This window comes from Astatotilapia calliptera, chromosome 4 (assembly GCF_900246225.1).
Source record: "Astatotilapia calliptera chromosome 4, fAstCal1.2, whole genome shotgun sequence".
In the NCBI taxonomy this organism is placed as follows: Eukaryota; Metazoa; Chordata; class Actinopteri; order Cichliformes; family Cichlidae; genus Astatotilapia; species Astatotilapia calliptera.
The window spans coordinates 1,073,323-1,213,360 of record NC_039305.1 but is presented as its reverse complement, the minus strand read 5'-3'; the positions used below and the strand labels follow the sequence as shown (position 1 = coordinate 1,213,360).

At 44.2% G+C, this 140,038-nt stretch overlaps 12 protein-coding genes, 2 long non-coding RNA genes and 1 pseudogene across 20 annotated transcripts in view; 8 read left to right on the top strand and 7 right to left on the bottom strand.

Moving 5' to 3' along the window:
- Nucleotides 1–2,221, bottom strand: part of si:ch73-366l1.5 (FILIA-N KH-like domain-containing protein) — a 23,166-nt gene extending 20,945 nt beyond the window's left edge. For 3 of the 5 annotated variants that reach the window (XR_003272161.1, XM_026163866.1, XM_026163868.1), the window contains exon 1: nt 1,830–2,220. Coding sequence is in view for 4 of the 5 variants with exons in the window: in XM_026163866.1 (XP_026019651.1) it covers nt 1,830–2,078 (249 nt within the window). In the remaining variant the exon portion in view is untranslated. Of the gene's footprint in view, nt 1–1,829 lie in introns of all 5 variants that reach the window. The other 2 variants (XM_026163864.1, XM_026163867.1) reach the window with 2 other exon arrangements.
- A 4,637-nt stretch (nt 2,222–6,858) lies between these two features.
- Nucleotides 6,859–17,290, bottom strand: jmjd6 (jumonji domain containing 6, arginine demethylase and lysine hydroxylase). The gene is made up of 6 exons (XM_026163862.1): nt 16,845–17,290; nt 15,649–16,037; nt 14,262–14,548; nt 10,926–11,061; nt 10,630–10,768; nt 6,859–9,367 (listed from the first exon to the last, which is right to left on the bottom strand). Exons 1-6 carry the CDS (start codon nt 16,971–16,973, stop codon nt 9,236–9,238), a joined length of 1,212 nt encoding a protein of 403 aa, XP_026019647.1. The 5' UTR covers nt 16,974–17,290; the 3' UTR covers nt 6,859–9,235.
- Nucleotides 17,291–17,386: 96 nt separating this feature from the next.
- On the top strand, nt 17,387–20,915 carry mettl23 (methyltransferase 23, arginine). The gene is made up of 5 exons (XM_026163863.1): nt 17,387–17,669; nt 18,412–18,516; nt 18,873–19,110; nt 19,666–19,750; nt 20,525–20,915. The coding sequence occupies exons 1-5, from the start codon at nt 17,565–17,567 to the stop codon at nt 20,718–20,720; spliced, it is 729 nt and encodes a 242-aa protein (XP_026019648.1). The 5' UTR covers nt 17,387–17,564; the 3' UTR covers nt 20,721–20,915.
- A 3,621-nt stretch (nt 20,916–24,536) lies between these two features.
- LOC113020142 (GTPase IMAP family member 4-like) lies at nt 24,537–30,545 on the bottom strand (annotated as a pseudogene).
- LOC113020144 (uncharacterized) lies at nt 28,396–29,322 on the bottom strand. The gene is made up of 3 exons (XR_003272160.1): nt 29,291–29,322; nt 29,114–29,171; nt 28,396–28,965 (listed from the first exon to the last, which is right to left on the bottom strand). It is a non-coding gene; the product is annotated as an uncharacterized LOC113020144 (long non-coding RNA).
- A 3,060-nt stretch (nt 30,546–33,605) lies between the features above and the next one.
- On the bottom strand, nt 33,606–36,254 carry LOC113019970 (GTPase IMAP family member 4-like). Its single transcript, XM_026163636.1, has 2 exons — nt 36,153–36,254; nt 33,606–35,122 (listed from the first exon to the last, which is right to left on the bottom strand). Exons 1-2 carry the CDS (start codon nt 36,175–36,177, stop codon nt 34,374–34,376), a joined length of 774 nt encoding a protein of 257 aa, XP_026019421.1. The 5' UTR covers nt 36,178–36,254; the 3' UTR covers nt 33,606–34,373.
- A 5,879-nt stretch (nt 36,255–42,133) lies between these two features.
- LOC113019969 (uncharacterized) lies at nt 42,134–42,549 on the top strand. Its single transcript, XR_003272126.1, has 2 exons — nt 42,134–42,259; nt 42,336–42,549. It is a non-coding gene; the product is annotated as an uncharacterized LOC113019969 (long non-coding RNA).
- A 7,711-nt stretch (nt 42,550–50,260) lies between these two features.
- LOC113019968 (bryoporin-like) lies at nt 50,261–59,038 on the top strand. Its single transcript, XM_026163634.1, has 3 exons — nt 50,261–50,312; nt 52,033–52,114; nt 58,050–59,038. The coding sequence occupies exons 2-3, from the start codon at nt 52,038–52,040 to the stop codon at nt 58,465–58,467; spliced, it is 495 nt and encodes a 164-aa protein (XP_026019419.1). The 5' UTR covers nt 50,261–50,312; nt 52,033–52,037; the 3' UTR covers nt 58,468–59,038.
- A 14,088-nt stretch (nt 59,039–73,126) lies between these two features.
- LOC113019967 (GTPase IMAP family member 4-like) lies at nt 73,127–75,637 on the top strand. The gene is made up of 3 exons (XM_026163633.1): nt 73,127–73,158; nt 73,887–73,910; nt 74,416–75,637. Exons 1-3 carry the CDS (start codon nt 73,152–73,154, stop codon nt 75,201–75,203), a joined length of 819 nt encoding a protein of 272 aa, XP_026019418.1. The 5' UTR covers nt 73,127–73,151; the 3' UTR covers nt 75,204–75,637.
- A 4,633-nt stretch (nt 75,638–80,270) lies between these two features.
- Nucleotides 80,271–83,799, top strand: LOC113019966 (GTPase IMAP family member 4-like). Its single transcript, XM_026163632.1, has 2 exons — nt 80,271–80,359; nt 81,313–83,799. The coding sequence occupies exons 1-2, from the start codon at nt 80,299–80,301 to the stop codon at nt 82,176–82,178; spliced, it is 927 nt and encodes a 308-aa protein (XP_026019417.1). The 5' UTR covers nt 80,271–80,298; the 3' UTR covers nt 82,179–83,799.
- Nucleotides 83,800–88,231: 4,432 nt separating this feature from the next.
- LOC113019965 (GTPase IMAP family member 4-like) lies at nt 88,232–92,089 on the bottom strand. Its single transcript, XM_026163631.1, has 3 exons — nt 92,032–92,089; nt 91,788–91,923; nt 88,232–89,101 (listed from the first exon to the last, which is right to left on the bottom strand). Exons 2-3 carry the CDS (start codon nt 91,852–91,854, stop codon nt 88,287–88,289), a joined length of 882 nt encoding a protein of 293 aa, XP_026019416.1. The 5' UTR covers nt 91,855–91,923; nt 92,032–92,089; the 3' UTR covers nt 88,232–88,286.
- A 774-nt stretch (nt 92,090–92,863) lies between these two features.
- On the top strand, nt 92,864–100,004 carry LOC113019964 (transmembrane and immunoglobulin domain-containing protein 2). The gene is made up of 5 exons (XM_026163630.1): nt 92,864–93,356; nt 96,263–96,455; nt 96,695–97,051; nt 98,673–98,781; nt 99,409–100,004. Exons 2-5 carry the CDS (start codon nt 96,383–96,385, stop codon nt 99,419–99,421), a joined length of 552 nt encoding a protein of 183 aa, XP_026019415.1. The 5' UTR covers nt 92,864–93,356; nt 96,263–96,382; the 3' UTR covers nt 99,422–100,004.
- A 15,675-nt stretch (nt 100,005–115,679) lies between these two features.
- Nucleotides 115,680–123,247, top strand: casc3 (casc3 exon junction complex subunit). The gene is made up of 12 exons (XM_026163861.1): nt 115,680–115,914; nt 117,258–117,282; nt 117,369–117,424; nt 117,517–117,747; nt 117,865–118,013; nt 118,221–118,394; nt 118,541–119,421; nt 119,808–119,981; nt 120,135–120,233; nt 120,348–120,514; nt 120,662–120,869; nt 121,415–123,247. The coding sequence occupies exons 1-11, from the start codon at nt 115,729–115,731 to the stop codon at nt 120,806–120,808; spliced, it is 2,289 nt and encodes a 762-aa protein (XP_026019646.1). The 5' UTR covers nt 115,680–115,728; the 3' UTR covers nt 120,809–120,869; nt 121,415–123,247.
- Nucleotides 123,248–124,914: 1,667 nt separating this feature from the next.
- On the top strand, nt 124,915–134,104 carry med15 (mediator complex subunit 15). The gene is made up of 18 exons (XM_026163857.1): nt 124,915–125,069; nt 126,895–126,988; nt 127,423–127,474; nt 128,018–128,041; nt 128,209–128,373; nt 128,580–128,863; nt 129,694–129,987; nt 130,328–130,447; nt 130,764–130,886; nt 131,082–131,182; nt 131,375–131,502; nt 131,713–131,847; nt 132,352–132,415; nt 132,687–132,753; nt 132,838–132,995; nt 133,069–133,235; nt 133,327–133,425; nt 133,772–134,104. The coding sequence occupies exons 1-18, from the start codon at nt 125,002–125,004 to the stop codon at nt 133,906–133,908; spliced, it is 2,280 nt and encodes a 759-aa protein (XP_026019642.1). The 5' UTR covers nt 124,915–125,001; the 3' UTR covers nt 133,909–134,104.
- Nucleotides 134,105–134,459: 355 nt separating this feature from the next.
- Nucleotides 134,460–138,963, bottom strand: thoc6 (THO complex 6). Of its 3 annotated transcripts, none has more exons than XM_026163859.1 (13): nt 138,697–138,963; nt 138,137–138,228; nt 137,999–138,063; nt 137,341–137,444; nt 137,223–137,260; nt 137,006–137,054; nt 136,564–136,635; nt 136,193–136,295; nt 135,812–135,861; nt 135,662–135,724; nt 135,217–135,327; nt 135,006–135,134; nt 134,460–134,673 (listed from the first exon to the last, which is right to left on the bottom strand). In XM_026163859.1, the coding sequence occupies exons 1-13, from the start codon at nt 138,709–138,711 to the stop codon at nt 134,593–134,595; spliced, it is 972 nt and encodes a 323-aa protein (XP_026019644.1). In that variant the 5' UTR covers nt 138,712–138,963; the 3' UTR covers nt 134,460–134,592. The 3 variants fall into 3 exon arrangements, with proteins under 3 accessions (XP_026019644.1, XP_026019643.1, XP_026019645.1); XM_026163858.1 differs by lacking the exon at nt 138,697–138,963 and adding an exon at nt 138,362–138,467; XM_026163860.1 differs by lacking the exon at nt 138,697–138,963 and adding an exon at nt 138,317–138,334.
- Nucleotides 138,964–140,038: the final 1,075 nt, after the last annotated feature.

Below are 140,038 nucleotides of genomic sequence, written 5' to 3'. Positions count from 1 at the left end.
ACTCACAGAGCAACACACACAGGTAGCTCGAGGAGAGCAGGTGGTAACTCGGGGCAACCAAACATCCAAATGAAGCTCTACAAGCTGCAGTTCCTCTCACGTCCACTAGAGGCTCCCATGTTAAACCTTTATTGCAGAAATACACATGTTCACAGCCCGATGCACAAACTGTCGGCCTCTGTGGATCGTTTCCTCCTTCACAACACCTGTTTATAGCTCACCTGTTTAAACTGTATTTAGATTCAAGACTCTTTATTCGTCACACGCATAGTTATACAAGTATAACCTGCAGTGAAATGTAACCTGACACGCTGCTCGACTTGTGCAAAAGGAGGGAGAGAGAGAGCTTAATGTTGGCATTAAGGCTCCTGCATCTGCTAGCTTCACCTGAGCTGGACCTCTGGACCTGTTTGTGCGGTTGCGAGCATTGTTAATGACATCATGTGACCAATAATATGTCTGCTGTGAGGTCCCTGTACCAACAAACTGTCCAATAAGGCTGAGCTAGATTTTGATTGGCTGTTACTGAGAAGTAGTCAAGTCAAGTTGGCTTTATAGTCACTTCAACCATATACAGTTAGTACACAGTGAAGCGAAACAACGTTCCTCCAGGACCAAGGTGCTACATGCAACATAAATTTACAACATAAATTAACAGAAAACACTAAACTAGCTAACTAAGAGGCCTAGTTAGCTGCTAGCAGAGACAAGACAGACTGACCTAACATAAATTACAGCATAAATTAACAAGAAAAAACAAACAAACAAACAAACTATCTAACTATCTAAGGAAGCTTTTTTTTTTTGTTATCAGACAGCAGAAACAAAGTGCCCGTGCAAATGTGCAAACAAGAGCAGCGAAGTGACAGAATGATAGAAAAACACAACGTAACATAATAATAAGGTTTTGTGATGCTAAAGTAATGCTAAAGGTTGCTATTGTTAGCCTTCTTTTATTTTTGGTTTAAAAAACCAAGATGGCAACAGTCAGTATCTCGACGTCCGTTTTCCATATACAGTCTGTGATAACTGCAGTTTCACTGATATGTAACTAATATGTTAGTTAGTGATTAGTCGATATAAATAAAGATGTAAAACAAAAACAAACAGCCACTAAAATAAACCGATTCAAGCAGGAAGTTCATGTGGACGTAAAGGAGCACCTGCCATCACCTCCAATAATCAGACTGAATAAACAGCAGCTTCCTGTCATCTCTGTCTGATCTGCCAGTTATGCTTTCAGCCAATCACCGTTAACCTAAACACACGAACACAGATCGACTGCGTTTGGTCCGAAACTGTTACAGAGGAAACATCATTTTACCTTAATGAGAAAGTTTATCTGAACTTTATCCAGTGAAAAGGAGCCAATATGAGAGAGAGGGAGGGAGAGAGGGAGAGAGACGGGGGGGAGGGAGAGGCAGAGAGAGAGAGAGAGAGAGAGACAGGGAGGGGGAGATAGGGAGAGTATGTCTCCTGTGGACAAACAATAACCTGGTGTTTGCTGTTATTCTCTTTTTAATCATCTGTTTATATAAAGTGACAGTAAATGATTAAAGTATCTGGTACCGCCTTCTTCAGACGCAGGTGATGAAACTGAAGGACTGAGGCATTAAAGGCTCCTGTCTGACAGGCTGCAGTTACAAACTGCGTCTCGTTTGTACTTCTTACATCTTTTATTGCTTATTGATCAGTTTTGGAACTAAAGTTCATTTCCCGGGTTCGTAGATCTGCGTTTTATCAATTAAAAGTAGCCGCTTCTTTAAAAAAACAAAACAAACAAACAAACAAACACCAGTCTGATCAATAACAGCATCGATGGAGCTCACCTGGATCGTCTCGGCCGCCCCAATGTCCTCCACGCTCGGAGCTGGAGGCTCTGGTCGCAGGGAGGCTTCGGGCTCTTCTTCCAGAGCTCCTTGTGGAAGAAGGTCGTCTCCGTACCCGAGTTTGGACCTCTTGCTCCCGGCAGACGAGGAGGAGACATCGGGCTTCCTGCTGAGGAGCGACGTAGCGAAATAAATGGCAACGACGGTGAAGAGGATGGCGGGGACGATGACGGCGGGGTCCAAGTCCATGATGAAGAGCCGAAAAGTCACGGAGTGTGTGTTTGTTCAAGAGGAGGCTGAGGACCGTGTGTGTTAATCAGGCTGCGATCACACACTGAGCCTCATCCCGCCTCCTCACACAATCTGACCTCAACAGCTGACACACACACACACACACACACACACACACACACACACACACACACACACACACACACACACACACACACACACACAGGGGCAGCAGCCGGATCTGCTTCAAAATAAAATACTCCAAGTGGGTTTTCGAAATTAAAGACCGAAAACTCAAATGCGGGTTCAGAGTGTTTAATACAAACCAGTCGTTTGTACTTTTCAAAATAAGAGACCTGACATGTAGGGCACAATAACTCGCCGGCTTCTTGTTCAAATGAACAGGACTTATACAACTTTAAACTATCTGACACACAGGCTACCACAGCATTGAAGAATGGTTTCAAAAATTATAAACCCTACAAACAGCATGTAAACCCAGTTAGATATTTCAAAATAAAAGTCGTTAACAAAGGGGTAAAAGAGGCATCGAGGGCTAATTTTCAAGCAGATAAGCTGCTTACCAAAGCAAAGCCCCAAGCCTAGTGTCTGCGTGGGCATTTAGTTTTCTTTTCTTTAAAGTGAATTCAAAGGCACCGGAAGCTCTGCTCGGACTGCAGCCCGACCATCAGGCTGAACAACAGCTTTAAGCGGTCACGTGCTGAGCATTTCCTGTGCAATACCTGCAGTCAGAGTGCGAGTCTGAAATACCTGTTAGGATCTGTTCCGCTGCCATTATCAGAATTATTATCTATTCTTTTTATTTATGACTGAATATTTTCTTTTCTGTTGCTCTTTCATTCTAATGGTCGCACATCAAGTTCGGCGGTGCTTACGATGAGAATAAAGATCAACTTGTGTTCTAACTAAATAAATCTTTAAATGTTTTTTGTTTCCCACATTTAAAACACAACAGACAAGAAGCCTGCCAACCAGCAGACGTTTCAAAGGTTATAAATGGTGTGCGTACACTTGATTGGGCACACCTAGTTATCTGCTTGTTAAATAATGAACCAATAAGCCAATCACATGGCAGCAGCTGCTCACACGCAGGTATGGTGAAGACGAGCCGCTGAAGTTCAACCTGAGCATCAGGGTGATGTGACGGTGGCGGGGTTGTTGGTCCCTCTGAGGGCGGAGTCTCATGGATGTACTAACGAGGTGTACCTAATAATGTGGCAGTTCAGATTTTAACATACACATCTCCTACCTGCAGAGCACATTTTAAAAATCTGATTATTAAATTCTCCTGAAACACTTCAGAAAACGAGCTTCAGGTTCAAGACCAGAGAAACGATGCATTTTATTTTCTAAAACATATTTTTAATAATCCTGTTGGGCTGCATAAACAATTCAAGATTTAAAGGGTTTATTGTCATGTGTATGTAACGCGCGGCGACACTAAAGCGGTCGCGCCAGAATGTCACGCTAAAAAGAAAGATTCTTTAAAATACAAGGGGGAGCGAGCGAGTCAGATACCACGGGCACAGCGAGGAAGCAGGTCTGATCAGGAACAGTTTATTACTGGGCCAGGGAGCACAAATAAAAACACCCTTAAAATGTACGTAATAAAATGTTTGCTCTCTACTAAAAACAATTCTAAAACCCGTAAAACTACCATTTTCTACATTCACTAAAACCCCCCCTGCTATAATTATGCCACATGTTCATTATGGGTCCATCAGCAGGCCAGGAATTCCTTCTTTAGAGCAGAGTCCCCGCCAGCCTCGTCTTCGGCAGACAAGAAAGAGCCTCCCATCTTCTTGTCCTTCCGCTGGCCCATCACTTCCCAGCCCGGCTTGCGTTCTGCACCCGAATCCATCATGCGACCACCGCCACAGCTCCCCTTGCGTCGGTGTCCTGTAACATAACAAATAGGGGCCAGAACCTCTGCCCTGCTGCCAATCACACGCGTCGTCTCTTACTGTTGCCGTTCCATGAGGTCAGGACTGGGTCGCCGCATCACACCCGGCCATCTCGCATTAACCTTCCAGTCTGGGGCCTCTCTCTTCAGTGCTCAGCTAGCCTGTTTTTAAAAGGTCTTTACACAGCTGATAGGCCACCTCTGGACACACCCCTGCCTCAGCAGGTGGTCCCTATCAGCTAATTTGTCCCATGTGCAGCCAGTCCACAGTGGATAAAAACCATGTCACATAAAACACTAAAAACCATGCAAACAAAACGACACCCACAAACAAACACCAAAATCAGAACAAAAACAATATACAAGATAAATACAAATTTCCACTGTGTGACATGTACAGAAGAAATTTCTCTGTGCGATGAAATTCTTCCTTTGCTGTCCACACACACAAGTTTGGTAGGGTTGAAGGAACAAACTGAGGATAAAAATAAGACAAGTTATTAGGATAAAATAAGGATAAAAATAGTAAAAGACATGTAAATGAAGACAAGTGAGGTATGCCGTTGTCAATGTAAAGGCATGTACAAAGGAGCTTAGAGTGCAAATTGCAGTTGAGGTAGGTTCAAGAGTCTGATGGCTGTGGGGAAGGAGGAGTAGCTTTCACACTCCTAAACCAGAGGCGGAGCCAGACATTTGAAACACCCGGGGCTTAGCCCTAAAGGGTAGTATGCATGTGGGATTTGGGGGGGGGGGGGGGGGGGGGTTGAAATGACTGAAAGATTAATAGGCTCTGTTTTGAGTTTTGTTCAAAAAAGAATGACTTCATATAGGGAAAAATATATATCACATGTGCAGGACACCTTAAACTAGTTTTTTAATTAAGCAGCAAGAAAGAACAAAGTCGGGGCTGCATCAAGACACAGGGACTAAACCCCGATTCAACCAGACCCAGAACTGATCCGGAAATAAAACAGGACTACAACAGTTCAAAATCAGGACTACTGAGGACTTAACCAAGACAGAACCAGAATCAGAACTAGATGATAGCAGCACTAAAAATCATCATAGACCTGCACTACACTTATTTTTTAATTCTACCAAAGTCCAATATTTAGATTGAGAAAAGTTTATATAATTATTTATCCTCGTTGTGCAAACAAGCTGCATAACTTAATAAATATAGAGTTTGAAAAATAACAAACCTAAAAATAAACACTGGGTACGAGATACATGAGGACCTGTGATACGGTGATACTTTTAGTAAGCAACCATTTGACTAACATGTGAGTCTCACCTGCTCTTGTTCATCTCTGTTCCTCTCTCTCCCTCTTTGTGCTGACAATCATCAAATATACAGTTATACAGATATTTACAAACTCTTCAGATAAAAACACTTTTTTAATTGTAACATCAAATCAGACTAAATGTTTATTTTTTAGATTAATATAAAAACATATTTGTTAACTTTAAGAGTAAAGAGAGAAACTATCTGTATCTCTTAATTGTAAATGGCACCAAATTGTATTCAAACTGAGCCACACTTATGCAGCTCCACAGTTCTGTTCCTGGTGTTTTGTTGACATCTCTTGATGTTCCCATGTCACAGAAACAGGCTCTGTGTTTTGCCTTATATGCATCCACAGCTGTGCCACCAATTTACTCACATGGACTCTACGAACCAATCAGAAGCTTCTTCAGCTCAGAATGGAATCGTCTGGAGTTTCTTATTAATTAACAATAAACTTAGTGTACATGTACTCCTAAATTTGATGAAAGTGATAAAAAACAGAAAGCTCTGTCTCTCTTTATTCTGACATTTAACTAATTCGAAAGATATTTCAATATTTATCTAAAATAAAAGTTTACTCTAAATTGATGTTGTACAGTAAAAATGTTTTCTCCATAAAGAGTAAATATCTGGTTACAAATGTGAATATCCTGCTGTGTACTGAAACCCCTCTTGTTTTGCATAGAAATATACTGAACAACATACAAAGCATAATATAGAAAATAACATTTACCTGAGTTTTTTCTTTGAAAGAAGCCTCTAATGTCCATTCTTATATTTCAGTACATAACTGAAACCGATTTAGTCGGGGAGGGTAAGAACTGAAAATATGAAATAAACACACGTAAGCTAAGACTCTCTAAAAAAAAAAAAATAGCATTTGTTCGGCTTTTCATTTCGCCATTTGTTGATTCACTTGAAGAGCAAGTAAAATAATATTGGTCAAGTGATCAGTTTGATATCAATCTTTCATGATTCACCGTCACATTTACATTATTTGTACGGTACGAATGATTTGCTTTGTTACCTGGTCGAACTTAAGCTCTCCTTAGTATGGCTGGCTCCGTTTTTCCAACAGCGCACTCACAGGCAGCAGCTGCCCCGCCCCCTCGCTCAGTCGCTTAGTGTCTGAGCTCGGATCATACCAATATCATACCTCTTCTTCCTCATGTCCACTATCATCTCCTTTGTTTTATCAGTGTTGAGGGTGAGGTTGTCCTCACACCATGACAGACCGGCCACCTCTCTCCTATAAGCCGCCTCGTCCCCACCAGTGATGCGACCGATCACTGCAGTGTCATCTGCAAACTTCAGTATGATGCACAGGGTGTAGAGGGTGGGGCTGAGGACGCAACCCTGTGGAAGTGTTTGTGGTAATGCTGGCTGAAGTCCTGTTGCGATCCTGACACTGTTCTGTAGCCGGTCACAGAGCGTGGAGCGCAGCGTGAAAAGTAAATGAATGTGAAGGTTTTCAGTCATGCAGGTCATCGTAGTCTAAGGAGCTCCTTAGAAAAGTAAATGAACTTTATTTCAGTGATTTTTCAGCTGAAATCAGTTTTTACAGGAACAGAAAAAATGAGACGATGTTTCAATCATAGAAAACTTTTATTGAGCAACAATGAACTCAATCACACATCTGAGCTTCTCGTCATCGACACAGAACGCACACCTTCACTTAAAGGCACCGTGTGACGGCGTCACAGAGCAGCAGCGTGCCTTTGAGAACAGGTAAAACAGCGCCCCCTACAGTCAGTCACAGCACTGTCAGGCACTTTAACGCGACAGGTCGGCAGGAAGCGAACGCACAGGTGCAGCCGGCGATCTGACTCTGGTTTATTGTGTTTGATGACAGGAGATTAAACAGATCTGGGCTTTAATGAGACGTTTCTCTGATTGTTTAGAAAAAACATTTGATGAGGAATTAAAACATCTTTAGTTTCATTTCTGTTTGGTGATGTTTATATTTCGTGTCCAGTGTAGTGACAGGTCGCCCGACAAAGACTCAGAATAAAAGTTCCCTCCAGCCTGCAGTCACCTGCTGTGCTGGGGTGGCAGACATCTTTGCTTCTCCTGAACGTTTAAAAACCTCAGCAGCTCCAGACTTGCAGACAAATATCAGACTGCATGATTACAGGTTACTCATTAAACCGAACAGTGACCGGGTCGAGATTTCTAAAGGTTTTTTTAATGGATTTTTGGTACTTGGAGCGTCACTGCTGTCATGGTGAAGAAGACAAACCTCTAAAAAAATATATACATAAATAAAAACTCTCTCACTTTGCTCTGAGGCGACAAACTCAGGACAGGCTGGAGGACACGTTGCATCACTGGGGCGAAACGTCCCTTTAAACAGCCGCACGCGAGCCCGTTTTCACTGTTACGATACGATTTTAGTTGCTGTGGTCAGAAAGTTTATGAATAATTCAAATGAAGCCTCAGCTGATACTCAACAACAAACTAACAGGCTCCTCCCACACGCCACCGCCGTCCACGACCTCTCGGCTGTTCGTCTCTTGATTTTGGCACAAAGTAGAAACATCAGCTGAGAGCTGCAGAGGTCCTGCTCTAATGTCATTAGTCTGTTTGGTTCGAACAGGAAGTGTCAGACAGCAGGCAGGAAGTCTCCGTCTGGCACGTTAAGGCGCTAAGTTGACACCTCCATGACTTCAGCGTCAGGTGGAGAGGAGAGGACCGGGCCTCGGGTCACATCTGGTTCTTAAGACAGTTTGCAAACAAACGAACAGAAACGAAGCGCCGACCTGAGACGTGGACGCCGCCACCCTCGTCTCTCCAGATAACAGGAAACAGCTGAGACAGAACGCTGACCCAGTTTCAGCTCGTGCACGTAGGCAGAAACGAGAGGGTGTGAGGAACATCCCAGCCTGTGGACGTTTATCTAAAACATTCATTAACGGTGTGATCTGAGCCCACGCTAACGGACGAGGTTCAACACTGTCAGAACAAAATACGTTTATCTAGGACGTGTTTAAAAGCGCCGCTCACGTCCTTCAATCAGGAAACTGTTTAAAAGGCATCACATCAGAAACTCATCGACCGCATCAGCGCACGAAAGCCAACACCAAAGGACCACCAGCTAACCGTGATGCGCTCTTATTTTGAAAGCTGAGTCCTTACCAACTAGCTAGGCCTGTCACTTCCTGTCTTGCTGTTGTGGTCGTTTTCGACTTCTTTCAGCTGCTTCTCCAGAGACGATCTCGCCCCACAGCTGCACTCCACCTCCTCCATCATGGACCGCAGGTGCCTGTTCTTCCCTCAGGCTCCTCTGAGGGGAAGTTGGGTGGGGGGTGGGTCACCTGCGCACACCTGCGCACACCTGCAGCAGGTGGAGAGTGGGAGTCTGTCCATGAGATAAGAGCTCACTGGAGAGGCAGCTGATTACTACATGTTTCATAAAAGGACATCGAGATCGGTTTGTGTCACGCTGCGTTCGGATCAATCGGGATTTTTAGAAACTTTCTCTGCTACAAACTCAAACTGCAAATGTTCTGTTATAAAAATATTCCACTGGAACCTTTGTGAAAACGTCAGGGGGACAATTACAGTCCCTTTAAGACAGCGGCTCCGGAGGCGTTCCCATGTACACCGCCCAAAGCACCAAAGAGCTCAGATTCACGTAGACGACCAGCGAGTCGACGGCGAGAAACCGGAGACGCTATCAGAGTTTGAAAAGCAGAAAACTGACATTGAAGTTGGAGAAATGGTGGAAAAGCTGAAGTGCCGGTGAAATCCTGCTCAAAGTGTGACGCCCGCCGGCAGTTCGTTTACAGTTAAACACGCCCCTCAAAAGCCGTCCAGCTCCATAAACGCCTCTTCACAGCCTCATCCTTACAGAAGCTACAGAGAAAAGCACAGTGGTGGCAGGTCTCCTCCTCCTCAGGGTTTCACACCTTCAGCGAGACGAGAAGCAGCTGGAGCCGTAGAGTCACCGCCGCCGGGCGGAGGTCATCGTGACGAGCTCCTCTCCTTGCTGACGCAGTCATCCTGGCTGCTCGTGTCTCCGTTGGCCGCCGTGCCACAGGTGCGTCTCTTCTTCCTTCGGTGAGACATGGCGTCGCCCTCAGAGCCCGACCCCGCCTGTGGGAGGAGACAGAGTGCACATGCTCAGACGGGTTCCACAGTGGCGACAAACTACAAGTACGAGTTTTTAACGTTTTCCAGAGGAAGTTTGTGTGTTTCCTGTTAGTCTGACGTTCACCTTTTATAAAAATGGAGTATTTGTCAGGGACAACTTTAAGGCGTGCGTGCACTCCCACAGACGCACCTCGTCACTGCATCAGTAAGAACCCTGCTGCCAGTTCAGGTGTGATGTGACAGCTGGGATCAATATAAGCCAGGACTGTACCTGAGCGATCACACTTTATATCCTGCAGCCAGGTGCCGGATCTCATTTCGGCATTCACCTACGTCTGCTGCTGCGAATATTTAAAAACACTCTGCAGGACGACCGCCCTCAGTGATTTGGATTTTCCTCCTTGGTCTAAAACTTAAACGCTTCACATAAACGTGGAAGATGAGGAGTGATATCGTTTCACAGGTGTTTCAGAACAACATCTGGAGCAAAAGTACTGTTGGACGCTTTGTCTCTTACAGCTCCACATACAGTAATCATTACCTTCTTCTAAACAGCTTCCAAGACCACCACTCCCCCTGCTGGTGGTGGTGAGTATTACATACAATAAACAGGAGAACACGTGTTAGCATAAATGTAGCTTCATAATTGTTTTTATAATTTATGAGATTATAAACTAAGGAGCACTCGTCTGCCCAGCTGGTGATGCAGCTGTGAGAAACGATGAGGCCACACGCAGCCCAGCCTGGAGTCTCTACAGGTTTGTCTATAATTCTGTGCAAAAGCCTCAGACTCTTCTCCTGCTCTCTGAAGGTCTTTGGCCGCTTTTTCACTCATTTTCAGTCCAGTCGTTGTACCTGAGCATTTTCAGACGAATGTTTGTTTGTAAAGCCTCCGAACTCGAGAATGAACCAGAGCCGAGTCTACACATAACAGACAGAACCAGTTTCATAGACAAAAAGGCAGAAACATCCGAAGAAGAGCTTGGAATAATCTGGAGAACTATTCCCGAAGATCCTTACAGAGATGAGAGTTCAGACCGAGCTGACGGTCAAATATTCAAAGCTCATCAGAACTACACACTCTGTATTGTGTTTACTGCATTTCCATGTTTCAGTAACTTGGTGCACATTTTCCTAACAAAATATGTAAAGAACTGAGGTCCAAGACTTCTGCACAGCACTGCACAGACATCTCTGTACACCTTCATATACACCTCCACTGCCTCCATCACAGGAAGTGTGTGTGTATGTGTGTCAGCACATACGTCAGAGTCTGAGTCTGACGAGCTGGAGGACGAGGACGATGACGAGTCACTGGAGCTGTCCGATGCGATGCCCGTGGACTCCTGCAGGTCCACTTTGTCTGCCAGCACCGCCAGGTCGGGCCGCTCCTGCTTCAGGATCCTGAAACAACAAAAGCAGCCACCGTTAGCGCAGCCTGCGAGAAGTCCTCACTCTACCAGCTACAGTTCACATTCTAGTCCACCCTAAAACTCAGACTGGGACCACAAAGAGATAATTCACATCTAAAGATGTCGTCCTCCTCCTGACCCGTCCTTACCGGTACCACTTCCTGGAGAGTTTGGGACGTCCTCGAACCGTTTTGTGCCACACGATGGGGAAGTTAACTGAGCTGGCAAAGTTCTGAGTGACGGCGATTGTCGTGTCCAGGTTGAGGACCACGTGCCACCATCCGCCTACAGAAAGACGAAAAAATGGTTCAACACCAAAAAGCAAAAAGATCTGAACAACCCGAACGTGGCTCTGCTCGATATCAGCTGCCCCACTGGGACATCGACCTGTTTCCACAGAAGTCCGACTGTCTTACAAACCAGAATCGACGACATTACCGACATAGCCGTTAAATGCACTGGGTGTCGGTTCGGCTCATCAGGTAGAGCAGGCGAGGCAAACACACTACACTCGAGCTGAGCTTCCACCTTTCTGCTCATCTCCGTCTCATTAAATTCAGTGTGTTTGGCACTTTGGTGAGGTGACACAACGGTCAGTGGGGACCTTTCAGGGCGATGTGGGCGCTAACAGACAGCACCTCCCTCCTGTCTCTGTGCTGTCTGTTAGGTAGGACTAAAACCTGGAGCGGTGCCCAAGGAGCAGCTGAGGGTTTAATCCGTGCTCATCACCATCAGCTCTGTCGGCATTACGTGAATGTAGGTCAGTGCGTTCTGAAAGGTCGGCGCCGCTGTCGGGTCACGGCTGGGTCAGCGAGCATTCCCACTCATCCACTGTAAACACTGAACACCAGCCTAGAGTCACTGACCGTCAGTGACATCACTGTCATCAGCACATGCGAGTTCCTGGATGGAACTGAAAGGCTGACAGTGCTCAAAACACGAAGCTTAGCTGCCCGACCAGTGCCTGTGCAAAATACAACAGCTGTGGATGAACGACATTTTATTCACCTTGATCTGCTGTGTCTGTTTGAGCGACTGTTCCATGTACAAGTTTTTCTTTCCCACGGTCACCAAAGTGAGGGTTTCTCTGAATTACTGTCGTCCTTCACCTGTGCCTGTAAAGCACCTGACTGTTCTTATGATTTGGTGCTACAGTACAAAAACACTGAATTAAAACAAAGACCCCCACATACTCATATACAGGTCATTTAACTGTAATAAGAATAAACATGACTCACATGCATACAGATTAAAAGATGGATTGAATAATGAAGCCAGTATGGAAGCGAATTCTTTTTAATGGAGGAAGCAAAACCCTGACGAGACGTCAGAAGTGCTAAACAAAAACCAATCAGATGCTCTGAACGTGTTCGAGTCAGTTTTACTTGTAAAGCATCAAATCACAAGAACAGTCACCTCAAGGTGCTTTATATCGTACAGCGGGATGCAAAAGTTTGGGCAGCCTTGTTCATAGTCATTATTTTCCTGTATAAATCGTTGGTACAATAAAAACATGTCAGTTAAATATATCATAGACACACACAGTGATATTTGAGAAGTGAAATGAAGCTTATTGGATTTACAGAAAGTGTGCAAGAATTGTTTAAACAAAATCAGGCAGGTGCATAAGTTTGGGCACTGTTGTCATTTTATTGATTCCAAACCTTTAGGACTGATTATTGGAACTCAAATTGGCTCGGTAAGCTCAGTGACCCCTGACCTACATGCACAGGTGAATCCAATAATGAGAAACAGTATTTAAGGGGGTCAATTGTAAGTTTCCCTCTTTTAATTTCCTCTGAAGACTAGCAACATGGGGGTCTCAGAACAACTGTCAAATGACCTGAAGACAAAGATTGTTCAGCATCGTGGTGGGAAGGACACAGAAAGCTGCCTCAGAGATTCAAGCCGTCTGTCTCTACAGTTAGGAACATATCAAGACAATGGAAGACCACAGGCTTAGCTCAAGTTAAGGCTCGAAGTGACAGACCAAGAAACATCTCAGATAGACAGAAGTGACGGTGAGAACAGTCAGAGTCGACCCACAGACCTGCACCAAAGACCTGCAACATCATGTTGAAGCAGATGGAGTCGCTGTGCATCGTTCTAACATTCGGTGCACTTTACACAAGGAGATGCTGCATGTGAGAGTGATGCAGAGGAAGCCTTTGCTCCGCCCACAGCACAAACAGAGCTGCTTGAGGTTTGCTGAAGCACATTTGGACAAACCAGCTTCATTCTGGAATAAGCTGCTGTGGACTGATGAAACTACAACTGAGTTATTTGGGCATAACAAGCGGCGTTATGCACGGAGGAAACAGAACACAGCAGTCCAAGAACAACACCTGCTACCTGCAGTAAAATATGGTGGTGGCTCCATCATGCTGTGGGGCTGTGTGGCCAGTGCAGGGACACATGGATTCCACTCAGTATCACCAGATTCTGGAGACCAATGTCCAGGAATCAGTGACAAAGCTGAAGCTGCGCTGAGGCTGGATCTTTCAACAAGACAACGACCCGAGACACTGCTCAAAATCCACTGAAGCTTTCATGCAGAGGAACAAGTACAACGTTCTGGAACGTTCATCTCAGCCCAGACCTGAATATTATTGAAGATCTGTGGTGTGAGTCAAAGAGAGCTGTTCATGCTCGGAAGCCATCAAACCTAAATGAACGAGAGATGTTGTGTAAAGAGGAATCGTCCAAAATACCGTCAACCACAATCCAGACTCTCAGTGGAACCGACAGGAAGCATTTAGAGGCTGGAATTTCTGCAAAAGGCAGATCTGCTAAATATTGATTTCATTTATTTTTTTTGTGGAGCCCAAATTTATGCAGCTGCCTGATTTTGTTTAAACAATTCTTGCACACTTTCTGTAAATCCAATAAACTTCATTTCACTTCTCAAATATCACTGTGTGTGTCTCCTCTATGATATATTTAACTGACATGTTTTATTGTAACAACCAACGATTTATACAGGAAAATAATGACTATGAACAAGGCTGCCCAAACTTCTGCATCCCACTGTATCTATAATAATTCAGAGTAAACCCAACAGTCATGTGACCCCCTATGAGCAGCACTTTGGCGACAGTGGGAAGGAAAAACTCCCTTTAACAGGAAGAAACCTCCGGCAGAACCAGGCTCAGGGAGGGGCGGCTAACAGGTTGGGAGTTAGAGGGTTTAAACAGCATAACAGCAGCATGTAAACACACCGACACCACTTTGTAGGATTGACTGATCTTTCTGTATATTTTCTGCGTTTTGTTTTTGTTGATAATCTGAATTAGCCCTGCGACAGACTGGCGACCTGTCCAGGATGTACCCGCCTTTCACCCCATGTTAGATGTGATAGGCTCCAGCCCCCCTCCGTGACCCTGACAAGGACAAGCCAAAGAGAATGGACGGACGGATAAACTGAATTAAAAATGAATCAAGAGCATCCCTACGGACAGAAGCCATCACAGCACATCCTCACTGACCGGGCACGAACACCGTCTCCCCGGGTCTCTGCAGGATCTCCAGCGGTCTGAACTCTGCGGGCCAGGTGGGCTGCTGCGTGCGGGGATAAACCACGCTGAACCAGGTGACCGCCTCATCCTGCTGGTTGCCGCCGTCCTCTCTCGTCACTTTGATCAGCTCCCGTGGCGTGTTGGTGGGGAACAGACACCATCGCTTGTGTCCCTGAACCAGAGCGTTCCAGGCGCTGGTGCCCAGCGGGTCAATGTGGATGCCGGTGCCGGACCGGGCCGGGCCCATCACAAACCATCTGTGGGGGAAATTAAGCGAATGAAATCAGACGTCACAAGCTCAGAGAAACTAAAGATTGGCAGTAGCTCATGACTGCTACAACACTCCTTAAACTCCAGGCCTCTGGGGCCGGTGTCCTGCAGGTTTTAAAGCCTGGTTCAACACACCGGAATCAAATGATTAGTTCATTACCAGGTCATTGAATCAGCTGTGTTGGATCAAGGACACATCTAAAACCGGCCCTTGAGGCCTGGAGTTCGCTCACCCCTGCCTTAAACTTTCCCCCGCTTCCTGTTCCAATTTCCAATCTCAACTCAAGCTTTATTTAATAAGACCTGAAACCATAAACCCATCAGGAAAGTCATTGCAGAGGTCAGACACATTTTCTCAGACTATAACCACAGGAGTCGTTCCTGCTGGACCTGAGACAGAATGCAGGTTTGAGCCCCTCGGACCTGGACTCGTGCTGGATGCAAGAAGCTACCTCCTCTGTCTTTTTCTAATCACTTTGCCTCAGTGGAAAACGTCATGAGGTCAGGGAAAGGGCTGAAGTTATCCCGGCTTCAGAAAGTGACTGTGGATGATGCCGTCCTCCTCAGGATGCACTACAAAGCCCTCCTCTTTCATCTTTCACACATCAGTTCTTCCTGCTTTGCTTCATTCAAACTGAAAAATATTTCATTAAAAAATCCTAACCTTTGTAAAAGCAAACAAACTGAACTGAAGGTGTCCTGCTGAGCCGAGAAGCCTTCACATGAAATATAAGTGAAAGAGGAAATAGGCTGGAGAGGCCCAGTTTGCGCTCTGCTGTAGAAGGTAATAAAAGAACAGCTGTGGTTTCGGCTGCAGGTGCTTCACGGCCAATTATAGAAGTTAAAGACGCTGATTATTTTAGAGTTTAATCTGCCTCCAGCAATCAAGAGGGTTAATGTGGGTACTGGGACGACATATTGGTGAAATCTGAGGGCTCAAAAGCCAAATGAAACCGAACAAATCAAAAATATCAAATAATCCATCAAGAGGTCAAATTACAGCCAATAGAGATCTGACCAATCAGCTGATCAAATGAAGAGCGAGTGCTCCTGATTGGATAGAGACGGAGCAGATAAGACCACTCACCTGTAGGGCGGCCTGCGCTTCTCTCCTGCAAACTGGAAGAGGTCGTCCCTGAAGAAGACGGGAACATCGTAGTCCTCCAGCAGCTTCTGCCGCTTGGCGTGTTCACCGTAGCTGCTGTCAAAGATGTAGAGCGGGCTGTCGTCACGGGTGGACTCCAGGTACTCCACGTAGTACTTCATCTTCATCTTCACTGAGTAACCGTCATTATCCTCACCACACTTGAACTTCTGGTTGCGGTATTTGCGTTTTAAGCGCTCCAGCGTCCATTTTTCCCGTGCGGGCCAGGTCTCCTGACAGTTAAGGAGGACGACGGGCTTGTAGGGGCGCTCGAAGCGCTCGATGAACTCCTCTGTGGTCAGATGGAGGGTGTCCACGCGCTCCACACTGTCCTGAAACACAGCACAGAGTGCGTTACATATTACCATTATATGTCTTTTATAACAGCTGTAATGCCACTCCCGAACGTCACACAGCTGCAGCTCAGTTTGGTGTTTTCCTGCTTTTCATGAGATCAAACTGTGAAACCTTCCCATGTTTAAATCCTGCACATCGTTAAAATTTTAACATTTAATGGAGGGAAAACACTTCCTGTGGACCTGAGACAAATAAAGAGTATTTGTGCCCAATATACTTCATTCTATTTTGTATCATGAATATTTTACTATTTATCTTTGATGTATTAATCTTTTTACATTATATTACGGGGTCGTTATTATAACACGGTTATTTTAGGTCATTACCAGTGTATTGTCTTTTACTGTGTTTTGTGTTTCATCGTTTTCGGTTGCAGTGGCCACTAAATGTCTGAATTACAGTTTGTAAAAGTGCTTTATGAATAAAGTTTGGTCGAAACTTTGATCGATTTTTCTTCGCAAGTACTTTTATAAAATGTTAACAAAGTTTATTAAGAGAATATAACCGTCTGCTTCTGTGATACACCTGCTGTACTTCCAGCACCTTAAGTATGTGTTATTGATACTACCCCCGGCTATCAGTACTTTTACTTCGCCTGTTCCTCCACATTCGTGTTGGCTCTCGGGTGTTATATGTGTGATGAAGACAGACGGACATTAACAGGAGCTCATATCAAACATCTCACGTGCCGGCGGCGCGAGCAGCGGCGACGTCTCCCACATTGTGTACGTGACAAGCTGCACTCCCCTGTTAGCCACTGTTAGCTTAGCATCAACAGTTACCTTCACAGTACGGTGCGACAGGTCGAAGGTCTCATGGTAGCCGTGTTTTATCCAGTCTAGCGAGTCCTTCAGTTCGGGTCTGGCGCTGCGTTTCGCCTCTTTGATCCTCTTCTTGTTCTTGTGGTTCATTCCTCCGCCCGGCGTGTTTATCTTTGCTCAGCTAGCTGTCAAGCTAACCCGGTGATACCGCACAAACACATCCAACAGCCTGCGCTCTCACCCGGCTAACTGCGCTGTTCTTACACCTTCTCCGGGTTTCTCTGATAAAACGAAACAGCCACCCGCCGGGTGTGTGATAAACACGTCCTCCGATGTGAGATGGTGGATGAGACAGAACTCTTAAAACCTGCCGGGCGGATAAAGTTTGATAAACAGCTAACAGGAGCAGCTAGCTGTTAGCTGTGTGACACAATGCTTTCGCAACTGATTACGCAATTAGCCACCGCCCCTCTGGTAGTTCATTGGCTACATAAGCTACCGGAAGGTAAGTGTCAATTGGTTGGGCAGTCGAGTGAACCTTCCCGCCCGTGATTTTCATTGGCTGTTTTAACGCCCTCCTTTCTGTTTTGGTCTGCGCGGAACTAGTTTCCAATGTGGCGTTAGCTGTGGCATGAGGTTTTCAGGGATAATAAAAATATGGGTTTTATACCTAAAAACAAAGAACTGGACTGATGGCAGGTAGATGTAACAAGGTCAGGTAAAAGCGTGTATGCTTACAGGATGGCCGACAGTGGAACCGAAACGCCGAGCATAGCTTATAAAGTGTTCACGTTTGAAGACGAGAGGAAAAACGCACGGGAGTCCCTCTGTGTCTCCATACCCGAGGTCTGTTCAAACCTGTAAATGTAACATTATACCGAGTGTATAGCAACAGAAAATACACTCAGAGTGAGAAACTAATGCTTCATTATAAATTAAATTCGTTGTTGTGCTGTTTAGAAATCGACGTGTTAGCTCCTTAAAAGTTGTCAAATTTAAGTTTTGTACAAATCGAGACTATTTTCACATTTTAAAATCCTCGATTTAATACAGCATACAGGCAATACACAAGCATATTTGTGTTTAAGTAAAATTTATAACCATTTAACCGGCGTGCTGTTGAATCACGCTTCATTGAAATTAACCATAGGTACATAAATAATACATAAGTTTTAATACGATACCTTCGAGTCCTCTGTTTTATTCGGCCTAATATATTTATTTTTGTAAACTGGACCATCATTGCTGATTTTCCTGGTTTCCTCCATCAGTTGTATCACAGTAAGTGGAAGGCAGGAGGTAAATAAATGAATCCATAAAGTCAGGTTTCTGTGCGCACACGTTGGATTGACTCATTTGTGATTTGAAAAGCCAGAAACTCTAAAAGCCTTGAGTTTCTTAGATGTGGAATCAATTAGGACTACAGCTTTCTGTCACTTTAACAACTGATTAGTTCATTTTCTCAACTTATTATCATTACTGGCCAACCGGATATCAGAGGATAACAGTTAACAGATGACTAAAGCCCATGAGATGTCTGCATGTGTTAATTTTGTTCCACAAAACCAAAATTCTTTTGGTGCCTCAGGTCCTCGACCCGCAGTTCGGCATGTATGTGTGGCCGTGTGCGGTGGTGCTGGCTCAGTATCTGTGGATGCACAGAGAGGAGCTGAGAGGGAAGAAGATGCTGGAGGTGAGCAGGAGCACACATTCAGACTCACACATGTGGAGATAGGTTACACTGATCCAAAGCATCGCAGAGCTGTCAACGATCCGTCTGAGGAGTCATTTGATGTGCAAACATAGATCAGTGGAACCGAATGAGGGTTCGAGGTTATTTTGATAAGACAAACCTTAAATTAATATTTCAGTGAAGACAGTTTAGTTTAAGGGGTTTAATTAATATGAGTAAAATCACTTTAGGTGCCAAATATAAACCTGAGACTATTAGTAGTGTGTAAGCCACTCTCGTCAGCATCAGAGAAACACGTGGTTTAAAGCGAACCAGCTGCAAAGCTGCCTAAAGGAGTCGCGTTAACGCTGTTTCAGCTCAGCGCAGGCGTGAGTCTGCCCGGCGTGGTTGCGGCGCGGTGCGGTGCCGTGGTGATCCTGTCAGATGCCGCTGACAGACCGGCGTGTTTGGAGAACTGCAGGCGCAGCTGCGAAGCCAACGACCTCAGCGACGTGCCGGTGGTGGGTGTCAGCTGGGGTGAGATCTCCCCGGACCTCGTCCTGCTCCCCGAGCTGGACGTCATCCTGGGCTCAGACGTCTTCTACGATCCCGAAGGTTCGCAGCACATTTTCCTGTCAGAAAGCAAAACAAAGTATTCAGACGCCGTCACGCTTTCAAACCTGATTGATAGAAATTTTCTAAAAATGTGTTTTTGATTTTGACAATGTTATAGTTGACTTGCATGTAGGTCAAAGGTCAGCTGCATAGTTTGGTCTCCAAAAGTTGATTCTGTTCATCTGGACGTAGCGTAGACATCATAGTTTGGTATTTCTTCATTATTTTTATGTAGTTTTAAATTGTTCGGTTGATATTTCAGTGAAGCTGGGCGTGTTTGTAAGTCAGGTGTGAAACAGCTCAGTCACCTCCTGGACTGAGTCGACCGTCTGTGTTATCAGGGAAGAACAAAGTGCAGTTATTAATATTACTCCACTGTTTATAAAGTGCTCTGCTCCTGTATCAGCTTCTCTAAAATCACACTCGTATCTGACTGGACTGTTTTTCTTTGAGGACGTTTAGAAATGTGAAATATATTTCCTGTTGATGCACCAGGATGTAAAACGATTGTACAAACATTGTTTATGGAGGATGACGAGTTGTTGCCTGTTACAGATTTTGAAGACGTCCTTGTGACCGTTTTTTTCCTGCTGAGAAAAAACCCCAAAGCCGAGTTCTGGACGACGTACCAAGTACGAAGGTACGACTGCTCCTCTGTTTCAGTCTGTGGACGAAAACCTTCACCACTCTGATCACTGAACACGAGCCTCAGACCCAGTCTGTGCGATTTCAGTGATCAGAAAGTGGCATGAGATTAAAAATTGTTCTTTAAAAAATGATTATAATAATTTTAATTTAAAACTACCATTTGAATCATTTTAATGTATTTAGATATTTATTTTAAATAATTTGTTCTTCCACAGCCCACCAGGGGGCAGCAGCTCAGGAATCACTGATGTAAACAATCACATTTTTCATTTTCATCTTTTTCAATACAAAAAGAAGAAAACTGAAGCTGCTAAACTTTAATGTGGAAAAGTTTTTCCTTCTGTAGTTTAACAGTCACGTAAGGAGCTCTGAGAGACGAAGCACACGCTAACACCCAAAATGTGATCTCATTCATGATAATGTGCGCTCCAGGAACATCCTTCATTACACCAACAAAAATGACCATATTTACTCTTTTTTATTCTTTTTACTCCATTTTGTAAATACAATTATATTTCATTAAAATGTGCAAAATAACATAAAGTCACCGGACTAATCGTACATAATCATGAAAATAAACACTCGGTTGCAGTTATTTAGTGTTTTGTGTTGAAAAAGTCCTATTTTGGTTAAGAAGGAGCCAAAGGAGGTGTCACAAAGTCAGACACGTAGCCTGAGGGTTCGATACCGGATCTCTTCTTCAACTGATGACAAAGAGCTGCAGCGGAGCAAACAGAGTTCACAGCTTCTTCTTCGTGTGTTTCAGCGCCGACTGGTCGATCGAGGTGCTGCTGCACAGGTGGAACCTGAGCTGCATCGAGGTTCAGCTCGACCAGTTTAATGCCGACACACCTGAGCTGGCCGGGTCTAATCTGCCCGGCAACCACAGCATCCAGATGATGAAAATCACCCTGAAGACAGAGGATGCTGGACAGAAGGCCATCCACAGAGCTTCACCATAACCTCAACCACACCAGCAGCACCCAGGCTAACCAGTGACTCATGGTGTCTGGTCAGACCTGCTGTCAGGGCTGCTTTTCCAGTCCTGACAGGCTGAAGCTGGAGGCTGTGCTTCCTGCTGTGAGCAGCAGAGGGCAGCGTTTCACCGAACTTGACACCTGAGGTCACAATGATTAAACTTCCTCGTAAGCGAGCCATTCCTGCGTGTGGTTTCTTTGTCTTATTCATGAGTTTAACTCTAAATTCACTCATTTTAGTGCAGCAGCTGGTTTTGCAGTTTACACACACGTGTGTGAATGATTCTGGTGGATTGCTTAATCTCACCCTCACTAATACAGATGTGGATTCCAGGCCTCACAGTCGTGTTTGCTGTGAGCTAAAGTTCACACACAACAGCACATTTTAATGTCTCGCACTGTGCCTGACTGTGTACGGCTATATCCAAACCACATGTGATCCGCACATGGATATATATGTTGTATGATAATAAAATGATGTTGTTTTGGATTTTGTGTCCAAACCAGAATGAAAACATGTCAGTTAATCTGAAAACTGCTGAGACGATGTTCACTCACCTGACTGCACGCTAACCCAGAGCCGTGTCAGCAGCTCACAGTCACACTTTAGCTATTACACCAAACTGGAGCTAAATGAGGAAGACTGCAGCCCTTCACAACCAAACAAGTTAATCTGCAGCAATGCTGTGCTGGTCTGTTGAACAGAGAGCTTGCTGTTCATCTACGTTCACCTTTGGTCACAGACACAGTAGTGACTGAAAGGCCGTCTGAGACGGGATGAGGGGGTTTGGGAGGGACTGAGAGTAGCACCACTGCTCCTCCATATCAGCAGAAAGGTGTGTGACCTGAGCAGAGAGAACACAACAACCTGGAGTCACTGAATTAACCAGACCCTGATTTCTTCATCGGCCTGTTTTATACCACATCAGTGCCCATAGCAACCACTTAGCAACCACATTTCCTGTCTCCACATCTCTGATCTCGGTCCATCTATGAGACGGACATGTTCCTCTGCTAACACAGGGAGACGTCTGCAGACACGTCCCACTGTCTGTCTGCATGTTCACATGTGTTTGCTGCTCAAAGGCACAAGGTCAGGACTTCCTGCACAACAAGTTCAGGCACAAAATCCAAAGCAGAGCTGGTACTTAATACAACACACAATAACAATAACAGTCAGACATCATTTAGACTGTTTACCAAACTCCTCAGCACGAGCCTGTGGGTTCACATCAGGACAGATGTGACTGTGATCATATGTGCTCATGCTCTGGACTACAGAACATGCTCTAACATATACTGATACAAGAGTACAAATACTGGATTACATGTGTATAATTATTATATAATATGAATTCCCCATAGAACTCCTCATGGTCTACAGTTTCTAGTTAGTGCTGTCAAAATTAATGCGATAATGCAAATTAATCCGCCATCACGGTCAATGCGATTAACATTTTTAACACTATTAACCCATCTGGTGTGCAGAATGACTGAAAATCCCTGAAACATTTCTGTCAACACTTTTCATCGTTTGAACTACAGCTGGTTAAAATTGGAAATAAAGCGCTGTAGTGTATCGTCCACCTGGCCTGAACAGCATGTTTTTAAAGTTCAGCGACTTTTTATCCTCGACTTTGAAGCTGTCCAGACTGGTTATAGTCGAGGATTTTAATATACACACTGATGATGACTCTGACCTGTTTGGCAGAGGTTTCCTTAGAGTCATGGATTCTTTTCTTTGTACACAGCATGTGTCTGGCCCTCTGCCTTTGATACCGTGGACCATCATATTTAGGTTTTGACCTTGACTTTCAGGGCTCTGCATAGACAAGCACCAACATATATCAGTGAACGTCCATACATTCCCAGCAGGTCCCTGAGGTCATGTGATCAGGGCTTGCTGGTTGTCCAACACACGAGGCTGAAAACAAAAGGCGACAGAGGTTTTGTAACTGTGGCCCCCAGACTGTGGAAGTCTCTCCCTTTGAGCCTGAGATCTGTGGATCTGTGGTGGCTTTTAAAAAACAGCTAAAACAGAAGTGGAGGACGCAAGAAGAATGAGTTCAGTAAAGTTTGACTTGTTTTGATTTGTTTTGCTTAATGCGCCTTATAATCCAAAAAATACGGTAACTTCTACCTTGCTTTAGCATGTCCAGAAGTCCAACTTTTTGTGTGATGGTTAGCATCTTTCTCTGCCTCTTGAGTGCTACCGCAGGTGCCTTGCAAGGCATGGAGAAAACGTCAGTACTGCACTTCAGAGTCACACTGCTAAGGATCAATGTAGTGATTCTGTACTGTACAGGAGAGAGGGCACGGAGGAGATGGACAATGGTCTACAGTCGATCAGGACGCAGAACACAATGATACAAAAAAAATTATGCAAAATTGCACACAAAAAATCAGCGAAACAGCGAGGCCGCGAAAGGTGAACCGTGTTATAGCGAGCGACCACAGTATGAGTAAAATTAGCATTGCCATAAGAGTGCATATTACATATTAGAGTATAGGTAATGGATTATATATTTCTATACAAGTTCAGGCACGAAAACAATATATATCATATATATCTATATACAGGTTTAAGACACCGAAGTGTTTCCATCCACAAACATGTGAAAACCGTCTGCACTGAAGCTGAAGCACACATTTGCATTTGTATCAGGAAACAGTCCTGTAGAAACTCCTAAAGTGAGAACATGGAGTTTATCCAGGAGAACAAACACAAGAAAACCCTGAAACCCAAAAATCCTTTAAAATGAGAACAAACTGTATGAATGTAGAACAGAGTCTGTGACGGCCAGCAGGATCTAACCTGATCAAACTGATAGATTATCGATCTGTCCAACACACAAAAAGACATTTAAAGACTGTGTGTTATCTCACAGATCACCACTGGATGTGAAAGCAGTCACAGGTTAATGAAGATAAAAGTTCACTTAGCATCCAGCAGGTCACTGCAGCAGATCCAGAGTTGGGCTTCACCTGTTTTTATCCTGTTTCAGTTGTTTCAGACTCACAAGAGGAAACATCGTAAAGCCAAAATATTAGAAACATCATCTGAATCTAACATCTAGTTTTTTATTAACATGTGGCTCATACAAAACCTGAACCCTAAACTCTGGTGACCTGGTGAATGTTCAGTTGTATATAATAATGTACAATGATGATGTGTTCATGTACAAAAAGCTCCCATCTGGCAGGGTGGTGGTGGAGTCCCACAGCGTGGAGCTCAGAGCCTCCATTCATTCAGCTGCTTTTGGAAACTCGTACAATCGAGCTCTGAGACGTCAGCAGCAGATCCAAACACCGCGGTCGTTCTCCTCCTCATCACTCTCTGCTGAGCGCCTCACAGACTTTCTTTTAGATGCTCCAACACAGCTAAACATCTGGTTCTGGTCAGGTTTCCAGACTGTCCACTTCCTGTGATATATTCACACCTGACATGAGTCATTATTATGAGACATTGTCTCCTGTGAGTGGTACTTTCATCAGGTGGAAACCTGCTTCCAAAAGGAAAGTGATGTTCTGTTTTAGGTTTGTTTCCCAGTAATGAAAGTATCCAGTAATCGTGTTGCCCTCCCCTCCACCAACACCGAAGCGCCCATGGTAGTTAGTACTTATTTCACTGTAAACTACTCTGCAAACCACTGACTCTGTCTTAAAAACCCTTCCTGAAATATGAAAATTAGATGTGGTTAACTCAGTTTGAAGAGCTTAACTAAATCAAAATCCCCCAGTAGGACTAAAAACTCACTTTTTGCAGCATTTCTCAGTGAGCATTTTGGCCTTCATCGCTAAAGCTGTTGTTCCCATCGACAGTACTGAACCCCCTAAAGCTCCCAGTAAAGCTCCCGATGTAGACGTCAGCTCACCACCTCCAAGTAAATATCCCCCCACAGATCCCAAAATGATTCCCACCAATCCAGTCCTTTCCAGAAGCGCACGCCTGCCTGTTGTTTCTGCTGTTTTTGGTTTTTCGTCCTGCTCGTCCGGTTTTCCAGCCTCTTGGAGCATGTCAGGAGTGTAGAAGTAATCTTTTCCCATCGGTGTTATCTTCTTCAGCAGCTCGGTGACCTGAGCAGGACTTTTGTCTTCAATGTTAAAAGCAAAATATCTCCACTGGCACTGCTCAATGAGTTCTCTGAAATCCTTACTCTCGATCATAGCCTCCTGTATGTTAGCTTCATAGTCTTCATCTTCATTTCTATGGGTGAACACCACTGTTGTGTAGGCCAATGCACGTCTGCCAAAGGTGCGCACAAAAACCTCCAGTACCTCTAATTCTTCAGAGGTGATCATACCGAACCTCAGCACCAGCAGGAACACATGAGGACCAGGACTGGCAAGATCAATGGATCGCTTGATCTCGTTCACCAGCTCATCTTCATGTTTTCCAGGTTTAAACACACCTGGAGTATCAACAACAGCCACTTTTTGACCTTCCACAGTGCTGTGGGATTTCTGTGTGCGATCTTTGGACGAATCCTTTGAGGTGAAAGTCTCTGTGTTCCCCATGATGATGTTTCCTAGAGTACTTTTACCAACCCTGGTCTTCCCAAACAGCACGATCCTCAGGTCATCTGTTGGAAGAATATTAGTATGTGAGAACTGTCCCAGTCACCATCTCTTACAGCACTGACATAAATCATAAAGCAGCTGCGAGGAAGGAAATATAAAACATGAAGGCAGGAGGAATGAACAATCAGCGTTTATTAACAAGGAAACACAAAGTCTAAGGAGCTTAGAAATTCTCAAAAGAGGATCCTCTCTTTTGAGGATGCCAATGTTCACATTTTGGACAGAGAGGACAGATGGTTTGAAAGAGGAGTGAAAGAAACCATCTATGTCCACTGTGAGCGACCATCTTTGAACAGAGGCGGTGGTTTACGACACCAACTCTCTGCCATCTATCTCCAGTTTTGAGATCCCTCCCAGACGCCTTAATGCCCACTCACATCCTGGGCCATCTGTCCTCAGGAAATCACATGATAAGGTGGGGCCAGGTTTCACAATGAACACACCCGAAACTCTGGCTGATTGGGACCCACACCCAGTTTCACACCTTGGCTCATGTGCCACTGGACTTAAATCTGGGACTCTCCACCATTTGACCTTAGAACTGAAGAAGCTTCTCGGATGAGAGGTGAAACGTCTTCAAGCAACTTAAGAAAGTCCAGAAGCTTTTCTTTCTAAGCTCCTTAGACTACGATGACTAAGAACGTTCACAGACAAGGAAACACAAAATCTTTCAGCAGAGACACAAAAAAAGATTGCCCAAAATCTCTCGTGCTCGTATCTCATGTTTCGGAAGAACAACCTCTTGAATCTCAAATGTACCTTGTAACTGCCAATGAATCTTCCAGCACTGTGGAGGAGTTTTGGCCCACTCATTTTTGGAGGGCTTTTGAGCATGAACCAACTTTTTAAGGTCATGCCACAGCATCTCAATCGGATTCAGGTCGGGACTTTGAGGTCACTACAGAGTCCTGCAGCAGAACCCAAGTGTGCTTCAGCATGAGGACAAAAAGGTGTGGCTCTAATCAGGAATGGATATAGTTAGAGTTTGGAGAAACCTGGAGTCGGGATTAATTTCCTGGTCAAGTAAAGTTAGCTGACTTAAAGCTAGCAAAGCATGCTGCAACCAGCAACTCTAAGCTGCTGATTAATATACTGATGTTTTCTTTTTTGGGGGGGGATGGGGTCAAACCCGGGCTTACTGGGCTTAAGCCCGGGTAATCTTATCAGAAGCCCGGGGTCTTGGAGTGTTATTTGTTTCATAGTTAGATGCCTGACTGACAACTGTATAAAACAAAAACTACATGACGCACAGTCGTAAATCCCCCCTAATTTTGGTATGATCCGAGCTCAGGCACTGGGCGACTGAGCACTTACACATGTGAGCGAGGGGGGAGAAGCTGCTGCCTGCGAGTTTGCTGCACAGAGGAGAGCTTAGTTTCACCAGGTACAAAAGCAAATCATTCCTACTGTACAAATAATGTAAATATGACGGTGTATCACAAAAGATTGATATCAAACTGATCACTTGACCCATATTACGTTACTTGTTCTTCGAGTGAATCAACAAATGGCGAAATGAAAAGCTGAACAACAACAATGCTGTTTTTTAGAGAGTCTTAGCTTACATTAGGGCTGGGCGATATGACCCAAAATTCATATCTCGATATTTTTTAGCTGGATGGCGATATAAGATATATATCTCGATATTTTTTTTAAAGCCATAAAGTAAGAACAAACAGAGAGTTCTTAGTCAAAGCTGTGTCCCAGATGTCACACAGGCACTTTTATTAACATACAGCATAGATGTACATGAAAAAAACTACTCAAAAATAAATTATCAGCATTTATTAAATAATAATGCTCCATAAATAAAAGAAAACTGTTGTTTTTGTGCATAACAAAAAGCGTGGCGTTAGCGTGGTTAGCTCGTTAGCGTGGTTAGCTTGTTAGCGTGGTTAGCTCGTTAACACGTTGATGCCGTCCAGCCCCACGCATGGGGCGATGCGCAGTAACTCGTTAACGGAGATTTGCCGTGTCCATCTTGTCGCTGCCTGCAGGTGAAGCGATGGGGAAGGAGGGGGAGTTGTGTTCAGTGAAGGAGAGGCAAGGTCGAGTAACGTTGCGTAAAGACAAAAGTGGATGAAAGAGAGGCAAACTTGTGGCTCCACAACTATAATTATAATGTAACATAGACTATATCGATATAAAAGATATTGTCACATCTTATATCTCATATAAAAATATATCGATATTTTTAAAAAACTCGATATATCGCCCAGCCCTTGCTTACATGTGTGTTTATTTCATACTTTCTGTTGTTACCCTCCACGGCTAAACAAACTCTCTAAATCGGTTTCAGTTATGTACTGATGGAAGGGGAAAGGAAGTTAGGAAGTTTTAAAGGAAGTTAGCTCGCTAGCTTCCATCTAAATACAATATAGCATGTCCTGACTGAGGGGGTTTGGAATCCCTGGGCTGTAGCTACATCGTAAGGTTAAAACTGTTAAAACTATTGTTGTTGTTTTTTCTGCATATGTCTGAAATAAAGATACAATACAATACAATACAAAAAAAAAAACTGAGCTTAAATAAATGATTAGCGGTAATAAAAGCCGAGGGAGGTCAACAGTGATCACTGACTGTTTTAGGAGCTTTTTGAGATTAAATTGAAGAAAATACAAAACATTAAACATGTTAACAACACAAAAGCCATATTAAACGCAGACTACTTTAGGCCCGGAAGTAGGATTTGTCACGTCATCACTTAAAGACCGGATAGGGCTAAGCCCGGGTGTATAAAATGGCTGGCTCCGCCTCTGGTGGGGTCCTGTTGACCGGGCATGCTCTGGTGCATCTGCAGATGTAGAGCCCAGTTTAGGCTCCCAACTCTAACCAAAAATCCCAAATAAAATATGGCACATGGTTTGGCAAAGATGGGACAGAGATGGCCCAGAGTTCAGTATTTATCACACGACCTGTTTCAGAGTGACATCCAGACACAACAATCTTTCTATTGAGTGTCTCGTCCTGTAGAGATACACTTCGGCCATGAAACAGTTTATGGAGTCCCACTGTGGCTTAAAAGACAAAACAAAATGAGAATCAATAAAAATGGTCTTATTTTGACACTGTCTCATAAAAAACATTTAAAAGGCAGAACCTTTAGACTTCATGATATCGCTTTTGTTTGAAAATAGAACAAATTTGATTTGCCCATATGACGCCTGTTATCTTCATCTGCTCTTTAAATAAACGGAGCCGATGATGGAGCTTCTGTAAAAAACAGACCCGAGACATATGAGGACAAATCACACTCATTGTTTCACATGGATATAATCAGGTTTATTCATAAAATATAAAAATGATGGGATGTGGTCACTGTTTGAATTCAGTGTTATTCAATAAAACTACAAAATGTCACTGTTAGGATTGAGATCAACATTTGAAGAAAGGTTTTTGGACTGAATGTGACATGGACTTCATTATTTTTATGTCCTCTGGAAACTTGAGTAAATCGATGGCACACAGATTTAGCTGGGCGATGCTGAGGCGGAGCACAGGTGTGCACATAGAAGCTTCATTCTGGGTCATCAGTACAAACAGCTGCTATGCCAGCAGGTAACGGCCACTCATGAAGTTTAATGGAAGGCCTGGGTCTCGTCTGTGGACAGCTACCAGCTGTTTAACGTATCTGTGATACACTGAAATACTGGGAGTAACAGATTTAACAGGAAGTGTTTCAGAGAAGCGTCAGAACATGAAGCCGTCACTGTGATCCTGCTTTATATAACCTGTGTCTGTAAAGAGTCATAAAACCTCCATATAAGTTTGTTCATGTCTGAGAACTTTGCACTCACCAAAGGAGAATTATTTCAGACTCGGTTCCACATCGCTGCAGACTGAATCTGATAGAAGCTGCAGAGGATTAAACATGAAGAGGAGTCAGGACTTTTTACATGAAACATTTAGTGTTTACAAAAATATTCAACTCATGATCTGAAAATTATTGCTGAAAAGAAAGTCTGCATCCTTACCAACGAGGAGAGAACTGCATCTAAAGACCGACAGACACAACAAGGCAGTGAAAATGAGAGAACTGGACCAAAGTCAGGTTTAAAAGTTCATTTATAGCATTTGCATATTACAGTTTATTAGCTGGATTAACATCAACACAAAAGCTAATGCTACTGATACCAAAGTAAAGCTGGTTAACTGCTCGCTGTCACCCTCGTTTATTTCATCATATTAAAAATCAAACTGTTGTTAATAAATCAGTTTACTTACCAGGAAGTTTGAACAGAGGTGAAGAAGTCCGAGTGTCCAGAACCAAATATGAAGAAGCTTCAGCTTCACTCCAAGAACAAAGACTTCAGTGAATCCACAGAAACTGATTTCATCACATTTATAGTTTAAAGTCGTAGATGTGACGGATTTAACCGCACAGGTTCGAGACGTTTAGAGGATCGCAAGGAAAATGGCGGCGAAATGCTGTCACGATAGATTTGAACTGACTGAAACAGAAAACGTCCAGAAATACCAGAATAAAAAATCATCTCACCATCATAAAGCCTCCTAAAATATCAGGACTGAACGCTGACTTTATCACCTTTACTGTCAGATCACCTGATGATGATTTTACAGCTCATCAATAGTTTTTCTATAAAATGAAAGGATCTGATTATTGAACAACTTTGTTTTAAAAGTGCGATAAAAATATTCACATTAAAAAAACAGAAACTGTTTTATTTCATGAGCAGATGATACATTTAAAACTTTTATTAATATCAACTCATCAGCTCAGAGTTTTATAAAACTTGAATTATTATATATTTATAATTTCTATTATTGACTCAAATATTAAGAGTCATATGAGATTCATTTGGTTATTTTCCTCTTATCTGTGATATAAAATCTTTACAGCTTAAAAATCAGAAATGATTTCTTTGAGTGCAGCTTGGTGCTGATCAAGCTTTAGACTGAGAGTAAATGAACAAACCTAACATGTGTGAACTAAAAAACATTTCAGACTGAAACTGAAATCGTGTCCCAGTGATTTAAGCAAAGAGCTGCTCCTGTTTTATGTTTCAGGAAATAATGACTGTCCCAAAACTCAAAGCACACACCAGCCTGAGGATCACTGCAGGACAAATACACTCACCCATGGGCTGTGGATCAATCAGTACCTTGGTCTCCACTGCAGTACGACCATCCATGTCTTCTTCTGACTGTTTACATTTCCAACTCACCTCTATATTCAAGTCTGCTCCTGGTTCCCTCCCCTAAACTTCAGCTGTCCAATCAGAAGTCCGGCTGAAAGAAACCAATCAGAAGGCTGAAAAAAGTGCATCATCAGAGTGCATTTCCACAGGTCTGCCTCCTCACACTTAACCTTCTGACGACAACAGGAAACATCACAATAAAACAGCATTAATGTGTTTGTTATTCAGATCAAATGTCAGGATGAGATGAACCATCAGCACTGAAGCACCAAAACCTGCAGTTCCTCTAATGTCCAGCAGAGGCTCCTGCACTGAGCTTTTTACAACGCACCTGCTTCAACTAAGGCTTTAAGTCTGCATAATTAGGGGCGTGGTCTCTTTAACTGAGAGGTGGATGGTGACACAGGTGACTGTAGCTGTTAGTGAAACGTAAACTAAAAGGCAAGGAGGAAAAACAAACACCAAAGATCACGTACACTCGGTCTGTAACCCAGGTTATTAACCACAGCCAGTGTCCTAACGCAGCCTTTTCACGGAGCATTTATCTGTCAGTGTTGGATAAAACCATGGTGGGAGACTAAAACCTTGCTCAGAATCAGAATACTTTATTAATCCCAGAAGAAATGATATGGTTATAGTTGCTCCAAGACAATAAGAACAGACTGAACTAAATCAAATAATACAAATATTTTACAAAGAAACTGACAAAATTTAAGAAATATAAATATGCAAAATATTACAGAGAGTAAATATATATGATTGACATTTTACTCTAAACTGTAGAACTTTGTTATTTGTTATTTTTACAGTCGAGCATGTGCAAGAGGGTGTACTGCTCTGTGTGCTGTGCATTAGGTGAACTTTACAGCTCCATCCCTACAACATTACTGCATTTTGATCAGTTTATTGAGTCTGTTAGCATCTGTGACTCTTGACCTGCTTTCCCAGCATGCAACAGCACAGATGATGGTACTGGCCACAACAGACTCATAGAAAATCATAGAAAATCCTGAGCATTGTCCGACAGATGTTAAAAGACCTCAGAGACGATTCTGGCTCTTCCTGTAAAGTGCAGTGGTGTTTTAACTAGGGATGGGTATCGTTTAGGTTTTATCCGATACCGGTGCCAAACCGGTACTTTTGAAACGGTGCCGGTGCTTAACCCTTGTATGGTGTTCGGGTCTGTGAGACCCGTGTTCAGTTTTTTTCAAAAGAAAAATTAAACAATTAATTATTTTTTCACGTGTAAATGTGTTGTGTCTTTCCACTCACTCCACTTGATTATAACTGATTTATTTATAACATTTTATATAAAAGAAAAACGAGAAGCACATTAATTCATAAATGTGATCTAACAAAGGTAAAGGGAAAAAATTAACCATGTTTGCTGTTCATATGTCTTGTAATTGGGATGAAGTAAACATCTGTTGAGTAATTTAACATAAAATTGTTTGATAGTGTTAATTTGGAAAGCCAAAACTCTAGCGGGTCCACCAGACCCATGAACACTGGCTGAGTAACAAAAATATGAACACCACACAAGGGTTAAACGGTGCTCAAACCGGTGCTTAAAGAATGGAGAACACAAACTTTGTCCAAAAACCTCTCATGTTCAGCTGTTTTTTTGTAAAAATATAACAATGTTAGCCTTTTCTGCAGCTATGGGGCATATATGGCATCACTCTTGGCTGGAAGCAGGGCTTAAACAATGGAAAAAACAAACTTTGTCCAAAAACCTCTCATGTTTAGCTGTTTTCCTCTTTTTCTTTGGTCATTTTAGCCTTTTTGGCCAGGGTGAAGGGAGTATCTGCCATCAAACAAGAAGACAGCCGCATGTAGCTATGATGATGTTTGCTAGTTCACCTTACATGCATTAATGTAATAACGTGGTTAGCCTACTCAACGTAAATTACACACGAACAACATTAAGCTCCTCACGCAGAGAAGAACTGCTGCTGCTGCATCATCATCCTCATCATTTCTGCTACACTGGCAGGGCTAGGGGCCAGGACTCTCCTCTTCGGGTTCTTGGGGGATGTTGCTAACTCCGGGTCCGATAACAGGCATCAGGTGGATGATGGCGTCCTCAGCTCTGAGGGGGATCCTGATGGGGTCTGACAGATCTGGGGGTCAGGCAGCAGTGCCACATTTAGCTGATTGACACAGTTGCCACATCCATCCAACCATTTTCTGCCTCTTCTCCAGGTCCAGATGATGAAGGCAGTGGTCTCAGCAGAGATGCCCAGACCTCCTTAACCCAAGCACTTATTTCTAGCGAGACACCAAGTCACCCAGAGACATAATTTCTTATGTCTTCAGGAGCAGTGTCCTCAGTCTGCCCAGGTGTCTCCTTTCATATGGACATGCTCATAACGCCTCACACAGGAAGCTGCCAGAAGCATCCTCGTCAGGTGCCCAAACCACGTCAGTGTGCTGCTGTTGACTGAACTCCTGACCGCATCACTCCAGAAAATACGGCCATCCTCTAGAGCAAACTCATTTCTTGTATTCACACTTTCATTTCTTCACTACCCAAAGCTCATGAGCACAGATGAGACCAGGAACAGGTAAACTGACAGCTTTACTTTCCCCTCCTTGCTTCACCACGACAGACTGGAGCAGTGTCCACATTACTCCCGCCCTCAGTCATTAACAATACTCGAACATAATTAACATTTGTTATGTTTGTATGGACAGGCAACAGAGACATCACTAACTCAGCAGAGCTGGTCTCACAAACCTCTGATGCATTTTAGAACCTGAGGCATAAACATGGAGCACTGAGGCTGTTTCAGGTCACAGCAGGAGGACAGGAGCTGAGTCAGAGCCTGAATGTCTCTGTCAGTGCTGATAAACTCCACATGATTAAATCTCAGCTGCTGCTGACTCTGAACCGCAGAGCTGAAGAGGACTCGTTGTTTGTGTGTGAGAATTGTTCTTTACAAAATTAATCAAGTTTATAGAAGTGAGGCTAACGATCCAGTCTAATGCATGCCTGTGTGTGCGCTGAGCTATATGAGCTGTGGACAAGAGGGGAAAGAGAGGCCGTATCAATACTTTTCAAAATAAGAGAATGTTAGCATTGGTAATACAGCTGCAGCCATAAATACCTGCGCATAAAGAGCTCGTTCCTTTATACTTACATCCCAACTAATGCTGGAATAAAGTTGCAGCACTCGGCAATCTAACGTTATAACAGAAAAAAACAGCACACGAGTAGAAAGAGAGTCGGGACAGGTGACATTTAAAAGGCCAATTTATTTTAATTTGGACATTTTATCATTGTTTCTGCAAATTTAACAAACTGTAGAAAAAACATATAAGGAAGCAACTTTAACAAGTCCTGCAGCAGCAAAAATGTTCACAGTTTTAATCGATCAAAAGCATGAAAGTAAACTGCCAATGTGTCCGAACCTAACTCCAAAAACATTCAAATGTGAAGAAAAACAGAAGGGGAACATTAAAAATCATGAAGAATACATATGAAATGACGATGTCAACACGTCTCAGAGGTACTGAGAGGAAACCGCTGGTTGTCTCGATCAGGGTGAGAGACGCAGCGTCAGAAATAAAAGCTCACCAATCAGCACAAACCTGCATCTACAAACTGGAGAACAATTTCAGAATAATGCTCATCATCAGCCACAGCACAGTGACATCAACACTCAGAGACGCTCTGTGCAACAACATCGTTCATCAGGTTTGGACGCTCGTGATCTTCGGGCGGCGCTGCATTAAAAACAGGGCTGGATGGTCGTTAATGCATCAAAGGATGTCGTTTCTTCAAACTCAGTCTGAAGGCTTTAAGTCACATAATCAGTTTAAGAAAAAGTCTCATGACCCTCGCTGATCCTTTTCATCGTGCTGGATGTTGTAAGTGGCTGTTGCACGGCTACAGTCAGAGCCATTCATCACACTCCTTTGCCAGGTAAGAATTAAACTGTATCACTTTCTGAGCTAATTCTTCACCCAGCATAGAAGCTAACAAGCCCCCCACCACAGAGGTCAGGTCCCTGTTTGCATCACTGACCTGATATGTTGGTTTCAGCCTGTTCTTATGTTCTTCCAACATTTCCTTGGTGTAATATTCTTTGCCCTCTGCCTTGTTAGTTTGCACCACCTGATTGATTTTGTCCACCAGCTCCTTTACCTTTTCAGTTTTCTGGTCTTTTTCACCTTTGTTGTTAAGGACACAATAGTTCTCTGTTTTAAAACCAACTCTCTGAGTAAACTTTGTTATCTTATCCTCATCCTCAGCTCCATCTACAGTCATCAAGAGGAAAAAGTAAGGCCCTGACGCGTCGCCAAACATCTTCTTCAGGGCTTCCACTCGTTTCTCGTCTTGTGTGTTATCTCCCACCCATTTTTGCACATACAGGAACACATGAGGACCCTGATCAGCCTCAAACACGGATGCAGTGATCTTATTCAGCACTTCCTCTTTTTTATAGTTGGTTTGGCACAGACCAGGAGTATCAACTAAAACCAGTTCTTGGTCTCCAAACTGTGCCGTCTCCGTCTTGCACGGTGTTGTATCTGAGAGAAGGCGGTTCTTCTTCACAGCAGGTTTACCCAGGAACGTGTTGATGGTTGAAGTCTTCCCAGCTCCAGTCTTCCCAACGAGGATAATCCTCAGCTTTGTCGGCCCTGTTTGAGAATTTACACGACATTCATCACACATCAACACTGCAGCAGTCACAGTGTGACTGATCTAGACAACAACAACTGACATTAGCTTAAATTGATCCTATTTGCTTCCTTTGCTTTTCAAAGACATGATCAGTTAGTCTGGGTTGAACAGCTGACTCCAGGTTTACCCCACACGCCTCCAGCTTTGTAGAGTCTCACTGAGCTAAACGCTGCTTTGCTGATGACTCGGTGCTCTTTATGTCTAATACTGCAAAACACCTGAAAGGCTTCAGATGGTTTTTAAGGCGTCTCAGTTCTGCAGCAGTCACCTGCCATGTGAACCAGGCAGCCATCTATTTAAAGAAAACCCTTTCAGTATAATACATGGATAGAAATGAAAGTAAAGTTTTATTTAAGTATGAAAATAATTTTAGGAGCATTAATGATGTTCACGCCTCCTGGAGCTCTGTCCTAAGAATACAGTTAAACAGCTAAAAGGAAGAAAATGTCTGAAACTGTAACTATTAAACTACAACCAATGATAGTAAAGCACTCCATTATAAATATAAATAAATAACATAAATTACATCATGTCAGAAACAAAATGACTTTCTAGTTTTGCTGAAACACCAAGTTAGTAAAACATCTGTAAGGGACCTTTGAGTGAAACTCTAAACTTTAAACATTTAGTTTAAATCGTGCAGTGAACATCTGCAGCTGAAGTCTTTAAACTTCACTGAATTCTCCAGATGAACTGCTGTTCTCTGTGTTTTTGTCTAATAACATGAACAGTATAACGAGCAGCTGTTGTGTGACGGTGGAAGCGTCACTGAATATTGGCAGCATCTGTTGAATGTGACAAGAAAGCTGAGTTTGACTAAAACATCAAAGTGTGTGAGAAATGTAAAGTTACTTTCAAAGTTACAGGTAACTCCACAGGCTGACAGTTAACATACACGAACGTAAACCTGGAAATATTAGTCTGAGGAAGAGAACGAGTCCTCGCTCTGCTGGTTCATCCAAAAGCTCAAATTTAAAACGTTCTTACCATCATTTGCATGTTTGCCGGCCATCCTGCCTGCTAGATGTGGTTGGTGGGCAGTCACGAGTGGGTCCTCTTCTTTGTAACTTCATGTTTTTATAATAACGTCTGTATAGTTCCCTCCCCTTGAACACACATCACCAAACTGGTTTCCGAAAGAGCCGTCCAATCACAGAGCACGAGTCAGAATGAGATGCAGACTCAAGGACCAAAAAAAGAAAGGTTCAACCAACAGGGTGCTGGGATTTTTCACTTATTAAAATTTAATTAGTTTAATTCTTTTTAAGAAAGTGGGACGTGGTATTTAAAACAGTGTGTACAAAAAAGATGATGCAAGGACCTGAAAATAAAATGAAGCCGTTCACAAAGATCCTGCGTAGAGCTGGCAGAAGTGCACATCAGTACGACGACCTTTGATAGAAAGGACACGTCCTTTCTTTTACACAGGAATCAGAAATATCTATTCAAAAATGAAACATGTTAGGCGATTATTTCTTGTCTTGAAATGTGCATTTCTCCTTTGTTTTTACTGCGGATCTTCCAGGTCAGTAATCAGACCAGAAAACGCTCAGACAGGTGGATGGTGACACAGGTAGCCGCTAGCAGTCTTCTAGGCTTCACCTCAGCTAACTGGAGTCCCTGAACTAGATCTCTGCACAGTGTTTGTGCTGCTGGAGCATTTTCATTGATATGACACATCGTCTGTGAGGTTACTGTACTAACAGACCCTCTAAGAAATCTGAGCTTCAGTTTTGTGAGTGAATTTCCAGGACTTTTATTGGAGGTTATATGTTATTATAAGCTACCAGCTGCAGCTTCAACGACCAAGCTGTTCTCAAACCCTTAAACTCTTTTATCATTAATGACTGAGAAAAGTTGTGGGTCAGAGTGTGGGCGAGAGCTATTTTGGCTTTTGAAATGAAAATCTTTGACAACCTCTGATTACAACAGCAGCTACATCAGTGTGGTTGAGGTAACACTTTAAAAATCACAGCTTTAAGGCTTAAATCACTCGTGTTTCCCTGTGATGCTCAGAGGAGCAGTGAGCCGTCCTGACTGAGCGCGCTCCTCTCCTCACTTCTGATAACCCCCTCCTCTCTGATGGTCCAGCTCCTCCCCAGCACTGAGCCCGCCTCCTGGTTTGAGGATGTTGGACTCTGAGGAGCAGTGCAGCTGTTTGCTGAACGTCTGCCCTCTGGTGGCCACAGGAGAAACTACACCTGCTGGTCTGTCTGGGTTTGAAACGTCTGACACAGGCTGTATCCCAATTCAGGGTCTGCAGCCTTAAAGTACGCAGCCTCAACGATCCTCAAGGGCCGCGTACTCAAAGACCGCTAAGGCCGGAAGTACGAGGCTTGTGTAATGGGACGGTCTAGCCTCCGTTGCGCTGATACTGTTGTTTGTCAATAAAGTTAAAAAAAAAAAGCCTCTGTTGCGCTGCCCAGGTTGCCTAGCAACCATGATACTAACAGCTGGAAACGTGTCATACAGCTGTGTTTGACAGAAATGAAGGAGAAAATCTTTTGTTCATTTGTTTGTTGCTACATGAGCTTTGATCATTCTCTGTAAGATTAAGCTCAGCTATTGAACGACGTATATTTTAAAGTAAAGGCTTTAAAACCAAGTTAGTACAAACGTCACTAATGTCACATGACTTTGCTGACATGTGGCCAACAGGAATGTTTAATGTTCTTCGTTATTAAACATTTGCACATAAATAAGTGACATAATATTCAGTACTTAAAGTTTACTCTTCGGCCGCCCCTCATCCGCCGTTTTTTTCAGCAAATTTATCCACACCCACCGCCGCGCTATGCATTCTGGGATATGTTGGGCCACGAAGTCTACACTGCCACGTCCTTAAAATTCAGGGAAATGAAGGACGCATTTCAGGGCCGCATTTCGAGCAGCCTTTGAATTGGGACAGCCTTCGGCGCGTCGCTGTGACGTAATCGGCCTTAAAATGCGGCCTTTAAGGCTGCAGACCCTGAATTGGGATACAGCCACAGGCTGAGGTTAAAGGGTGAAGTGACCTGAAGTGTCTGCAGCTACGATGAGAGCTGATCCCCATCAGCTTTACACTCCAAGACTCACAGTCTGAAGACAACATCTGGTTAAGTTCAGCTCGGTGCTCTCCAGACCCAGCTGTGAGCATCAGTGTGATGGATCCATCACAGTGTGAATCACCTGCAGCAGGTTCATGGCTGTGATGCAGAGGAGCAGAAAGCAGTGCTGATGCCATGATGTTGAATCTGTTTCTGATCTGGTTCATCTCATGTGGGATAGATTGATGAAAAGTCTCCTTTTACTTTTACTTTACTTTAAATTTTAACTTATTTAAGTTTGGAAAAGGTTTTTAAAATACTTAAAGTGCCTGGATCACAGAGGCTTTCAGGATGCTAATTGTTATTTATCAATGCCTATATTACCTCTGATCAGCTATGACATAAAAATAATACTTTCTATATGCCATTGCTATCCGGGATTCATTACCTTATCAAGGTGGAGGGGTTTGTGTGTCTTGTGGGGCTTTTTGTCCCCTGGTAGCGTCTCCCATGGCCAATTGGTCCTGGGTGAGGGACCAGATGAAGAGCGACTCAAAAACCCCTATGAGCAGAAGATCCAGGAAATAGTTTGCTCTATCTGGGGTAGAGTTACTGATCTTCAACACCCACCTGCAGCAGATCTTTGACAGCATTGCAAGGGCGCACTAGTCTGAATGGACCCTGTTCAGCACTTCCAGGTGGTTGGTGTCTGTCAAGGTGGTAAGCCCCGAACCTGATGGTGGACATCAGAGGTGAAAGGGAACCACCAGCCTGAAGAAGGAGTCCTATCGGGCTTGATTAGCCTTGATAACTTCAGAGGAAGCCAACCAGGAACCAACAGGCTGAACAAGGCTCGGGCAGTGGCTAAAGCAAAAACTCATGTGTGGGAGGAGTTCAGAGAGGCCATGGAAAAAGACTTTTGGACTGCCTCGAAGAGATTCTGGCAAACCATCAGGTGACTCAGGAGGGGAAAGTGCACATAGACTATAGTTGATTGATTTAAGCCTTTATTTGTCCCTTGCAGTTGCCTGCAGCAAAATTGGACCTTTTCTAAACGTACATACATCACATTGGGGAGGCAGGTCACAACAGGTAATGTAAAGAAAACAATGAAATGTATAACAACAATGGACAGTCGAGGAGGAACAAAGAAACTCTGCTCAGAAAACAAAAACATCACAGCACAAAAGTGCATGAATCTTCACACCATAACACCATGAAAACACATGACAAGCAACAGGGAGTGAGCCGAGTAAGCGGCATCAGGGTCGCTGCATCACTGCACATTCCAGCTGACCCACCGTCTGCGCCGGATGGGAGGCAAGTATCGGAGGAGTTTGGAGTGGGGAAGGGGAGTGAGTGTGTATCTGTGTCAGTGTGTGTGTGAATGGGATGCTAGGCTCCCTATTTCCATCATTTGCAATGGCAGCAGCAAGCTTTCGGCACTGGGATCCCATTCCTCTAACCAGTTTCTCCGTTTTGTCCAGTCTTCCGCAAGATGTAGCAACAAACCCAGCCGGCACCGAGATGCCAGTTTCTCTGCCATCTTTCCTGTCTTTGCAAAGCACCAGCGAACTTTCATGGTTCGGGGATACCAGATTCTGTCCTCTATCGCCCCTTTTAAGACATCCAAACCGCACAATGTGCCTAATTCTTCATGGCGTCCCTTCACTTTTCATGTGCTTTCACTAGCATCATCTAGCATCCACCCTCGACACCGTCATTCAAGACCGCTCTCTAAGCCAACTCACAGTTCTGACTACGTCTAAACATCTTATCATCTCCCATGAAGTTTGGTGGACTCGCACTCTGCTCTCTGACAATTTGGGGGCTGATCATTACAGAAGGCAATTTTCCTCCAGTCAGTGTTTCAATTAATCAACCCTTCATTTGATCTCTTCTCCAAACATTCCTTCCTAATTGTCCGAGCTCATCCACTCCACTTCATGAAATCCTCGACTACTTTACTGAGGGCTGTTCATCTTCGCTGGCCTGCCACCAGTTATTTCCCTCTCCTTTCGGTGGGGATGTCACTCGGCGTTCGCTCTCCCTGCACTTATCTTTGTCCTGTTCTCTCTCTCTCACCCCAAAAACAGCAGATGGCCCCGCCACTCCGTGAGCCTGGTTCTGCCAGACATCATTGCAGGGTCTTTAGGCGTCTGTCACTGTGATTTGGTGCCGTATAAATACGTTGAATTGAAAATCAAATTGTTACTGCTGAGATCTTCGACCTTCTAGGGGACGCCTTCTTTGGGGATCTGCCAGGCATGGGAGCCGTCGCCAGTCCCCTTCGAGGCCTTCCCCAAACCACAGCTCAACTCATGTCCAAGCATCACCTTTACCTACTAAAACGCTGTCAAACCTAAAATGAGGACGTGGGCCCAGCTAGTGAAAAAAATAAATAAACACAATGCTTTGGTTCTATAACATTTTTTCTATCATTGCTTTATTATGGATCAGGTGCAAGAGTTGTTAAGTGTGGATAATAAATAATCGATCAATGCAATAGCAAATTGTGTCTTTTTCTCAGATGAACAGAAAGTGGAGAGTGATGAGATATGAAAATGGAGGAAAGACAAACTCCACGTCTCTCTGGACATCCTCCGTAATTATATCAAAAGTATCAAAAGTCTGTTAAAGCTGCCAAATCTGCCTTTTTGTCCAGCATTATCATGACTAATAGCCACAACCCCCGAGCCCTTTTCAATACTTTTAACTCTGTGATAAACCCTCGCACTATCACTTATAGGGATGCCTCCCCTGCTCTTTGTGATAAATACTTAAAGTATTTCTCTGATAAAATCTCAGCTCTAAGGGCTTCTCATCCATCTCATTCATCGTCAGTTTTAGACCCAGTTCCAGCCTCTGAATGCTTGACTGTCTTCCAACAGTTTGAGCCAGTGTCTTATTCTGCTTTAAAAGACATAATTGATCATCTCAAAATCTCTGGTTCCCCGCATAATATTCTTCCTTCTCGTTTCTTTAAGGAAGCTTTACATGTTATTGGTCCTTGTATCTTATCTCTGCTGAATGCATCATTGTCATCAGGTTGTGTACCGTCTGTCTTTAAGCATGCTGTTGTGCAACCTATTATGAAAAAGAAAAATCTTGACCCTAATGGTCTCACTAACTACAGGCCGATCTCCAAACTCCCTTTTATTTCCAAAATATTGGAAACGGTAGTTCTAAAACAACTTCAGGCCTTTTTAGATGCAAATGGTATTAATGACAAGTTTCAGTCTGGTTTGAAACCTCGCCCCAGCACAGAGACAGCCTTACTTAGAGTTGTTAATGATCTTCTTTTAACTGTTGACTCTGGATACTCCGTGGTTTTAGTTTTACTTGACTTGACTGCTGCTTTGGTTAACCACAACATTCTTCTGTCAAGACAGGAACATGTTGTTGGTCTCAAAGGTACGGTTTAACTTGGTTTAAATCCTACCTCTCAGAGAGGTCGTTCTCTGTTGCTATGGGGCAACACTCCTCAGCTTCTGCCCCTATTTACTGTGGTGTGCCTCAAGGGTCCGTGCTCGGCCCTGCTCTCTTCTCTTTGTACATGTTGACGTTGGGATTAATTTTTAGTAAATACAACATCTCCTTTCACTGTTATGCTGATGATATCCAGATTTATTCACCTTTGAAATCCAATGTGTCTGCTTCTTTGCAACCTCTGTTCAACTGTTTGCATGAAGTTAAATTTTGGTTATCACATAATTTTCTTACACTGAACGAGAATAAGACCAAAATCATAGTCTTTGGTAGTCACACTCTGCTAGACCAGTTAGCTGATGCCCTTGGCCCTCTCGCTAGCCATCTCTCGCTCACTGTAAGGAACCTGTGAGTGTTCCTGTCATGGTCCCTGTGCCTCCCCGGCCAGCCCAGTGTGGCCACAAGTGTTTGTTGTTTTTCTCTCACTCTGTCTCTCCTACCTGTCTGCCTGGGCGGAGCTCTGATTGGGCTCCTGCCCTTGGCCCACGCACCTGCAGCTGATCTCGAGCGGATTGCAGTTCTCTGGCTCTTAAGGCTGGGGCTCTGAGCTGTTCGTCGCTGGAATATTGAGTAACTCTCGTTAGTATTGCCTGGCTTCCTTGCGATTCTACTGTTCCCGTGTTTGCCTTCGACTTACCCTCGTCTGTGTAAACAGGTTTACCTGGATCAGCCCTTTTGTGACCCCTGGACCCCGTGAGTAGGAGAGTGAGCTGAGCTGCTTGTGTGGAGACTGTTTGGACGAGGAGCAGAGCGAGTGCGAAGAAGTGTGTCTCCCCAGCCAAGTGATCCCCGGGACCCTGGTGTTTCCCCCCCCTTCACGTGTATATAGTGCACCAGTGTGATTAATAAAGTGTCGTTGAACTGTGCTACCTCAGTCTGCGCCTGAGTCCGTTCCACTCCCGTGACAGTTCCTGGATGGCTCTTTAAAACTTGAGAAACAGGTCTCCACTGTGGTAAAAAAACAGCTTTTGCCAGTTGCGTCAGATTTCCAAAGCAAAGCCGTTCCCTCCTTTAAAGGACCTTGAAAAGCTTATCCACGCATTTATCACATCCAGATTGGATGACTGTAACTGCCTCTACTCCGGCCTCCAACACTCTTCTCTTTACCGGCTTCAGTTAATTCAAAATGCAGCTGCGCGTCTTTTAACAGGTACGAGAATCTATGAACGCATCACTCCAATTTTAGCCAAACTACATTGGCTCCCTGTTAAATATCGCATAGATTTTAAAATTCTTTTGTTCACTTTTAAAATTCTAAATAATTTAGCGCCCAGCTATCTCTCTGAACTCCTCCACTTATACAATCCCAACAGAGCACTTAGATCAGGGGTCTCGAACTCCAGGCCTCGAGAATTTGCATAATTAAGATTAAGGAACTGACCTCCCAGCCCATTGTCCCTTCACTGGGCTGGTTTCAGTCATTATGCAAATGTACTGTTTATAAGATTGAAAGCTGCAGTCCGCTGAGACTGAAGACGTCACCTGGATGATGACGAAACGTTTCTGGAGCTTCACAATCACCGTGGAACGCCCCTCCCAGAGTTTATGTGAACGTTAATGGAGCAGCTCTGGATGCCACACTAGATACAGGTTAGTCTCTTCCAGCAGTAAATGCAGACCTGTTGCCTGAAAAAAAAAAGTCATTAAAGAATCTGTGGAATTCTCCACCCATAAGACTGGCCAATGGCACTAACTGCAATCCATTAGGAATAACCTGGTTAATCATTGGATTTATGGGCAAGCAAGTCTATCAACGGTTTGTGATAGTGCAGGACCTGACATCCCCCTTGGTTCTTGGGATGGACTTTATGACTCACACTTCACTAACAATACGTGTCCCAATGAGAACTGTAATTATGGATGATCTGTGAAAATGGGCTGCTCCCATGGTCACTGTGAACAAACCCCCCCGCGAACCACGGTTCTGTGTTGACTTCCATGGTCTAAATTAGCTGACCGCGAAAGATTTTTACCCACTCCCGCAAGTGAATGAAACACTGGACTTTTTGTCAAGAGGGAAGTTTCTCACAACACTAGACCTCGCTCAAGGTTTTGAGCAGGTCCCCATTGCTGAAGAAGCTAAACCAAAGACTACTTTTATCATGCACTGTGGCCTGTTTCGTTTCAGAGTCCTTCCTTTTGGCCTGTGTAACACCCCTGTGACTTTTCAGCAGCTTATAAACAATGTTCTAGCTGGCCTGGTTTATAAGTCCTGCGCGGTGTATCTGGATGACATTGTTGTCACACCACGACTTTTGAGCAACACCTGCTTGACCTAAAAGAGGTCCTTGGTAGGCTTTAGTCCGCTGGCCTCTCTTTATAACCAAGCAAATGCCAATTCTGCCTTACAGAACTCACCTTCCTTGGTTATTGGGTTATGCCAGAGGGGATCCATTCTGACCCTGACAAGGTGAGAGCTGTGAGTTCAAAGTGCCACAACAAAGCAGGTGCGACAGTTCCTTGCCCTAACTGGCTACTGTCGCCGCTTTGTACATGGCTATGCCCGTCATGTCCTCACTAAAAAGGACGAAGAGTGTCATTCCAGAGTGCCGAGCAGCTGTAGACTTTCTGAAACATTCTATAGCCTCAGCACCAGTCCTCAGGTTCCCGTCCATTCTTCATTCACACTGATGCATGTGATGCTGGTCTTGGAGCAGCATTAATGCAGAAGTATTAGGATGGCAAAGATGTTGCTGTGGCTAGCCATGCCTTGCACAAATCAGTAAAACCCTACTCGACTCCAGAGAAGGAGTGTCTGGCTGTCATCTGGGCCTTGGACCCTATGTCGAAGGCTTGCACGTAACTATTTACACTGACCACAGCAACTGAAAGTGGTTGATGTCTCAACCAAACCCCTGTGGCAGGCTTGCTTGGTGGTGTCTTCTCCTTCAAAACCTTGAGTTCAGCATTATCCACAAACCTTGAGAACGTAATAAGGTGCCTGATGCCCTTTCATGTAATCCCCTCCCAGGTGTGGAAGTCCCTACCGATCTTCTCCCTCCCTATGCCGTGATTGGGAGCATGGACCTTCGTGCTCTACCTTCTGCAATTGTTTCTGACCGCCCGCATGTTCGTCAGTTGCAGCTTGAGGACCCAGTCACGGGCTCATTGCTCAATCAGCTCAAAAGTCAAAAACAAACTGTGGAGGATAGTCGGGATCTGGAGAAGTACGTTGTACAAGATGATCTCTATTTCCTCAACCAAAAACAAAATGTGGTCTCCATCCACTCAGCCCTCCTGTTAAAGACTGAATGTCCACGAAACGTCTTACTCAGATAACCTGAGAGCTTCACTTCAGGATGCTCATGAACATGCTCGCTTGGTGCTCGCAGAGAGTCATAAACGGCGAAAGCACTACTATGATCTGAGACGTCGCGCGGTCTCTTACGATGTTGGAGACCTAGTCAGAGTAAAGTCACACCCAAAATCAGATTCATCGTCCTACTTTTCTGCAAAGTTGGCCCCTTTTTACACTGGTCCCTACCTTATCCCCAAGAGGAGGTCTGAGGTGAATTACTGTCTCACCACAATGGACACTGGAGAGAAAGTTTTTCATGTTGCAAACCTGCAACCATTCTACAGATTTAAAGATCTCCAGACACCCTAATCTTAGGGAGGTGACGGGCAGTCACAACTTTTCTGGGAGAGGGGCAAAGATGAGCTGGACTGAAGGTGTAGAGATATATGATATGCTGTGGATGTTCTTTCTTTGAGACTTTTGGGAAGGTATAAAATAGTTCAGGGCGGTGTCCTTCCTCAGAAAACTGTTTGGTGCTTAATTTAAACTTTTTCTCCACTGCAGTGTTTTTCTTTTTCCTTTTTCTTTCATAAACCTCACTTCAAAGACACTCAGCTGGTGGTTGCAGTTTTATTTAAAGTTTCCGTAACAAAAGCTGAAGGCTGCAGCAGCTTTGGATCTCAGTCTCCTGGACAGCAGCTTGCCTCCTGCTCTTCCAGACCCAGACTGTAGTGACTTGATAATGTTGATACGAACACTATTGTCTCTAGCCACACCCCTGCCGAGATTGACTTTGACCGTACTGACACTGTCCCGCTTTTCGTGGACCAGAACTCTTTCCAAGAGACTACTGACATTGCTCTGGAGACAGAGGCGTCTACTTTAAACAGACCTGGAGTGTCAACAACATCATATTTTTGACAGTCAATGATCTTTCCTTCCTTATGGCACTTCTTTAAGTCCTTATCAGAAGTGAATATTTCTCTGCTGCCCATGTTGATGCCTCCTAGAGTACTTTTACCCTGTCCACTCTGTCCATACGGGACGATTCTCAGCTCACTCGCAGAAAAAATATTTGCATGTCAGAATTTTCCCAGTCATAATGGCTTCAAACTCATCAATCTCTCGCTCTCAAACCTGATTCAAACTGTGAAACATATTTCATCATTTACAGTAATGTATCCAAAAATGTATTCATCAAGTCATTAAACAGACTTTAAAAGTACAAATGCTGCAGTCAAAGGAGCTTGCAAAGAAAAGCGTCTGGACTTCTTTAAGTAGCTTGAAGACGTTTCACCTCTCATCCGAGAAGCTTCTTCAGTTCTAAGGTCAAATGGTGGAGAGTCCCAGATATAAACCCAGTGGGAGTTTCCCCCCACAGAGGGACAAAAGGACCCCTGATGATCCTCTAATCGCCTGAGCCAAGGTGTGAAACTGGGTGTGGGTCACATTCAGCCAGAGTTTCGGGTGTGTTCATTGTGAAACCTGGCCCCACCTTATCATGCGAATTCCTGAGGTCAGATGGCCCAGGATGTGAGTGGGCGTTAAGGCGTCTGGGGAGGGAACTCAAAACTGCTGCACCAGCTCACATACACATATTTTTATAAATTAAATAATTTGATTTTATGTATTTTTTTCTGAAACCTAAATCAGTTAAAATGAAAAATAGGAATATTCTGAATATCGATTTTCTATATCTATCTGGGTTTGCGTCACAGCTGCAGCGGTCAGAGCAGAGACGCCCAGACTTCCCTCAGCCCAGCCACCTCTTCCAGTTCATTCATAGTCCAAGAGCTCTCCTAATCAACCATCCCAACAGGAGCAGCAGCTCCACTACAAGTGCCTCTCAGATGGCTGACCTCCTCAGCCTGCCTCTAAGGAAGAACTCCTCATTCCTTTGGTCACAAAACCACATCAGAGTTGGAGGCCACCACCTGATAAAGCATAAACAGATAAACAGAACCACACCATGGTAAATGGTAGCTGCAATGGTTCTTATGCAGCGCTTACTCTGCCTGTGCTATAAAGTGCTCCTGAGCTACAGCCACTGCTCATCTGCAAAAAGTAAAGATGAAATCCTGAGGCCACCAAAGTGCAGTCCTTCCACCACCTATGCTATTCTGTCTATAAAGGTTATAAAAGCCCAACACTCAGTGTCATATTTTTCCACTCTGGGTCTACTTCTGCTGGATTGATGGATGTGCACCGCTCTGCCTCTCCTCTGTAAGCCGACAACACTGGTGAGACTGTGCTGAGTAGACCTCATACTGGACTGTGTTAATGGTGAAAACATTTTAATAATTTAACCATCATAGAAAGGAAGAGCTTTCTTTTACCAGATCTTTGTGTGTTATTAATCTGCTGATGTTCAGTGAGCAGTTTCCTGCTACTGACTGACTTGGTGATGGTTGAATTTCACTTGTGTTAGCTAATATCGTCTAAAAAAACCCCAAAAAACAATACAGGGTCAGATCTGCTCTGAAAAACCAAAAGATTCGTCCAGGAATCGAAGTTTAGATGAAACTGTCTTTCTTCTGTCTAATGCTGACAGGAGGATCTTCTAATGCTGTATAGTTGTTACTGTACTGCTGCTGTATAAATATGTTTTTTTTTTCTTTTTTTTTTCTTTTTTTCTTTTTTTTCTTTCTTTCTCCAGGCGCCAAGACTGCCAAAATGAAATAAATAAATATATCATTAAATAATTAATTAAATGTGTCAATAATTAATTAAATGTGTCAATAATTAATTAAAATGTGAAATACATAAATAATTAATTAAATATGTCAATAATTAATTAATTAAATGTGTCAATAATTAATTAAAACGTGAAATACATAAATAATTAATTAAATGTGTCAATAATTAATTAATTACATATATCATAACTATTTATTTAATTAATTAATTCCAATTTTAATTAATTATTTTTTTTTTTCATTTAAAAAAAAAAAAAGAAAAAAAAAAGTATAAATATGTTTAAATGTGAGTGAAACACCAAAGAGTAAAATGATATCTGATCTGTTGTTGCCTGTTTCTAAACTCCGTGAATCATTGCTTACTTGTGTGCTAGAGAACATTAGTGCCTGTACTACGCCGACAGTGTTGGAGACGAACACGCGTGTTACTGAGACGAACACGCGTGTTACTGAGACGAACACACGTGTTACTGAGACGAGTGTCGTCCTGTTGTGTGGGCGTGCCGTCACTGAAAGAAGGAAATCTGCTGGAAACAGAGCAGTCTGGAGCTTTTGCCTCACATGGATTATTCTGTATACCTCTAAACTATTAGTCACTTTTAGTCTAATTTGACCTCTGACCTTTCTGATAGCAGGTGTGGTTCCTACATCACCGTTAAAGAGAATCATTTCTGTATCCTTGACGTGTAGCGAGTTCAGTTTAGGTGTGGACAGCTGTCAGAGGCAGAAACGTTTCAGTAACCTGAACTATTCCTGCAGGGAGATTAGTCTGCATGACTCAACACGACGATAATTATTAGTTGGATTTATTTTCCCACAAAGACTCTCTGAATAAGCTGAAATACTTTGATGTGTTAGCTTTTTGTCTCACCGTGTTCACTGTGACATGAACAGTGGTTTTCCACGCTGCGTATTAAAGTGTCATGTACACAAACACACCGTCGGGTGAGCTGACGTGATGTTTTTTAGACAAAAGTATGAAATAGTAAGTTTAACACGATCCAGCTTGGTCAGCAAGCTGCATCTAATCAGATGATCAGATGACAACACAGTTCATCACTGACCTTCACCCTCCAGCAGTGGATAAATAAACGTTTACTGCTTTCTGCAGATACTTTTAACCAGGCAACGGGACTTGACACATCACACCTTAACAAATGTAACCAGGTCATAAATTACATATTGTTATATTTACACAAAATATGTTTTAAACCCCAAACTGTCCCTGGTAAACCTTACCGTTAGGACCTCCAAGTCTGTAGCTATCTTCATCATCAGTTAGAGCCCCTCCTCATCCTTTTCTTCTTCTTTGGTGCAACCCTGTAAATTTGGGGTACCCCTTTGGCCTCTCCCCTTTCCTACAATTCCCCTGTGGGAGAGGTCGGTGTCATTTCTTGTCCTAATGATATCTTTATCCACCCTGATGTTTCTGATCATGTGTTTTAGTTCACTATTGTCATCATTGCGCCTCTCTTTGCTAAATGCTGAGTATGTGGTACGTGTGTGCTGTGTATGTGTATAGGCGCTGATCATGCTAGCATGAACAGTCTTGCTAGCTTGGAGGTTGTAGTGTGTTGAGCAAACTCTCGTCCTAACTGTTCATATTTGGTCATAGCAGGTCTTTCTGTTTACCTTTCACTGTCAGAGACAACACAGGAACACATCGGTTACATGTACAGTGGATCACCGACACCAACTCAAAGACTAAAATTAAGAGCGGATCCATACAAAGAAGATCCACACACTGCTGTGCAGGTACGCCCACACTGTGCGTGCAGACCTGACTTTGTTGATTCAAAAAAATCTTCCTTCCTGTTAGATCAGTCTAAAAGAATCCACTGCCACAAACCTGAGATCTATCCCAGTGTCTGGTCTTTCGCTTTGTTATTCACACGATCCTGTACTCATCCACACGCTTAGCATGCACAGGCAAACTCGCCACACACCACAAACATGTGGCTGCTTGATGCTATAATACTGCTTAAAGAAGATAATGATTGTCACCGCACCCTGTGGTTAAAAACAGCACAGGAAACAAAGGCTGCATGGAGAAAACTGCTCTCCGAAGAACAAATGTTCACAATCTGTTAGAGAGAGGACACACGTGAGCCCGACTGGAGTAACTGACAAAGCTTTAAGACACCAACAAAACGCTCCGTCTTTCTTCTCTCTCACGTACACAAATACACTCTGTTGGGTTTTATATCTTGTGGGGACATCTAACGCTTTCCCCAGCCCCTCTCCTTAACCATAACCACCAACAATGAATGCCTAACCCTGAACCTAAACCTAGCCATAACCCATCGGTAACCCTGACACTAAAACTACAAACTCAAAAATGCCTTCACACTTGTGGGCACCAGGATACACACACACACACACACACACACACACACACACACACACACACCTCTGTTGCAGTTTGTTACAGTATCTATTTGCCAACTAAATGTGTTACAATTAAAACAGCAGAAAATGCTAGAGGAGAAATTATTTGAGGCAGTTTCTCTGAAAGTGACGCCCAGCTCTTTCAGTGTGAAAGACGGATCCTAAATGGTTCAGTAGCATCCGTCCTTTCAGCCCCCTGTACTTTCACTTTCAGGGTATAAAAAGAGGACTGTTTAGTAACACAGCTACACTAGGAGGACGACCCATGTGGACACTGCTTATTGCTTTTATCTGAACTCATCACGTTATTGTAAGTCAATTTTTCATTGTTTGATATTTAAAAAACTAGTCTTAATTTAGTCTTGTACGTACAGCTTCCTCTGATTCACTGCATTTTCTAACGTAGGGTTTCAGACTGTGTGAGCCTCACTGTGATTGGACTGTTGAAACAGAATGAGAGACAGAATCTGAACTTTGTAATCATGACTTTCAAAGGGTGGAAATCATAAAAACACGGAGAAACATTCAGTAAAAAGCAGCAGAGGCGGAAACTGTGACCACAACCTGATCGAAGTTTCATCAGTGGTGAAGCCGGAAAGTTTTCAGTGGGGTGTCCAGGATGGATCTGTGATCATTATGGGATGCCACACATGTCTCACAAAAACACAGGGCTGTTTAATCTAGACTATGTTTGGAATGCAGATCAAATAAGATTCAGTGTTTCCAACTTTTTCCTTATTCTGAGATCAAGAGACAAAGAAGCACAAGCTGCACACAGTACTGTAATACTGTAATACTGTACAAAGTACTCTGTGCAGTATTACAGTATTACAGTACTGCACACAGCACTGTAATACTGTAATACTGTACAAAGTACTGTAGTAGTGCACACAGTACTGTAATACTGTACAAAGTACTGTGTGCAGTATTACAGTATTACAGTACTGCACACAGCACTGTAATACTGTAATACTGTACAAAGTACTGTAGTAGTGCACACAGTACTGTAATACTGTAATACTGTACAAAGTACTGTAGTACTGCACACAGTACTGTAATACTGTAATACTGTACAAAGTACTGTAGTACTGCATACAGTACTGTAATACTGTAATACTGTACAAAGTACTGTAGTACTGCACACAGTACTGTAATACAGTAATACTGTACAAAGTACTGTAGTACTGCACACAGTACTGTAATACTGTAATACTGTACAAAGTACTCTGTGCAGTATTACAGTACTACAGTACTTTGTACAGTATTACAGTATGTTGGATTACTGCTGTAGATGTTTACATGCTTGTACATTTATATATATGCTTTATTCTTTTGAAGGTAAGTTGATCTACAGCATTAGATCGTATTTCATAAAGATGTTTAAAGTTCTGTGAGATGCATTTAACAAAGATCAGCCTGTTTAAGGCTCTGACGTCTTTTATATATGACTTCAAACAGTTATGATAACACGTGTTTTTCTCACCCAGCAAAGGAATATTTGCTATACAATTAATCACGGCTTGTGATCAGCATTTTAAGCTTTCAGGTTGAGGCATCAACACAGTAAAGGAACAACATTTGTCTCTTTCATAGACAATTCATCCGTATATAAGCTGTAAGAGATATTTGCCTTTGAGATAAAGAAGATATCAAATGATATGAAATGTAAATACTGAAGCTCAGTGTTTGAAATTTAAGTTTCACTGCTGTCATTTTTTAAAATAAGTACATTTCATTTACTAATACAATGAATGTAACGTTGACCTGTGTCGGCAACCTGAGCAGTGCTTGGTGTTGTAGACCAGAGCTCTAGGCTACATTAAACAGCCGCTCACTCCGGCCTTCACAGCCGGGTCCTTCAAACAGTGCAGCTCCTGAACTGAGACACAGCTACAGCTACTGCACCAATTATCTGAAGGCAGGATGTGTCCACAGTGCACAATTGTTGATGTGAAAGAAAAACCTCCTCACATCTGTCACCATCCAGCTGAGTCCCTGAAGGCTCAGTCGTTTTGTTCTTCTGCTTGCAGACGTCATGGGTGCTTCTGACTCTCGACAGTGTGAAGTTGTCTTTAGCAATTACAGCAGGAACTACACGCTGCGCAACCCCAGGTGACTCCTTACTCAAACACAATCACTCACATTTCATTTTTTCTGCTGGTTAGTTCAAAGTGCTTCACAGATCATTGACATGCTGTTAATAACAGAACTATTAAGCAGATTAAAAATAGAGACATGAACGACATGAAATTAATTAAAAGGTAAAAACATCATAAAAAATGTAGAACAGAGTGTGAATGACTAACAAAGACCAATATAAAGCATGTTAGGGGTGTTCATCGTTCGCCTTGGAGCAGCTTTCACAGCAGAAACGTCTTCATGCAGCTCTCAGTTTCTCATTACACACACTCACCTGTGCAAAACACACTCCAGCAATCAAATCTTTTGTCCTATTTGTCATGAAAACTCAGTCAATCACTTCATCTCTGATCACTGAATTCAGATCCTTTCATTACATTTTTGAGGCTTTTATCAAAACTTTTCTGACTTTGGAAAAATATTGGCCTCGTGTAGAAAAGTGTGACACAAAAATAAAAATCTAATTACTGCTTGTTTTACCTAAAACTCTTCTTAGAACGTGTTTATTTTAAAGGCAAATTCACTGCTGTTCATGTGTTGCTATGTTTGCTCTTTCATACACGTCTGAATAACGTTTGAAGTGATTTGATTGAAATGCAAACAGTGCTGAGGAAAGTGAGAGAGCTGTGCTGTTCAGATGAGAAGCATACTGAGAAATATGTTGATGCACATATTTCACACAATGAATTATGACTGATGTGAGAACTGCATTAAGAGCAGTGAGAATGACAAACTGTGAGTGGTGTTTAGGGCAGGGCTCTGGACTAACTGTTTGCCACTGTTTCACTGGTGCACCTACATTTTTTTTCTTCGGCGCACCGGCACAAAAGTTTGGAGCACTCAGATTTTTCAACCGCACCGCTTCACACCGCAGTTTCACATGTGCACTTTTGGGGGGGAATTGCTGACCATACAGACAATATTCATTTGTAAATGATTAACTAACGATCGTGTGCTTGTGCTTAAAGTGCGTTGGCATTCTGGTAATATTGTAGACAATGTTAAACTTAATCATCACATCGGCCTCTGACGACCTGTTTGCTGCTGCACAGCTGCTGAAAGGCAGTGAGGAGAGGGGACACCTGGGCATTTACTCTTATTATCATGATTCTGATGCGTCGGGTCTGCGCTCTGTGTTTACATCTTTGTGTGGAATCTGCTCTCATTTGTGTCTGTTGTTGACCACACGGAGACTTTTTGTTTTTTTGTTACTCGAACAGTTGGTCGCACCGGTGCGACCTAAGATTTTTTTTAGTCGCACCATTGAAAATGCGATCAAATTGGCCGTGCTCTAGAGCGCTGGTGTAGGGATCTGCATTTTTAAATGTTGCCTGAAACTGGAATTTTATGCAAATTGGGAATGGTTGAGGAAAAATGTTATTTTCTAGGAATTTGCTGATTGGATGGAATCACTTGGCACTTGTTTAGTGAGCAGAACTGAGCTTCCAGAGCAAATTTACCCACGAGAGTGAGAATCTGCTGGAAGCTCACAAAGCCTGCCCTGCTGCATGTGCAACAGTTTCTCTGTGCTTGGATTCAAAACTCTTGTGCCTACATACACACCACTAAATGGACAAGCTACACAAAGACACGTACATAATGTACTGCTGCTAACATGGGACCGGGTGTGTGCTGAACAGGGCGTGGACACAGATGTAGGACTCAACAGACGGATTAAATTCTAAATCCAAGCGTTTAATTTCTCTGCATCTGAGACCACAGTTATAACAACTTCTACTGTTATAACTGCACATTACTTCTCTCAGCTTATATATACACTAACTTATTGGAAGTTACATGTCTACTTTTTAATGCACAGATACAACACACAATCTGCACTTTTCCAGTTATTCTAAATATTCTTAACTATTTAAACATCTTTCAGTATCCTGCTCTGATTGCACACTACAACCTGGGTTTGCCACTTATCTGTACTCTAATTTTAATAACTGTACAGTACTCTGATTTGGTATACTGTCCATGATGTAAATATGTAAAAATTGTGTTTCTGTGTGTATTTGTGGGGGTTTTGCTGCTGTTACGACCAAATTTCCCCTTGTGGGACAATTAAAGGATTTTTCTGTTCTAAATGTAAATCATAAGTCCAAAGGCAAAACTCATGACTCAGAATACTGGGTCAAAGTCCCAGGACCATGACAGCTCCAGGCTCAGAAGTTGTTAGTTGTTCCTTGTTTGAGCTCAAAGACCTTTCAGTCTGGAGCAGTTGGTGGATCAGCTCCCAGGTTCTACAGTCCTTGTGTCAAATTCAATTCAGTTCAATTTCATTTATATAGGACCAAATCACAACAACAGTTACCTCAAGGCACTTTATTTTGTACAGTATATCCTATAATAATAGATACAGAGAAAAACCCAACAATCAACAAACTCCCTAAAAGTAAGCACTTTGGCGAACCAGGCTCAGGGAGGGGCGGGGCCATCTGCTGCGACCGGTTGGGGTGAGAGAAGGGAGACAGGATAAAGACATGCTGTGGAAGAGAGACAGAGATTAATAACAAGGATGATTCAGTGCAGAGAGGTCTGTTAACACATAGGGATGATCTGATATCGTCGTGTTGGTGTTGTTCCCACATCATCATGAAAATGTTGTTCCAGGTTCAACATTGCAAGTGACCAATCACATTCTTGTGGCGTTATTCTTTTGCGCGCCAAGCCATTCGTGCATTTATGAAATTCCAATGTTGCAAGGACAATATCAATTCTGCTTACCATTTATTAAAGTGTTAGGGTCCGTTGATTGGCGGACAGAGGCGGTTTCTCGCAGCTTAAGTACAGTTTTTTGTTTTATGGCGTTTTTTCCCGAAGTCGCAAAAGTATGACGTCACAACATTCTGATTGGCCACTTGCAATGTTGATCCTGCAACAGAAGAAACACTCAGTGTATCATGGGAATCCCTGGCAGCCTACGTCTATTGCAGCATAACTAAGGGAGGATTCAGGGTCACCTGGTCCAGCCCTAACTATATGCTTTAGCAAAAAGGAAAGTTTTAAGCCTAATCTTGAAAGTAGAGATAGTGTCTGTCTCCTGAATCCAAACTGGAAGCTGGTTCCACAGAAGAGGGGCCTGAAAACTGAAGGCTCTGCCTCCCATTCTACTTTTAAATACTCTAGGAACAACAAGTAGGCCTGCAGAGCGAGAGCGAAGTGCTCTAATAGGGTGATATGGTACTACAAGGTCATTAAGATAAGATGGGGCCTGATTATTTAAGACCTTGTATGTGAGGAGCAGGATTTTGAATTCTGGATTTAACAGGAAGCCAAAACAGGAGAAATCTGCTCTCTCTTTCTAGTCCCTGTCAGGACTCTTGCTGCAGCATTTTGGATCAGCTGAAGGCTTTTCAGGGAGTTTTTTTGGACTTCCTGATAATAATGAATTACAGTCGTCCAGCCTGGAAGTAATAAATGCATGAACTAGTTTTTCAGCGTCACTCTGAGACAGGATATTTCTAATTTTAGAGATGTTGCACAAATGGAAGAACGCAGTCTTACATATTTGTTTAATATGTGCGTTGAAGGACATGTCCTGGTCAAAAATGACTCCAAGGTTCCTCACAGTGTTACTGGAGGCCAAGGTAATGCCATCCAGAGGAAGAATCTGCTTAGATACCATATTTCTAAGCTTTTCAGGGCCGAGTACAATAACCTCAGTTTGATCTGAATTAAGAAGCAGAAAGTTAGCGGCCATCCAGGTCTTTATGTCTTTAAGACATTCCTGCAGTTTAACTCATTGGTGTGTGTTATCTGGCTTCATGGACAGATAGAGCTGGGTGTCATCAGCATAGCAGTGTAAATGTATGCTATGTCTTCTAATGATGCTGCCTAAGGGAAGCATGTATAATGTAAACAGAATTGGTCCTAGCACTGAACCCTGTGGAACTCCATAATTAACCTCAGTGTGTGAAGAGGACTCTCCATTTACATGAACAAACTGGAGTCTATTAGATAGATATGATACAAACCACTGCAGTGCAGTACCTGTAATACCTACAGCATGTTCTAATCGCTCTAATAGGATATTATGGTCGACAGTATCGAACGCTGCACTGAGGTCTAGCAGGACAAGCACAGAGATGAGTCCACTGTCAGAGGCCATAAGAAGATCATTTGTAACCTTCACTAAAGCTGTTTCTGTGCTGTGATGAGCTCTGAAACCTGACTGAAACTCTTCAAATAAACCTCTGCAGATGATCTGTTAGCTGTTTGACAACTACTCTTTCAAGGATGTTTGATATAGGTGACAGTGACAGTGGCAGAGAAAAGGACATTAAAGAAACTGATGGACATTATGGACAATGCCAGACATCCTCTGCACACGGCCATTAACAACCAGAAGAGTCTGTTCAGTGACAGGTTGCTTATCCCAAAGACAAGAACTAACAGACTTAAAAACTCCTTTGTCCCACACGCCATCAGACTGTTTAACTCCTCCCTGGAGGGGAGAGGGAGGGGAAACAGGAGGACAAAGGAGGGGGGAACAACTAAGCTGTAGTGCCTCTGCACCTCACTGTGCAATACTTTTGTAAATAGTCAACGGTGCAATAGACTCAATACTTGAAATGTGCAATTCACTTGTATTTTATTTTTTATTCCTATTTATTCTACTTATCCCCTTCATATATTTTATTTATATTGTCTCTGTATTTATATATGTGTGTGTGTGTGTGTGTGTGTGTGTGTGTGTGTGTGTGTGTGTATTCCAAAAAAGCACAGCACCGACAGAAGTTACAGAGTTACAGAATATATATATACAGATATATATATATATATATATATATATATATATATATATATATATAGAATATATATATACATATATATATATATCTGTATATATATATATATATATATATATATATATATATATATATATATATATATATATATATATATATATATATATATCTGTATATATATATATATATATATATATATATATACAGATATATATATATATACATATATATATATATATATATATATATATCTGTATATATATATATATATATATATATATATATATCTGTATATATATATATATATATATATATATATACAGATATATATATATATATATATATATATATATATATATATATATATATATATATATATATATATATATATATATATATATATATATATCTGTATATATATATATATATATATATATATATATATACAGATATATATATATATACATATATATATATATCTGTATATATATAGAATATATATATACAGATATATATATATATGTATATATATATATATATATATATATATATATATATATATATATATATATACATATATATATATATATATATATATATATTCTGTAACTCTGTAACTTCTGTCGGTGCTGTGCTTTTTTGGAAATCGAATTTCCCAGAGGAACCCACCCGAGGGATTAATAAAGTTCTATCTAATAAAGGAAGGTTGGAGATTGGCCTATAATTAGCTAAGACTGCTGGGTCTAGAGATGCTTTTTGAGTAAAGGTTTAACTACAGCCAGCTTGAAGGCCTGTACCACAGGCTGAAGGCCTCTCATCCAAGACGCTTCATAAGTTCTAAAACCAAATGGTGGAGGATCAAATGTTTATTTATCCAAATATATCAAAAAGCCAAACACTACTATTTTTTTATAAACATTGTGGGAAATTTGTTAAATCTTTTTGTATATCAGGATGTGATATGGAAAGTGTCGTGTTGGAAGTATTTATACTGCGTGACTGTTAAATGTTTGCTCTGTGCAGTCTTTGTGGCAACCGTAGCCAAACATTTTCTGTTAATCCAAAGTAACCCTGGTACACGCCTGTCTCATGACCGCTGCCCTTCATTTCAAAATTGACATATTCATTGAGATGTCTTTTGTTTCTCTGTCCAGAGTGCATTTGGAGAGTGGACAATATGACACTGCCATGCCTTCAACACTGCGCACTTCTGAATATGGCAGCGCTGTGTTTTCTAAGACTGCTGGCGCAGCGCGCGGATGTGTTGGAGTCGTCACCTACGATCTTTACAATGAATCTACAAAGCGAGCTGATAAGAAAATTGCTGGCATGTTCTCTGTTCCTTTCGATTATAACCTGTACTACATCTGGCATGGAATCGGAGTCTTTCCCATCAACACACAATGTAATTCTTGTCTGTTTGACATTATGAAAAACAATGAACAGCGAGGGTTTGTCAGAGGAAGAGCTGAGGGTCCCACTCTTACTTACAGAGATAATGATGTTACCCTTACTTCCGCCATCTCAAACTGTAGTCGAGCGACTATGACAGTGGAAGTGCGCAACCGATAGTAGACAGTCTAATAATGGAGAAAACAGAGTGACGGGTTTTTATTTTGTTCTTTGGTATAACCTTCAGACGATCTTTTGTTTTTAGTGGTTTATCAAGACAAAGAACATCAAAGTGGAAATTAAAATGCATCGACATTAAAACAAGGAGGTCAGTGATATAGAAGCTCACTCAGCACAATACGTCAGAATTCACAACTTATTGTCCAAAAAGTGACAAATATAACTCTGAGCACAGTTTGAGTGAAGACCTATTAGATGAGCATTGTATGTAAGTTTGATTCTATTCAAACCAATAGTGTGGGAGAAGAAGCAGGTCTGGGGTAATCGTGAAACAGAAAACAATCATCAACAATGAAGGAAATTTGGATCTTCTGTAATGTGGAAGTCTGTTCCACAGTTTGGGCCTGACATTAACTGCTAAACAGTGAAGAGGAGTTCAAACAGGAATTTGGGAAAGAGTATTTTAAATTATTCCTATGATTCAATTGTTTCATGCAGAAATAAACTCAAACTTTTGTTCTATTAGAAAAAATGTCCCCAATACAACAAAAACTATGTGATGGTTTGTCTGCAGATCACTGAATATGAACAATAAAGATATCTGACGTTACTACCCCTCAGCCACTCCTGTGCTTCATTAAGTGATCATGATGGCATTTCATTATTACTGGGTTGAATATTCGACCAAATAATATATTTGTTTAAATGTCTGTAGATAAAAGAAAAAACTGTGTCTTCAGGTAGATACACAAAATGCTCGATGTCTCACAATTCAAAGCAGTGTATGTGTTCAGTGTAGCAGCTTTGTTGAACCACCAGAGGGCATCAGTACTTTTCTGTGACAGCTCCAACTTGTCAGCTAAACACAGCCCCTGAGATTCACTTAAGCATTCATCATCAGCAAGGATAAAGTTACACCTAAAAACCAAAATCTGGACTTTGGTTTCTCAATCAGTAAGACAATAAATAAATCAAACAGGCAACATGTTTCATTTATCTTAAGCAAGAGTTCTGTGAATGCTCAAAAGAGATTTTAGTCCCACAGGATTAACATATTATACTTCTCTTATATTTAACTAGTTGTACAAATTAGAAAGTGAAGATAAGAACTACTCCCCAAAGACTTAATGTCATAATGTAATTCATTTGAAGTGTATACATAATATAATCACCAGATAATTCATTCAACCTCACCTCAATCAATCAATCGATTTCTTAATAAACACACTTAAACAACACTCTGAGGTGGAAAAAGCTGACTTTTACAACAGAATTTATTTGCTTCTCAAATAAAAAAACTGCCTTCAAAGAACACTGGCAGATTATTTGCAACAGGAGTTCTGGACTTTTCCAGAGGGCCAAGGTCATCCTTAAGAGAAGGACGAAGGTCTAAAGGTCCAGATACAGCAAATTCAAAAGTGTTAAATGTTTTGGTGTTAATAGTCTTCTTGCAAAAGTAGAGTTAATTTTACTCTAAGCAGAGTCACATTCTTTTAATGTAACTCTGAGGTGTAAAATGATAGTAGTTAAAATCGAGTGTTAAAAATGAGTGTTTCTCTGTCAAATCTGGAGGTGTTACAATGGAAACATTAACTCTTGACCTCTTAACTCTGAACTCCTACAGGGGCTATGACACCAATAGAGTAAATTCACAGACTCCGCCCCCAGCACCATAGGCTCCAATCGAAGCTGAAGTGAAGCCGTTTCAGAACATTTTGCTCTACATATTTGAGTTGTTTGCCATGCTTGGTAAGTCATTTTTTCAAAGATTGTTTCAATTATTATTATGAGCTTTTACTTCTGTGGCTCTTTGGAGTTGAGACAAAGCTGTGTGAAAGGCATTAGTCATGTTGCTCGCTGATAGCATAATATTCTGTTTTAGCTAGCTGAAAGGTATTGTTTGCGGGCAAATACCACAGCCTTGAAAAAAACCTTGCATGTGAATTTTCAGTCACACTTTTGGTCAAATACGCCTAAAACAATGTGTAGAATGTGAAATGTTGGTATAATGGTGCTACTTGAAGCCTGAAAACGATCGCCCATAAAAAAATAAAAAAAAAACGAGCAAACAGCAGTAGCAGACGTCCTGACTGGATTCTACGTTAGCATAGATCCCTCCAGAGTTTTGTGCACACGGTTTAGGTAAAAATGAAAAAGGTTGAGGTTTTACATTTAGTTCAGTATTACCTGTTGCCTGTGTCCTTGTCTTTTGGGAAAATACTTTACACCAGTAATGGCTCAAAGAGGATTCCATTTTTTTTTTTTTTCTTTTACTGTGCTGCAATTGTTTACTGGATTATTTGTGCCATTAATTAGTGTCAACTAATTTTTATTCAATCTCCACACAGGATATGCTTGTGAAGATGGAATATGGGGGAGAGCAGAAGTGCGTTGAAGTTCCACAAAGGGATGAATGAAGGACATGCATATTGTATTGAAGAAATAAGTGATGAGAAAGCTGGTTTTTGCATTTACCATGTCAGACCTTTTGATAAACAAAATTCTAATGAAAGTGAGAACATGTATACTGTTACATCTTTCAGAAAATGTTTTGAAATTGTGGTGCACAGTTCAGAATAATGTGTTTGGAAATGTTTATTTCCAAAAGAAATTTCTAGAAGGTCAGAACAGTAAAATTCCCGCTTTTTAGAATGAATTAGAAGATAACTCTTACGTAGTTAAACTAAAATACTCTTTGAGAGTTAATATATAAACTCTTAACACCAAGTGTTAAATTATCAACTCCAGACAGATTTGGTGTTTAACACTAAATCAGAGTTAACGTACCAACTCTCCAAAAAGAGTTAAATTAACACTCTCTGGTGTGGACCCATATAGACACTTTAATAGTGTTGAAATCAAATCCGACAGTGTTAATTTGGACATGCTGGATTTGCTGTGTACAATCTCTGTTTTGTTTTTATTTTTTTGATCATTTATATTCAAAAATGTAATGCCAACCATGATTTTATATTGTCAAGACAGCAAAGACAAGACCAAAAAAACACAGGCTCCATAAATGCTAAAGAGGTAAGTATTTATCAGTTGCAGTAGATAGAAATAGAAAACAAGCTGTAGGAAACCAAAACAGAAGAAAGAAGAAGAGAAATAACAATTTAAGATAAACCAGTGACACACTCCGGGGCTAGTGTGTCTAGTGATAATGGCCGAAACACCCGATGAATCCAAGGTCCACTACTGATGATGTGTCCCAAATTTAAAATGATAATCTAGATCGAAACCCTTAAACCTAGCCAAGGAAGGAAAATGGCAGATTAGCCTGGGTAAAAGACAGAAAGTTGAGGCACACATAGATGTGTGTTTCTGGGCTGCCTTTCCTCATAACAGCCATCCCTCAAGAGTCTCTCCATTTAAAGCAATGCATTATCAGGGACTGTAACATCTTGTAACTGAATTTTTTAAGTAGATTTGAGAATCATTGGCGTAACAGTGAAATGAGATTCTGATTCTGAAAATAGAACCTATATGGGAGCATGTAAAGGGAAAAAATACTGGACCAAGGATATATCCTTTAGGCACCCTGCATTAAAGGGGGTTGGATGTGGATGAAGAGCCACCAAACCTGACAGAAAAACTGTCAAGATTGGTGCTGGTTAAATAAGATTTAAACCATTCAAGCGCAGTTCCTTTAATACCCACAGGGTTCTCCGGTCTAGACACTAGAATACCATGCTCTGCTGTATCAAATTCAGCATTCAGGTCTAAAAGAACTAAAATAACAGAGTTCCAGAGTCAGCAATTAATACAAGATGATTAAAAACTTTTAAAAGCACAGTTTCAGTGCTATGTAGTGCTTTGAAACCAGACTAAAGTGTTTCAGAGATGGGGGGGAAAAGGCTAAGAAATTCAGTTCAACTGACAAATTGTTACTTGAATTATAAAGACAAACATACATTTAAAAGAAAATGATAAAGACACCCACTTATGTGACTCAGAGGTCACTAAAATCAATATTGAATCGGTGTGCAACTTTGCCAAAACAATGTGGGACTCTGTAGTTTTCTCTGGTCCCCTCCCCAATCAGACCGGGAGTGACATGTTTAGCCGCATGTTCTCCTTAAATTGCTGGCTGTCTGAGTGGTGTCCCAGAAACGATGTGGGCTTCATAGATAATTGGCAAAGCTTCTGGAGGAAATCTGGTCTTGTTAGGAGAGACGGCATCCATCCCACTTTGGATGGAGCAGCTCTCATTTCTAGAAATATGGACAAGTTTATTAAACCCCCCAAAATATGACTATCCAGAGTTGGGACCAGGAAGCAGAGCTGCAGTCTTACACGCCTCTCTGCAGCTTCTCTCCTTCTGCTACCCCCCCAAAAACCCATCTCCATAGAAACTGTGTCAGCTTCCAAACAGACAAAAAACAAACTAAAAACCAGCAACAAACAACTTAAACATAAACAATCACAAAGAAAGAACAATAAAGTATCCACATCTGAACCAAAGAGTAAAACAGTGAAATGTGGATTATTAAATATTAGGTCCCTCTCCTCCAAGTCTCTGTTAGTACATGACTTAATAATTGATCAACAAATTGATTTACTCTGCCTTACAGAAACCTGGTTGCAGCAGGATGATTATGTTAGTTTAAATGAATCAACACCCCCGAGTCATTCTAACTACCAGAAACCTCGAAGCACAGGCCGAGGGGGAGGTGTGGCAGCAATTTTTCACACCAGCCTATTAATCAACCAAAGACCCAGACAGACTTTTATTTCATTTGAAAGCCTGATGCTTATCCATATTCACCCTAGCTGGAAAAAACTTTTATTTGTTATCATCTAACATCCACCTGGGCCTTATACAGAGTTTCTACCACTTTATTAACAGTCTAAATATCTTGGTTCTTTTAAATTTTGAGACAAGCCAGTTGAGTCTAATAACCGATTAAATGCAGTGTTGAGGCTGTCATTTTTAGCATCTACATGGATGTTAAACTCACCCACAATAATAGCTTTTTTTTCTTTATCAAACATAAAAGCTTCTTTAAACTAAAATGACGTCATTTTCTCTGATTATTTTGAGGATCTTTTTCTTTTTTTTTTCCCCCCCAAGAAACCTAGGATCACTGGACTAAATGACTACAGACCCGTGGCTCTGACATCTGTAGTCATGAAGTCTTTTGAGCGCCTGGTTCTCTCCTATCTCAAGACCCTCACGGCCCCCCTCCTGGACCCCCTGCAGTTTGCATACAGAGCCAACAGGTCTGTAGATGACGCCATCAACATGGCCCTACACTTCATCCTGCAGCATCTGGACTCCCCAGGAACCTACGCCAGGATCCTGTTTGTGGACTTCAGCTCTGCCTTCAATACCATCCTTCCAGACCATCTCCAAGGCAAGCTTTCCCAGATGAATGTGCCTGATCCCATCTGCCGGTGGATCACTGACTTCCTGACGGACAGGAAGCAGCATGTGAGGCTAGGAAAGAATGTCTCGGACTCCCAGACCATCAGCACCGGCTCCCCTCAGGGCTGTGTTCTTTCTCCTCTGCTCTTCTCCCTGTACACCAACTGCTGCACCTCCACCCACCAGTCTGTCAAGATAATCAAGTTTGCAGATGACACCACCGTTATTGGACTCATCTTGGACGGGGATGAGTCTGCCTACAGGAGGGAGGTTGAACGTCTGGTGACCTGGTGCAGCCACAACAACCTGGTGCTGAATGCCCAGAAGACAGTGGAGATTATTGTGGAATTCAGGAAGCACACAGCTCCACTCCCCCCCATCATCCTGACTGACACCCCCATCACCTCTGTGGACTCATTCCGCTTCCTGGGTACCACCATCACCCAGGACCTGAAGTGGGAGCCCACCATCACCTCCGTCATTAAGAAAGCCCAGCAGAGGATGTACTTCCTGAGGCAGCTGAAGAAATTCAACCTGCCAACACGGACGATGATGCAATTCTACACTGCAATCATCGAGTCCATCCTCACCTCCTCCATCACCGTGTGGTACGCTGGAGCCACTATCAGGGACAAACAGAGACTGCAGCGTGTTGTGCGCTCTGCTGAGAAGGTGATTGGCTGCAGACTCCCATCTTTGCAGGACCTGTACACCTCCAGGACACTGGGGCGTGCAGCTCGGATCTCAGCTGACCCTTCTCACCCTGGACACAGTCTGTTTGACCTGCTCCCCTCAGGCAGGAGGCTCCGGTCCATTCGCACCAGAACCTCTCGCCATAAGAACAGTTTCTTCCCCTCTGCTGTTGGACACATGAACAATAACCGTATGACTGTTCCCACCACTAACACATGACCCTACGCTGTGTTCACTGCATCATTCCATGTTTGGCACTGATCACCACCTGCACTCATGTATATATCATGTATATATCTATCTATCTACTTAGCACTTTTAATTCTTATTCTCATTTTTATTTTCATATCTATTTAAGCTTAATTTATAACAGTATTTATAACAGTATGTTTGCACTGAAGCACCGCAGCAATTTCCTAATGTTGTAAACCCGCTCAACATTTGGCAATAAAACCCTTTCTGATTCTGATTTTTTTTTGTTTTTGCATCAAGAGAGCAGACTGTGTGAAGTGAACCTGCTCCCTGGCGGGTTCTCTTTCTGACTCCTCCTCTTCCTGCTCAGCCTACAGCAGCTGTCTGATTCGGTGGCTGTGTCCCCATCCAGCGACCGCAGGCTTCAGAGGACGCGCAGTTCGCGTACTATGTGCGGCGGTATTATATGTATTGTCAGATTATTATGATATATATATATTACAGGATATATTACAGCAGTGAGTTTGAACTCTGTGTCAAAGATTCAAGTTGCAGTTATTTATATTTCCCATCACCTTAAATCATCACTCAAAGACAAGTATCTGTGACAGTGTATATGTAGGTGTATTATATATAAGAGACAAATATTGTTCTTTTAATATGTTGGCATTATTACATTTGGCTCAATGCTTATATATGTGTGGAAAAAGCAAATGTACGAGCTGTGATAACTGTGTCTGATAGAATGAAGAGTAGACTGATATATGAAATATTCCTTTATTGGGTGAGAAAATCAGACCATGTCATAACTGCTGTAAGTCACACAGAATAGATATCAGAGCCTTAAACAGGCTGACGTCTGCTAAATGGGTCAAACTGGGCAGGAAGTATACAAACACATAACATCCTTATAGAATATGATGTAACACTATAGATCAACTTAGCTCAGAATATATAAAGCATATAAACAATTACAGCAACATGATGCAACAAACACAGCAGCTACTGATCCAAAATACTCAAAGCTTCATAGAACTGAAACCAACATTTATTTTAGCTCCATTCTGCTGCTGATACATACTTGATGGGGTGACCGTGGCTCAGGGGGTTGGGAATCGCATCTGTAACCGGAAGGTCGCCGGTTCCATCCCTGGGCTCTCTGTCCTGGTCGTTGTGTCCTTGGGCAAGACACTTTACCCTACTTGCCTACTGGTGTTGGCCAGAGGGGCCGATGGTGCGATATAGCAGCCTCGCTTCTGTCAGTCTGCCCCAGGGCAGCTGTGGCTACAACTGTAGCTGCCTCCACCAGTGTGTGAGAGTGAATGAATAGTATAATTGTAAAGCGCTTTGGGTGCCTTGAAAAGCGCTATATAAATCCAATCCATTATTACTTTATGTTTCTGAACATTAAACTTGTTGCTTCCTTTCACAGTGTGTAACTTGAAGGCCCTGAGTACTTTCTACCACACTGAAAACACTGGAATGATAAAATTATTTGAACATTACCTAATAAGACTGATTCAGGACAGACAGACAGGTGACAGTCTCAGGTGTACACACTGCTACAAACAGGAGGATTTAGTGTTTGTGTTATTACGAGTGTAAACAAGAAGAGTTCCAGATGGTGCAGTGGACACATGTGTGACTGCTGTGATTAAAGCATCTTTCTTTCAGCTTAACGAGTGAACCGTCAGCTCGTTCAAACACACGTTAAAGTCCGTTTGGCTCGACACCACCGAACAGAGGCAGCAATATAACATAGCTAACAGTCATGTTTTAATGTTCTTCATTATTAAATATTCACACATAAATAAGTGACATAATGTTCAGTACTTACTTTTGAAAGTAAATCTGTCGTCAGTTAAAGACAGAGGCAGTGTGGATTTATTCTAAGCTCAGAATAAAATCTCGAGGCTCCATCTTTCTGTGTGACTCTGGACTAATGCAGCTTCAGACCCACAGTGGGCCTGAACTGGGAGGCTAAACTGGAGCTAACTGATTAAAAACAGCATCCTGCACACACGTGAATTTAGTTACTACTTACACAATTAAATCAGACTAAAGCTAACTTATATTTTTATGATTATTATCTTTTAATTCCCCTCTGCAATGTAATTAATTTAACGATAAGCTTGTTATTTTTATTTGCTACAAGTGAGAATTTGAATTTTCAAAGGGGGGGACTGCAGTGAAAATAAAACGTGGCATTTTAAGTTCATGTGCATTCATCAGTGTTTTAACAGAGGGGGTTAAGTTCTGTACTTGTACCTCTGCATGCTGCATGTTGCATGAAACAGAAACTCGCGGTTAAGATGCCTGAGACGAGCTCTTGCAGTTCACCAAGGTGATAAATATCAGCCTCTTGTACAGGAACAGTTGTGTAAAGCCCCTCCTCCTCAGCCTTTTTGGATTCACCGCCTGTTTGCAGTTTGCCTTCTTGCTGTGCAGACTCCGATCTCCGTTTGAAGATATGATTAAAACTCAGAAAGACTCCTGCTCCCTTTTGGAGTCAGACTCAAGTGGTCACTAGGGGAGTTTCATTTGTGAGTCATAAAAGACTCAATGAAAACATGGCTTCCAGATTAATTTAACCGAAACTGTGAGCAGAGCCTGCTCTGAACTAGGTCAAGTGTTCAGTATAGGTTACCATGGTGATCTGATAATTTAAAAGACATCCATCTTGTGAGACTGACAACTCTGACTTTAATCTGTGTTAACCCATTAACTCAGCTTCATGGTACAGCCCTCAGGGCAGCAGCTTCAACTGTTTAACCACGGTGCACATACAGGGCTCGTCCCAGAGAGGAAGGCAGGCTAGTTCAGGTTCAGCTGTAAAAACTAGAATGAAAAACAGGACCAAAATCAGAGGAAGATTATTCTCTCCATTATTCTTTATGGTTATTTATGAACTTTTCCTGTCATCATGTTGTCTTGATAAGCTGCTTGTCTCAGTCCTCATGTGTGCGCTGAGGGGGCGCAGAGATGTTTAGACAGGAAATGTAAGGCACACTTTACAAAGGTTACAGGCGGTGAAATACAGCTGTGATGTTTTGCATCTGTAGGAGTGCAGTGCAGTACTCATGAAAGAGGAAGTACTGCACGCTTGTGAAGCAGAGCATAAAAAGAATGAAGAGAAGTGAGGAAAAAAGTGAAGAAACTGACGTGTTGAAAACACATGAGGTATACTGGCATAAAAACAAAGGTGCTGGTGCAATCCAACTGCCCGTTTAATGCCGTCTAAGGACAGGACAGACATTTTAAAGATGACCAGAACTGAGTGGTGATGGATACAATGAAGACCCACACCCTGCTGTACAGGAACATCCACACTGCATGGAAAATAAATAATATTCCACACCCTGAGGCCTGCAAACACACTGAATGCCGAGTCCTTCTCCAAGTGTGGAAACATAGTTACACATATCACAAACACGTGGCTGCAAACCATGGTGTTTCATTGCTTTAAGAACATGCTGTGTGAAAATTGGACTCATACCCATAAAACCTCACCCTGTGGTTACAAAGCAAGTGGCACCTCAGGAAGTGACAGCTACACAGTTCTTTCAGTTTTACACACAGACCTGTAGAGCACATTTGTGAAGAAGAAAAAACTGGCTGGGTCACAAACAGGGCGTGTTAAACCGTCCTGAACATGCTGATCTGGCACACAGCAAAGACCACATGTCAGCAGGAAGAGATCACAATCTGCACAGTTAGCCAGGGTTAGTACCGAGACACTGTTTCAAATGACTTCCCAACATTTTGTGAGTATGGAGTAATCTGTGCTTAACACATAACAGAGAAAGAGAAGGAAGTAGGTAACACAATCACTGATTCACAAACATCCAAACAAAGGCTTCAGGCATCTGTTTTGCTTCTTGACGCACCTCTGAAAAGCAAAATGAGCGGCCTAGTCCAGACCTGAATCTGTCTGAGATGTTGTGGCATGATTAAAAAGGCGGTTCATGCTGGAAAATCCTCCAACGTGGCTGAATTACAACAATTTGGCAAAGATGAGTGGGCCAGAAATCCTCCACAGTCCTGTTAAAGACTCCAGGTAGCCAGTTAATGCAAATGCTTGAATGCAGTTGTTGCTGCTAAGAGAGGCCCAACCAGTTATTGTGTTTAGGAGGCAATCACTTTTTCACACAGGGTCATGTAGGTTTGGTTTATTTTCCCCCCGATAAAAAACATCTTCATTTAGAAGCTGCATTTTGTGTTTATTTGTGTTATCTTCGTCTAATATTTAAATTTGTTTGATGATCTGAAACATGTAGGTGTGACAAACATACAAAAAAAACAGGAAATCAGCAAGGATGCAAATACTTTTTCACACCAGTGTAATTCCTGTTTTTAAATCAGATATCGGTCTTTGCATGTGAAATGTTTTTCATATTGTGAAACGTGCTGCAAAACAAACTAGGCTGTTATCTAAAGGCTGCATTAAAATACTCAGCAGTTTAGGTTTGCAGTACTGTGATGGATTTAAAATAAAGAGCAGTGTGTGATTGGTGCACAGTGGTTATCGTGTTCACAGTCACAGTTAGGGTTCATCAAGTGTAGCGTGATGAGTTTGGGGTGGGGGGCGGTAGCTCAACAGGTAAAGCAGGTCACCAAACAATGACTTCCAAGTCTCTGTTAGTACATGACTTAATAATTGATCAACAAATTGATTTACTCTGCCTTACAGAAACCTGGTTGCAGCAGGATGATTATGTTAGTTTAAATGAATCAACACCCCCGAGTCATTCTAACTACCAGAAACCTCGAAGCACAGGCCGAGGGGGAGGTGTGGCAGCAATTTTTCACACCAGCCTATTAATCAACCAAAGACCCAGACAGACTTTTAATTCATTTGAAAGCCTCTTACTCGTCCGTGTCCAGGCTAGCTGTAAAACTCAAAAAACGTTTTTTTTTGTTTTGTTGTTGTGTTGTTGTTGTTGTTGTATGTAAAATCACACTGGATCACTTTCCTACATATGGCACAGTAAATGAACATTTTCAGTATTTCCTGAAAACTGAGGGAAAAAAAATTCCATTCCAAATCACATTTAAATTTACAATAAAGGTTTACACGGCTGTGAGTAATAGATTTCATCACAGTAGACGTCGTTCTAAAAGTGCTGTAACTAAGTTTATAATTCCTATAGGATATAATTCCTTCGTTGATATTCAATGCCATGCGCCAGCACAGTGCAGGGAAGCTACCTGAACTCTGCCTCCACAGAGGTCGATTATCTTGTTAATAGTTCAACATCTACACTGCACATGGCTCTGGACACTTTAGCTCCTCTGAAGAATAAAAGTCTCAAATCAGAAGTATTTGACTCCCTGGTATAACCCTCAAGGACACACCTTGAATCAGAAAAACTACAAGCTGGAGCAGAAATGATGTCTCAGTAATTCAAAAGATCTTTATGTAGCCTGGATAAAAAGTTTGTGTATCGATAGGAAAGCCCTCTGTAACCATCTCGTAACACGTAACATATATACAGATACTTTCAATACTACTGATATTTTTTAGACTCTTTTTCTCCATCTATTTTCTTCTACTTGTCCAGGGCCATGTCACAGGAGCATAAGCCCAAGAAGAGGCGTCCAGACATCCCTCTCCTTAGGCACCTCCTTCAGCTTATCCTTGGGAACACAAGGACATTTCCAGGCCAGCCAAGAGACATAATCTCTCAAGTGTGTCCCGGGTCTGCCCTGGGGCCTCCTTCCAGTGGGACATGCCTAGAACATCTCACACAGGAGACACCAGGAGGCATCCTTATCAGATGCCCGAACCACATCAACTGGCTCCTTTCAATAGCGAAGAGTATCTCACCCGGTTTCTCTAAGGGAGAGACCAGCCACTCACTGGAGAAAGCTCATTTCCACCCTTTGTATCCACGATGTAATTCTTATACTTTTGGTAACTACCCATACGTGAGGATGAGGATGTAGATCGACCGGTAAATTTTGACCTCCGCTTCAGCATTTAGCTCTCTCTTCACCACGACAGACTGGTATGTCTCGGTCCGTCCAGTCCAAAAATAACTTCAATTTTTATTTCAATTTTATTTATACAGCTCCAAATCACAACAACAGCTGCCACAATACAAAGAAAAAAGAGAAGACCCCAACAATCATATGACCCCTTATGAACAAGCACTTTGGCAACAGTGGAAAGGAAAAACTCCCTTTTAACAGGAAGAAACCTCCTGCAGAACCAGGCTCAGGGAGGGGCGGGGCCATCTGCTGTGATTGGTTGGGGTGAGAGAAGGAAGACAGGATAAAGACATGCTGTGGAAGAGAGACAGAGGTTAATAACAGATATGAGTCAATGCAGAGAGGTCTGTTAACACATAGTGAGTGAAGAAGAAACACCCAGTGCATCATGGGAATCCCCTGATTCCCCGGCCAATGAAGGGAAGCCAAAACAGGAGAAATCTGCTCTCTCTTTCTAGTCCCTGTCAGGACTCTTGCTGCAGCATTTTGGATTAGCTGAAGGCTTTTCAGGGAGTTTTTAGGACTTCCTGATAATAATGAATTACAGTCGTCCAGCCTGGAAATAATAAATGCATGAACTAGTTTTTCAGCGTCACTCTGAGACAGGATATTTCTAACTTTAGAGATGTTGCACAAATGGAAGAAAGCAGTCTTACATATTTGTTTAATATGTGCATTGAAGGACATGTCCTGGTCAAAAATGACTCAGTTAATCCAAAATACTGCAGCAAGACTACTCACAGGGGCTAGGAAGAAAGAGCAGATTTTGCCTGCATTTGCCTCTCTTCATTGTCTCCCTGTTAAATCCAGAATCAAATTTAAAATCATCCACATCATATATATTATATATATATATTATATCTTGAATAACCAGGCCCCATCTTATCTTAAAGACCTCATAAGTAGGGCTGTCAATGTCAACGCATTAATGTGTAATCATGATTAACGCGATTAAAAAATTTTAACGCATTTAACCCATCTGGAGCACAGACAACCAGCTTTGGACAAACTGCCTGAAATGTGTTGACATTTCAGGGATTTTGAGTCATTCTGTGCTCTGGATGGGTTAATCGTGATGACAGATTAATCTGCATTAATGCATTAAAATTGACAACCCTACTCATAAGACATGATCACCCCATTAGAGCACTTCACTCTCCAACTGATCTCAGTTTTCAGGCCCCTCTTTGGAACCAGCTTCCAGTTTGGATTAGGAAGACAGACGTCTCTACTTTTAAGATTAGGCTTCAAACTTTTGATAAAGCATATAGTTAGGGCTGGACCAGGTGACCCTGCTTCAATAAGGCTGCAAAAGATCTGAGGATTCAAGGATTCCCCTGATGGACTGAGCACTTCTTCTCTCACCTGTTTTCACTCACTATGTATTAACAGACCTCTCTGCATTGAATCATATCTGTTATTAATCTCTGTCTCTCTTCCACAGCATGTCTTTATCCTGTCTTCCTTCTCTCACCCCAACCAATCACAGCAGATGGCCCCTCCCCTCCCTGAGTCTGCTGGAGGATTCTTCCTGTTAAAAGGGAGTTTTTCCTTCCCACTGTCGCCAAAGTGCTTGCTCATAGGGGGTCATATGATTGTTGGGTTTGTCTCTTTTTCCTTTGTCTTGTGGAAGCTGTTGTTGTGATTTGGTACTTTATAAATAAAAATGAAATAAATTGATTATGGAACTTTTTATATATTTTTTTTCTTTGGTGCCCATTAACAACAAAGAAATTAGAACTAACTAAAGTTTATAAGATGCTTATATTAAAACAGAAAAATGTAGCATTTAGTTACCAAAGGCAGCGTAATGGTTTGCTCTTCTTTCTCTTGTCAAAGACATTAGCGCCATTCCTCTATGCGCTCTGAAATGGACAAGCTAAAGGTCTGGTTGTAGGTAAATAGCTGGCTCAACTTAAATTTATCTGTTAATTCAATGTCAATTATCTAGCATCAGAAATTTTAAGAACATGGTATTACTTACTCTATAACTACTAATTTTATAACTAATTCAGTTATAAAATGTTAGGCGAACAATAGAAAATGTGCTAATTCAACATTAATCAAGTTGACGTTTTTACAGTGTGGGTAATCCTGCTGCACAAAAAAAATACTTCCTCTATCCCGCTGTGGCTAAACGGTCAAAATGCCAGGTTCAGCATCCTGGAAAGTTCTCATTCCAGATTGCCTTTTCGATACTCAAACATGATTTTACTGTAAGAGAGGGAGCTTCCCCGATTCCTCCAGTCGTCAAACTTTTGTTTGGTTCTATCGTTTGCTGCGCACGGATATTTTGGTTTCTGGTTTCTGAGAAGTCGGCTCATTGGCAAGCAGACGATAGTCGAACGTCATTAAGGGGAGGACGCGGCACACTGCTGAATATAAAGATGGCAAACTGTTCAACGACATCAACGACACACTGCTTTTACAAAGGACAAAGATGGGCGGTACGTACATTTTACATTTCATACAGGTTGTAAATAAACCAGCAGAGCATTTCTGTTCTTTCTTATTACATTTTCATGTGTTATTAACAGCAGTACTAACAACACAAATGTCTCATCTGTAACAGAGAAAGCTACACTTACACAGTCCAACACTCCCTGTTTAGTCTACGAGCTCGCTGGTTTTTAAAATAGTTTCTAGTCATCAGACGCCACATTGATTACATCAAAGGTCACTCAGCTTTTTAATCGCCTTCATTTGTTGCTTCTTTCATACAATTTAATATTTGTAATAATTTCTTGATTACTTGTGTAAGTGTGTAACATGTAGAGATTTGTCTTTTTTCTAAATTGAATCCTGAACAGTTCTCAGTTAATCTGACGACATGAAATAATAGAAAAGTTGTTATGTGCAGTCAGTGCTGAGTGCAGCTTACATGATCACTCCGAGCACCCTAAAACTTTATCATCTACAAAATAGTAATGTTATTACATTTAATATCATTTTGACTAAATTCAGTTTTTAAATAATTGTGGCAAAGTTCTGCTGAGCAGCATGACAGAAAGGCTTCAGGTGCAAACTGCTCCAGATTTATGTATTTTTAGCCATTTAAGTCAGAAAATCCTCATGTAGAACTGCTGGATCTGTTGAAATATGCAGTGTGTACCATAATAAAATTAATGCTTGTAAACATTTGGGGTTTTAACATATTTAACAATTCTCTTTATAGGGTCCCAGGGGAGTAAACCAGAAGGTAGGACAAACGTCTTATGCAGCTCCTATAAGTGACATTAACATAAAAAGCAGCTTTCTAGGCTAAATCTTCTATGCATTAAGATACCTACTTTTAATTAAACGCCTGCCCTGCACCAGACCAACGATTACTGCAGTACACAATGAAACAGTTACTTTATGAAGTACATTTTCTGAAAATGAAAACATTCAACTGTACAAATGGTCAACATGCTGCTATCATATTTATCTGAAGTGTTTCTGAACTTTGAATTTATCAGCGAGACACCATAAAACTAAGATGGGAAAGTGTGGGAGTAAAACGGGACTGACTGTGGTTTACATGAAAACTAATGAGTCTATAATGCTGATAATTAAGATAATAAAAACATCTGAAAGTTAATTTCTTTGTAATGCAAAGTCAGTAAAACAAATGCAAGCTGGGAACAATTGAAGCGTCATTCAAACATCAGCTGTTGTTCAGACTAAGTGCTGCAGTGCTGATATGTGATATGATTCTCCAACAGTGCCAGAGGAGCTCAGGATCGTGCTCATTGGAAAGACTGGAGCTGGGAAAACTTCAATCATGAACACATTCCTGGGAAGAGCTGCTGTGACGAAGCGCTTGTTTGCCTCAGATGAAGCGCCGTGCACAACCGAGACGGCGCCGTTTGGAAACCAAAGACTGGTTTTAGCTGATACTCTCGGCCTGTGCCACACCAGCAAATCTAAGGAGGAGGTGCTGAGTAAGCTCATTGCATCCACCTTTCAGTTCGATTCTAAGCAGGGGCCTCACGTGTTCCTGTACGTGCACAGCTGGGAGGACGGTTTTACGACACATGATGTGGAACGAGTGAAAGTCCTGAGGAGGATCTTTGGTAAAGAGGTCATGCGTTATTTCTTCCTCCTGATCACGCGTATCGATGGAGACTTGTCTAGTGAGCAGAGAAACCAGATAAGGAAGTTTATTAAGAAAGTGGGATTTAAAACACAGAAATACTGTGTTATTAACAACAGAGGTGATGAAAAAGATAAAACAAAAGAACAAAAGCAGCTGGTGAAGGAAATCAATGAAATGGTAGAAAATAACAAGCTAAGGAACTACACCAAGGAACTGTTCGAACATGCACAGGAAGTCTTAAGGAAGCAAATCCAAAAGTCAAAAACTCAGAGGCAGATGGGGGCTGGAGACCAACATGTGGCCACTGTCGCTAAAGCCCTGTTGTCTCCTGTGCTGCCAGTGGACTTTGTTACCTTAGTCCTACAAGCAAATGTCTGGCTGGCAACAAAGTTTGGCGACTGTCTCACTAAATAACAAAAAGCAGGGAAGTAAGTCAAGACCTTAAGCCTTCAGACTGTAGCAACAAACCCATTAAAAACGATCCACATTTATTGTGCTGTAATAAAACTGCAGCTGAGTTCTATAAAAGAGTAAAATATTCAGCTATTTTTACTGCACTTTATTAATCTGATACTTTCAGCTTCTCTGCAGACCGCAATCAATAATAACCAATGCATCACCATGCTTTAGAGGAAGGACATTTCCATGCTTGCTCCATCTGTGCCGACTCCACCTTTATCATTTTTCTGTAAACACTTATGTAATTTTTTTTAAAGTGATCGTTGTGTTTGGTGTTGCCACATACTTCTCCTCGTGTGTTCTTTTATCTTTCTGATTCAGTAAAGTTAAAATGCTAATGTATCAATCAGTGTGTGAAATTAATCAGACATTAACAGCAAAATCAGCAAATAAAAGATGATTCAAACAAAACGGTTGATTTTCTGACATGACTCAGCTGTGATGTGACGGGAAGATTTTAACAAAACAAAATACAAATTTACAAAACTTGGAAAGAAGAAAATATCAAATGCAGCAATAAAAATAATAAAAATAAAACTGTACAGCAAAAGATTATTCTGATTTCTTTATAGACCTATTGTAAGAGCTAACAAGAGTACAGAGACTCAAAAAAGAAGCCCAACAACATTTAAAGACTCAAAAAAGAAAGAATGAAAACAAAGAAAAACTACAACAACAAAAAATGATCATGACAATACACAACAAGTTGCTGCTGTCATTATTAGTATTGTTACTGATGACATCATTGTTAACGATTATAAGGGTGATTGGTTTTACTATTTTATAATTTTACAAAGTATTATTATTTTTATTATTATCATTATTATTATTATCTTTTAATGCTATAATGCTATTTGATCCTGTGAAAACTAAGGCCTCAAATCAGAAGTACCTGACTCCGTGGTATAATTCTCAAACACGTAGCCTAAAGCAGATGACTCGTAATCTGGAGAGGAAATGGCGTGTCACAAATTTAGAGGATCATCATTTAGCCTGGAGAAATAGTTTGCTGCTTTATAAGAAAGCCCTCCGCAAAGCCAGAACATCTTACTATTCATCACTGATTGAAGAAAATAAGAACAACCCCAGGTTTCTCTTCAGCTCTGTAGCCAGGCTGACAAAAAGTCAGAGCTCTGTTGAGCCAACCATCCCTTTAACGTTAACTAGTAATGACTTCATGAACTTCTTCACAAATAACATTTTAATCATTAGAGAAAAAATTACCAATAATCATCCCACAGATGTAATATTATCTACAGCTACTCTTAGTACCATTGATGTTAAGTTAGACTCTTTTTCTCCAATTGATCTTTCTGAGTTAACTTCAATAATTACTTCCTCCAAACCATCAACGTGTCTTTTAGACCCCATTCCTACAAAACTGCTCAAAGAAGTCCTGCCATTAATTAATGCTTCGATTTTCTTAAATAGAGTATGAAGTACTGCTGTAATGCAGAAATGCACTGTCTTTAGTCTGGTTTTATTTTATTTGAAAAATATTGTACTTATTTTTTTATTATTATTATTTGTTTTCCATTAAAATGATATTAGATTAGATAGAACTTTATTAATCCCTCGGGTGGGTTCCTCTGGGAAATTCGATTTCCAAAAAAGCACAGCACCGACAGAAGTTACAGAGTTACAGAATATTATATATATATACACACACACACACACACACACATATAAATACAGAGACAATATAAATAAAATATATGAAGGGGATAAATAGAATAAATAGGAATAAAAAATAAAAATACAAGTGAATTGCACATTTCAAGTATTGAGGTCTATTGCACCATTGACTGTTTACAAAGGTATTGCACAGTGAGGTGCAGAGGCACTACAGCTTAGTTGTTCCCCCCTCCTTTGTCCTCCTGTTTCCCCTCCCTCTCCCCTCCAGAGAGGAGTTAAACAGTCTGATGGCGTGTGGGACAAAGGAGTTTTTAAGTCTGTTAGTTCTTGTCTTTGGGAGAAGCAACCTGTCACTGAACAGACTCTTCTGGTTGTTTATGGCCGTGTGCAGAGGATGCCTGGCATTGTCCATAATGTCCATCAGTTTCTTTAATGTCCTTTTCTCTGCCACTGTCACCAGAGTGTCCAGCTTCATGCCGACCACAGAGCTAGCCCTCCTGATCAGTTTCTCCAGCCTGCATGAGTCCTTCTTTGCTGTGCTGCTCCCCCAGCACACCACAGCATAGAAAAGTACTCCAGCAACCACCGACTGGTAAAACATCCTCAGGAGCTTCCTGCAGATGTTAAAAGACCTCAGCCTCCTGAGGAAGTACAGTCGGCTTTGGGCTTTTTTATACAGGTGCTCTGTGTTGCATGACCAGTCCAGTTTATTGTCCACCCACAGCCCGAGGTACTTGTACTTGTTGACCACCTCCACCTCCTCCCCCTCTATCTGAACCGGCAGTGGACCTGCTCTAGACCTCCCGAAGTCCACAACCAGTTCCTTAGTCTTTGAGGTGTTGAGTTGCAGGTGGTTTGTGTGACTCCATGCGACAAAGTTCCTCACCAGACTTCTGTACTCCTCTTCCTGATCATCCCAGATACACCCCATGATGGCCGTGTCATCTGCAAACTTCTGAATATGGCATAATTCAGAGTTATAGCAGAAGTCAGAGGTGTACAGGGTGAAGAGAAGAGGGGACAGCACAGTTCCCTGTGGTGCTCCTGTGCTGCTGACCACAGTGTCAGACGTGATGTCCTTCAGCCTGACGTACTGTGGTCTGTCGGTGAGGTAGTCGGAGATCCAAGCCACCAGGCAGGGGTCCACCTCCATCCTGTTCAGTTTTTCCTGAAGCATACAGGGCCGGATGGTATTAAAGGCACTGGAAAAGTCAAGAAACAGGATCCTGACCGTGCCTTTTCCCCCATCCAGGTGTGAGTGGGCTCTGTGTAGGAGGTACAGGATGGCATCCTCCACTCCGACACCCGCATTGTATGCAAACTGTAGTGGGTCCTGGGCATGTTGTACCTGTGGTCGGAGGAGGTTGAGGAAGAGCCGCTCTAGAGTCTTCATAAGATGTGACGTCAGTGCCACCGGTCGGAAGTCATTCAGCTCATTGGGCCGGTTCTTTTATATACCACCCATTAAAAACATTCAAAATACAGTTTCAAACAGAAGTAACTGAATATATACTTATAGCAATCTACTGTTCATTTTTGATTATATTAACTACAAAAAAAGTTTAGCTAGCCAAACAACAACTTTAGCTGAGTATAAGCTAACATTATACCAGCTAATGTTAGGCTCCAGTATGCTAAATACTAAACTTCTAAGAAACAGTTTAATTATTCTCAAATTGTATTAGCAATTATTTGCGTCAGAGTCCAACAACATTAGATCCACTTCAAAGAATTTTTCACCAACACTCGTAACAGAGGCTAACAGCAGCCAACAGAGTGTAACAGCAGCTAACAGAGGCTAACAGCAGCCAAAAGAGGGTAACAGCAGCTAACAGCAGCCAAAAGAGTGTAACAGCAGCTAACAGAGGCTAACAGCAGCCAACAGAGTGTAACAGCAGCTAACAGAGGCTAACAGCAGCCAAAAGAGTGTAACAGCAGCTAACAGCAGCCAAAAGAGTGTAACAGCAGCTAACAGAGGCTAACAGCAGCCAACAGAGTGTAACAGCAGCTAACAGAGGCTAACAGCAGCCAACAGAGTGTAACAGCAGCTAACAGAGGCTAACAGCAGCCAACAGAGTGTAACAGCAGCTAACAGAGGCTAACAGCAGCCAAAAGAGTGTAACAGCAGCTAACAGAGGCTAACAGCAGCCAAAAGAGGGTAACAGCAGCTAACAGCAGCCAAAAGAGTGTAACAGCAGCTAACAGGCTAACAGCAGCCAAAAGAGTGTAACAGCAGCTAACAGAGGCTAACAGCAGCCAACAGAGTGTAGCAGCAGCTAACAGAGGCTAACAGCAGCCAACAGAGTGTAACAGCAGCTAACAGAGGCTAACAGCAGCCAAAAGAGTGTAACAGCAGCTACTAGTGGCGAAAACAGCAGCTTTTAAGAAGAAAGGTTAACTATATCCTCAAAAACTCACCGCAATAGTGAGCTTGTCTCATGTCCTTTCCTGAGTAAATGAAGGCAGATGCTGCACAACCAGCACCAACAGCAGAGTGACAGCATTCCACAAACAGGGAAAAACTCAGGGTTTGGTCCAAACAGTAGTAGAAACAAGCCAGCTGGCCTTGACCTTCATGGGGTACAAACCAGATTTATTGTTTCTGATCTATCTTGGCTGTCTAAAACATGTTTGTCCTATAGCCTCCACCCAGCTAGGATTATGCACCTAAACTGGTTGGAGTAAGAAAACGTTTCACAGCAATCTGCAGTCTACTGACATCAGGCTGTGAGATTCTACACACTGTAACTGCTGGTAACTTTTTCATGATTTTACTCTAACTGGAAACTAGGAGCAGACTCAGACATCAAGATACAAGAAAAAACATATTTATTTACAAAGTGAAGCAATGAGGAAGAAGTGAGAGAGCCTGGGAGAGTGACTCTGCCAAAGAGAAAGGAAGGACCATCAAACTCGCCCCAGAACCCGGCATGTTTTTAGGGTTGTTTTATTTTATATCAATGAACAAATAGTTCTTCTACATTCACATTTGTCCAGGTTTAATAAGGTGTTGTCTGTGCTTTCTATAGATGTGTTGCTTTTGACAGCAGGTTGTTTCTGTTTCCAGCTGTAAATCTGTCTTATAGATATGAAGATACAAACATAACTGTCAAAAAAGACAAAATCATTTTTCATAATGTGAAACTTTTGTTTTGAATTCGCAACTGTTAGGGTTTAAATGAAACTGTGAACAGATGTGTTACTGTGATGTCTTCATGGAGTCATGTAACTGTTATGGGTGAAAAGGCAGACCTGTGGAAATGCACTCTGCATGATGCACTCTTTTTCAGCCTTCTGATTGGTTGCTTTGTGCCACACTTCCTGCCCTAGAACAGCTGAAGTGCTGTATGTGAGGAAACGAGCAGCGGACGGTGAAATAGAGGTGAGATGGAAATTTAAGCAGCCAGATGAAGACATGGGCAGCACTGAGCCTTCAGAGAGCTCGGTGATGATCAGTGAAGATCCAGAGAATGAAGGTGAGGTTGTCCTGCAGGGATACTCAGGCTGCTGTTTGGCTCAGTTTAGTGTCAGATTAGCTCCAGTCTGCATTCATATCCGAGTGCAGTCAGTGAGAGTTTAGTTTGAAGAATTACTGCCGAGTAACCAGCTAATAAAATTATTGTAATCACCTTTTATTTCACAGTAAATAATGGACAATCCAAGCATGCTGCATGACAGATGTTCAGTCCTTTGAGTCAAATCCTTTAAACAACTTCAGTCGTGTCTGAAACTTCAGTTTGTTTTTTCATTTTAATCTGTAAATGCTAACTTGTTAGCATAGTTGGGTTTTCCATGAAGGAAAAAAGATTACAGGCCCTATTAGTGATGGTGTTTGTTATGTTAAGTTTCCAAAACCTTTATTAGAAAATAAATCAAATGTATGCAGAGGCAGCATTCACAGTGTTGACCCTTCTTCATGCTGAGTATCAGCGCCTGGGCCCAAATAGCCGGAAGACTCCTCAAAGCTTAATCTGACTGAGAATCTGTGATGAGTCCTTAAAAAGCCCACAAACTGTGCTCATGTTGGAGCTCTGAGGTACAAACAGCTCTCGACCAATCCGGATCTGACCCAGAAGCTGCATGGAGAAGGTTCAGCACTGAATCCAGACTGTTTGCACATATTTGATTGATCTGCCGAGAAAAGTCTTTGAAACTAAAATATTTCCGATTGTTTTCACTTCATCGTGAATGAATGAATTTAGATGCATTTTTATTTTTGTGTGTATATCGAATTATTAAGTTTCCATGTGTGCACTATTACATGCATATCGATGTCAGTGCAGCACATGGCCTATGAAGGTCATTCGAAATGTCTCTTTGAGAAAACTGCTCATGAATTTGTGGTCAGCGGATGCATTTTGGGGTAAAGTGATTCCACAGTTTGACACAAGAGTGGGACTTTTCTCACATGCAAACCTTTTTGTAACAGATGAGCAGGAGCTTCCAGAGCTGAGGATCGTCCTGTTCGGGAGGACGACGGTTGGGAAAAGTACGCTAGGAGGCATCATCCTGGGGGACAGTGCTGCATTCACGTTGAGCGATCCTCATGGAGAGCGCACAAAGACCTGCCACGTGGAAAGAAAGACAGACTCTGACAGTCACAGCGTGGTTGTTGTGGACACTCCGGGTCTGTTTAAAATGGGATCAAGTGAAGAGGACGTGGTGAAAGAGATCAAGTGGGCCACTGAAAACGTTGAACCTGGTCCTCATGTGTTCCTGTTGGTGGAAAGGCTCAAAATCATCACATCTGAAGAGTTAAAAGCACTGCAGGTTTTTGAACGCACTTTTGGCAAACGTGCAGTGGCCTACGTTACGGTGGTGTTCACCCACAAAAACGATCCGAGAGGGAACGAAGCTGACATAAAAGAGGGCATGAAAGACAATGAGCACCTCAGGGAACTGATTGAACGGTGCCAGTGGAGATATTTTATTTTTAACATTGCTGACAGGAGCCCTGTTCAAGTCACCGAGCTGCTGGAGAAGATAACTCAGGAGAGACAAGATTACTCGGACTTCTTCTACACGCCTCAGATGCTCCAGGCGGCTGAAAAAGCTGCGAACGAGGAGCGAAGCAAAGACGACCGCAGGAGGAAAGCATCAGAAAACAGACTGGCTATTCTTGAGAAGAGCGGATTGTTGGGAATATTTCTCGGGAGTGTTGTTGGGTATTTTAGCTGTGGTGGTGAGCTGACACCTACATCAGGAGCTCTACTGGGAGCTTTACTGGGTATGATACTGATAATGGGAATGACATTTTCAGGGATCTGTGTATTCGAGAAATACCATAAAAAGTGACTTTTCACTCATCTGCAGGGAATCCTGAGCTGGAAACTTTCTAAAGTTACTTATAGCATCAACACAGTGTGACACACTGACACAGCATCTGTGAGAGAGGGCTGATGCTGCTCTATCTAAAGTCCTGTAAAGACATGGGCGCAGGCCAAAGGGAATATAAAAACCATCCACTGACAAGACACTGCCCCCTGTTGGTAAAACAAGCCACAACATGCTGCATGGCCAAAAGCAGCATCTCACAGAAGAACGCAAACAAGTCGACACATGTTAGTCTGTTAAACTACAGAACCAGTCAGACCTCTGAACAGCGGATCAGGACAAAGCTGCTCAAAGAAACAACCTGCATAGTTATACAAGCGCAACATGCAGTGAAATGTGACCTGATGCGCTCCTGTGCAGAAACAGAGAACATTATAGTAAATACATGCAAAGAGGACATTATGTGCAGTAAGCGAGTGAATTATATACATCAAGTAAATTCAATAGAATAAAACAATCTGGAAATTTGCAGTTTGAAATTCGAGAATGTACATTGTGAGAGTGGGGTGTGAAAGTGAAGCCAGATCAGGATGTGATAACAATGAGTCCTGTCTCAGTCACTTATGGTTGATGGAGCTTGGGGGGGGGCAAAGATAGAAGCTCCTCTTGAGCCTCTCTGTTCTAGCCTGCATGGTGCCTGATTACAGAAGCTGGGACAGTTTATTGCTGGATGGGTCCTTCCATATCTGAGCAGCTCTGCTTCAGCATCTTCTGATTTAAATGTCGTGTAGAGGGAAAGCGTTCTGCCGTATGGAGCAGTCTACGAAGAGCTTTTTTATCCTTGACACAGCTGGTCTGTGTGAGGATGCTCTCCACAGCGCCTGTAAAGAAAGTCCTGAGGATCTCTGGAGAGACCCTGAGCTTCTTCAGTTGTCGTAGGTGGTACAGGCGCTGCCTGGCCTTTCTGGACTGCACCTGGATGTGGGCAGACCATGTCAGGTCTGAGCAGATGTGGACACCGAGATACTTGATGGATTAAAACAATGATCGGCACACAAACTGGTCACACGCTGCCTCCTTGTGGTAACAATTATCATTACATGTCATTACAAACGTGCCTCTGGCCAAGTCTGTCCATTCATCCATTCATTCTCTTCTGCTTATCCAACAATCCTCACCTTAATTATATCTTCCTCTTAAATGTTGTATCCTTGTCTTATTTATACCCCTGCTAGCTTGCATTGTTTTTCTACATATACATAATATTTTTAACTTCTGTTGTTTTGTGTCACTGGGACCTAAATACTTCATCTGTTCCTGTTCTTATACCTCACGTGTTGGAACAGCAAAGCCCAAAGATCCAAGTTACCCAAAGAAGACAGGAAGAACTGACAGCACGATGCATACAAACCAGGACTATGAAGCCAGGTGTAGGAAGCATTTTGTGATGTTACCTTATGTGTGAAACCTTTTGTGTTTTTACAGTATGGTGTGTTTATGTGACTGTATTTAAGGTAGACACACGTAGTTAATGTCAGGTGTTGTTGGTCGGACGGAGCAAACGGTTTGTGATTTATGTTACGTGATGTTGGATACTGTTGAACAACAAATACAGGAATGTATTAAAGATGTTATACAGACAGGATGAGTAGAGTTTCACTGATAACAGTGGCACCGCGTCACCCCAACCATCGAACACCTCCGTGGATTCAAGCGTCGGCTGAGCCTCTACACCAGGAATATGAACAGACAGAAACTGGGACAACAAAACTAATGAACTCACAACACAAAACACTATAAAAAGTAATAAAATCAAAGACGGGAAAAACAAACAGCACAATAACGACTAACAAATAGAACTAGAAAGACCAAAAACTCAAAGTGCAGGCTCCAAAACCCAGGAGGAGCTGCCTGGATGTGTGCAGAAAGATTCGACCTCAGAACCAAAAGCACAAATCAAAGTACAGGTACGTGCACTCAGAGTGAGCTCAGCGTGTGCAGGGTATCGCTTTCTGTTGTCTGGATTCACTTATCCTAACCGGAGATCAGGACAACCAGTTATCAGATGGTAAAGTTTCACACGAGAGACCAATGACGCTGATGACTGTGCCGTCAGCAGAGCAGCTGATTGTTCACAGAAAGAATAAACAAAACATTAGAAAAACATGATGTCGTCACACAGTTTGGTCATAAAGACTGGAGAAGAGCGGCTGTGTTAATAAAGTTTAGCCTGTTTGAAACCTGGGAGGAGAGCCGAGGAGGAGATTATGGCGAAATCGTGCTTCATAGCTACGGAGCACTCTGACATCACATGGCCTGCAGAAGCAAACACATGCAATGACGTGTGCATTTACAGTGACGCAGCAGCACTAACAGCGCCAAACAGACGGACGACCTGAACTCAAAGACAAAAGATGACAAACTGACCCAGGAACCATTATATGCATTTCACTCAGCACCAGTCCAGACCAGCTTCACCAGTAACAGCAACGTGTGCAAATAAAAGACAACAGCAGGTGAAAGTCTTTCACACACACAGGTTACAAAGAAGCCGTAGTTTCTTTCAAATATATGCAAACAATTGCAGAAATCATCATATGAACAACTATGTGATTAAATTCTCTGATGATAAAGCAGTTTTTTAACGTAAGATTCAGATGTTGCTACAAATCAGCAACATCTGAATCTGTTGTCTGGTGTCCCTCGCCTGAAGCTCTCTGTGAGAGCTGCTGTTACACTCGTTCCTGCACGCCTTCCTCGAAGTCTGCACAAACACCTTTTCTATTATTTTGAGTGCTCAGTATGCAATCAACTATTAAAGTGATCTAAAATCAGTGCAGTCCCCGTGCCATTTGCCAGAACAGCTTTTGTAAACCAAACTTTTCCAGCTCTCACACTCTGCTGAGGTGGTTTGGGCCTCTGACGGAGATGCCTCCTCGGCACCTCCGGAGTGTTCCAAGCATGTCCCAGTGGAAGGACTGGGCAGACCCAGGACACTCTGGACAGATTACATCTCCCAGCCAGCCTGCGAACGCTGTAGTGTTGCCCTGGATAAGCCTGAGGAGCTGGCTGGGGAGCGGGGAAAAATGGATGGGTGGAGTTTTCTAACCGTATATATATATATATATATCCTTTTATAGTTTAAGTAATGTAAAGCCAGTCTGGTGGCCTTATTGATGTAAAAATCAAAACTGAGATCACTGTCAAAATGATACCGAAGTTCCGACTCGCTCCCTGAGTTTCAGAGAAAAGGATGACAACTATGAACAAATCTGTTTCTGACATTTTGGAACAACAAAAATGTTCCCATGTTGTCTCTGCTCAGCTCTGAAAACAGACGCCAAGTAGTTCATCTCATCGATGCAGCTCAGCAGCATGACGTGCAGTACTCCCACGCAACATCGCGGTTCGCCTTTGGAGGTCACCACAGATTTATCAGTAAATTTATATTGTGTGAAATGTATTATTATGCTGCCTATGGCTATTTGAATGTTGTTAGAATTTAATCATTTTTGTGGTGCAATAAGCATCTTCTAGTCTAAAACATTAATAACAATATAAATACCATGTTATAGCTGAACAGCACAGCACTGATCCAGTCTATGCACCAAGGTATTCTCATTTATTCACACATTTAAGAGGCTTCACAGATGCCATATTACTCAGGTGATGACTCTTCACTGAATATCTAAGATTTGTCTCTAAAGTGTGTTTAAGAGTGTACGAAGGGTTTGTAACAGTGCAGAGAGGATTTTATGGCTTATAATGCATGAAAATACTAAAATAAACTATCATTTTGATCATCACGTCAACAGTTTCGAACGCAGCAGTGAGATCAACAAGAACTGAAACTGAAACTGTCGGTGAGTCACTGCTGATCCTCAGAGCTCTCTCTGTGCTGTGATTGGTTCTTATCGTAAAGTCTACAAGTTAAAAATATTCATTCAGTTGTTTATAAACATTTTTTCAAATATGTTGATGAGGGATGAAAGAAAAAAGGTCCATAATTATCAATTATCAGTGGGGTTCTTTTACTGAGTGGTAGCAGCAGCACATTCAAGAGAAACATGGAAAGTTCTAGACTGTAGAGAGCCCCTATCCCCCCCCACCCACACCTCCAAACCAGATCCTAGAACCAGGTTGAGGTGCTTCCATAACAGCACCCTGAGCTGTGAACGATACAGGTCAGCCCGTCCAATCTCCCAGAGGAGGACATCTGAGAGCGTTCTCCTGTGGAGAGCTCCTGGAGCTCAGAGACTATCAGGACACAAAGAGAAGAAGACGTCTGTCTTTCAGCAGGTTATCAAGAACCTACTTCTGTTTTATTACATGCACGAGGTTATACAAAGGCAACAAGTGAAACAAGTCCGACATGTACAGGAGAATGACCTTTGACCTCTGATCTCGGTCCATCTATGAGACGGACATGTTCCTCTGCTAACACAGGGAGACGTCTGCAGACACGTCCCACTGTCTGTCTGCATGTTCACATGTTTGCTGCTCAAAGGCACAAGGTCAGGACTTCCTGCACAACAAGTTCAGGCACAAAATCCAAAGCAGAGCTGGTACTTAATACAACACACAATAACAATAACAGTCAGACATCATTTAGACTGTTTACCAAACTCCTCAGCACGAGCCTGTGGGTTCACATCAGGACAGATGTGACTGTGTTATATGTGCTCATGCTCTGGACTACAGAACATGCTGTAACATATACTGATACAAGAGTACAAATACTGGATTACATGTGTATGTGAGTAGAAATGCTGTCTTACATGCATTAGAATACAGGTAATGGATTATGTTTATATATATGTTTACAACACCAAACTTTTTTACAGCATGTGAAAGTTGAAGCACCTTTCTCCAGCCACCTAATCGATCTCATCCAGAGATGAAAACTCTTCAGCGTGTTCTGGGTCTGCTCACCTCACCCAGGGGGCGTCCAGTCTTCCTGTATTCTGTATGTAGCTTTGAGTCTTAGATCCCAGGGAGGTTGAGGTGTGCGATCTCCCTGTGGTTGCAGCACCCCAGCCTGCCAGCCCAGAGACACCCCCTCAGATCTCCATGGGCGAAGGCGTATCAACCAAGAGTCCTATAACATCCAGAGCCATTAGGAGCTGAGTCTTGGTCACCTCAGTGGAGATGTTTGACTATCTCAGTGACCAGCGAGGGGCGAGTTATCCCCCTTATCCCCAGACTGGGGATAAGGGGGATACTACGGAGGTCCTCAAAGCATTCCTTCACCTGCCCGACTTTACCCTCAGTTGCGGTTAACACCATCCTATCCTGCTATACACTGTGCGAGCAGAGCACTGCTTTCCCCTTTTTAGTTGGCTGACGGTTTGCTATAAATGCTTCAAGACACGCAAAGAAAGTCGAAAGTCTTGTTCTGTGGCCCAACTGAAATCTTCCAGCATCCAGTTTTTGGTTCAGCCACTGACCGAGCCTTGTTCTGCTTGTTCTGCCAGTATGTGCAGCTGCCTCCAAGTCCCCAAGCCCAACAGGATCCTTCAGCTTGATGGCTCCCTTCACCTTCGGTGCACACCATCTGGTTTGGGGATTAACACTACAATAGGCACCAACCGTCCGTTCGGACTCCCAGCCTCCCTCAGTATGCCGTCAAAGTTCTGCCAGAGTTGGGATCAGGAAACAGTCCTGTAAAAGGGCTTTGATTCACGTCCACCTCTTTTTATCCTATTTTAACTGCTTCAGACTCCCAAAAGGAAAGACTGTGAAAGCCAAAATTTGAGAAATATTATTTGAAGCATCTTGTTGCTTATTTATTGACGTGTGTCTCAAGCAAACCCAGGCTGAACCCTGAACCCTCTCCCTGCATGTACACTGAAGCAACAGCAGTAACTAGAAAATATTTAGTTGTTTATGCTGCAAATCGCTGGTTCTGTCTTATGAACTGTTCCTGGAATAGAACATTTAACTGCGTTTGACTCGTTTTGAAAAGCTCAACCAGTCAGCAGCCGACTGAACAAATAACTTTTAGAATAAAGAACTTTACTCAAAAATAAAGTAAAATACATAAACATACATCTTTATGGTTTCTAGACTAGATTTGGTCAGATCAGCGTAAGCAACAAAATCACTGACGCTGTCTGAAATCTATCTGCATCATGCCTGAAGTTTAATTTTAGCAAGTACGCCTAAAAACGCTATTCCCACGAACAGCATCATACCAACTACAGCTCCAACCCCAGCTCCTGTTGTAGGCGTCAGCTCGCCACCACAAATAAAATACCCTGCTGCACAGCCGACAGCCATTCCAATCAAACCACACCGGTCATAAAAAGAGCGCCACTCTTCTTCTGGCTTTGGTTTTGTTTCCTTTCGTGTTTTCAGAGCTTCCTCAGCCTCCTGGAGCATCTTAGACGTGTAGAAAGGTTGACATTTTTCTCCCGTCATCTTGTTTATAATCCCCAGCAGCTCGTCGAGTTGAGACCCTTGTTGTTCGTCTCTAATGTTAAAAACAAAGCATCTTTGCTGGAACTGATCGGTTAATCTTCTGAGGGATTTCAGTGTTTCCTGCATGAAAGCGGCGTCGATTTCCTTCCTTTTAGTGGTGAACACCACTATAGTGTAGTCCACTGCCTGTTTACCAAACGTGTCCTGAAAAGTCTTCAGTGCGTCTAATTTCTCTTGTGAGATCTCTTTAAACCTCTCCACGAACAGGAACACATGAGGACCAGGTTCAGCATGTTTGATGGACCGCTTGATCTCTTCCACCACTTCCTCTCCATCATCAGCTTCTTTAAACAGACCTGGAGTGTCAACAACAACCACGTCTCGACCCGTGATGGTCTTTCTTTCCTTACGGCACTTCTTTGAGTCCTTATCAGAAGTGAATATTTCTCTGTTGCCCAGGATGATGCCTCCTAGAGTACTTTTACCCTGTCCACTCTGTCCATACAGGACGATCCTCAGCTCACCTGTTGGAAGAACGTCAGTGAGAATTATGATCACTCACTTCAAATACAGTTATTACTTCAAATTCATCGATCTATCAGTCTCAACCCTGATGTGGGTCACTTCTCATCTTTTGAACCCAAAATGTTTAATCGAAAAGCTGTTAAACCCTTTAAAGCAGATATGCTGCATTTGGTCAGACGTGGATATTGTTTGACATTAAAAATGTTGCTTTTAAGTAATTTTTCTAAAAACTAAACACGTAAAAAAAACTGTTAAAAGTCATTCAGCCTCCGGTTTTGGTTCTGCGCTTGAGCCCAATCCCTATTCTCGGGCCATTGAGCCATGCCAATAAATCCTCATCTGAACTTAATCCCTCCACTAGAGGGCAGTACAACCACCTGCTCTAATTAAATGGGTTGCAAACTGCCAGTAAAACAGAAGAAGATGAAAGAGAAATGAAATAATAGTCATGCTGTGAGAGAGCGCAGCACGTAATGGCAATAGATAAATATTTGAAAAGAAAAAGTCAGTCTGAGAAAACTCTGATCCAGATGATCCAGAGTTTTTTTGTAGTGAATCCCTAAAACAGAGCGAATCAACAGAGACTGTGCTTTGGAAAAAAGTATGTGATGATTACACTATGAAATAAGAAGTTATCAGTACGTTTTTCATTGAAATGGCTACAAAAACACCACTGTGTGCTGTAACAGGAAGTGACCCACTACCACAGAAAGAGCCAACACCATTTAGAAGAGAGAGGCCTGATGCAATAATCCATATTTCACTGTTTTATCACTTGGTGCAGGACGTTATATTTTTCTTTCTTTGTGATTTTTTTGGTATTTTTTAATGTTTTTGCAGTTTTTTGGTTTCGTTTTTTTTTAGGTGTGCGAGCTGACACAGTCCTGCAGAGCTGCGGTCCTGCTGCTTTTTGATGCATCTCTATAACACAGCTGAATCAAATGGTTGGATTACCTCTTGTTTGGCAAAGACCTGGCAACAAGCTATTCATTTGATTCAGGTGTGTCAGAATAAGAATGTGTCTAAAAGCTGCAGGACGGTACCTCTGCAGGACTCGAGTTGGACACCCCTGCCCTGAGGGGACGGGGTTTGGGGGTAACAGGAGGAGAGAAGCTGCAGAGAGGCGACTGCAACTCTGCTTCCTGGTCCCAACTCTGGAGATTCATGGTTTTGGGCAGCTTAATACATTTCAGCAGATTTCTAGAAATGAGAGCTGCTACAAATCACAGGGCTGAACACACAATACACGGTTCAGTTTACTTCTCTTAACTGGCTGGTTTATTTGTAACTGAGAATAGAAACTCCAGAGTCGATTCCACAGAATTCTACCTTCTTAACTTCTTGTCTACATCTGCTTGTAAAGGTTGGTGCAGCTCTGTTTAAAGGTCTCACTTGGAGAGATGAACTCTTTTTATCACTCTTATCAGTCACAAATTTTGTTGCTATATATAGTTTGACATTTTGAATTTAGGGCACTGAAGCATCGTTTTGACATCACAGAAATATAAATTAACTGACAGATTTTGTACCTCAGCAAGATACTGAGAAGCTGTAGAAATAATTCTGCAGTGCTGTTTGTATTGGTCCCAAACACTATCAGAGTTATGGTTAGTTAAGCATGCTGACAGAGTTTGAAGAGAGCCGGTCGAGTCCTCATATGGATCGATGTGGACTTGTGTTAAATGTAATGTTATCATCAGAATACATGTTGAATTTAAAGGAATTGTTCATGAATCATTAAATGGCTTCTGTCCAAATATATATGAGATCATTAATGGTAACACACAGATCTGAAACTAAACAGGCTGATGAGGCATTCAGTCACCGTGCTGTCCATGCAGCCATATCGGCCTCAAGGCTGAACAAAACAAATTCACCCTGATAACGACGGTGTTTAGTCTGTTCCTCCCCGACGCAAGGCCACCTGGGTCGGCTGGAGGACTGTTTACTTAGCCTGGCAGGGCGAAGGACACGGTCTCAGCTAAACTCAGGACACACACACTGATACACACTCATCCTCCCGTTCCAAACGCCTTCGATGCTTGTCTCCTCCCGGGCAGATGGCGGTCGACTGGACCAGCGCAGACATGCTGCAGGACCGGACGCGCCGTCTACACCGGCTCTCACCTTTACCCGCCCCTGTTGCTGTCTTGTGTCTCTGGGGTGCATCGACAGTCATGTGCTTTTTGAGCTGGGGTGTTTTTTCTGTTCTCCCACTAGGAGCTCAGTCTGAGTGGAGTGTTTTTCTCCTCCTCTCACCTCATGTTATGTATTTTCGTTGTTTTTTCCTGTCAGCCTACCTCTCTGACGTCTCCCAGTCTGATGTTTGTGTAAAGTTTGTTCAGAGGGTTCCTTTGTAAGTGTGCATGCACCATTAGCGTGCTGCCTGCTGTAACCCATAATTTCCTTCAGGATTAATAAAGTGATTCTGATACTAAATAAACTTCCCTCGTCTACAGCAGCTCACTCAGTCACTGCATTCGTCTCCAGTGAAAACGTCTCTAAATGCTGCTCGGTACTAATCAGGCTTCAAACCGAACATAAAGGAACAATCTAACATCTCTGAACCAAACATCTGTCCAGATGAGCTGCTGCTGGTTTGTTTCAGGAATTAATTACTATCCCAAATATCAAACTAAACTCCACCCAGTGATCCTCCACCCTGAGTAGGATAACTTCACTTACCCATGTTTTCTGGATTTTCATCATAAATAGGAATCCTGGAGCACGTCGATAGCTTAGTATAGCTCATGTTGGCGTTTCTGTCTCACCTCTACATCACAATCAGTTATTTGTTTCCTCCTCACAACACTTCACCAGTCTGAGGGGTGAAAAAAAGTGCGTCAAGTAAAGTGTATTTCCACACGTCTGGTTCCTCACCCCTAACCTCACAGTTACATCCCTGCATGAAGACATCGTAGTAACACACCATGTGTTAATAGTTTCATCAGCTAAAGTGTCCTGTGAGTGCAGAAAGTCGGCTAAACACAGTTTTTACATTCTGGAACATGTTTTGCTCTCTTTCTAAGCCACAGTGTCCAACTCCAGGCCTCGAGGGCCGGCGTCCTGCAGGCTTTAGATGTGTCCTGCTCCAACGCAGCTGATTCACATGGCTAAATGACCTCCTCAGCATATCTTGAAGTTCTCCAGAAGCCTGGTAATGAACTGATCATGTGATTCAGGTGTGTTGGCCTGGGGTGAGATCTAAACCCTGCAGGACACCGGCCCTCGAGGCCTGGAGTTTGACACCCGTGTTCTAAGCTCTTCGGGCTGTATCATCACAGAATTTGATCACATAAATTCTCTGACCTGAACAACTGCAGTAAAGATGACACCACGTGTAACACGTGCTTTCTACCATGGCGTCCCCTCTCCACTTTGCATTTTGTTGTTGTTTCTGTGTGGCCTGCAAAATGTGAAGTCTCTGCTGGTGTACGATTGGCAAACAGTTCTGGAGCTTCATCTGTCTGCTGTCAAACTAGTACAGTTCCACCATGAGGGGCCAGATTGTTCCATCCCATTCTTGGATTGTCACAGCCCTGGGTCGGTGACTCAATGTTTTCTGTATTATTATTTTAATTTGTTATCTCTAGTGTGTAAAATAAGTTTAGTTCAGTGCCTCTGAGTTTTGTCTATGGATTTCCTGTTTTACTTTGAAGGTCTGTGCCTTGTGTTTCCTGACCTGCTCCTCGTTCCCCTGTGTTCCTGTCTGTATTTATACTGTGTGTCCTTCAGTGGTCGTTGTCATGTCGTACCACCATTTCTGCCGGTGTGCTCCGTTCCTTTGTTATTTCAGTTTTGTATTTTGGCCAGCAATAAAGCTGAGGGTTTTTTAGGTTCACTTTTGCCTCCAAGAGTCCTGCACTTGGGTCCTTTTCCTGCCTGCCTGCACACAGACTATGACAGGGATACTGGTTTTCATCTACCAACCTCCAGGATCACCTCCCTGGATGAAGTGTGACAGACAGCAGCTCTGACTGTGAAGTCATAGCTATCCTGGCCCAAAAGAAATCCTTGCTAGTTGGATCCGGTGAACTCCTGGCTGGATACCTGTCTTTGACTGGTATCCAGCGATTCTACCTCCACGCTCCTACCCACTACACCTGCGCTGGTGAGCAGCACATCTCCAGAACTTGTGGCATCGGGTGTGCATTCCCCTCACCTCTGCTGTTTTGGATGTATTTGCCCTCTGGATGGGTCTGGTGAATGCCAGATCAATCATATCAATCATTACTGAATCCTGGATGTCTCCTGGTGAGTCCAGAACCTTCTGAGAGCTGTGACCATGTGACTCTTTGTTTTTAAAATCCCCATGGGATTAGCGACTGTGTTCAAGTGACTTCTTGAGTGATCTCTAGGGGGAAATTGTGCTAAGATGTGACAAAGTTTTAATTGTCGGGAACTTTAATATCCACATTTGTTGTCCTAAGAAGCCTCTGGTGAAGGACTCTTTAGATTTAGTGGACTCTTTTAATCTATTTCAATCAGTACATAGTTCTTCTGAGGAACATGTGCACACTTTGGATCTTGTTGTATCCGTCATCAACTTGGAAATTGGTGATGCAGTGTTTTCTGACCTGTTTTAACTGACTTTGTTACTAAACTGTGCGTTCCTGCAAGGCGCTGCCGTGCGATGGATGGATGGGTGGGTTGTCCATTTCTTGATGAAAACATGTAAACTGTTCTGTTTTGTCAAACTTCTCTATGATGCCTTCTTTATCTAAACTACCCAACTAAAGTCCTTCCTGGATGAACATGCAATTCTGGAAATGTTCCAGTCTGGGTTTAATGTTCGATTGTGGAGCAGCAGCGGCTCTACTCTGAGCCCCTCCCGGATGGCCGAACTTCTCACCCTATCTCTAAGGGAGAGGCCAGCCACCCTTCGGAGGAAGCTCATTTCTGCCGCTTGTATCCGCGATCTCGTTCTTTCGGTCACTACCCACAGCTCGTGGCCATAGGTGAGGGTAGGTCGACCAGTAAATTGAGAGCTTCGCTTTTATACTCAGCTCTCTCTTCACTACAACAGACCGGTAATCACTGCAGCCGCTGCACCAATCCGTCTGTCGATCTCCTGCTGCCTTCTCCCATCATTCGTGAACAAGACCCCGAGATACTTGAACTCTGTCACTTGGGGCAGGAACTCATCCCTGACCTGGAGTGGGCACTCCACCCTTTTCCGGCTGAAAACCATGGCCTCAGATTTGGAGGTGCTGATCTTTATTCCCACTGCTTCATACTCTGCTGCGAACCGTTCCAAGGCGCGCTGGAGGCCTTCACCTGATGAAGCCAACAGGACCACATCATCCGCAGAAAGCAGAGATGAGATCCTGAGACCACCCAGGTGAAAGCCCTCCGCCACTTGGCTACGCCTACAAATTCTGTCCATAAAAATTACAAACAGAATCGGTGACAAAGGGCAGCATGGGGGATCCCATCACCCACTAGGAAGGAGGAGTGTGAGTTCCCTGTAGTTGGAACACACCCTGTCTGGTCCAGGAGTTCTGCCCCTGATCTCTACGCAACATTGTCGATTCAGTTCAGTTAAATTCAAATCAAGTTTAATGAACTGAAGTGAATTTAATCAAATTACAATTGAAAGAACCGTGTAGCTGCTGTTTCTGTTTCCACTGCTAGTTTTGCAACCATGAGGTTTTAGTGTGACAATCCAATGTTCACACAGTAGCTTCTCTAATATGGTAAAATGATAAAACAATAACCTCAAAATACTCAAGCATAGAATCAATTCATCCATGAACCAAGAAATATCTGATTAGAAACCAAGTTTCTAAGACATTTAGGGTCACGTGCAATGACCTCAGTTCTGTCTGAATTCAGAACTAGGAAATTACAGGTCATCCAGGTCTTTATATCTTTAAGACTTTCACACACCTTAAGTAATTGATATGTGCTATCTTCATGGACAGATAGAGCTGGGTGTCATCTGCATAGCAGTGAAAATGTATGCTATGTCTTCTAATGATACTGCCTAAGGCAGGGGTGGTAACCCCAAGGCCTCTAGGGCAGGTTTTAGATCTCACCCTGGGTCAACACACATGAATCAAATGATTAGTTCATTACCAGGCCTCTGCAGAACTGAGGAGGTAATTTGGATTTGGATTCGCAACTTTTCTTTTCTTTTCTAGGCTGAATGAACAAAATCTAAATTAGTGAGATGCCATTTCTGTCCACCTTACAAGTTATCTGTTTTAAAACATGTGTTTGAAAAAGGCCTGTGTGGGAGAGGTTTACACAAATGTCCCTTTATGAAAACTAACCACAGATTTCAGCTTAATCAAATATGCAGAAGTACCAAAAGAGAACTAAACAAACTCTGCTGGGTTGTGGTGACAACTGATGTAAATTCAAACAATGTTCCATTTTCACACAAAGTTCTTTCTGTTGACTTTAATTTATCAATAAAATCTGTTTTCTGTTGCTTTTATAGAGCAGCAGGTAATAGGAAGAGTTTGATGCTCTATAAAAAAGCTCTCCATAAAACTAGATAAAACTAATCCCAGGTTTCTCTTCAGCTCTGTAGCCAGGCCGACAAAGAGCCAGAGCTCTGTGGCGTTAAGCATGACTTCATGAACTTCTTCACAAATAAAATCTGAACCACTCGAGGACATTCCCCAAAGCCTCCACTGGCTTTCCTTCTTCCTATACTGGTTTTAAGGTGGTTTTAAGGCAGCGACCATTCCTGTGCTCACACTGGTACAGTAGAACCAGGAGTCCATCACAAATGGTTCAAATGACAGTAAATGTTTTGGCCAGCAGGGGGCGATGTGTGCACATCTCCAGAACAAACACCTTTTTTATTTGGAAGCAGTTGAAAGCTTCAAGGCTTCATCTGGACATCGCTGTTCCCCATCTCAGCGCTTTCTTTCTTTGGGATCCAACACGTGTTGATCACAATGATTGATAATCTGGTATAACAAGTAGTCTTGTTCAGAACGCTGCATTGTCTGTGTCGCTAAAAGTGGCCAGCAGGTGCCGCTGTGGAGCTCGCTGTGTCAGAGTGGAAACCACATCTGTATGATACAGAGGCCAACTCAAAGTCAGCTTTTATCAGGCTTTTTTAGCATAAATATATTTGCACTCATTCTTTTCTGATGTTATACTTATATATATATAAAAGTGTGTTTTTGAATCGCCTTCATCAGCCGTGAGAAGACAGAGGTGTGTGGTCTAAACCACAACTTCTCTACAGCTGAGTGCTGTCTGAGGGAGGAACAGAAGCTGTGGGTCTCCACAGAGGAGCTGTGAGAGATGAAGCAACGGTGATGAAAAGGTGTGAGAACATTAAGCTCTTACTGAGAAGCCTGCTTTTCACCTCTGTCTGCACCTCATGTTGGCGTGAGTAGAAACACAGCTTATTGATTTAATATCGTATTTATCTCATTACACTGAAAACTCCAAAGCTAAGTTGTTTCTGAAATTTCTTTCTCATCGATTTCTTTGGTCGTGAGTGATGACTTAATGTCTGTAAGTCTGGGTGTGATGTTTTTCATGTGGTGAAATGATCTGTGTAAAAGAGAACCTGACCATGGCGCCTTTATTTATGATAATAACTCACAGGTTTGTGTCTCTTGCAGCTGTTTCATCTGGCATGTTTGTTGTGACCCAGAGTCCAGATGTTTCTGTCATGGAGGGAGAGACAGTAAACATCACCTGCTGCTGGGCAGGAACGTTTGAAAGATTCAGAGTGAACTGGCTGAAAAATCAAACAGTCATTAAGAGAGAGGCCAAATTAAATCAATCTCATGGGTCTCTGAAAAAGGAGGCAAAGACCTGCTCACCTTTGAACATTTCAAACATCAGAACAGAGGATTCAGGAACGTACATCTGTAAAGTGATTGTGGAGATTCCATCTTTAACTGAGGCTAAAGGAAATGGGACCATCATCACAGTCGGAGAGAAGACGATGAACAACAACAACCACACAGACTCCAGTAAGTGAACAGGTGACCAGCGCGCCTCCAAAATATGTGAATGTCGTCTTTTACAGGTTAAACGCTGTCACACATTTGTTGTAGTGAAACTACGGTGATGATAAAGAACGAAGGAAGAGCTGACACACTGTAACGTGGGTTAGACTCAGTGGTTGAGAGGAGGCGACGCACTCACGACCACACTGGTACTGGAAACTCCACAGTGCTCATCCTTTAATGAACACACTCTTCACCAACGTTACAAAGCTCGGCTGCTGTCTTATCATACATGAGTCGAGCCATAACATTACTCTGAGTTAGGGAGGTAAAGACATGAGGTCCGTCTCAGTGTGAGCATGGACACTGCCTTCTGTGGAGCGTCTCCCACACTCCACAGAGGGCAGTGGTGCACACTTGTGACATCACATTAACTTCAGTTGCGACTGTGCCTTGGGGGTGGGCAGACATCTGTCATCTCTGGCGCCGGTGCCCACATCTCAATTTTAAATACATGTCGACATCGAGGGTTGTGAACGGGCCGTGCTGACTCCAGCTGTTATCTGGCAGAGGTTTGCTGGCTACATGGCTCGGTAGGGCACCTTCTGGGGCGTGGAGGGACCTCGGACCTCAGGTCTCTGGGCCCGAGGGCTCAGGTCACTCTAGCATAACTGGCTGCCAGCAGAGACCGCAGGCTCATCGATGCAGCTTCTGCATCATGGTTGCTCGGTGACTCCCATCCAGAGCTCTCCTCAGCTCCTTTCTAGGTGGTTCTTCTTGGGCTGTCGTTCTCTGGGGGCCAGGTCTCCTCCGTGCCTGCTTCATGACCTGGGGGGCGGGGACTATTAGACACCTACATGGAGGAATCTTACGAACATAAGCGCGCTCACACACACAGGTCACAGACACTCTGTCTTGGTTGGCTGAGCCTCTAAACCAGGGGTGTCAAACTCAAATACACAGTAGGCCAAAATTCAAAACTGGAACAAAGTCGCTGGCTAACATTTATATGAAAAAAAATCTTCCTCCAGATATAAGAATGAATCTTTTCTTATGGACTCAAACAGGTTTTGCTGAAAAACTGAATGTGGAACAAGCAAAGCTTAATACTAAACAATATATACATTAGCTGTATAATACCAGTAGGCCAGCTCTGATAGTAATTTGGTATGGCTTCGCGGGCCAAATGTAATTAGGCTGCGGGCCAAATTTGGCCTGCGGGCCAGAGATTGACACCTGTGCTCTATCAGTCCTGCGTGCTGCTCAGTAACATTCAGTATTTATTATTTACTGTTACGTCAGTTGGTCTGTGTTGGTCGTCGCTGTGCTGTTTTCTTTTTTGCTTGTTGTCTTTCTGTGCAGGTGATCAAACAAACTGCTGGTAACGCCCAACCTCTCTTTCGTTCCTGTGCCCGGTGCTGTCCATTCTCATTGTAATAACTCAACTAGAAAAAACCAAAATAAAAATAAATCACAATAATAACAATAAAGATCGAATAAAAAATGACAGTCAAGAAGTCCAGTATAGCAAATGATCCACTTAGGAACTGGAATCTTTTAGGCGTTTTCTTGGCCTTCAGACAATAATTCTGGTTGCTGCAGGGCAACGACTGAAGAGCTGAACTTTGTTTTGTGTGAATTTCAGCTCCTTCATCATCGCCTGTCATCTTCGTCCTGAGGAGTCTGCCCTTCATTCTCCTTGTTCTGATCTTCTGCTGCTTTAGAAACAAGTGGACCACGTCACAGCGTCACAGGTCACTACAACACATCTGAACCAGACTCTGTTACACTTCATGTGTTTTGTGCTTCTTGTAGTTTGTCGGTGTGAGTTGGTGTTTGTTGGCGCGTCGCTTTGGTCCAGACTGAAGTACCAACGATGGGATTTTATATTCATGCTCCTCAGAGGATAACCCCGTCCCTGAGGTTTGGGGGTTTAGTGACGACTACAACTTTTACTACTGATAGCTACGGATTATGTTCCCAATGAGATCATCTGAAACGTTTCTTCATAGAGAAATGTTTGACTAAATGTCTTGAAGGTACCATCAAACTTTATCATGTTTAAAGCTAATTACTAAAGACAAGACAGATGTTACCAAGGTAACAGGCTAGCTTAAGGTGGCTAACAGTCAAATGTTGCTGTGTGGCTGGCATCATTATGATCCAACATGCAGGACTCGGAAGCAGCACTGAACTCAACAGCGACACTGCTGGACTCACAGGGATCAGTAATACAAAGCAATGGGCAGATATTAGGAACTTATTAATGAGGAAACTACACAGGACGCACAACAAGGCCGTCTGAGACGGTGTACACACATGCAGGTGTTTATTGTTCTGTGTCTACGTGTTTGTAGCTCATGGTGTGGTTCATGTTTCAGCTGCTGGAAGTGAAAGTCTGCCCAGAGAGGAGACCAAGAAGAAGAAGAAGGAAGAAGTGAGAGAAGAAAAGTGGAAACACTGTAGAAACTTTGCAAACTTTTCAGTGTTTTTGGTTTTGTGTTAAATTTATATTTGATTATTCCATAAACATAACGAACAGCTGTCCCACAAAATGTCAAACTGAAGCTGAAATAGTTCCCAACAACAGCTTATTCACTCACGTAAACACACCCAGAGTGTAATTCAATAATAAATATGAGCTTGTTTGAATGATTGCTCATTAAATCATCTGAACAGAAAGTGTCTGATTTCCAGCTCTAAGCTCATCCTCACTCTGACCCGCCCCCCCACACACAAACCTTCCACCCAGCAAGTACAACAAAGTGTAAGAGCTGATGAAGCGCTGCCTGGTCAGTGTTGAGCTGTTCGTGTGGGTTGACTGTGAGGTTTGTGGTGTTTCTGTTTCTACTACTGAGCAGTTAGCCGGCAGCAGAAGTTTCTTCCTGTGGTTTGTTGAACCATCTCTTTGTTTTTTCTCGATATTTTAGTTTGTGTCCTTTTGTTTAGCTCGTATGTTTGTGTAGCTTTCTCTGCAAGTTCGTCCTTTTTAATAAATATTAATGTCACAAACGACTCAGTTTGGCCTTTTATTTTGCAGTCTTACTATTGTTACCTGCCTCAGGCCCTCGAGGACATAACAGTATTAAAAAAGAAAGAAAAGTAAGAAATCATCTATTAACTGCAGATCACCTCTTCATGGCGGGGTGAAGGAAAACTGAAGGGTGGTTTTAGGTTTTCTTTCATTAAACAAATCCACATAATCCTACCCACAAGCGGTCGTGGCCCCGTCCCTCCCTGAGCCTTATTACGTTGGAGGTTTCTTCCTGTTAAAACAGAGTTCTTCCTTCCCACTGTCACCAAAGCGCTTGCTCACACAGGGTCATCTGATTGTTGTGGTTTCCTCTGTATTACTGTCGGGTCTTTACCTCACAGTATAAAGTGCCCTGGGGAGACTGTTGTGCTTTTGCACTATATAAATAAAAGTGAACTGAATTAGCAGGAACTTGTTTACAAAATATAATTTATGAATACAATATAACTGAAACTACAGATAATTATCACCGTCAGTTTGGATCAACTTCACGTTGGCATTGTTAGATAATGGTGATCTTTAGGTGTTTTGGGCGGCTGTGGCTCAGGAGGTGGGTTGTTGAAGAGTCGGTGGGTTGATCCCCGAGTATTCCAGTCGTGTTGTTGAAATATCCCTGGACCAGAGTTCAATGCATCCCTCACACTGTGAGTGTACGAGCTGCTGTATCACGTCCAATCAGCAGGTTTCTTCTGTGTGAAGTGTTTCTGTGACGACCCCAGCTGACTGTGCTGATCCTTCCCTCTGTTGCCGCCCTCCCTGTGAAACATGTGCTCTTTGCTGTGTGTCATGTTAGCGCGACCTTTGCAGCTCTGCTCTGCAGGTAAAACTGTGTATCTGTTTGCTCTGCAGACACAGGATGTGAGGTTTTAGCATGGCATCTAACTCTAAACAGTAAAACAGCATGGAGTACAGCAGCCACATGTTGCTGATGACCTGTTTGTGTTTTGCATGTTGTGATTTGTTAGATCGCCATGGTAACTCATGCTTTGCCCATCAGCTGGTGCAGAGCAGGTTCTGTTCATGTTTAAAGTTTTCACTGATTCTTTTAACACTCGGAGCAGACTGAGAACACTCGGAGATGAAGAGCGACGTGAGAAAGAGGACATGAGAGGAAGAACAGAGGTTATGTTTGGACTGCAAGAAGCTTCATTAAATTTAAAGCTGACATTAAAGCTGACATGTCTGTCTTTTAGAGTTTTGTGAACACACTGGATCTACACGTGCTGCATCCTGTTGTTGTTTCACATTGTGAAACATGCTGCTAAACATTTTCATGTACACTATCTCTGAGTTATTAAAGGGCTCCATGAAACTACATGTAGTTTAATGCTAAAGTGGTCAGTTTGCCGCACTGTGGTGATGTTTACAGTGATGTTATTCATGGTCAGTGTAACCACTCAGCAAATTCAAATTCAAATTCAAATTCAAATTTTATTTGTCACGTACACAGTCATACACAGTACGATATGTAATGAAATGCTTGGACAACTGCTCGTGACCTAAAGAAAACAAAAAAGGAAAAGGCTATGAATAAGATAGGAAATAAATATGAAAAATTAAAAAGGGTAAATTTAACTAGGAAGGAATAAAATATAAATTAAGGTTAAAAATGAAATAACTGTACAACACAAATTAGAATGAAGGGTAAATTTAACTGGGAAGAATAAGATAAAGATAAATATATAAATTAAAGTTGAAAATAAAATAACTGTACAACAAAATACACAATATAGAACTATATAAGAATGTATGAAGAAATCTAAATATAAATAAATATATACACAATAACAGCAGCTGTACAAGTATTAACCGGAAATGAAGAATATAGTGACCAGTGTTGTGCAAAACCAAAGTCCAGAAAGTCCAGTGTGTGTGTAAGAACTGTATGTGTGGGTCAGTACTGTGTGGTGGTGTGATTGAGAGACCGTATCGCCTGCGGGAAGAAGCTCCTCCTCAGTCTCTCTGTGTTGGTCTTCAGGGAGCGGAATCGCTTTCCTGACCTCAGCAGAGAGAACAGTCTGTTGTTGGGATGGCTGAGGTCCTTCACCATCTTCCTGGCCTTGGTCCAGCACCGCCTGCTGTAGATTGAGTGCAGGTCAGGGAGCTCGGAGCGGATGGTGCGCTCAGCTGACCGCACAACCCTCTGTAGAGCTCGTCTGTCATGCATGGTACTGTTCCCGAACCAGGTTAAGATGTTTCCCGCCAGGATGCTCTCTATGGTGCACGAGTAAAAGTTCCTGAGCACCTTGGAGGGCAGTTGGAAGTCTCTCAAGCGTCTGAGGTGGTAGAGACGCTGTCGGGCCTTTTTCACCACGGTGTTGATGTGACAGGACCATGACAGGTCCTGCGTGATGTGAACTCCGAGGTATTTGAAGCTGTCCACTCTCTCCACTGGGCACTCGTTGATGACGGGGGTCTGGTAGTTCCTCTCCTGCTTAGTGCTGAAGTCCACTATCAGCTCCTTTGTCTTACTGAAGTTTAGAAGGAGGTTGTTCCTCTGGCACCAGTTCTCCAGATTCCTAATCTCCTTCAGGTAGGCCGTCTCGTTGTTATCAGAGATCAGGCCCACCACGACGGTGTCGTCAGCAAACTTGATGATGGTGGTGGAGCTGGTAGTGGCCACACAGTCACAGCAGATACTAAATTTAAATTTAAGCTGTTGAATCACTCGCTGAATTCCTTTGTGCTGCTTTTAGGAGTGTGAATCAGCAACAGCAGCTCAGCTCATTCAGTTTTATTCATAAAGCACCAAATAACAGCAGCAGTCACCTCGAAGCACTTTACATTGTAAAGTAAAGGCCCAACGATAATACAGACAAAACCCCAACAATCAGACGCCAACAATCAGACGCCCCTGTGAGGAAGAGGTTTGGCGACAGTGGGAAGGAAAAACTCCCTTTAACAGGAAGAAACCTCCGACGTAATTAGGCTCTGTCACGGTTGTGGTCAGGAACAGAAAAACTTTATTCACTGACTGGAGCTCTGGACATGTTTGATCAGTCAGCCTTCTGGTGGAGCGACACTGTCACACTTGGGCTCGATCACCTCCGTCTCCTCCTGCAGACAGGTAGCAGCTACAGTCGTCTGTGTTGCCATCCTGTCAGTCAAAGAGACCACGCCCCTAATAATGCTTTAAGCCTTAATGGGTTTATAAAAACCTTCTCCCCCGGTACAGCTGTTATTAAGGAAGAGATCAAAACAGTTTTCTATTAGGCTGTAAACTAACGTTAGCCTGCTGCAGCTAGCTTGTTTTAGTTGTGGTAGCTACCTGGGTTATCTGCCACTTCAGTATCTCCAATGAACTACTGCTGTGTAATTTATTACTATTACTGAAGGCTGCATTACAACATGCTAGCAGCAAATAATAATGTGAAGTTATTATTTGCAAAAAAGCAGAAAGAAAACATGTGACCGATGCAGAAATAGTTTCTATACGAGATCGCTGCAAAAAGTGCAGCCTTACCTAACGTCCACCTACTGTTACTCATTTATATTACAGTTTTTTCTGATTGCTTAAACCCTAACTGTGATTCCTGTAGCACAATCTCTAAAACTATTCAGACTTATGGCAAAACCACTCACTGAGTTTGCAAAACTAAAAGCACAAAAACTGCTTTGCACTCAGTTTGCAATTTTGTAACACACACTTTGCAAAACTGTAGGCACAATTCACTGCACAACACTCAATTACCAAATTTCCAACACACTCCTAGCAAAAGTATACACATGTATGGCTATCATTAACACTAATTTGCCAACTGTCTGGCACACTTTCACATGTGAAAACTTTCTTAGATAATTAGTTCACTTTGCAATCAGCCTAAGCACTATAATACAGGTAAGCTGTGTGTGCGGAGTACAATGGAGGGAGTAGAAAGAGTGAGAAGTAGAGGAGCCTTCTGGTGGAGCGACACTGTCACACTTGGGCTCGATCACCTCCGTCTCCTTCTGCAGACAGGTAGCAGCTACAGTCGTCTGTGTTGCCATCCTGTCAGTCAAAGAGACCACGCCCCTAATAAGTAGAGGAGAGAAGTAAAGGTTTAACTACAGCCAGCTTGAAGGCCTGTGGTACATAGCCGATCATTAGAGATAGGTTGATCATATTTAAGATTGAAGCATTAATTAATGGCAGGACTTCTTTGAGCAGTTTTGTAGGAATGGGGTCTAAAAGACACGTTGATGGTTTGGAGGAAGTAATTATTGAAGTTAACTCATGTTCTGGCTTTGTGGAGGGCTTTCTCATAAAGCAGCAAACTATTTCTCCAGGCTAAATGATGATCCTCTAAATTTGTGAGATGCCATTTCCTCTCCAGCTTACGAGTCATCTGCTTTAGGGTACGTGTTTGAAAAAGGCCTGTGTGGGAGAGCTTTACACAAATGTCCCTTTATGAAAACTAACCACAGATTTCAGCTTAATCAAATATGCAGAAGTACCAAAAGAGAACTAAACAAACTCTGCTGGGTTGTGGTGACAACTGACGTAAATTCAAACAATGTTCCATTTTCATACAAAGTTCTTTCTGTTGACTTTAATTTATCAATGAAATCTGTTTTCTGTTGCTTTTATAGAGCAGCAGGTAATAGGAAGAGTTTGATGCTCTATAAAAAAGCTCTCCATAAAACTAGAGCATCTTATTATAAATCACTGATCACAAAAAAATAATTATCCCAGGTTTCTCTTCAGCTCTGTAGCCAGGCCGACAAAGAGCCAGAGCTCTGTGGAGTTAAGCATGACTTCATGAACTTCTTCACAAATAAAATCTGCTCGAGAACATTGACAACATTCCCCTGGATGGGTGGAGCAGCAGGTTTAGGGTGTGGTTTCAGGGACGCTAGGTGTCAGCACCAGTGAGCATCACCTAATCACGCCGAAGGAGAGAGCAGTGGATCGGATCAGCTGACGGAGATGCTGAAAAGTACAAGCAGACGAGAATAAAGTGTCGTTTGCAGCAGTTATATCTGGGTCGTCCTGGATTGTTGGGACCTTCTCCTCAGTATTGTTAAAACATTGTGAAATGTACTAGTACTATAGCAGCTGTAGAATATGTAATGTTGTTTCATCCATCCACAACATAAATTCATATATTACTTAAATAATATATGAATTTATGTATTCTATTATCACATATGTCCAAATGGTAATTATTTAACGTTGAAACCACCTTACCATGATGGAGGGGACCAGTATGACCTGCTTGGGTAAGTAGCACCCACCCATGTGATCAGGAGAGATGAGCCCACCCTCCCGTAGGCCCACCACCCACAGGGGCAGTCTGGTGCAATGTGTGCTCAAGGATGGAGGCGTGGCCGTTTGTTCCCCAGCTATCAAGGCCAACTATGAGACGTGGATGTGTCACTAGGGCTGGGTACTCTCACTGATTTCTAGGATCGATTCGATCCACGATTCGATTTGAATCGGGGAAATTTAGCCTCAGACAGTCAGAAATTTATAATTCAGATCATGCATCACACAAGCTGCATGTCTTTGGACGGTGGGAGGAAGCCGGAGTACCCGGAGAGAACCCTGCCTCTCGCCCTATGACAGCTGGGATAGGCTCCAGCGCCCCCCGCGACCCTGAAAAGGATATAGCGGAAGCGAATGGATGGATGGATGGATGGAAGATCATGCATCAGTACATTTCCATATTTTTATGTCTATAAAAAGAAAGCTGACACTTGTGAGACTTTATCAAAGGTGTGAGCGTCACAGCAGAGGCCTTTGTGTCAAAGCAGCTGAAGATAAAACAGAAAAACATGAAGCAGATTTTCCTGTTCTGGGATTTTATAAAAATATTCTGCAGTCGATCAAAAACGAAAGAAAACCATTAATGAACTTATGAACATTACCTGATGCTGCTGAAGTGAAACAGAGCAAAGTTATATTAGAGACACAGCGTTTTGCAATTTTGCATAATTTAAAGTTTAAATTTGTTCAGTATTGAACGGCAGAAATGAGGTTTTCTCTTCGGAAGTAAGTAAAAGGAAAAAACAGCGGCCGACAGCCTGTAAACAACTTGTGCGTAACAAGCAAGCGAATAATGAAGAAAACAGATTTTTAGACGGGAAACAGAGAGAGAGAGAGAGAGAGCTGTGCAGGAAGTGTGACTTTATCCTGGTGGAAGCAAAACAGCAAAAGTCAGAGTGAATTCATGACGATGTTTATGTGAAGCGTAGTTTGGATCAATGTTGTTTGGAGAGAGATCAAACTAACAGCTTCAGAATCAGCACAAAAAGGGCGTGAACACAAAGCTCGACCCGCCGACAGAGTCAGCGAGCTGTCGGCTTTCAGCCCCGACCGTGTCCGTGCCGTCGGTGAGAAAGTCACAGCTCGCTGATCCTGATGCTTCGGCGGGTCGAGCTTTGTGTTCACGTCTCTGTGCAGAAGCCTGTTCCTGCTCTCAGTTACTGTTTTCATCTTTGGTGGTTGTTGAAGTTTTGTGAGGTTTAACCTGAGATTCTGGCGTTTCGGGAAAAATAAATTTATATTTAAAAATCGATTCAGGATTTTAATGAATCGATATCATGTAATCCAAGCTTTAATCGATAAATCGATTATCAAAACCCAGCCCTATGTGTCACCTCCATGGTGGAGAAAGAGCCTGAGTGCCTGAGGTGGAGAGATGGAAGCTAGATACCCCAGCGCCCCAGTGCATGATGGGCCCCAGCACCAGTTCTCTGGACAGGGCCTGGACTCTTCCAGTCTACAGATGCCGTCCATGAGAGACAGTAAGCTGGGGTGGTATCCTTGTATCCCCTCGGCTTGATAAGGAGGACTCGAATGTGTCCCATCTGGTAACTCAGTGGTCCTACTAGAAAACCTCAACACTTACATGGGCAATGACAGCGACACCTGGAGGCGCTTGGTGGGAATGACCTTCCTGACCTGAACCCCAGTGTGTTTAGTTATTGGACTTCTGTGGAAATCACAGTTTGTCTGTAATGAACTTCGTGTTCTGTGAGTTTGCTGTGAGTGCATGCAGCTCCAGCACACCATGGTGTGAGTCAGATCTGCAGCTGCATATTCAGGTAGAGAAGAGCTGAACTGTGAACTGATCACCAGCTGGTGGCAGGTAAGATGTTTGACGCACCGAAACATGTTGTGAAGGCGTGCTGGGAATGTCTGGCAGTACGGGTAAAGAAGTGCAGAATATCTTCAGGTAAAGGTTCCTGCACCTGCAGCTGACAAACATGTCACCATCATCCTGGTCCTACTCACCTTTCTCTGTGTGCTTGTGTTAACCACGCCTCTGTTTGCAGGGGCGGGGTCTCTCCAGGATTCCCGCCCTTCGTTCCAGCACACCTGGAGTTTATAAGCACACCTGTGCTCCATCTTCTGAATCCACTGCCTCTGCTGGTAGTCTTTCATTGGTTGTTGAATTGACAGCATTAGTGTAGCTGACCTTTGGCTTAGTTTGTGCTCGTGGCTGGAGCTCACCTTCTTTCTCCATCTGTGCAGGAGCATCTGTATGTTCTGGGAGAAAGTTTGTGAATGGATCTGCTGTGGAAGGACCTCGTTTACCTGACTGTATGTGGACCTGAACTAAACAAACAGTGGAGCACATTGTGCCAAACGAGGATTGTTGCCTCAAGTTATATTTGCATGATTTGTCTTGTAAATAAACAGTTAAATTATTATTCCACGAGTCCTGGATTTAAGGCCACCCTCATCTGTGACTAAATGATGCAACAAACGTCACCATTTTCCTGCTGGAGCTCCGACTTCTAAATGCAGAAGTTATAAAAGCAAAATACTTTTTCTTTATTTTAAAATATGGAGCAACTAGTATTTTATTTTCTAATCTTTGACTGCAGGTGTCGGTCTTGTTGCGCTGCAGTAAAAACCACAGGTGTTCAGTGTAACTCAGCAGCTGAAACACAGAGCAGGTGACGAGCAAAAGAGAATATTTGAGCAGGTAAGTTACCTGAACCTGAAGAACAGGCCCTCTACAGAGGGACGACTGTACTAGATGGCGCTGCTGTTTGTGTCTGACTATGTTCAGAGCAGAGAAGCTGCAGACTACACACAGTAACAGCTGATGATTCTCTTCCCTTAACCGGACAGATCAGTGTGACGTTAAATGGATTCACTGGTTCTTCAGAGAACCTGTTTTCTCTCTCTGATGGGTTTATTTTGATCCTCCACCTACAGGAGCTTCTTGTGTGGTTTTCCATCGCTGGCACAGTTTGTGCTGATGATGATGCCCAGAGAGGTTCGATTCTGCAGCTGAGGAACTGTGGGTTCCCCGTGGGCATTAACACAAAGCTCTGATCATGTTTCCATAAAAGCAGCAATGATTCAGTTTTCAGCCCAAACACAAACATGAAACACGTTTTAAAGCGGAGCTTCTGACACTGAACATGCTGTTGATGCTTTCTATGCTTAATATTAAACTGAGATCATGATCTTTGTGTTGAATGAATGTTTTTCATAAAGCAATAATTGATCAGCATATTCAGTTTGTCTTACCTGGTAATACCAGGGTCAGTATGTTGATTTCAATCAGTCTCCACTCCTGAGTTACACCAACGGTCAGAATCCTCACAGGAGGATCAATCTCCCACAACTGATCACAGAAACAGCTTTAGTGAAGCTTACAAATGATCTGCTCCCTGCCTCTGACACTGGACTCATCTCTTCCTGCTTCTTAACTCAGATCAAACTGAGGTTATTGAACTCTGTCCCTAAAAGATCTTAGAAATGTGGCATCTGTGTTTTATTTGAGTAGATTGTTTTTTACTGCTTTTCCTTCCTACATATATAAACAAATATCTGCACTTTGTACGGCTCAGATTTTCAGAACAGACTCGTCACTGTTGGTTTAATGGACTTGGGCCGGTTCATTATTCGACACTGTGAGCTTCCAAACATCAAACCGATCTGAGCATAAATAGAAACACGTGAAGGCAAATCCTGTTCGATTATTAATCACCAGCAGGTGTTGCAGAACTGTGACACAGTGGGAGGTGACACAGCACCAGAACAAGTGCAGGTTGTGTTTGTGGAGCGTCTAACTAGCCCTACAGAAGAAGAGCGAGCATAAAGGGAGCATTGCTGCTGCATTTCATCTGAAATGCAACGTTTCTATGAACTCAAACATCAGCAAACAAACAAACTGTGTGTGTGCAGTTTGTCTCACAGTGTGTTGCAGCTAAAGCTCCAGCTGCAGGCTGTGGTGATGCACACACACACAGACACACACACAGACACACACAGACACACACAGTAACAGGGCAGCCCTTAGCGGCTGGAAACACAGTGAGACAGACCAAGGCAAGTGTAGTGGAACAAAGTATTTATTTGCTATACGGCTCTCCTTAAAACAATTAATTTGTCGAGCTTCTTCACAGCACAAAAATCCCCTAATGACAACTGGCAGCCTTAAATATGTTCAGCTGTCACAGACTTAACCATTATTCCACTCTCAGGTAAATTCTTAAATCCCAACCTTCCACCACAGTATACAATATATCAATAAGAATAAATAAATACATAAATACATTTTCACATTTACATATTAATAAATACTTCACACTTTAATGTTACACCAAACCCAATATTATAAAAACCCAGAAACCCAAGCACAAAAAGATTCACCACTCTCTCTTTACCCATGGTCTCTCCCGGAACCTTTAAATGGTGTCTGGACCCCCGGGGAAACATTTGCCCAAACACCTTGAAGAGGACACAGGCAAGAAAGGTGAGTAATCATTAACTTACAAACACTTATTTGCAACACTTTTATCCCTAGATTTCACACACACATTTGTATTAGTTTTCCTTACTGGTAAACCTTAATCACAATCTCAATCACCATTCTTCTCTCCTGACAGACAACCACCACATTCCTTGATGAGGAGCAGCTGTGCAGGATCTGAAACAAGGCCACCAACTGATTTTAAAATTCCCAATAAATAGTCAATAAATATTTAAACTTCTTGTGTGCAAATCCATGCTTAAAGTGCAATGCTCATAAAGTGCTTGATAAGGTGCTTTTAATAAAGTGAAAGGTGTGCTCTAAAGTGCTATACAGACAATACAATATAAATAAATGCAGTAAGGGAGTCCTCTTCCTTACACAAACAGACACACACACGCACGCACACACACACAGACACACACACACACAGACACACACACACACAAACACACACAGACACACAGACACACACACACACACACAGACACACAGACACACACAGACACACTGAGAGTAACAGACCCGGGGGAGAAACTCACACTCCAGGAATAAAACTCTGAGCTGCGTCTGACAGTGAACATTAGTGTGTGAACTGTGCAGCTCTGTGCATTCAGGTGGAAGCATGACATCTACTGTGATACTCGGAGCGCTTGTGGGCAACCAGCAAATATGATGTGGAGGAAATGAACGGGGGCAGTGACTCTGAGGTCTGAGTTCAACATCAGTAACCAGTTAAAGCCAGAAACAGTCAGTGCAGCGCCGTCATGACACCGAAGTTCTAATAACCCACATTGTTCCACCAGGAAGCGAAACGTCAGCGTCATTTATCTGCGTGCTGGTGTTTTGTGTTCTTAGGTTGATCCTGCTGGTTAGTCTTGTTTGTTTTGTCTTTCTAAGAGAAATCTGGCCTTTGTGCTTGGACATGTCCCAAACCAGGACTAATATTTATTTATTTTTGGAACAGCGCACTTAAAGAAAACTGGTGTCATCCCTGCAGGGGCGATATTTGTGTCAATGATGTATTATTATTATTATTATTATCATTATCATTATTATTATTATTACTCAGCAACAAAAGAAATGTTAACTGAGATCAATCTGACAAACGTTGTCTCCACTGATGGGTCAAAGGAGCAGTTACTCGACTAAAAGAGGACAACCCGGACCTGCTATCACATCACTGTGTTATCTGTTCTATGCTCCTCACTCTGAGGGATACAGAGAGGCCATGAATACCGTCGCTCAACTTAACTTTCTCTGCTTCTTCATCTCATCAGCATCACCTGCTTCGTATTTTAGCACAGGTGAGCGACTTACTCCTACACAGCAATGTCAGGTAACTAAGTGCTGGGGCTACGTCCAGTGGTGGTCAAGTTACATGAAAAAAGTAATTAGTTGGTAATTACTGATTACTTCTCCAAAAAAAGTAATCCCATTAATTTACTGATTACTTATTTTTCAAAAGTAATTAGTTACTTAGTTACTTTTTAAAACCATGGTACACGACCTGAATATGTAATAAAGCAATAAACCTTTCAGCCCAAATCTATTTTATGCATAATCCATCATATAAAACTGAATCAAGCAGGAAGAAAGCACGATCACACTGCTGTCGGGAACTCCACAGCGTATCCTTTACTGCACCTTCGCTCATCAACCATACAAGGTCCGGTTCAACGACTGCTGCTTATCAAACACGGCGCAGTGTTCACACAACCCGTAACGTTGCAGAAGTTTACTAAAGAGGTAAAACATGTAAAGCCCACAAAGTCACGAGGCCATCTGCTCCTGCAGTTTCTGGAGGATCAGACGAACATTGTTGCTGACATCACACCTCAGTGATTTCCATTTGTGATTATCATGAAAGAACAGCTCTGTGTGTGATAACAGCTGTCCAGAGAAAACTTGACATTTTAAAACAGCATCTTCAGCAGGACGGTGCACGTTTCCCCTCAGGGAAAGAAATCCAGGGTGCTAACATCACCTCACATGCTGCATTTGCACAAAAACTGACGGAAAACTTTAAGGATCACTTTGATGGCTTCGCTTTGGAAGCTCAGCTCCACCTTTTCATGAAGAATCCCTTTCTGTTGAAGAATATCCCTGCATTCTTACAGGAATGCCTGTAAATGGGTGGATGTAGGTTCTCTGCAAATGGGACTTGTGTATTTCCAAGCTGATATACAGGAGCAATGTGCAGCGTCTGATCCTGCTGCCTTCTGGATGCAGACTGTGCCAAAGACTACGTTTCCAGGACTTACCAAAGTTGCTGTTGCCTTAACCATGTTTTGATCCACATGCAGTCGTGAATCAGTCTTCTCAACTGTTAGCATGATTAAAAACAACTGAGTAATGAACATTTGCATACATGCTTACGAGCTGCATGGACCCCGTTTCACCCAGACTTGACTGACCTCAGTGAGAGGCAGCACTGTGCTTTAAGTTACACTGTGATGAGTTTGTCAAACCTTTTTTCTGCACTTCTTCATTTTCCTGAATGTTGAGGATTTTGTTAGGAGACTCTGTTGCACCATAATGTTCGTTTTTATAGATGTTGCAAAGATTATTGGATAATTTCAGTGTTAAACAGTTTTTGTTTAATATCGGTGGTTGAACTGCACTTTTCTATTCAGCAGGTGATTTAATGGGCAATGAACAAAGAATAATTGATCCATAGTTACAAGAAAAAATCTGTTAAATGTCAAACTGACTTTTACACTAAAGTGCAAAACTCTGAGCTGTTTGTCTGGAGTCTGCAGCTTCTCTGTGTTAGGTGCGGCTGTGTGCAGACAGGAAAAGGACCCAAGGTGCAGACTCCAGAGACAGATGTAAACTCAAAAACCGTTTTAATGTTAAACTCAAATATAACATAACTGGAAACGATCAACAAAAAATAAATAAACTAATACCGGAGGACAGACAGAACACACAGCTTGGTAAACGGTAGATCACAACACAAACACAGAGAAACACTGGGCTTAAATACACAGAGGGAGCAATCAGGGAATGGGTAACAGGAGGGAAACACAGCTGGGGCAAATCAGGCCTAACGAGACAAGAGGAAGCAAAACCAGACACATTAACATCAGACATGGACTTTCAAAGTAAAACAGGAAACACATAACACAGACTGAACAAAGACACAGACTCATAAGCAGGCACTACAAAGGGAACAGAGACGTGGGACCAGGGCAGACACAAACACTGACTGAACACGGGGATATAGGAACTTAGGATACACATAGATGCGAACTAGACAAGGGGACGCAGGTGATAGGGGAGACAGAGCAACTAAAGAAGACAGAGACCTAAGCCATAAGACAGAACTCAAAGAAACCAAAAACTAGACAGTATAAATAATATCGTAAACTCAAAAACCCTGGGTCGACGACCCAGGCATCCTAACACTCTGCTGCTCTCGTCTAAAACAGCAGCAGCGCCGCCACAGCGCCATCTAGTGGTGGTTTCACCAAAATTAAGTGTCACGTCTTTGCTGTTCTTCGGGTTCAGGGGATCAAACCTGTAAAAGTCCTGTTTCACGATCACCTGGTTTGTTTTTCATCTTTATGGTTAATAGTTATCATAGTTTTTGCTGCACTACATCACAACGTTTCCAAAGATGAGCTTCAGAGAGTCCGCGACAGAAGTTTGTTGATACTATATTTAGAACAATTTCAGCACATTTACTAAGTAAAGTTTTTATAAAGTATTTTTACACTTTGACATAACAAAGCACCGTGCAAAGAAATAAAAGCTCAGAATAATCACAGCAAACGATCATATATGAAAATGCAATTGATCGCAATACAAACTGAGCTTAAACACACAAGACAAGAATGAAAGAACAGAAGGTAAAAAGAAAGAAAGTTATAATCAGTAAGAATTTCAACAGGAAGTCTCGTTAAACAGAAACATTTTCAAGTCCACAGCTTTGGTGCCTGAAACACTCTGAACGCCACAGGCCGTGGAAGCGCAGGCGTGGACGTCAGGCACATTTTATGTTCTGCTCTAACTGTGCTGCTGCTTTTGTTCTCATCGTGCATTCGTCTTAATACATTCTCATAAAACAGAAAGTTTCATTGCATTCAGAATAAAGCGTTATCATTTCAGCACCACGGACAGCGCATCAGCTCCACGCTCTGTGACCACATCAGTCACTCACAGCTTTGACCTCACTGTTAAGCTGAATCACAACCTCCAGCTTTCTTGTTCAGAGCCACGTGAAAGCTGATGTATTTGATTGCAGAGTGAAATATTCTGCTGGGCTTTTTTACACTGTAATCCATGTAGTGCTTTACATAAGCACGAGAATGTTTAAATGAATATATATTTAGGAGAGTATAAAATATTAGCCGAATAAGGGTGGAGTGCCCACTCCGGGTCGGGGATGAGTTCCTGCCCCAAGTGGAGGAGTTCCAGTATCTCGGGGTCTTGTTCGCGAGTGATGGGAGAAGGGAGCCGGAGATCGACAGACGGATTGGTGCTGCAGCTGCAGTAATGCAGACGCTGCACCGGTCCGTCGTGGTGAAGAGGGAGCTGAGTGTAAAAGCGAAGCTCTCAATTTACCGGTCGACCTAGTGTGCAGGAGTTCACCTGATTCGTGATTTCACTCCTTTTGTGTTAAAATATACGTGTGTGGTTAATTATGATTATAAGACTGAAGTTAACCCGCTCGCATTTAAAGCCAGTCATCCACGAGTCTGTCAGTGTCTGTGTTTCTGTCACTCCAGCTGACAAACACCAGCATGTATTCTGCGGTCACTGAAAGGCCAATTATTTTCTTAATCGAGGAACAGAGTGTCAGGAAATTCCTAATTTTCAAAGTAAAGGTTCTGTTACAGGGGGGAAAGGTAACTAAAGGAAATGGTCAGGATCCTTCAACATTACACTTTTGCAAAACAACAGCCTTCGATTATCTGTTGGACGTTATCGATGAGCTAAAGCTGTGAAACTGTTGTCTCCCTTCAGCTTATTAGCACGATGATTTACTCTCCTAATAAACTCAACTGTAGAAACAACAGCAGAAGTGTCCTACGTGTGGAGAAATGTGCATCACAGGGTTAACAGAGAGTACAACAGGACACACTGACAGGGACGAAGGGAACTCAGGTCTGTGTAAACAGTGGGAACTAACTGGGGATAGGAAATAGACAGGGAACAGCACGCAGGTGAAGACGGTCGGACACACAGGAAGTCAAACTAAAGGTTAAACCTGCTGTCTGGAACAGGCACGCCCTTAAAAAGCACAGATGCAGTGCTGGGCTCCCTGAGGCCTCGGACTTACTGTGGAGAGGTTATTCTGCTCTGAGCCAGCAGCGCCGTCCAGTGGTGACCGACGGAAACGCGCTACTCTGACGTCTTACCTGTTCCTCAGGTTCCGGTACATACCTGTAAAATATCACCTTTTGCTTGTCACCTGTTGCTGTGTCAAACTACAAACATGTAGATCTTACTACAGTACAACAACACTGAAACTCACAGCTCAGCTTTAAGCCAAACATGATATAAGCGTGACCTAAACGTTAAAATAAAATAAAATAAAATAAAATAAAATAAAATAAAATAAAATAAAATAAAATAAAGGGGAGACGCTCACGTTTCAGAACCACCGCCTGCCTGCAGAAAAATCCTGCTAAAGCTTTGCATCATCCATCAGCTGCACATCCAGATACTTTAAATACTTTGAGTGCTTTTACCTGAATACATTTACTTTACTAAAGTCAGACCCGCAGAACTCTGTTTGTTGTTTTTCTTTAGATTTTTATTACCCACTTTGTTTCGTTTCTGTTGTACAAGTTACGTTTTATTTTCTATTTATTTATTTGTCGCATTTTCAAGCGTGTTAGTAAAAGTTTACAAACAGTAGATGGCGGTAGAGAGAAAAAGAAGCTCTTAATCGTCTCACTGAAGAAGAACTCGGATACCCATAATCCTCTTCTTCTTCCGTTTCCAACCATTCGAGTCCTAAGATGGCGGACCGGCGGCGAAGGAGGAGGCGCGCGTCCCAGGACAGCGAGGATGACGACGAGTCCGGGTCGGGTTCGGACAGCGGGAGGTCCGGGTCCCCGTCCTCGAAGCCCCGGGGACGGGAGCCCGACCCGGCGGAGCCGGCCGCGAGCCGGGTCCCGGCGAAGAGCGACGTGGAGTCCGAGTGTGTGAGTACCAGCTAGCGGCTAATGTTAGCTCCCAGGGCTCGCCCGGTCCCGGGCGGGAGATCAGAGCCGAGCTTTCCGGCGTTAGAGCATTTATTCCGGGCCAGAGACCCGCTCCGGGCCCGGGTCACTGTGGGAAATGAACCCTGGATAAAACAGCAGGTGACGTGTTCGAGTCCCACAGACAGCTCGGTGTTTGTTCGGCGTTAGCTCGAAGGAAACGGGTAACGGCTCCGTCTGACGGTTCTGGTCCATGACCTCGGGCAGCCTGGCGGTTCGGGCTGGAACAGACAGAGTAGCTCGCTTTAGCGCTTGTGTCCGAACCGGAAAGGCTCAAACTAACACGGACACCAAACGTGACACAACACCAAGGTGTGAGAGTGATGTCCGGGACCCCCGGGCTGGCTGCATCACGCACCTCCGCGTGACCCGAGGTCTGAGAGAGGCTCTGGGCTGAGCCTCCATTTTGTGGCCGTGGGTCTGTCTGAGATCATCCCGGGCCCCTGTGGTGGTGTTTGGCTGCCGTTTTTGGTCCCCGCAGCGAGGGGAAACATGACCGATTCAGTCCGAGCGCAGTGCAGCCTGAGGCGGGTTTACTGGCTCCAGGATGTTTACATGACAACAAACAGCAGATTAGTAAGAACCAATCAGCAGCAGGCTTGTTGATGAGTGTGCTGAAGTGAAATGTGAGTCCTGCCTGTGATTTCAGACCTTTGCTGTGTTTAAGCGCTGTTACTTTGGTTCCCAGTTTCCGGGCTTCTGCTTCATCTGATCTCTGCTCTCCTTCGGGTCGCCACGGCAGCTCTGCCTCCACCTCCTCCTTTCCCAGCATCCTCCTCTGTCACTCCACCCCTCTGCATGTCCTCCTTAACTACATCCATGAACCTCGTCTCCTCCTGCCTGGCAGCTCCATTTTCATCATCCGCCCTCCCTCCTCTGCACATGCTCAGACGCTCTCTGACTCCGAGCTGTCGCTCATTTCTGACGCTCAGTTGCCTTCTACAAATCAAACATCACAGCAGGTCTCACCACCTTCTCATAAACCTTCCTCTTCACTCTGGTAAATCCTGTTTTTTATCCGGATGCACAGACACAAAGTGAATCTGGCTGTTGGCGTGAGATCAGACCGAGCGCCGGTTTGAAGAGACTGACTCTGTGAGACGTTTGATCTTTGAGCTGCGTTCAGACTCTGCTGAAGTAATCCGAGCTGTGCTGTTGGTGGTCTGTACGGCTGAATAACGTGCCCGGCGCTCTGTGACGCACTCGCAGCAGAGCTCTGACACAAAGCCGCGTCTGATCCTCGGCGCTTTGGAGCTTAACGTTGGTTTTCTTGTTTGTCGTTGCAGGAGAGTGAAGACGGCGTTGGAGAAGGTAAGCTGCTTCTTTGCACCACTCTGAAGTCACAATCTGGGAAATCAGGCCGCTGTCGGGTGATTTCACTCCTCTTTGTTTTTCAGCCGTCCTCTCAGATTACGACAGCGCCGACCCCGAGGACAACGGCTCGCATTCAGAGGTACGACCGCCGACTCGCCGCTTCCTCTCGGCTGTGACGGCACGTTTTAGCCTCTTTAGGGAGTGTTTCTCCTAAAACTGTGTCCTCCTCAGGGAGTGGAGGAGGAAGAGGAAGCAGAGCAGTACAGCGACGAGGAAGCTCCAGCAGCAGCCAGCGAGCCCCAGCCCCCCACTACAGACGGGCCTGTGGAGGGAGCGCAGGGAGAGGAGGAGGAGGGCGGAGAAGCTGAGGAGGAAGAAGAGGCTGGAGGGCGGAGCAAAGAGGAGAGCAAAGCAGAGGAGAAGGGAAACCTAGCAGGAGAGCGACAGAGCGGAGACGGACAGGTGAGACAGGAACAGGAAGTGAGCCTCTGCTCAGGCAGAAGGGTAACAAGAGCGAGGGGAGGGATTAAAGACGGTACCTGCTGCCATCTGATTGGTCTGATCTGAACTTTCATACAGGAGTCGACGGACGACCCGGAGACGAAGGCGGGGGACAAACCGGGGCAGCAGCTGGACGACGACGAGGACAGGAAGAACCCGGCGTACATCCCGAGGAAGGGTCTGTTCTTCGAACACGACGTCAGAGGGCACGCTCAGGAGGAGGAGAGGTAATAGCTACGTGCTGCACGCTGACAAACTGAAGCGCTGAGAGTTTAGGGAGGAGTTAGACGGGCTGGAACGCTCCGCCCACAGATTTGCGTCACTGCTTGCACGGGTCAGTCGTAACTCTGCGCAGGTTAGGGCTCGTTTTTAAAGCCTCTCTGCTGTTACCTCATCGATGTGATGTCATTTATGTCCTCTCCGTCTGTCTTCAGGCCGAAAGGCAGAAACAGGAAGTTGTGGAAAGACGAGGGCCGCTGGGAGCACGACAAGTTCAGGGAGGAGGAGCAGGCGCCCAAGAGCCGCGAGGAGCTGATCGCAATCTATGGTTACGACATCCGAAACGGCGGCGGCCCCGGAGACCGAGGGTACAGACAGCGGAGGCCCAGGTGAGCGGCGTGTCGGCTGAACGTTGAACGTCTCCAGAGCTGCGAGCTTTGGGACGTCCGCGGGTTTGAGTGAGGTCATCACACTTCCTGTAACGAGCGTAGCCGCTGTTGGTTTGATGTTTCACCTCCGTCTCTGTCTCCTGCAGACCGACTTTGTCTCCCAGCAGAGACAAACGGTGGCGAGATGGAGGCGGCGAGCGGCCCGTCCGGTCCTGGCAGAACAGGGGAGGAGGTCTGAACCGAGGAGGAGCTCCTCCACCTTCATCTGTCCACCCCTCCTCTTCGTCGCCATCCTCTGCACAGCGAAGCGGCGTCCCCTCCAGACCGCCTCCCTCCCGTAGCAGACCACCCCAGAGTAACCTGCACCCCCCACCTTCGTCTCACTACAGGAACAATGAATCAAACGCACCCCTGGTGCACCACCGAGAGCGGCCGGGTCCTCGGGCTGAGGCGGAGCCTACAGGGGAAAGGGGAGGTGTCAGAGGAGGGCGAGGAGGAAGGGCGCCCTCTGTGGTCATTGAGGACATTACAGTCAGTCAGGGAGGGGCCACGGAGCAGGACTTGAGCGTTGGCGCCGTAACGCCGGCAGCGTCGCCACAGCCGGGCGGTTACCAGTCCACATCGCCGAGACGCCAGCAGGAGCAGCGAGGCGGCACGGACAGATCTGCATCAGGATTGGCCGCTTCCTCTTCCGGCTCCGACCCCTCCCTTCAGTCGGCAGCAGCGACCAATCGGGAAGCTTCCCCTCCCGCCGAGCGGCCAGTGGAGCGCAAGTCTTACTCGCTGGCTCGCAGGACTCGCTCGCGTCCCGCAGACCTGGGCAGTAAACAGGCGTCTGTGGAGGAGTCCGTTGCCGGGGGCAACACCTCTTCTCCCAGCAACGTGGGGGGAAAGAGCTGGTCGGGTGGAGGCGACGCGCCGAGCCAGGCGGGAGGAGGTGTGACGGAGCTGGACCAGGACGTGGCTCGACTCAATCTGGCCAGGCAGAGCTGGAGCCCGACCTCGTACGTGCGGTCTGAGATGAGAGGTGAGCGCTTTTACACCGTCACCTCACAGGTGGCGCTCACGAGTCAGGTGGTTCATGCTAAATGTTGACTGAACAGCTTCACCTGAGGCGGCGCCAAAACAAATATCTACAGCAGTCTTACACCTCAGTGATCTCTGGTCCCTGTGAGGCTGAAACACCTGCAGCTTCCTGATGTCTCACATTCTTCTTCTCTCTCTGTAGATGTTTGGCTTTTTCTAACTTTGTCATTGTTCTGAATTCTCATGCAGACTAAATCTTACGTGTTCCATAAGTGTCAACATTTGAATGTTGTTGATGATGAATGTGGCTCCATGTTGGGCCCTGTTATTTGGCGCCCCCTGAGCGCGTGTGGTTGTCTGTCGTTAAACCAGTCTCTCTGACCGCAGGCCTTCCTAACCCCCTGCACATGCCCAGCGGCCCGCCGCAGTTCTCCAGCATCGAGGAGATGGGTGTCGGCAACAACCGGGCCAAACGCTACTCCTCCCAGCGACAGAGAGCTGTGCCCGAGCCGGCGCCGCCCATGCACCTGGGAGTGATGGAGGGACACTACTATGAGCCCAGTAAGCCTAAGATCACGTGACCAGCACCACATGGCTACGTCACATCAGTTTCCAGCTGTTGTGAAACACCGCAGCGTCCTTTTATGAAAACGAGCTGCTGGAGAAGAAAACGTCGCCTCGCTGTGATTAACCTGCTGTCATTTTCTGTCTCAGTGTCGTACCAGGGACCAATCTATGCCCACGGGGATAGCCCCGCCCCCATGCCGCCACAGGGCATGCTGGTGCAGCCTGAGATGCACATCCCGCATCCCGGTAGGTGGAGTTTGCAAATAGCAAAGAGAAATGAAACATGCATGAAAGAGTTCGGGTCTTAGGAGGTCAATGGATGTTGTCACGCAGTGACCTCATGTCTTCGTCTCTGTTAAGGTCTCCATCCCCACCAATCAGGAGGCCCCATCGCTAACCCCGCCCTATACGGAGGCCCACCAGTGTCTCTTTCACCAGGGCAACCACAGCAACTGCTGCCACCGCCTTTCTACCCTCCACCGGGGGTCATGACCTTCCCCTACCCCACCATGTACCCAAACCCACAGGTACTGATGTCAGTTTAAAAGGTGGCGTGGAATTCACTCTGATTGGCTGTCTTCCTGTCTTTGAGCCTCAGTTTGTGGCCAGTGTCGTGTTCTGTGCAGGAACAATAGAGTGAAAGTTTGATCCAGGAGCTCTCTGATTGGTTGCAGGGTCAGACCCAGGTGACCTACGGAGGCGTGACGTACTACGACACGGTGCAGCAGCAGGCCCAGCCCAAGCCTTCGCCCCCCCGCCGCACATCCCAGCCCGTCACCGTCAAGCCCCCCCCTCCAGAGGTGCCCTTTGCCTCAGAGTGACTCTGCCCCTCACCCCTCCCTGCCACTCCATCTCAGCCTCGCTCTGGTCCAAAAACTGTAGGTGAGTAACACCTGAGGGGGGAGCAGTGGGTGTTTTTAGGAGGCTAATGCGAACGAGGAACGCCGCCCCCTACAGGTGGGCGCAGGAAGTGCACAGGTCATTCTTTGTAGGCTCAGGCTACGTCCACACGTAAACAGCGTTTTGGGTTCACGTGTTGACGAGGAAAACGTAGGGTTAGCCGCACATCGTCAAACATGTGCACCACTGATTCAGGTCAAATTTACAGACTTCTGATTGGCCAACGTGTTGACACGGTTTGCATTATATCGCCACCGGCTGCTGTGGCGTGTTCTTCACAGCGTTTGACTTCGTTTTTTGTGTTTAGATGTGGACGCAGATCCTTTTTTTTTTTTCCCCCAACTGTACGTGTGGACGTAGCCTCAGTAAGAACTGTGACGGAGGAGAAACGAGCGAAACGATGCGCAGGCACAGAACTGATCCAGGACTCGTTATCAAAGTTTCATGCTTTAAACTAATCAAGTCGTTTAAACAAAAACAAACATGATTCTTGTTTCTTTGATGTTCGTGTGTCCCTCTGTCCGCAGGAGCGAGGTGGGCGGGTCGGTGAGGAGCTGCGGTCCAAAAACATCCACCATGGTAAAGGAGGGAGGGCGGGATGGAGACAGGCTCCGCCCACAGCATCACTGGTGGATTCAGACTTTCTCCCCTTTTTTTTGTTTTGTTTAGCCCGTGTAGCAGTCGGGCGGGTCGGCGGTTCGATGCTGTATCTTTGAGCAAAATGGGACTGACAAGTTGACGAGGAGTCGACCTCGGCGCTGTCGGTGCTCTCAGAGTATTTTTATTTGTTTTCTGTTGAATCTTGGAAACGGATTTCTGCGTCAGGCGCTCCTCCTGCAGGAGGACGCGTCGTGGTCCATCCGTCGCAGTTACAGAGTTTGAAGACAGCTCGGCTTGTTTTGGCTTCTGATCAGTGCTCATTCCTCTAACTTTAACGTGTAATCAGCAGATAAACATGTAATAAACGGTTAATAACACTTTATAGAGGTGCGGTAACTCACGTGGGCGCTCAGAGGTGCAGGTAGAGCAAAGATCGCTTCCTCCGTGTTCGGACGGCCGTAGTTTAGCGAGACGTCGCGTGTGTTTCAGCGTTCAGTGAAACTGCAGTTCAAACTTTAAACGAGACTTCAAACCTGGAGGAAACAAAAACAGCTTGAATCAAATCCAGAGCTTCTCTCTGACAGCATCACTGCAGCTAAACGCACTCAAACATTCCTGAATGTTTATAATCCGGATATTTTGCTGTGTTCCATCAGAACAGTCTCACACGTGCGACGCAGACGCGTGAGACTCGTGAATAAACTGAGTTTAGCGACTTGTTTCTGTTTAAACGGATGGTTTTGACATTTCTGAGTGTTTTTGAGCTTCAGGAAAATAATTCCAGCTTCTCGTTTTTCCTTATCGTAAAGATTCAAACTGCAGACCTGTGATGGGGGCGGGGTTTAGGGTCCAGCATTAAAAGAAGAGTTATGTACTTTGTGATAAATGAAGAGAATAATTAGCAGATTAAACATCAGATAGTTTAAGTTGAATTAAGCTGAACTTTCCTTCATCCTTTATGAAGGCCTCGAGTCCTGTAACGGCGCCGCGTCCCTTTAACGTGCGGCTGTCTGCCCTCCTGAGCGTACACGTGTCACTTCCTGTTGCGATGGGGAGTTGGGGCAGGTGGAGGCGGTTCGTGTTGCTGTGCAGGCGTACGTGTAAATAGAAGCTGCAGAGTAGAAACATTCTAATAGGCTTAGAGGAGCTTCGGCAGGGACCTCGAGCGAATCGATGGATGATGGAGAGCGGCCGTGTGGGTTTGGTTTCCTCTGTTCTCACGTCTGTTTTTTTGGGTTTATTATCGTTGTTGTTGGGGGTGCGTGCCGCCTCGTCTCTTTGTTTTCTGCACACAGGAAGCTCGAGCTAAAACTTGATGATGAACGCCAGGCTGTCATGTTTCTGTTTGTTTGCGCTCCGTGTTCTGGGAGCTCATGGTCGGACGTTAGCGTTCCTCCTCTCGTTAAACTCGGGGAGTTGTTTGACTGATGGGTGAGGACAGAAGCGAGTTGCCGTTAGAAACGCCTGCCGTTCAGCCCGTTAGCAGGGTCGTCAGGAGAAAACAGGTTGAATTTAACAGGAACATTAATCGTTCCTGATCCCCGTGCTGATGTTTGATTGGGGGGATTCCTCTGATGGCGGGGCTCGGATTCAGTGGGAGGAAGTCGGGGTTTTGGTGCTTGCATCAGAAACGACACCGCTCTGATCTTCGTTCACCTTCATCGGAGGAGGAAGAGGAGGCCTTCGGCTGTGACGGTAGCTTCAGCTCCAACCGTTAATGTCCACAGATGTTTCAATAAAGTTTAGAGACGTCTCCTGTTCTCTGGGTCTTTCTCTTTGTTTTCTTCTCTCAAATAAATCCTGCAGAGCTGGAGTTGGGCTGACTGCTGTGACCTTTGACCCGAGCCGCCCACACTGCTCACTGTAGCTATGTCCCAATTCATAGGCTGCATCCTTCAGAGAAAGCCTGAAGTGAGCGGCTGTGAAACGGGACGGTCGAACCTTCAGATCTGCGTCACCGCTGTCTGGGTGGAGTTTAATAAACTCGCCGTCTGCTCCTTGCTATCTAAAATATAACAGGACACCAGAGGAAACTCGACCGTCTCACACTCCTGTTTATCAGTTTTCTGTTTGACGTTTATTCAGCTGTGTGAAAACTAGAACTTTAATCTCAGCCACACCGATTTACTCACAAACAAATGAAACACTGAAAAAAACAAACAACATTTTTAGGTTGTTTAAGTGACTCATACATCACGTTTAACCTGAGCAGAAAAAAGACCGCGGGGGGTTTGAAAGCGATGTGCCGGGAGTCTGGGCGGCTCCAGTGACCCTCGAGCTCCCGGTCAGCGATCGAGCTGGTGGGTAACAGACATCCCTGAAAACGTCGCAGTACTTTTGCAAATATGTGGTGTCTTGATAAACAGAGCAGACATTTGAAGTTTACACAGCTACGTTCTCACCAGGAAATATGTTAAACGTTTATTTTGTGACCCAGAAAGATTAATAAGAGTAACATTAACGCTAAAGGCTGCCGCCATTGTTGGAAACTGGAATTGGCTGGGCCACACTGAATTCTGGGATAGGTGGGCCACGAAGGACACACCCGATCCATCCTTCAAATCTGGGGAAAAGGAGGACTCGTTTGGAGGAGTCTTCGAATCGGGACAGCCTTTGTCACCTGGCTGTGATGTAATCGGCCTATGAATCGGGACATACCTTGTGACCGCAGTTGTTTTACAGTGATGATGATGACTGCATTGATTTGGTTCTGTTTCTATGTGGAGAACGTCATCCACGCAGAGGGTCAATAAAGAACCTAAAACATGCTCACTGTTTAGATTTATTTATTTTTTAAATAATTTTAAATCCAGCAGAAGCTTCAGGAGGGATTTGGGTTCAGCACCAGCAGCTCTTCAGATGTATTCAAATCAATCATCCAGCATCTGAGGAGGACGCCTCCTGGGCGAGCCCGGTGGATCCAGAACAGTCTGCTCACATCCTGTCGGTCCACTCTGGTGTCATCAGGTGTCGCTGAGGTGTTCAGGACACTGAGCGGCTGATGGGCAGAGCCACAATGAGGCAGAATCATAAAATCACAGACTTATATAAAAAGTAGCCAGCGTGCTGTCAGTGTTTGACTCTGCACTAATTATTCTGAAGCCTCAGTGTTTGTCTTTTGTTTGCTGCAGCCAGCATTCACATATTTTGTTTCATTTATTTAGATTTTTGTTTTCCATGAATAACAGTGATGATGAGAGCAATGCAGTGAGTCAGGTGTCAATCAGCACCTGTAAAGAGGTAAACATCTCAGACAGAAGCAAGTGAATGTGAAAAATGATCAAAATGGACATCACAGCTGTCCCTCTGCAGTCTGGGGTTCAGGCTCCTCAGTGGGAGTTTGGGGGGTCTCGTTGGGCCCTTTGTGTCCTCGGTGCAGTAACTATTCCGTCCAGCAGGCGGCGGCAGCGCGTATTGACTCAAGCCGCCATTATCCCGTAGTAGAAGGAGGAAGAACAGAGGGGAAGCATCCAGGAATTCTGCCACAGTTCTCCTGAAAAACCTCCTCGGCGCCATGGAAATGTCGGGAGCGGACAGCGACTGGAGGAGCCCACAGTTCCGACAGAAAGTCGTGGCTCAGATGTGAGAAAGTCTCTGTTGTTCTGTTTAATGTCACTGTTTTGGTTTGTGTTAGCCGCTCAGGCTAAGCTAAAGGCGGCGCTGTTAGAAAATGCGTCATGTCTGAGCAGGCGTTTAGAAAACGTTAAATTAAGAAAAACCGGTAAAAAAGCAAAGCGAGCTCGGATCTGATGACACGACGGGACACAGAGGACGAAAGGTCCGGATGGTGGCTTCTATTCGGCGAAGAGAAAATGGACAAAATGACGCTAACAGATCATTTCTGTCAACTTTCATTGTTAGCACCATTAGCTGCTGAAGCTAATGAGTTACAGTTATCTGCGCTGTGAGAACGTTCACCTGCATGACTGAAAGTCAGGCTGTGTAGTGTGAATAAGCGGCTACAGTCAGCGTGAGATCACGTGACGCTCCCGCTCTTCTGCTCGTACACAGTCAGGAAAGTAAAAAACAAGCAGCTCAGGGCTGCTTTGGTTTAACACGGGAAAGGTCGCCGGTTCGAAACCGGAGGATTTCTTCAGGTGGGTCGTGAACATGTGTGGATTAATTCCTGAAAGCAGCGGATTACAGCAGTGAGGTCCTTTTAATAAAGATTAGAGTGTCCCCATCTTTATAGAGAGAAATGCTGCTCATCAGGCTGAATGGGTTCAAATCCACTGTCACAATGTTCCATTCACTCCTATAAGGGACGCTGAAAAAAGGCAGACCTGAATCTAAATAATCTGAAAGAGGTGTTATGAAAGTTTGAGTCAGGATACTCTGTTGATCCTGGGTTCAGATTAGGTTTAAAGTGGGCACACTGTTTGAACTGTCCTCCAAAGGCTTCTGATACAGTGCATTGATGTACTGTCCGAGTAAAAACAGAAGCAATAGAGCTCAGCAGAGCAGCAGATCATAGTCTTCATCCAAACTCAGTGCTGTGGAGTCTGTGAGGTCGTTTGTGTCATTTCTAGTGGAAAGAAATCTGTATGTCGATGTAAACAACAGCTCCTCGCGGTGTACCACAAGGCTCTGCTTTAGGTCCACTGCTGTTTTCCACCTGTGCCGTTTTTCCTTTATGCAGAACAGGGAACATTATTGTTGACGGTGGGAAAGATCCAAAAGCTTTTGTTGCATTTAGGAAAGACGTGACATGTCCTTTCTGCCAATAATCAAAAAGTTAGCGAGGTCTGAAAGCATCCGAACATGTAACGTCGGACCAAAATATACGAGCATAGGAACCTCCACTCTGTCCCACAGCAGCAGCAGCAAACAGGTCATTTATAGAAGCTACGTCGTTATTTTTCATCATGATTTAGACTTTTTTTCATTATTAGGTATCAGAACCTGTAATATACAAAGATTACAGCAAACAGCTGGCACGTGTGACTAGTTTAACTGTTGTAGAAGAAGATTTGGATAACAAGTGCTTTTATTTCAATAAAGAAGATATAAAACCTGCCCTCGCAGTTGTAACAAAATAAACACATTTTAATACATTAATAACTTCCTGTAAAACACCTTTCCCGTTCAGCTACGTTTCCCCGGCTCAGCGATCCTGACGTCCCCGTACAGTCTTTATCCGTCAGGATCCTTATCCACATGCAGACTGTGGTGTTCCAGGATTGGTTCAGCGTTGCGATTTGAGCCGTGTTAACTTAACGTGTTCGCTGCTTAGAGTCGTTTCTGTGTTGTCTTCTCACAGGTCCGGTTCATGTGCAGCGTCGTGGTTTTAAATTATGCATGTGATGCTCACGGTGAATGAATGAGTGTAACTGGGGAGGTGGGGGTGAATGCAGAGACCAATGAAGATATCAAGGTGTGTTTGTGACGATGAGTGTGATTCCTGCAGCGAAGAGGCCATAAGGAAGGCAGGAACCTCGAACACCACGCACAAGTCGGGCACGGACATGGAGAACCACGTCTACGTCAAAGCCAAATCCAGGGTGAGTCCCGCCCACCGCCGCCGCGTCTGGATTAGTTACTGCTGACGCTGCTTTCTGAAAATGATTGGCTTACAAAAGAAGTGAAAGTTGTTACTGATCAGTGTTAACGCCACCTGCTGGGCAGGTTTGAGATGACAAAACAAACACAGGAGAGCCAGATCGCACCAGCAGACTGGTTATTAAACTACAAACTGGGACCGTTTACGAGTTATTTGATCAGCCTTATTTGTGGAAGCAGATCACTGGTTTTAGAGGTTGTTTGAAGCTAGAGAGCTGCATTTTTTATATCACGATAAAATGCAGAATAACAGAAGCAGGTTTAATGCACACTGAAGTATTTAAATGAAGCCGTGAATGTCGCCGTTCTCCTGAAATGTCCTCGAACGTCGTTCAGTGAATGTAAATTCTGCACCATGTGTCTGGTTTTTCCTCAGGAGGAGTATTTATCTCTGGTGGCCCGGCTGATCATTCACTTCAGAGACATCCGTGAGTATCCGAGGAGCGCATCGTGCCTTAGTGATCGCAGATCAATGACCTGTCGCCGATCTTATGGGTGAAGCTGGCGTTGGACTGCAGGTCACAGTCACGCACTAATCTGGTCGTTTGTTGCTTTTGATTCATTTGAGCATCAAATTCAGGAAAAACAAGAAACACAATTTTATATTTCATGTTAGAAAGACAATGTGCTCAGCAGTCGGTCTGAGAGCAGAACGCACCCTCACTGATTTACCTGCCGGCGGGCAGGAAGTGAGTCTTTACAGGCTCCATCCACAAAAGCAGAGTGAGCAGGAAGTCTCGTTCCTGTGGGTACAAACGCTTTTTCAAATCAGCAAACGTGACTTTGACTCACATCGCTCATACAGCAACCTGTAAATGTCTGCTGTTTATTCACACCTGTGCTGTTCAGAGAGGGGCGGAGCTTGTCTCCACATTCATATAGAGGAGTTGTTTGTGTATTTAGCTGAGTGGATCTGCTGCTCAGCCCTGAATCCTTGATCAGAGTTATTGACGGCTGTGTCCTCTCTGCAGATAAGAAGGCTCATGGAGGTTCAGGTAGGTGGGCTTCGTGTCTCTCTGGTCTCCCCTCCCCCGCCCCATTTGTTTTCTTTGCTGTGTTCTGTCCTCTGCTGGACCGGTCTGTACCGGACTCATGGCGTTCATGATTTCTGCTGTGCATGTTGGAGCTGCTTAATATGGTCTGTTGTCTACCCTTCTGCTAGATCCCATGAATGCCCTGAATACCCTGACAGGGGTTGGAGGGGGTCCTGGCGCCATTGGCATGGGGCCTCGCCCTGCCGGTGCTCCAGTGGGTGGCATGGGGGCCATGGGGCCGATGCAGATAGGCCAGCATGCCATGGCAGGGGTGGCTGGAAACCCACAAGCCAGTGAGTGTTTCCTCCATGTGGTGTTTGCTGTAAATGCACATCTTCCGAGTGTTCGGTGGAGGCTGGCTGCGTCTACATGCCACGTTTCGGCGTCAGAGCCGGCCTGATTTTCAGTCTCTGCTTTAGCACGGTGTGTGTCTGAGAGTCCAGAGCTGGCCTCGCACGCTGGCCCGCTGCTTCATCTCCCCAACTCTCTCCCCCTGCAGTCGGCGGACCGGGATCTATGCAGCAGTTGGTGCAGCAGCAGCAGCAGCAGCAGCAGAACGCCATGCAGTTCCAGCAGTTCCAACAACAGCAGCAGAACGCCATGCAGCAGCAGCAGAACGCCATCCAACAGCAGCAGCAGCAGCAGAACGCCATCCAGCAGCAGCAGCAGCAGTTCCAGGTGCAGCAACAGCTGAGGGCACAGCAGCAGCAGATGCAGCAGCAGCTCCAACAGCAGCAGCAGCAACAGCAACAGCAGGCCCAGAACCAGCAGCAGCAGAACCAGGTGAGACCAGGTCATACTCCCTGCAGGCGGAGTAAATGCTGCGTAGGTGCCGGGATTAAAGTCCGATCCTCTCTGCATAAATCAGCTCTATCCAGAGACGGGATGAGTTGTAAACTGTGAGAGCAAATAAACAGCTAACAGATCATCTGCAGAGGCTTATTTGAAGAGTTTCAGTCAGGTTTCAGAGCTCATCACAGCACAGAAACAGCTTTAGTGAAGGTTACAAATGATCTTCTTATGGCCTCTGACAGTGGACTCATCTCTGTGCTTGTCCTGCTAGACCTCAGTGCAGCGTTCGATACTGTCGACCATAATATCCTATTAGAGCGATTAGAACATGCTGTAGGTATTACAGGTACTGTGCTGCAGTGGTTTGTATCATATCTATCTAATAGACTCCAGTTTGTGCATGTAAATGGAGAGTCCTCTTCACACACTGAGGTTAATTATGGAGTTCCACAGGGTTCAGTGCTAGGACCAATTCTGTTTACATTATACATGCTTCCCTTAGGCAGTATCATTAGAAGACATAGCATACATTTACACTGCTATGCAGATGACACCCAGCTCTATCTGTCCATGAAGCCAGATAACACACACCAATGAGTTAAACTGCAGGAATGTCTTAAAGACATAAAGAAATAATCTGACTTTCAGTGATCAACAGTTTCTGCAAAATCAACTTAAAGCTAACCTTCCAGCGGTGCCTTAAGTTGCCTTACAGCTGCGATCTGGCCACCCTGAAACCACCGCTCTGATCGCTAGTGGCTGTGAGGGGAGACGAGTGGCTTTCCTCTCATTACTCATCAGCTGTGTTTGTCTGATTACAGATGCACCAGTCCAGGCTGCAGCTTATGCAGCTCCAGCAGCACGCTCAGGCCCAGGCTCAAGCCCAAGCTCAAGCCCAAGCCCAGGCTCAGGCCCAGGCTCAGGCCCAGGCCCAGTCCATCCAGCAGATGGTGCAGCAGCAGCAGGTCCAGGCTCAGACTCAGCCGGTTCAGATGCCTCCTCACTCCCAGCAGCAGCAGCAGCAGTCGGGCATGGTGTCTCAGTCTCTGGCCGGACAGATGCCATCCCAGCACGTCTCTCTGAACCAGCAGCAGCAGAGGCTGCAGGCCTTCCAGGTGAGACAGAACTGCAGGTTTGGTTCTGTAACTCCGACTGAATCACAGCCAGACAGTCGGTGTCTCAGCGTTCAAAGTCCAAATCGAGTCAGAGAAATTGTTTTTAAGATTGTAATTCATAACATAAGTTAGCACAGTTTCACTCGGTGCTGTCATTTAAAAAACTGGACGCCTGAAAAAGCAGCGAATCAGATTTTCAAAGTAAAACAGGAAGTCTGCAATGAAAATCCGACCAGAGGCTGTGATCAGTCTGCAGTTCCTGCTCCAGTGGTCTGAATTTTCTCAGTGCTCCCTTCCTCTGCTTGCATGCTTTGCTATGTGTGTGTGTGTGTGAGAACAGGCCCGTGCAGCCTTGCAGCAGCAGCAGCAGCAGCAGCAGCAGGCAGCGCAGCAAGCTCAGCAGGCCGCAGCGCAAGCACAGCTCAACGCAGCCGCCGCTGCAGCCGCCATGCCGGGACAGGTGAGGACGCCGCCACAAACTCAGGTTCATCAGCTCTGAGTTATTTAGACGATCAGACAAACGGCAGGAGATTGTAGAGCAGGTGTCGGGAGTACGCTTCACGGCAGCAGAAACAGGAAACTCAAAATGACAGGTTCGCCTGCTCCGGGGCGACCGCTTCCTGTTAACTGTAGGTTAAACTGTCCACACCTGATATTCTCACTGCTTAAGTCACAAAGCTGAACCTGCAGGAACATCTGAGCTGGTCCTCACAGGTGTAGAAAGACGGAGGTCTCACCTGTCCTCTCTGCTCACCTGTGCTTTGTTTCTTCTGAAGCTGGTTCGTCCTGGGATGCAGATTCCAGCCCGGCTACCTCGAGCACCTCTGAACCCCATCCCTCCTCAAAACGCCACCACCGCTGCAGCTGGCGTGGTGGGAGTGCAGGCCATGACACCGCAGGTATTTATCCCCAGTGTGACCTCTGACCTTCACCTGCTCGTCCTCATGTTTCTTCAGTCTGAAGCAGCTTCATGAGGTGGAGACAGTTTCTAACGACCTCATGGAGCTGCTTCACACACACAAACATCGTGCCTTCCCCTCTGTGCTCTGATTGGCTAGTTTGTCTTTCCTTGTCTGTCCAATCACCTCGAGCAGATGTCATCGCCCTCACCGGTGCAGGTCCCGACTCCTCAGTCGATGCCGCCTCCTCCGCAGCCGTCACCCCAACCCCCGACCTCACAGCCCAACTCGGCCAGGTACGTCCAGTAAATAGACCACACCGCTGACCTTTCAGGACAGCAGTGGGTCAGCCAGTCGTCAGCCTCTGGCTGAGGCGAGTTCAGATTCACGTCTGCGTCTGGTCTCTGACCCGCTCGGTGTCACAGGACAGAATCGGCGCAGGTTACATGTCTGTCAGCGAGTCTAACTCCTTCTGGCTCCTCCCACAGCTCCGGTCCCACTCCGTCTCCGGGGGGTTTCCAGCCCAGCCCGTCTCCTCAGCCGTCGCCGAGCCCCGCCAACTCCAGAACCCCCCAGAACTACGGCGTGCCCTCCCCCGGGCCACTCAGTACTCCAGGTAACCCCACAAACATCTGGAAGGAACTTTTCACAGAGCTCAGAATAACGTGAACGCAGCAGCTCCGTCACGCTCGCTGACCACGCCGCTGAGCGGCGCAGTCGTGTGCACCTCGATCACAGCTACACACACACTGAGGTCAGAGAAGGTGAAACACACGTCTGTTTTCCCTCCTCAGAGTTTCACCGGCTTTTATTGTGAAACTTTCAGTGAACCCGAGCTCGGTGATGAGTCCGGCGGGGCCCACGTCTCTGGAGGACCAGCAGTACATGGAGAAGCTCAAACAGCTCTCCAAGTACATCGAGCCGCTGCGCCGCATGATCAACAAGATCGACAAAAACGAAGGTGAGCCGCTCGCCTCGCTGACATCACAACCTCCTTCCGAGGCGCCACAGCACACACATGCACGGGTTCCCAAACTGAGGCTCGTGGAGTTCATCTTTGGTAATGGTACACTTGGAGATTTAAAGGATAAATCCTCTTCTTACTAAAGAAACGAAAGCACGATGATCATGACTGGAAGAGTCGGAAAGGAAAAATGTTCTGATAGGAAACATGAACAGGAAGACGATGTCGAGGTAGGAAGTGGAGGGGAAGCGAGGAGCTCATGATTAGAAGGGCAGTCATGTGACACGACGTGAGGAGAAGAAGAAACACATGATCGAGTCGTTCATGTTGATGATGTTCAAACACGAGTCCACTGCAAAGTCACAGAATCAGCAGATCGCTCGAAAGAAGGGAAACTTCTGCTCCTGAACAGGGATGCGTATCGTTTAGGTTTGATCCGGTGCCCGTCCTGAACGCATCCACGCGTGGTTAAAGTTCAGCTGCTTTCTTCTGTGTTTTCAGACAGGAAGAAGGACCTGAGTAAGATGAAGAGCTTGCTGAACATCCTGACCGACCCCAGCACCAGGTGGGATTCATTCCTTTCAGGTTCGATTTGTGCGTGAAACAATCCAAACTCGGCTGACGTGGTTAGCCGCCTCCACCCAGAGCCTGCTCCACGTCTTCGCATCAGACACTAGGAGTCCGGCGTTTTCCAGCTGTGGTCGCGTGATCACAGCTGGAAAACACAAACACTGTAGATATGGGAAGTGATGTCAGCCACGCCTCCAAGCTCACAGCTGAAGCTGCTGCTCCTCGCTACACTTCCTGACCTCCTTTTCCTGACCTTTGACCTATAGGTGTCCCCTGAAGACGCTGCAGAAATGTGAGATCGCTTTGGAGAAGCTGAAGAACGACATGGCGGTGGTAAGGCGAGCGCCTCCTCTTATTTCTAATCTTCAGAGGGTCGACGCCAGTCTGAGCCTCTGTTTGTGTTTCCTGTCCTTTCAGCCGACGCCCCCTCCCCCGCCCGTGGCCACCAACAAACAGTACCTGTGTCAGCCGCTGCTGGACGCCGTCATGGCCAACATCCGCTCGCCCGTCTTCAACCACTCCCTCTACCGATCCTTCGCCCCCGCCATGAGTGCCATCCACGGACCACCCATCATGTAGGTACCACACACACGTCGCGCTACACTTTACAGGTCAGAGGTCATATTCACAGCGTCGCGTCCTCCTCAGGGGGCCGAACATCTCCGGGCGCAAGAGGAAGCACGAGGACGACGAGCGGCAGACGATCCCCAACATCCTGCAGGGCGAGGTGGCGCGCCTCGACGTCAAGTTCCTCGTCAACCTCGACCCCGCGTACTGCAGCAACAACGGCACCGTGCACCTCATCTGCAAGCTGGGTGAGAACGCCGCCCCCCACTGCTCCGCCCACTGCTCCGCCCACCTCAGATCACACAGTGAAACCTTATTGGTGTTTGATTTTTCTTTCAGACGATAAAAACCTTCCCAGCGTTCCTCCGCTGCAGCTCAGTGTTCCCGCCGATTATCCCGACCAGAGTCCGCACTGGGCCGATGACGGAGAGCAATACGGTAAGACACGCCCACCACCGCCATCTTTCATCACCCAATAGAGCCGCACATCCACAGAGACGTCCACAGGCTCAATAAAAGTATTAATAAACAAAATGCAGATAAATAGGTGAAAACACTCTTAAAAGCATAAATTCACAAAAGTCTAAATTAGAGCAGGAAATAAGAGCGTTTGTGAGGGGCAGCCAATCAGGATGCCACACAGAGGCGTGGCCTTGAAGAGGGAGGATAGAGTCAGAGTAGAAACGTTTCTATCAGATGGCCGTCGGACATTTAAAGTCTTTTTGTCTTCAAACTTAAATCTGGGAACGTGTGGTGATGACATCATCGACTGCGTGCGTTTCAGGTGCGAACAGCTTCCTGCAGACAGTTCACAGGAACATGACGTCCAAACTGCTGCAGCTGCCCGACAAACACTCGGTGACCGAGCTGCTCAACACCTGGGCTCGCAGCGTCCAGCAGGCCTGCCTGTCTGCAGCCTGAGACCCCGCCCACTGCTCCCCGTGCATGCTGGGTAAGACCTGCAGATGGGCGTCATCAGAGCCGAAACCCATTACCGATTTCTCTGCTGCTCCTTGAATGCGTCATGAGTCTGTTTCTGTTAGTTTAAATAAAGTTTTAGTCCCTGTTTTGTATGACGTCTTTTTGTATTAAATAAAATGTGTTCACTTCAGTCCAATCAGCTGTTTTCTGTTTACCTGCTGCAGGTGTGAACACACACCTGTCAATCAGCCGTTTACTTCCTGTTCACTCACAGGTTCATCTGTGTCAGTGAAAGAGGCGGAGTTTCCAGCATGTGACTAATCAGAAACAAACCGGTGAACTGACAGCAGAGTGTGCGTGTGTGCTGTGTTAATAAAGTTTATCTAAAAGCTTTCGTAGGAGCGTCACAGCGCTGATTTCAGTTGGGAACACTTTCATGAGCGCACACCTGTGATCAGAACATCAAAGTTCAATTGTTCATCACAGGGTGGGCTCTTCGCTGGTTGGTTTAACCAATCAGAGCTCAGCTGGTGAAGAAGAGTGAAGCGTGGTGTGCTTTTATTTTCATATGTTTATTCTTTAAAGAAGCTCACAGATAGCTGATACAAAACGCCCAAAAACAAATAAAAACATGGAAAATGAACAGACAGTTTATCGTGCGTGGGGTCTCATGAAGTTCGGGGTTCAGAATCTGAGGGAGAACGCTCTGTAGGACAGGTTGGTGAACACGTCGATACGGTCGCTGCTGCCGCCGACCGTCAGCACCTGAAACACACGACACGTTCACTAACACTGGGGGGAAAAACCTGACGTCGCTCTGTCTTCATTCACATCCTCTCTCTTCTGGCCACACCCCTTGCTGACTTTTAATGTGTAGGATGTTCCGGTTGTCTTCTCCAGCTTCAACCAATCAGCACTGAGCCACATTGTACTGTCCCGCCGTGTTTGCACACGCTCAGTTTGTCACGGCTCAGGTGTGATATGTGGACTTTTGAAATAGCGAAGTGTGAAACGCGTTAAACTTCACTCGTGAACCTGTCGTGTCATGTGACCTCCGTGTTTGCGTGAGGATGTGCGTGCTGCATTCAGGGTCTCACCCGGTGCTCGGTGCTGTTGTTGTTGAGCTGCAGCGTGTTCAGGCTCTGTGGCGTGCAGGGAATCTGAGCTTTGACCTCGCCGCCCAGCAGGCAGTGCGACACGAACGCACCTTCACCCACCGTTAGGATCTACAGGAAATGCATCACAGGAAGTGAACCAGAGCGAGCACCGGCACAGATGGACAAACACTGACTGAAGCGTCTTCCTCACCAAGTCCTGATGGAAGGTGGACTGTCGTTGGCACCCGCTCAGGTTAAAGATGGAGGTCGGTGACAGCGAGCGGAGGTGCCACAGAGACAGAGACGGTCCGCCGCCGCACAGCTGTGAGAACAGGAAGTCAGACATGTTCAGAATCTTACACATCTGGAATCTAAGGAAACATCTGTAAAAACAACAACCCTCAGAACAAGAACGAAGGAGAACGTTTCATCTCGCAGTTTAACGTCACCTGAACTCACCTGGAGTCCATCACCTGTTTCTAACACAACACGAGTCCTCACAGAGTCAGTCTGACTCAGAAATAAGACTTTCATCTTTAGAGGTTTTCATGGTTAAAGCTGTGATCAAAGATCAAAGATGACATCATTTTCATCAAAGTGCACTTTGATGAAAGGAGGGGGAGGAGTCACAGCGATGCGAGGAAACGTTTTCTCACCATCCAGTCGGAGTCGGTGGTCACGCAGCTGATCCATTTACCGTACTGAGGACGCGCACACACCTGAAACACACACACACCTGTGTTTATCCTCAGATAAAGAGGAAGTGACATCATCACAGGAAGTCTGCGACGCTTTCCGGCACTCACCTCGTACTTGTAGACCTCGATGCAGTGAACACACTGACCCGTCCTGCTGTCTGCAACAGCAACACATCACCTTCATCATCACCTCCATCACCAAAATCCTCATCGTCACTAATATCATCATCATCCTCACTAGGGCTGAGCGATAAGGCCTAAAATCCATATTGCGGTATAATTTGAAGCATGTGCAGTAACGATATATAGGCGCAGCTTGATGAGATCATCAACATGCGCCATCACGGTAGAGCGGTATAGTCAAAACCCCACGTTGGCCAAATTCATATCGTTTCTACTGTATATTGTTTATACCGCCCACCCCTACTCCTCGCCACCATCTTCACCATCATCATCCTCCCGACAGCCCCATGTTTCCTGTGAACTCACCCCACAGCCTCACTGCTCCGTCCTCTCCCCCCGACAGGATCTCCGCCTCCCTCTCTCTTACAGTCACGCAATGGACGTAGTCCGAGTGACCCTGAAGCACCGTCTGAAGACAAAACACAAACCTGTCACCATGGAAACACAGAACTCCCCCAACAGACGCTGCCATGAAAATCAGATTGAAACAGTTCAGTGCACACACGGACGTCCAGGCATAAAACCTGCAGTTCCTCTGACATCCAGCAGAGGCTCCAGCAGTGAGTCGTTCCCCACAGACTCACACGTTAACAGCAGAAGTCAGCATTTACACACACACACACGACAGCGACGTGCTGTAAGGAGAAAACATGGAGTCAACGTTGTTCCCCACTCACCTTGAACACACCGTTTTCCAGGTCCATGACATGGATGTTGTTATCGCCTCCTCCAACCACCAGGCTGTTATCCTGACACACAAACACAACTTCTCATTACACGTCGGAGCGACACGTCCGACAGAAAGACAACTATCCTCGTTATCATCGGAGAAAAGGCCCCGACTGCAGCTGCATCCCTTCTACAAGCAAAAAATTAAATAACATTCAAAAAGAATGAAAAGAAGTCAGAATAATAAAAGGACCTCAATAAAACATCCAAAAACAAATAAAGGTTTAGTAAAAGGGTGGCTCTGACGACGAGGATGATGAGGAGGAGAATATTCTTCATACTGTCACAGGTTTGTGTTTTATTTCAGGTTCAAGTGTTTTCTGCTTGTAGAGGCGGGCCAGCTTTAACGCGATGAAGAGAAGCAGAGCAGACAGGTGGAGCTGTACTCACTCTGGGGTTGATGGTCATGGAGTTGATCTCTGGGATCTCCAGGCTGGATCTGTAAGGAGACAGCAGATGCGTGAGTGAGGAAGCAGACAGGAGGCAGACAGGAAGCAGACAGGAGGCAGACAGGAAGCAGACAGGAGGCAGACAGGAAGCAGACAGGAGGCAGACAGGAAGCAGACAGGAGGCAGACAGGAGGCAGGGGTGGAAGACTGGTTCTCACTTGTAGTTCGGTCTTCGGGTCCACAGAGGTTTGACGTTCTGAGGAAGCAGAGACACAAAAATCAGGCAAACTCGTTTTCCCTCTCCATCTATGTGTCCCTGAAGACGTTCCAGGTTACCTTCTTGGTGAGCTCGCTCCAGCTCCAGGCGCTGATCTCGCCATTTCCCGCGCTCAGCAGGTGGCAGTCAGTGGACAGAAGGGAAAAGACCGGTCCCTCATGAGCTGCAGGACAAAAAGACCAAAAAGGAATCTGTGAGGACAGTGTGTCCAACATCAACACGGACACAATAAACGGCCACTAAAGTCCCAATGAAACCAGAACTCGTCACAGGGCAGCAAATAAAAAATCACAATAAAATGAGCCTCAAAAATATTGACTCACAAACACACCTGGAACTCCACCTGCAGGCTAAATCCAGAGTTTTGGTTTAAAATCAGCTGGAACCTTCACGTTTTCACTGATTCTTTATTTCCAGCGTGTTTTCAGCATGACGCAGATGTTTGTCACCAAACACACTGACGCTTTAGCGCCTCACAAGAGCGTCCAGTGTGACGGGAAACAGACAAATGTCTGGATCTATCAAACAAAAGGCTGGAAAGGTGAGTGTGTTTTCATGTGAGTGAGCTCAGACTTCCTGGGTTCTCATCACGTTGTTATTTTTTTATGCCACTGTTCGAGTCTGCAGGTGTAAAACACCAGCAGGTACACCTGTGACGCCCTCGCCATACTGCAGAGGCTCGGATGGTTTAGGGCGACCTTTGGCCCGAACACTCACCCGTGAAGGTCAGAACAGGTTTCTGGTTGAGCGCGGTGGCGTCTGGACTCAGAGCTGCAGACAAACTGAAAAAAACAGCAGTGACAAATAAGAGGTGTGGCCCTCGCAGCCGAGTCGAACCAGGTGCGTTTGACTCACCTGAACACTGCGATCTCGCCGTAGTTGTTTCCAGCTGCCAGGAAGCGGCCGCAGGGAGAGAAACTCTGAGAGAACACGGACATGTGCAGCAGCTGCAGACACAGACAGGTGCGTTAGTCCAAGCGCCACAACACAGGTGAGCAGCCACACCTGTGCAGGGACATCTGGACACTTAGTTACCACGTGCTGTAGGACATTCAGTCATGTGACGTCACCTTTATTCACCTGAGTGTAAAGCAGCTTTAAATAAACAGTTTGTGAATGAACGTGCATGTCTCTATAAACAGATGACTCGGAACAAAGGTTGTTATTAATACTGATCACTTCCGGTCAGTAAATCTATCGCACATCACATTCACCTCAGCCTGAAACTTTTTAAAGACTCGAATTTAAATTCAGTGGAATTTTTAACGGAGTTTGTTTTCCGGTAAAACCTGGAACTAATCCGAGCTCGTTCACTTCTTTGTTTCTATCGTTCAGCACGAAGCTCGCTTTACTCTCAAACATCAGCCGGTTTCTCTATTTCCTGTTTCCGGTGAGATAAACGGAGCAAGCCTCACCTCCACGGGACCCATGCCGCTCCCACAAACACACCGAGCTCCTTTAAAACGAACAGGCACAAACACCCAAACAGAAGCAAAGGAACCAAAACTTAAACAGAGGAGGGAAAGAGCGGACCGGGGCGAGGGAATGTGACGTCACCAACACCAGCCCAGAGGATTCTGGGAGATGTAGTGTAGAAGCGGCAAGACGCTTCTTTTCCTCAGCGGCTCGTCCTCCTTCACTGCATCCACGAAGTTTCTCTGAGCTCTTCCTCTTCTCTTCCTGCCATCAGATTAATCATCATCCTCCCTCCTCTGGACCGTCTCATCCTCCCTCCCTCCTCCTGCAGATCACAGAGTCGCCTGCCTGGCCTCATCAGCCATCCCGTCGATCAGTACTGCAAAAAAGCAGGGGCTCAGAGCAGATCCCTGCTGTACTCCCACCTCCACCTTCAGCCACCTCAGCGCTGTCCTCATACGTATGCTGCACCACCCTCACATACTCCTTCATGGTTCCTCGTGCAGTACCGTCAGTCATCTGCTTCCTCTGATCCACAAACACACAGAAGCTCCTTCTCATCTACATTTCTCCATCAGGTCTAACGTCACAGCTCTTCCTCAGCATAAAGCCACATGTTGGTGGTGTGGCTCACCAGCGTCATCCTCTCTCCTAGACTTCTCCACACCCACAGAGGTACACTGTACTGCCAAAAGTATTCACTCGCCCATCCAAATCATTGAATTCAGGTGTCCCAGTCACCTCCATGACCTCCATGACCGCAGGTGTTTAAAGTCAGCAGCTAGGCATGCAGAAATAATGTGTGGAAGCAGGGCTCGCTCTCAGGAGCTCAGGGAACTCCCTCGTGGCGCTACCATAGGATGCCTCCTGTGCAACAGGTCCAGCTGTGGAATTTCTTCACAACTTAACATTCCACAGTCAGCTGTTAGTGGAATTATAACAAAGTGGAAACAACTGGGAACGCCAGCAGCTCAGCTATGAAGTGGTCGACCGTGGTGCGAGGCGCAGAGTGCACAGAGGTCGCTGACTCTGCGGAGTACGTTACCACAGACACCAAACCTCACGTGGCCTTCATCTGAGCTCAACAACAGTGCGCAGAGAGCTTTTTGGAATGGGTTTCCATGGCGACCAGCTGCATACAAGCATTACATCATCAAGTGTTTAATGCAGTGGTGTAAACCACGCCACTACTGGACTCTAGAACAATTGCGGCATGTTCGCCGGACTGACCGATCACGATCACGAGGACCGGCCTGCACAGAGTCCTGACCTCATCCTGATCCAACACCTTTGGGACCAATCAGAGCGGAGACTGTGAGCCAGGCCTTCTCCTCCAACACC

Coding starts and splice junctions, on each gene's coding strand:
- LOC113019964 (XM_026163630.1), top strand. CDS start 96,383: ATGAAAAGGTGTGAGAACATTAAGCTCTTACTGAGAAGCCTGCTTTTC. Junction 96,456..96,694: donor TGTCTGCACCTCATGTTGGC/GTGAGTAGAAAC, acceptor TGTCTCTTGCAG/CTGTTTCATCTGGCATGTTT. Junction 97,052..98,672: donor CAACAACCACACAGACTCCA/GTAAGTGAACAG, acceptor TGTGAATTTCAG/CTCCTTCATCATCGCCTGTC.
- LOC113019965 (XM_026163631.1), bottom strand. CDS start 91,854: ATGAGCTATACTAAGCTATCGACGTGCTCCAGGATTCCTATTTATGAT. Junction 89,102..91,787: donor TGAAAATCCAGAAAACATGG/GTAAGTGAAGTT, acceptor TTCTTCCAACAG/GTGAGCTGAGGATCGTCCTG.
- LOC113019967 (XM_026163633.1), top strand. Junction 73,911..74,415: donor CCAGGGGAGTAAACCAGAAG/GTAGGACAAACG, acceptor ATTCTCCAACAG/TGCCAGAGGAGCTCAGGATC.
- LOC113019966 (XM_026163632.1), top strand. CDS start 80,299: ATGGGCAGCACTGAGCCTTCAGAGAGCTCGGTGATGATCAGTGAAGAT. Junction 80,360..81,312: donor TGAAGATCCAGAGAATGAAG/GTGAGGTTGTCC, acceptor TTTTTGTAACAG/ATGAGCAGGAGCTTCCAGAG.
- casc3 (XM_026163861.1), top strand. CDS start 115,729: ATGGCGGACCGGCGGCGAAGGAGGAGGCGCGCGTCCCAGGACAGCGAG. Junction 117,748..117,864: donor GACAGAGCGGAGACGGACAG/GTGAGACAGGAA, acceptor ACTTTCATACAG/GAGTCGACGGACGACCCGGA. Junction 120,234..120,347: donor GATGCACATCCCGCATCCCG/GTAGGTGGAGTT, acceptor GTCTCTGTTAAG/GTCTCCATCCCCACCAATCA.
- jmjd6 (XM_026163862.1), bottom strand. CDS start 16,973: ATGAACCACAAGAACAAGAAGAGGATCAAAGAGGCGAAACGCAGCGCC. Junction 11,062..14,261: donor GGAGACGGTGTTCGTGCCCG/GTCAGTGAGGAT, acceptor GTCTTTCTGTAG/GCGGATGGTGGCACGTGGTC. Junction 9,368..10,629: donor CGTCAGACTCAGACTCTGAC/GTATGTGCTGAC, acceptor CTCCTCCCACAG/GCGGGGTCGGGCTCTGAGGG.
- med15 (XM_026163857.1), top strand. CDS start 125,002: ATGGAAATGTCGGGAGCGGACAGCGACTGGAGGAGCCCACAGTTCCGA. Junction 127,475..128,017: donor CATTCACTTCAGAGACATCC/GTGAGTATCCGA, acceptor TCCTCTCTGCAG/ATAAGAAGGCTCATGGAGGT. Junction 128,864..129,693: donor ACCAGCAGCAGCAGAACCAG/GTGAGACCAGGT, acceptor GTCTGATTACAG/ATGCACCAGTCCAGGCTGCA.
- mettl23 (XM_026163863.1), top strand. CDS start 17,565: ATGGCCGACAGTGGAACCGAAACGCCGAGCATAGCTTATAAAGTGTTC. Junction 18,517..18,872: donor GAGGGAAGAAGATGCTGGAG/GTGAGCAGGAGC, acceptor ACGCTGTTTCAG/CTCAGCGCAGGCGTGAGTCT. Junction 19,751..20,524: donor ACGACGTACCAAGTACGAAG/GTACGACTGCTC, acceptor CGTGTGTTTCAG/CGCCGACTGGTCGATCGAGG.
- LOC113019970 (XM_026163636.1), bottom strand. CDS start 36,177: ATGGCCGGCAAACATGCAAATGATG. Junction 35,123..36,152: donor CGGCAAACATGCAAATGATG/GTAAGAACGTTT, acceptor ATTCTCAAACAG/GGCCGACAAAGCTGAGGATT.
- thoc6 (XM_026163858.1), bottom strand. CDS start 138,409: ATGCACGTTCATTCACAAACTGTTTATTTAAAGCTGCTTTACACTCAG. Junction 138,064..138,136: donor GGCGAGATCGCAGTGTTCAG/GTGAGTCAAACG, acceptor TGTTTTTTTCAG/TTTGTCTGCAGCTCTGAGTC. Junction 136,636..137,005: donor CCATGACCATCAACCCCAGA/GTGAGTACAGCT, acceptor TTTGTGTGTCAG/GATAACAGCCTGGTGGTTGG.
- LOC113019968 (XM_026163634.1), top strand. CDS start 52,038: ATGGGTGCTTCTGACTCTCGACAGTGTGAAGTTGTCTTTAGCAATTAC. Junction 52,115..58,049: donor TACACGCTGCGCAACCCCAG/GTGACTCCTTAC, acceptor TTCTCTGTCCAG/AGTGCATTTGGAGAGTGGAC.